Source organism: Mixophyes fleayi, chromosome 12 (assembly GCF_038048845.1).
Source record: "Mixophyes fleayi isolate aMixFle1 chromosome 12, aMixFle1.hap1, whole genome shotgun sequence".
Taxonomy (NCBI): Eukaryota; Metazoa; Chordata; class Amphibia; order Anura; family Limnodynastidae; genus Mixophyes; species Mixophyes fleayi.
Genome location: NC_134413.1, coordinates 12,309,529 through 12,423,697, shown reverse-complemented (window position 1 = coordinate 12,423,697; position 114,169 = coordinate 12,309,529). Strand labels below are relative to the sequence as shown.

Genomic DNA, 114,169 nt, shown 5'->3' with positions numbered 1-114,169 from the left:
AAAGTCATAAAATTGTGTGTTTATGTGTATCTATAATCTATTATGTGTTTAGAAATAAGTGCCTAACTTAAGAAATTTATTTTTTCACATAATGTTATTTAATGAACAATTGTTGGCTGGTTGAGTTTCTCAAGGCTGCGTTTTTTCTTACTTTGCGCTTCTAAGGTTTTTGTATCAATTTCAACATTTTATATTGTGCAATGCCTGGAAAAAAACAGCCCCCCCCCCCCTTCCCAATGTTCCCTCCGCCCAGTAGAGAGCATTGAATATCTCTGCACACTGTATGCAAATATCAAATGTCAGCTTCAGAGACAGATATATTCGCTCCTTTACTACATCGCGGTTCCTCTACCGCTCTGAAAGCTGACGTTTGGCATTTATATATAGCATGTAGATGTTTTTCATCTCTCTTTCGGGCAGGGGGTGCTTGTTTTTGGACATACATAATGTACAAGGTCACCAGTACCTGCACAGAACTGCCAATCACCAACAGTCGCTGTGATATTGGTGGCTGGCAATACGTCTGTCTTACAGAAGCCGCACGCACAATCCCCAACAGCTACAGTTGCTATTCCCCTATCTTATGTAGCAAGTATTCGCCACGGCTCTTAGAGTGTAAGCTCATTGGGCAGGGCCACCTTGTACTTTGTGTTTCACATCATTGTTTGTTATTTATCTGTATCACAATCCCCTCAAAGTACAGCGCTGTGTAATATGTTGGCGCTTGTTCAATAAAGGATAATGTTATGTAAAACGTTCTATAGATTAAACAGGACAGGTCCAATATAAAAGTATTTCTCAAACCCAGTCCGCAGGACCCCCTGACAGTGCAGGTTTTCCAGGTGACCAGTGATATAATTATACCACCTGTGGATCTGTTACAATGTATCAGTCAGTAATGATTACACCTGTGCTCCAGGTGGAAAACATGCACTGTTAGGGGTCCTGAGGACCAGGTTTGAGAAACCCTGGACTAGAGGTTACTGTCCCTCACAGTAATTTGTCGATATATAATAATTTTCTTTTTTTTTCTGTCCGTTGATGTTTTTTCTTAGGATGAATTTACTAAATTGCTGGCTAGCATGTCATATGGATTTCCCCAATATAGACTAATACGTCTAACGTAAAATAAAATTCTAGCTAATAGGTTTGCCAATGTAATATGCAAATCCATCGAAACAGGAAAATTATTTTTACAACACAGTTCATAATTGTGTTCCAATTACGAGCGAGATCTGTTTGACCTGAAGCTAGAAGAACCTGTCTGTGCTTGTTCTTACAACGACGATTAGACACAGTTACGGTGCAGCGGATTATCCTAATTTAGTGTTTGCCAGCGCAATGCCAAATAACTGTGAGGGTAAATCAGAGTTACATTAAACGCTCTTCCAACTGAAACAGTATTTTGTGGCCATTACAATTATGCAGAATTATGTGATGGACGGGAAAATCATTTCAACGCAGAGTCAAAAATCTTGCAGGTTTTAGTGAAATGAATGAACATAGGAGCGCTGCGAGGTCATTAAACAAAGATAAATGTGATGTGAGGGGGGCATGTCCAGTCCCTGATATTCTGCTGCATTTTCGGGAGTCTCTTAAGCCCTGGAAGCCTTACTGTTTGCATGCCGGGGCCACCGTCTGAGATCACGGCTCCTTTTGCATCTTAGACGCTAATCGTTTCTGTGCGCATATGTCATTGTCTGGCGACCAGTTCCCCTATAAAAATACGGGTTGAGCACCTGCCCGTTTGTTGAGCTGGTCTCTGTAAATAAAATTCTTGGATCATACTATTGCTCTGGCTGTTTTCCTGTGTTCTGACCCCTGAATTTGGATAAGTATTTCTATTTCTCTTGACTCTTGGCTTTGGACTACTACCTTTATGGCTCTGGATCTCTGACTATCACTGGGACTGCTATTCTCTTAGTCCCCAGAATTATTTTTTTAATTTAGATGGTAAGCTCTTATGGGCAGGGCCCTTCTTCCTCTTGTTTTCCCCCTCCCCCCATTTCCACACTTGCTTCTTACCCCACCCTTGTCACCATCAGTTAGCTTTGCCATCCTTGTAATTGCCCGGAAATTGTCCTTTATAATAATTCTTGATTTACCTTACCCTTCTGGTATTAATACTTGTATTTGCCACCCACGCTTTTCAGATCTAGTTGTGCTGTGTATATTGTTGTGAACTTTTGTTTATGTGAACTATATATATATATACCTTGTTTGAACTACCACCTTCTACGACGATGTGGAACTACATGGCACTCTAAAAATAAAACATAATAACAATAAAAGCAATAGTAATAATAATAATACAATAAAAGGTATAGTACCCCATTTTCACAAAGACTCTTCCTGTGTACTCCTGCCATTGGAATCCAGCAAGCCAATATTTTGCAACCCCAATATTCAAGACCTAACAGGAAAGAAGACCTTTTTTTTTTCTTAAAAATTACATTATATTCCAATACTACATTATAACGCCACTAAACTTTTTATATAAATAATTGACAGATCATTATTCTATTCAGCTCTCCAGAACTCTGCAAGAGCTTATTAAGAGGTTATGGGAACTGGTAAATAAAGGTAGTGGAATAACGATTTTGTAGCTGTTGGAGGGGATAGTGTGTGTGTCTACTGTAAGCCAGAAACATTATCATCCACCAATTTTACAGCACCGATTGGTGACTGGCATCTCTGTGCAGCTACCAGTGGGGTGGTATGGTTGGGACAATGAGCGACTGTGGAAGTTTTGGACACAAATTATTAGCTAGTCACTGTAGAAATGTGAAGACTGTCAGTCGCTGGCAGCCATGACCATGATCTTAACTGGCTCAGCTTACTCAAGCTCTGGACAAGACTATCGCTCTTGTGCTTCATGGGCATTCTAGTGGATATCTGCCAGCTGGAACTAGCTGTCTTTCCAGTATACTGACTAAGGTGACAGCTGCTTCAACCAAGGAAGCTGTGGTGATTACCAAAGTAGCAACAGAGTTGGGTCCACCAGCAGAACGGAGATGGTATTCCAGTAGATTTCCAAGCCAACTCTGTCCGTGGTATGGTGACACTTCTCTGTACCACCTTGTAACGTCCCACTGCCTTCAAAAATGTATAATTTGTGAGAAGATGTTCAACTCATTCTTAGCACTGAAGAGGCTAAACGCCCAGCATAGACCAGGGGGAAGTCAATTTTTGGAACATTCCCCTCTATTTTACTTCTCTCCCAATATAGAAAATAAGAAGGATTCCATCAACTGACATCCCCCACCTCATTGCCTGAAGAAGGGAACAGCTGGGTGCCATTTATGTGGTGAGCTTGCGGTGCTGAGAAAATGAATTTGCCCTGTCCTCTCCCATAGAGATAAGTGTTTATCTTCTGCAAACTCGCTGCATAAGTGATCTCTAAGAGAAAAGCATATATGAACTTCCTGCCCCCACCTTGTGAGCTCACTATTCACTTATTTCTCTGGCGGAATGTGTCCAGAAGTGTTTCATGCAATATTCCAACCTGTGAATTGTATTCCGTCTGGACTTAACGTACCCCAACAACACCACAGAGCAGAAAGAATTGACTCTCTCGCCATCCCAGCTTTATTTATATAATGTAGAATACACAAGACTATAGAAAGCCAAAAGCAGAACTTCAAGCTGGTAACATTGCAATTTAGTGAGATGGCCTCTTTTGCCACAATCACCAAAATGTCACCACAACTTCAGTTGTGATAAGGATCTGAAACTTGAAACGGCATCTTTGAGATGTCCTGCAGTTCAGTTTGTGAAAAAAAAAATACATTTTGGAAGACAATTTTTGCTCTACAGCCTGAATTTTTCAGCTTGCCCTTAGCAAAGTTATTAATCGGTTACAAAACGCTGAAGTTTGTAGAAGAATCTTGAACTTTGCTGGATAATTTTGCTTATATCTACTCACACCTGATATTTGTACTTTAAGATAGTGGGATGTTATAGGGTTCTAACACAGCACCTCTCACGTGTCTTGATTGACTGTTTTTAAGTTGTAAAATCATGAATCATGATAAATCTTTCTTCTTCTTTCATCTCCTCTAGTAACTATGCAAAGAATAAAAGTCTAAGCATGACAATCTTCTATTATTATACCTTCATCACGTCTTGGATTAAATATAGCGGTATGATTCACTTATGTTCCTTCAGCTCAGTACGATGTGGATTATAAACTCATATCTCTGCATATAGTTTTGCCATTTTTTACAGGTCTGTTTATCATGTTATCAGTGCATCCACAGTGGGCCTCGTTCAGAGAGACGTATGACCGTTTGTTTAACGTATCTTTGCGCTTTTTCATACTGCGCTTGATCAGAACATCAACAAACGCAACTAGGGCTATTCAGAGTAGCAACTTTTTGGAACTTACGACTCCTTATGCCAGGGGAGTCGTGACGGGGTAGGGAAGGAGTGTTCTAACGAAGGCAATGTACAGTAAGGGCGTGTTCGAGTAATTGTATACGGCTACAGACTGGGACGTAGTCGCAGATATAGCTGAAAAAGTGGTTTTATTTGTGGGTCACTTAAAAAGAGGAGACATGGAGACAATAACTACTCTCCCTCTGGAAAAATGGGCGACAGCTGTTATTTCTCAAAATCCAACATCTTTTGAGTTGTTATTGAGAAGTGTAATATATAAGTGAATTAATATATAGAGTCTTATTTTCTTCTTTCTTGGTATGTTGTATTCCAAATGGAAAAAAAGATTCACCCACTAACTATAAGCGATAGCTGCAAAATAATCAAAACCAAGATTTCCCAGGACTACCCTTCACCTCCAGCCAATCACAATCATTCTCACCACACTGGCTGCTTGTGATTGGCTGATGATGAAAGGGGGTCCTGATTATAGCCATTTAATGTCAGCCACACATACTGAGCAAGAGAATTTTAATGGGGATTTTTTTTTTTCATTTGGACTATAATGGATCAAGAAAAAAACATTTTATTTATTTTTTTACTTATTTAATAATGTGACAAAAAAAAGTGTTTTGGCAAGTTGTTAAGTCAATTAAAGTTTATTTGAAAATAGTTTTTGATATAATAGACACGGTCTTCGGGATCACTGGGGTGGCAGAGTTGCCAGTCAAGGGGTCCAAACTTGTTGACTACCCATGGTCTCTACAGCACAGAGAGTAGGTAAGATCCCTAGTTCTTGTCAGTATTGGGCTGGTAGTCTATGGGAGGGAGGGGTGCTGGTTTCTGCACTGCTCCTCCCCACAGAAGCACCAGGATGGGTTTCACTATAGCAGAGGGACTTTGTGCCTTGTGGGCTTCCTGTTATAGTGAAGACCAGCCCAGGCCGTCTAGTACTGGGAATGATCAAGGACTTGGTGACGATTTGAATTATTCATTTATTTTACGCATGGCGCTGTACATAGGCTGCTTTTAATTGGTGGTGAGTGCATTTGCAAATATGTTTATCCATCAAACAGGTCCTATTAAAAATATAAGTCTTCATGAGTAAGAAGAGCATTTCCAATCAACCTCTGAGCAACCTCCAGACTACCTCCGAGCAACCTCCGTACAACCTGCGAGCAACCTCCGAGCAACCTCCGTACAACCTGCGAGCAACCTCTGAGCAACCTCAAAGCAACCTCTAAACAACCTCCGTACAACCTCTGAGCAACCTCCGTACAATCTGCAAGCAACCTCTGAGCAACCTCTGAACAACCTCAAAGCAACCTCTAAACAACCTCCGTACAACCTCTGAGCAACCTCCGTACAATCTGCAAGCAACCTCTGAGCAACCTCTGAACAACCTCAAAGCAACCTCTAAAAAACCTCCGTACAACCTCTGAGCAACCTCCGTACAATCTGCAAGCAACCTCTGACCGACCTCCTAGCAACCTCCGTACAACCTGTGAGCAACCTCTGAGCAACCCCTGAACAACCTCCAAGCAACCTGCAAGCCACCTCTAAGCAACCTCTAAACAACCTACAAGCAATGTAACAAAAAGCTTCACTACATTGACACATGTAATAAAACCAGTACAAATGTCCTCTCACTCACGCCATAACTAACACTAAACTAATCTGTATTGTAGAACAAATAATGGAAACCTTTAATTGAGTGGTATTAAAGAAGTAGGAGGGTGGCTCTTGATATTTACAGTGCAATGGTTAATATAAAGAGTGTTTTACTTCTTCCCACAAGGACGGGCACTTCCAGTTTGCAGAGGCTGCTTCCAAGTGCGGCGATATGGGCGTGCAGTAGCAGAACATCAAGGCGCACTGGTGTAAAATCAAAGGTCCTTATTCATTAAGGCACACAAGACGAATGTAAATTGTGTTCAAAAACAATATAAAAAACAAAAACGCTCGTAACGCGGGCATACGCGCGTTCATGCCAAAGGAGGAGATCTGATTTTTTTTTTTCAAAACATTTATCAGGACCCTATTAATGTCTACTGTACATAAAATGCATTGTTACAGCTGCTCCTGATTGAAAACACACGTTCTAGCTGTATACACAGCCGTCATCACTATCACTCAGCGCTTACACCTGACCTGTATCTGGTACGAGTGATACAACAGAAAAACATGTACCTTTGAGATGGCCAGAGCTTCAATCGGACGTTACTGTGTGCACTCTGGCTTGGCACGCCCTTACTGTACGTTGCATACGCCCATTCTAATCCCCGTTCCGCCTCTGAAATCGCAGCCTGTCATATCCTTTGGTGTATTGTCCATTTCTGGTTAGGTGCAGAGCGATTTTACGTGAAATATGACTCATATCGACTTTTACGTTCCTTAATGAACTAAGCCCAAGGTGTTTTGCAGGGTGACTGCCTAAATCGATGAATGGCTCAATGGATCTGAATGCACAAAAAATGTTTGATTCTAAACAATGGTAACTAAGGTGGGTCCCTCAATAGGGAGACGTGGAGCTACTTTTTTTTTGTGTGTGGATCAGACACCGTGATTCAATTTATAATGTGCAAGATATAATCGTTGGGGGGACGGGGGGTGCAGGGAAGGCTGTTGCCAGGCAGAATAACTGTCTTGTAGCTGATATCCCCCCGGGGGAACATCCCCAAATACAGTGTGGAATGAGCAGCCAAAACTGTGTCATTGGAGCGAATACCCTCTGTGAAGTTTTCCATTCTGCCACAAAATTTGATTCACGTAAAATTTCACTGCAAATTTCCAAGCAGCCGTCTAATAACTTTCTGTTCTTTGTCTCCATCTGGTGGATATTTCCAGTTTCCCTAAAAACAGCAGCAGAACCTTAGCAGTCACTGTGATCTTTGACCCATGTGACACATTCTCTTTCCTTGTTCACATCTTAACCTCTGTCCAACTGTAATATGCTAAAAATGTAGTATGCAGGCAAATGAACAGAAGCCTTCTTGTGTTGTTCCTATAAATGACACTCAGAGGTATATTTACTAAACTGTGGGTTTGAAAAAGGGGAGCTGTTGCCTATAGCAACCATTCAGATTCTAGCTGTCATTATGTAGAATGTATTAAATAAATGACAGCTAGATTCTGAATTGGTTGCTATAGGCGACATCTCCCCTTTTTCAAACCCGTAGTTTAGTAAATATACCCCCTAATGTGTTGCTGATTTTGGGAAACAGTGGACCTTATATATAAACCACGTTACATGCGCACCGCAAAATGCCTTGGTTTCACTCCGCACACCTGAATGATTGGCGAAGCTCACTTCAATGTGCAGTCCCAGCGGACGCCTCTACAAACTAGAAGTGAATTCAGGTTTGCAAGGAAAATTCTGACAAGGTTCACTGTACAGAGGTATAAAGGTCACTTTAAAGAACCACTCCTTTCATTAAATGAAGGTTTCTGTTTTTCTCCTAAAATACATCTTGGTTTATTCTCATTAATGGCTTAACCAGTGGTGCAAGCAGACTTAAATTCTTAGTGGTACTGTACCTAACCATCTCCACTTTTTGCACCACTTCTTTTAAGCGGTCATTGGGACCGATTCAATTCTTTGCGAGGTGCTGATGGTCCTTTATACGCATCCATCAGCTGCATGTCCTGCTATGGAGATTCTCACCAGCTCCAGGGGCAAACGCAGGATTTGCAGAGGGGGGTTTCCACACCACGCCACCAGTGGGCGTGACCAGCATGCATGGGGGCATAGCTATAATATTAGGCAGTGCTTGGCTGCTCTCCAACTCTTCCTATCCCCATAATATACATGGGCAATGCTGCGTGCACTACTGTTAGGTGCACGCAGCTCTACCTTTTCAAGCAGAGCCGTGTGAAGTGGGCCAAGGTTCAGCCACCTCAATTATACAGTGCCCCAGGCTTGGAGGGGGTTTCCAGACACTAGAAAGCCCCCCTCGGTTTGCCTATGAGCTCAGAGGCAGGTATGATAGACTGAGCGAGCTCTCGTGGAACACAGCAAGCACGAGTACAGTAATAATAGCACTCGAGCGCAGTCATGCAGGTATTCCCGTAAACCCGCTAGGGAATTAAATCGGGGTCTTTGTCTTCTTATTTCATGTATTATTTATATTTATTCCTGGCGGTAACACTTTGAAGCAAGAAAAAGCTATATATTGATTTATTAAAGGGCTTTCCCTCGATGGTACATTGTTTCATTCAACCCTCAATTATATCTCTACTGCTCAGACCCTGGACCTTGGCTTGTTTGACTATTTCCTCTGTGTTTCTATCAGTCTAATGATGTTTATTAGCAATAAAACTTTCCTGGCTAAACTCCCAACCTGCCAATCCTGTCCATTAATCCTAATTCCTGCTGTGGATTCAGTTTCTCCTCCGGTTGATCAGCGATTCTCTGCTCATCATTATAAAAAGATTATCTAAAGACAACAAAATAATAATAATAATGACCAATCCTGACTCATCATTTACCATAAATTAATCCAGGCAAAAACATACGCAATGTCTATAGGGTTAAACAAGGAATAAGAAAGTGTGCTCAAAAAAATTAATTACAATTTGAATGGCAAAATAAGACTATTAAAAACCAAGTCCAATATCACTATCAATTGTTTGACTTTAATTATCTATCCTTATTAGAGAAAATAAGAGGGAATTACAAAGTTCTAACTACATACCGTGGATTGTCATTGTATAGGAACCATGACCAAGCCCAAATACACCACTAGGCTCCATTGAGGCCACACAATAAAATAAATAATATTTCTGGATGTCTCATTCCATTTCATACTGACGGTGGTCATTGAACTTTAAGTTACTTCAAAAGCCGCCGACTGCTGCAAAGCATGTTACTCATACATGCCAACTTTTAAGATATGTTCCGCCGGGAGATCCGGGGGGGAAATCATGTGACATGGGGTAAGAGGGGGACGTGGTGACATTGTGACATTGACTTATCTTAGAGGTCTACTATACCTGGTTATCTTGAACGTTCGCCGGTGGATGTGCCAGGTGTGAAGGATGATTCAGTTGTATGTGTGGGTGAGGGTAATGTTCTTATAGGACAATTGACACACCCAGTTCTGTGCCAACTTCTTTTCCAGTAACCCTTCTGGTTACTGGAAAAGGTTTCTGTCCTCCCCGAGCTCGTCTTAGGACACCAGCGTTACGGTTTGACAGGTGTACCGCCCCATGTTTGCCTATTCTACCGAAACGTTCATCAGACTCCTGGGATTGGGCAGGCAAAGAGCCGTAACGACGGCGGTGCGGGCAGTGCGGGCGGTGCGACCGCCCCTGGCACAAGCCCAAGCGGGCGCAGCCGCCCGATACCTGCTTCCGTGCCCAGAGGAATCGCCGCTCTAATTCAGCTCCCCTACAAGCAACAATCCATTCCCGGCAATGCAGGGGAACGCATGTGAAAGCAGGAAGTTCGGCATTTGGAACGCATTTGCGTTCCACTGCATTGTCGGGAATGGATCGTTGCTTGTAGGGGAGCTGAATTAGAGCGGCGATTCCTCTGGGCACGGAGGCAGGTATCGGGCTGTGGGTGATTAACTAATGCTCCCTTTAAAATATGTAATTGATCAAAAAGGAGTGATGTGTGATTTGTCCAGAGACGTTTATCAGTCCACCCACGATGGCCCCTGTGAGTCAACAATGGTTCTTGATTCGCGTTGACTGCAATTGAAACAAGTTAAAGATGACATTTTACGAGGTTCTGAAGGACTTTTTTCATTTGCACTAAGGGACTAGAAATTCTAGCGCAACTCAGAGTTGTAAGTAGATAAAGCAGAGTAGTCTCAATTGTGGTATATATTGGCACATATATTGTAATAGGTCCCCAATTACCCCTTACATAATGTAACACATGTATGATCCCTACTGTATCTAGTAAACCACGTTATTTATAGAAAAACATCTACCAATTATTACCATATATATATATATATATATTATAATATACAAATTATTTCAGTAAAGTGCTAGTCACACCCACATTAGGTTGGCCACACCCACTTGCCAAATGCCACTCCCACTTAGATGGGGGGCGCCGGTGCCCAGTCTCGCCCAGGGCACCAAAATGTCTAGTTACGGCACTGGGCAGGCATGACACGGAGGGCATTACCATACCTCCTTTGTAGGTGCCCTTTTGACCTCCCCTCTTGGATCTCCCAGAGAGGAAGTGCAAAAAGTCGTACAAGCGTGTACAAAAGTACTCGGCTGCTTATTTTTAAGGCTACCAGCTTCTCAGCAATAAAAGTCTATTAATAAATGGAGAATTCATATACAGTTGAACGAGAGAATGAGTGACAGCTGTCATTTCCCAGCACTATGCATATATGAGAAAATGTCAGCAATTTTACAAAACAGGCTTCTCCTATTTGAACAAAAGTGTAAATTTGGAGTAGATAAATTATTATCATGATTCGGGATTAATGGTGAAAAATATACGCCACTAATGTGACCTTCAAATCCTGTTTTTGTTTTCTGCACCCAGAGAAAGACATTTTATTTTTCAACTTTTCTAAACTTTTCATTATAGCAATTCAGTATTTGTACAAACAAAATGTTCTTTATTATTATTATTTATTTATGATGTATGTATTATTATTTTTGCATTATTCCTACCCAAACTTTGCTGTGGTTCCCAGCAATGCAGATTTCTGCCCCTGTATATGTCTATTCAGACTACTTGATGCCCATGAGATAGGATCGGTGCATATACTACAATGTTTGTGTGTCTTGTTATTATCATTTCCTTTTTTTTTTCTTCTAGAAATTGTTGTTAACAGCAATGTTCGTTTCGGTTTAGGGAACGGTTCATAAAATTGGGCTAATGATTCTTTTTATCTGTAAATCTGTAAATATTATTACTTGTTTAGAAATTTAAAAATACATTATAGTCAGCACACACTCTGGTGTTCAATTTGTACACAGATGTGAAGATAGAAATGATTGTACTAAGTGAGACCTGTATATATTTGCAGTTAATTGATGTTGCGCTGTGATGTGTTATTTTGAACACTCCTTTTTTTATCTCAGTGCATTTGAAACATGTTAATGCCGTTGAAATCCTACATTCATCTCAGTGGGAGCACATTATAAACTGTGTGAGATGTGGTTAAGAAGCCTTTATCTGGCGCATGTTTAAAATAGAGATGCTCAGGCTCGGTTACCCGAGAACCGAATACACCCGAACTTAGCAGATTCGGCTCGGTACTTTCGCACTCCCTTGGAATTGAAAACGAGGCAAAACGTCATTGTTACATTGTCGGATGTTGCGAGCTTTGGATTCTGTAAGCACCGCCCTCCACGGCGATCCAGCGCCATTTCACAGAGGGACACAGAAGGGGGAGCACAGTTATTGGCAGTCTCTAGTGGAGTTGGGCAGTGTCATAGGTAGAATAGAAAGAGGAGGGGTAGCAGTGTTCTTCAAAGTCTCCAGTGACATTCAGGGGAGCTCCATTGCTCCATTGCTAATTGTCATTGCTGAAATACAAATAATAGGTCTGGCAGGCTTGGTCTTCTAAATCTGCAGTCTTTGTTTGAAAGTGTATGAAAATAATATTGTGACCTGTGAGGTGGTCAAAATTGACTGCAAATGACTTGAAAGTAATGTTATTGATGTTAATAATAACGTAGGGAGAAAAAAAGCAGTGATTTTAGCACACAAAAAAAAACAAAAAACGGGATTTTAGAGAGAAAAAAAATCGGGATCTAAAACCAATACCAAAACACACAAGGGCAGTTTTGCCAAAACTGAAACCAAAACACGAAGTTAATCCAGATCCAAAACCAAAACCAAAACCAGAACACGGGGGTCAGTGAACATCTCTAGTTTAAAATACACAGAACTTATAAATTCATATTAATAATAGTATAATAATACGCTTATAAATTCATATTAAGCGCGTATCAAATGATACATAAACAAATTGGGGTGTACGCCAGTTTGTGTAGCCTATCTTGCGTGAAATCGATCTGCACATGCCCAGAAAGTGGGCGCACATATATGCCTCTAGGGCGGACTTGTGCGATTCTGGCTCTTACACCCACCTGCACCTGTAAATGCGGAACAGGAGTGGGAAGTGACGCTCTAACAACGACAGAGTACAATGCGCATTTACGTAAACGCGGCTCACGCACACCTGCAGCAACACGCATATGCCTGCAGGGGGCGTATCTTTTGTACCTACTAGACGGCAGGTTGAAATACACGCAGATGATGATGACTTATCGTAAACCAGGCGCGTATGCTGCCGATGCAAAGGCGGACGCATCTCATGATGTGCACCGCTCTGCATATTGGCGGAAATACGTTTGTTTTTTGTGCTCTTTTATTTTTTTTTAACTCCCATTTAGCAGCCAACTCTGAATCAGCCCAACATTGTTTATATAGGTTTTAACTGCATGCGTTAAACAAACGCATTTCAAACGTCAGTGTATACATAGCCGTAAGGGTCTAATGTAATGTAAACTGCAACTTTTTTTTTTTTTAATTACGCTTCTGCTCATAAACAATGTTTTAAAATATTATTTTGTTTAAGAATGACATTTTAATTACACTTTTATTTTGAATTACCAGTATTTTCAGCCCAACGTTCGTGCAGGGATCCACTGGCAGCGAACCACTGCAATTTGTGGAATCTCACAGCCCTACGAATGCGGTTTATTCATCTTTATTTAATATAGTGCAGGCAAGACAACTAACGTGCAATCGAAAATCCTTTGCATAATTGTATCTTAATCTAAAATATTTTTATGGTTTTTATATCGATTTGTGATTTTTATATAAAGTAACCCACACTTTCCCTGGGTAATCCTGTCATTGTGTATGGAGATAGAAGTTTGTAAAGCTCAGTGATACAACCCACCTCTAGGGACAATATATAAAGGGATTTAGTTAACTATTAATCTGGCTGTTGCCTTGAGGCCTCAGTCATTGTACAGCGATATGAGCTGAACACAGACATGGAATAAAGAGGATATATATATAGATCTGGATCTAGACACCGCTTATCGCAGCACAATGGTAGGATTGAGGGGTTACAGTGCTACAGTGCTGGTTATATTATTCATTCAACAGATTCGGAGTCAGAAAATTCTTTCGGACAAGAAAAAATGTGGAGACGACCACTGTGAAAGTAAGTCCTCAACTGGTCTCTGGGCAACAAATTGTTAATTTCAAGTAACTCATTTTCATATCTTCCCTCAACAACATGTAACGTTTTATTGTTCTGTTTTGTTTTATCCTGCAAGACTTTTGCTTTCCGCTTGCACCAAAAATTCATAGTAGTTTTTTTTCCCCCTTTGGCTGAAACTGCCCAAAAAATTGCATCACTTATTAGTGAGGAAATGGTTGTGGAATAAAGGAGTTCATTTATGTATGCAAAAATATCATAAACTGTGACTTAAATGTCAACATTTTAAGTAAATGCTGCGATTACATTGTTGTTTTTTTTTAAAACAGGCTTAAATCTTGTTTAGAAAAACCTTAGCTATGGTATTAGCACATGAAGGGACAAAGTTCATATGCCTTGTTTACAGCTAGTTTTAGATAATACAAAGTAGGATAAAGAGAAGATTGAATATTATATGCTCTTAGACTCCTAGCTGGAAAGGCAGTCAGTGAATAGTGGTTTAATAATACCTGGATTGATAAATATTGTTTTTTCTACACAAATTAAGCCAGTATTTCTCAAATCTAGTTCTCAGGGCCCCTAACAGTGCAGGTTTTCCAGATGACCAGTGATATAATTATACCACCTGTGGATCTGTTACAATGTATCATTCAGTAATGATTACACCTGTGCTCCAGCAGGTAAAGATGGAAAACCTGCACTGTTAGGGTTCCCAGAGTGCTGTATTACAAACTTTGTACTTCTTTCTTCTCTTTCTGCACACTGTTAAAAATATTTAGATCAAATTTTGATTTATAAGATGCAGAAAACAACAAAGTGAGTATGATTTTTTGGTTAGGACACAGTGTAAATATCTACTGGAAACATTTGCTTGTTAATAATAACCTCCTGTTTTAAAAACACTTGGACAATGTCCTGAATTATCTGCTGCTAACAGGTTATGGGTCCAACAGTGAAAGTCAGAAACTTCACAAAGGTTTGCAAATGGCAGCTCTATGAAGTTCACAGTGGCCTATCTGACAAACCAGAACTATCAGTCATGAAAGTGAATCTGTATGCACGAAAGAGCAAATATCAGCAATAAATTGTATTTAGTCAGAAAATAATATCAAGATAATTAAGGGCCAGCATATTTAGGAGTACATAAGGAATATCTTAAGGTAAGGTAAGGTCTCCTTCCTATTTGAAGCCCCTCTGAAGGCTGGAGGGACTCATTTTACCTCCAGCTACTTCACGTTGCCCCTCACGGGTGTACATGGTATTGGAAAAACAAAAGTGTCTTTCATATCGCAGCAGTCCAGTTCTGTGGTCTCCCAGGCGGCTATTAAACGCTTGTGACCACACTTGACCAGATGACGGGCTCATGTTATAATTAGAGATGCTCACTGACCCCCGTGAAGTGGTTTTGGTTTTGGATCTGGATTAGCTTTGTGCTTTGGTTTTAGCAAAACCTGTTTTTGTTTTGGTTTTGTATTTTTTACAAAAAATCCTAAAATATGCTAAAATCACATAATTTTGTTCCTACATTATTATTAACCTCAATAACACTAATTTCAAGCCATTTGCAGTCAATTTTGACCACCTCACAGATCACAATATTATTTTCATACACTTTCAAACAAATACTGCAGCGACCTGGCTGGATGGTAAGCGACAGAGCAATGACACAAACACACGGCAGTTCCTAGCACATCTAGGACACATTGGCACACAGCAGTGGCAGAAAAGAAAAATGGTGCAAGATGGAATTGTCCTTGGGCCCATTTAACTTTGAAATTGGTTGCTAATTCTCTTGTGGGATATTTCTACCATACTGTAATTAGTGTGTAATAACAATACTATGATGATTGTATAATAAAGTCACAGACATTATTATATTCAATTTACAGCTAAGTTTTACATGTGTCAATGCACAAGAGCTACTTGTGCCAGAATTGAGGACCATTGTTCTTACTGGCGCTAAAGACACAGCGCACGTCATCAGTCAGTACATTTGTAGTGTCCTAATAGTCTAGTACCATGTGAGCCACGTGTAGCGGAAGTCTACCAGTAACATTTTCTGTAATCCCTGACAACTGATATCTTACGGAAAAACCTGTGAACTGTCAGGACTACCACCAGAAGTGTGCCAACCCTTTACTAGAAAAACCATTGGGAGCTTCTCTCCAGCCTGTTCCTATCCAGTGGTGGCTAGTGGAATAAGTATCACCCTGAAAGTGGCAATTATACCCCAAGGTTGGCTATGAAATGTCCATAGGACCTCAGTTTAATACAGAAGGGTGCAAAAAATTTATTGAATAATTAATTAAATTAGAACTCCATTGTTTCTTATTTCTTTGATCTTTTCTCGTCTCGTCTTTGAATAACCGTCTTTTGTCACTTGGGGATAAATCTATCAAGCTGAGAGTTTTCCGGCGGGTTTGAGAAACCAATCACATTCTAGCTGTCATTTATTTAGCACATTCTACAAAATGATAGCTAGAATCTCCACTTTTCAAACCCGCCGGAAAACTCTCAGCTTGATACATTTACCCCTTGGTCCCTTACATAAACCCTATGACAAGTGGACTGACATTGGTTGGTTTTCGCTGTAAGCCCCAGGGCCTGGTTGAAAGAGTCAGAGATGGGAAGCTCAGCTCTTAGGGCCCCTCTGAAAGACCTCAGACCTCCCAACGGTCCCGGTTTGGGTGGGACAGTCCCAATTTGGAGCCACTGTCACACCATTTCACCAGTCAGCACTTTGTTGATGTGCCGATGCGGTGCCCACCAATGGCAGAGGTGTGCGGACAATTGAAGGGTCTTTTTAGGGAAAATGTACTTTGCAGAGGACAAATTACTATTCACTGATTGGTTATCTTCTAAATCATTTGTCTTTCAGGTGTGATGATCAGAGCTTCAGCAAACCAAGATTACGCTGGGCCAGACTGCAGATTTTTAAGCTTCAAAACGGGAGAGGAAATCAACGTTCATTATAAACTTACTGGAGAGAGGGAAGACCTTTGGCAAGGAAGTGTAAGTAAAACAGAGAGTAATGTCTTGAGACAAAAAAATGACACCTCTTTTGCTAACCTCTGATGGTTAGAGGAGCTGTGAGTGTAGTGACAATGCTCTTGTCATCCCAAATCTCAGCGGACAACCGAAACAATACATGAGAGATGTTCTGGGTCTGCAGAGCATTGCTGCTGCCTGATATTGTTTGTCAACCCCCGGGTTTTGCCATTAATAAAATTGCTGTTTTAAATCCCACGGTAAAAATCGCAGAAAATCTGCGATTTAAAAAAGACCAACAAAAAAAACGATCCCTGATAAATAATATTTTTAGGCATTTACAGGTGTTTTCATTTTAGCTTATTTTGTGTTCAGTTCACGTTTTTTTGTGCCTTATCCTTAGTTTAAGAAGCAGTACAGTGGAGAATACAGTGTAGAACAGGCAGTTGTGGATAAAATATTACCATTACTACTATTCTTTCGTTACATAGCACTAACCTATTCCACAGTGTTGTACAATCAGTGTTGTATAAGTTGAGCCCATAGTGATCATTTAGTGATATCTCTGACGTTACGCTGCTGTTAAATGGCCCACATACTAAAAACTGCCTTAATCTAAGGCAAAATAATGTTTCAGAGATAGGCCCCATAAATGGTGCAACTGAGGTTGCGACAAATATGGAATTTGTTCAGGTTAATTTAGAACATACTTACCTACTTTGGGAGATCCCAGAAGGTGGGGCGCGGCTGGGGGGCGGAAGAGGACAGGTTAGAGACAATTGTGTCACTTTGGCCCCGCCCCAGGAGGGATGGGACCAAAATGACACGATTCCCCACTAATCACTAGGAAGTGGGCGGGAGTCCGAGAGACCTACCAAGAATTTAGGAGTCTCCCGGACATTCCGAGAGAGTTGGAAAGTATGATTATAATTAGTTTTATATCAATCTCACACATCTCAAAATGACCCGGGTGTGCAGTCTCTATTGTTTTGTGCCATCCAATGTTTCTATCTGTAGATCTTGCTTTCCTCTATGCTGGTAGTTTTAAACTGCAGGGAACAAAACTTATTTATCTTTCTTTTCAGAAGGGAAAGGCATATGGCTTCTTTCCCAAAGATATGGTCAGCATTGAAGAAGTTTATGCGACAGAGGAAGTCGAGGTCCCTGCGCAGGTAATTTTATTCAAGGTCTATATTATTGATTATTCTATTTATAGGCCATCCGATAAGGGAACGTACAACATGAGGCCAATACAACATTGACATTTCAAATATTGGAAGAAATAGCGGTTTTTCTCTGCACTTGTAATGTAAATGAAGCGGCCGATTTCAGAAACCCCCAAAGATAGGGCAAAAAAATTGGAGCATGAGACCTGATTGGACAGGAGCTGCTCTCGTTACTCCTCTTTCTATTTTGATAAATAGATTTATCAAACAGTCTAAAAAGGTAAACTGGAGATGTTGCCCATAGCAACCAATCAGATTCTAGCTATCATTTTGTACAACGTACTAGATAAATGGTAGCTAGAATGTGCAACATCTCCAAGGTTGGGTAAATCTATCCCCTAACATTGGTTCACCTTCCAGTTTCAATTACACAGAAATGTATACAATTTTTGGTGCATTTCAACCAATGCAATAAAAACACACAATGTGATAAGGATTCAATGTCCCCTCACGCTCATGTTTTAAAACATAAATTAAGCTAAATACACCAACATTTTGGAAGAAAAATGTAACCGTTTAAATTATTGAGGGGGTGGTTCTTAAGTGGTAACGGGATAAAGATTCTGGGCCTAGGGGGAGCAAAGTATAAAGAAGAGTAACTTTGCACCTGGGCGAAACCATGTTGCATTGGAGGGGGGAGGTAAATTTAAAAATGTGGGGAGACATTTATAGTTGGGGTAGGGCAGGTCCTAGATCAAATTTAAATTTCAGTATAAAAATAAAGCCATCAAGTATTTGTGTGTTAGATGAAAGAACAGCCAGAACTTAATTTATGTGCAAAACAATAAACTAATTTGCACCCCTTGCATTGTAACATGGTTTGCCCCGGAGCAAACTTACTCCTTTTTTTGCCTTATTTTCCTTAATGACTCAGGACCTCTGTTTCTACCAAGCTCATATCAAGGAGGATCCATAAACCTGGCCTAAAGTAGACACGTCCCCATATTCCAGGGGGCGTTTGCACAGACCAGCAAGTGGGTGGTCTCCTTGAAACGTTGGGTATAGAAATATGGAAATAGACTCGGTTGCGCAAATTAAGAGGAAGTTCGGGTATCAATTTTGTACCGTTCACAAACTAGCATTTCCCTCAGTTTGCTCATTTTAAGTGAACTTCTCCAGCCTTCGAAAGACCTCAAAAATGAGGTGGCCTCCTATGGCGACATTAAGGTAATGACAGTGGATACCACCCACCATCTCTTTACATTCACCAATCTTGGAAACCTTTAACCTCTTGCCGCCTTTCTCGGCTACACCAAGTGATCTGTTGCTGCTGAGGTGCAGGGAAGGTCATAACACGTTCTTTTAGAAATGTTATAATAGATTATCTAATAAAACGTTCAAGGAAAGCAATATTCTGTAGAGGGGATTTCTATCGCATTGTTATAATTACATTGCTAACTCACATAAATTAACAGCAAAAAAAACGTCTCTACTTCTGTGTTTCTTTCTAGGAAATTGATTTTGTTTGTTTGAATGGAGGTGAATATTTTTTTGAAAACGAGGACAGTGTTTTGCATAAGAAACATGATGACTTCTTAGTAATGGGAGAGAATACAGCAACAGGAGGTAAGTCTAATATTACACATGTACAGAGAAATGGGTAATTGGAGATTAAAAAAAAAAGGGGACCACAAGCGGTCAGCAGAATGGAAAATTCATTCTATGTACGTCTTTCTTTTTGTACCTGTTTTATACTTCTAAAACCTCCCCTATGGGAGATCCAAGAGGAGAGGTACAAGGGGCGAGTGCGCGGGAAGTGTCAACAGGATTCACGTCCTAGCGGCCTGTTCCCTGCTGCGCAATGACTGATATCATCGGGCAGTGGGGGATGGGGCCACGATGACGCGTTTTGCAGTGAGTCGCTTCATCACGGCCCGCACCTAATTCTTCTCAATAGGATCTGGCAGGTTGTCTACTCTTCCATGAGTTCGGGAGAACATTTGTACATTTTAATGCTTTACTGACTTTAACATTATCTGCCCCAGTAAATGTGCTCACCCATATAGAATGCATCTAGATGGTGTATAAAGCACCCTATTAAATATAAAGCTGGGGCCCGATTACTACTGCCATAGGAATGGTGTAAAAAAATCAGACTGTATTGCAGGGCTGAGAAGGCTTTGAGGAAAGTGCCTCTCACAACATGCAGTCTTCCTCCACAGAAGGTGAACTAAATATCAGAATCATTACGGTAGATTGTCCACAGTCAGCATTAAACGCACGTCTGGTTAACTCCTCCCAAGAACAAGCTAAATTTTGGCTCTTAACAGCAGTCATTGCTGTAGTCCCTTCATACCATTGGCCTTTCTGACACCGTCCTTTTGTGGTTCACCTCCTACCTTGCCAACCGCTTCTTTTCTGTTTCTACCTCTGATTTTCTCTCCCACCCATCCTCCTTCCCATAGGAGTCCCATAGGGTTCTGTCCTTGGCCCTCTGCTCTTTTCTCTATACACCTCCTCCCCGGGTGAACACATCAGTTCCTTCGGCTTCCAGTACCACCTCTATGCCGACGTCACTCAGCTCTTTCATCACCTGATCTCTCCCCTTCCCTCCACTCTCAGGTGTCCAGTTGCCTCTCTGCCATCTCCTCCAGGATGTCCTTACACGTTCTCAAATTTAACATGGCCAAAACTGAATTCATTGTCTTCCCTCAATCTAGAGTCTTTCCCCCTCCTGACCTCTCCATCAGTGTCGACAACACCACTATCTCTTCTGTTCCCCAACTCTGCTGCTTGGGTGTCATTCTTGACTCCTCCCTCTCCTTTGCCCCCCATAGTCAATCTCTTGCCCAATCCTGTCCCTTCCAGCTCTGCCACATCGCTTGTATCAGACCCTTCCTCTCCCAGGTTTCCACCAAAACTCTTATCCACTCACTGATCATTTCTCACCTGATTACTACAACCTTCCAATCTTCTCCTTACTGGCCTCCCAGCTCCCATCTCGATCCTTTTCTATACTTAACTCTGCAGCTAGAATTAGCTCCACATCTGCCTCCCATCTCTGCCAAGCCTTACACTTACTCCCCTTCCACTATAGAATTCTCTTCAACCTCCTCACCCTCACTTACAATGCCCTCTCCAACTCTACTGTTCCCAACATCTCCAACCTAATCTCCATACATACTCCCTCCTGCCTGCTCCAGTCGGCCAATGACAGTCTCCTTTCCTCCACTCTGGTAACCACATCTCACTCCCAAATTCAAGATTTCTCCCATGATGTCCCCCACCACCGGAATGATCTCCCACGTTTGATCAGACTATCCCCTAGCCTGTATAGCTTTAAACGGTAATTGAAAACCCATTGCCTACCAGTCCTCCACTTCACCATGTCACCATGTAGTATATCTCACCCTCTTTCATCCTCCATCTCTCCCACTCTTATTTCTTGCCCTCAGATCCCCTCACATTGGCTCACCCCCTGTGTCAACCGTTTGTCTGCCCCTTTCCCTTTAGATTGTAAGCTCTGGTGAGCCGGGCCCTCTTCCCTCCTGTTCTCATTACCCATAAATTTTGCTCACCAGCTACACTGCGCACCTCCTCCTTGGGCTCTCTGCATATGCACCCCACTCCTCCACTGTCTTTGCACCTCTATCAGGGGCTCTAAATCTGTTTATTGCGCTCACCCTAATGGGCACAGGTTTCACCTTGCACTGGACTTACCCCTTGTACCCCATTACCCATCCAGGCTATCAGTAGCTATGTTGAGAGTTGTAGTGTTATTTGCTTACTATATTGTACTGTTATACCCTGTACTGTCTTGTTCTTTGTTCTCTGTACGGCGCTGCGGACCACTTGTAGCACTCTATAAATAAAGGTTAATATTAATAATCATAATGATAGTGACCCATGTGTGTACCTGGTGCCACAAACCTGAAAAAAATAATTCACAGTACCTTTCCTGTCTACCCTGCTGCCAATTTTCCGCTGTTCTGCGATCTTTCAGAGAGGTAATGGGTACAGCATGCCATCTTTGCCTTAAGTTCAAAGTTCAAAATACTTTGGGATTTATGAACTAACATACCTAGAGCCCCAGTGCTCCATCTTTGGAGCAGAGTGGCGCCATATGTAATATATTGTTACTGAATATATTGCAATTCTGCTCCAAATAGGATCAGAGCTGACCTTTACCCCCTTAGATGTTACAAATGATTTTGGCGCAAAGAAGAGGGGGCAGAGTGGTGTATCATGCTATATGGTAATGATTCATCTCATTACAATTTGTGCATGTCCTAGCTCTGCCACCGACTCCTGGTGGATGACCATTCAAAGTGGTCGAGAGGAGACAAATTTGAAAGAATCAGTGGGAATGTGTAACCCCTTTCTACATATTTGCCTGATTGCACAGACCCCTTTAAACTGTTAATGCTTCTACTGTTAGATATTGACATATAACATTTTCATTCTTCAGGTGAAGCTACTACTGAAGATTCACAAGTTGATGTCGCCCACCAGGAATTAGATCAGGAAGCCGCAGACAAACCAACTTGGACTCCCTCTGGCATCGCCGGGTGGTTTGGCATGGGTAGAACTCAAGATAAACAAGACATAGAAACTGATGCCAATCTTATAGAGGAGGAAGCTTTTCTGACTAGGAAAATGACAATGAACGAACAAGTTGAACCCGAAGGGGTTGAGGACGTTCAGACAGAAAAATCTGCCTGGTTGGGTGACCCACTCGAAAATCTTCTGCCTTTTGGAGAAAGAAAGACAGAGGAAGAGCCCCAAGAAGAGGATGGTGATACACTGATGGCACATAAAAATATGGATGTTGAAACAGATGGAGAAAATCTTCCTACACCCACACAAGAAAATGACCAGGAACAAATCAATAAAACCAATAATGGTGGAGAGTCACAGTCAAAATGGTTTAACTTTGCCAGTGTTTTAGGGTTTGGGGCCAAGAAGGAAGTCAAGAAGGAAGAATTTCATCAAAGTATAGATGAAACCAACAGTGAAACAACATCAAAGAATTTGAGTCCAAATCATGACGAATCTATGGCTATCAATGCTGAAGGTGATAAAGTAGATTTATCTGTAACGGATCGACCAGCAGATGATGAGACAAAGGCCACTGAAATAAATCCTGATATTACTGTAACCATTGGACCAGAGACAGGTGGGTCTGATGATTACAATAAGCATGTAACATTTAGTCAATTTGACCAACAAACAATGAGTAGAATATCTGAAAAACAAGATCTCAAAAGCAACGGGGATTTAGAAGGTCAGGATCCTGGTGCAATTGAGAGCACACATGTAACACCCCCTTGGTTTAAATCTGTTGTATCAAACATTCTACATTTACAAAAAGGTGATAGTTTTAAGATAAGGGAAAAGGATCAGGTAGAATTTGAAGGGATAGAACATCATATCCAGTTTTCAGACACATCTGTAAATGACCATGGTTCAGAGTTTGCTGAACATTCTATAGAAGATAATATTTTAGCTAACAGTGATGAACAGAACGCGGACCCTAATTTTGACATATCGTCACAGGGGAATAAAAGAAACGTACTTGTCCACAACATCAGATCTCTACTAGTAGGAGATGGTCAATCTGAGACTGAACTCTTCAGCCTTAAAGAGATAGATGGGCCATTGATTTATCTGGAAGATGCAACAGCAGCAAAGGATAGCACGATACAAGCAGAAGACAATAAACATGAGAAGACATCTAGAACTAAACAACATTTGCAAACAGAACTGGATGGAGACCACACAGACTCTATAGAAGACATTTTTTCCTTTAAAGACAAAATAAGTTTGGAAGAGGATGTCTCTTTGTCTTCTCACCAACAGACAGGTATGCCAGAATGACGTGTTGTAGGACAAATTAATCTAAATATAGGCCTAGCACAGGATGATGTGAAAGAAACAGATGAAGAACTTAGCATTCGAGCGGTGGAAGGGTCAGTAGTAAGAAAGGAGAACACCCTGTACAATGGCGGAATTACAAATTTGGGTCAAGATTGCATGATCTAAATTCAGATGGTGAAATAACGCTGGATGAATATTGCTTTCTTGGAGCTATCGATACAGTTCAAATTTACTAGAAGCAGACGACCAGATCACATGCCACAGATATATATTTTGCAACTGAATGCACAAAATCCAGGGGCAGTGAGAATAGTGAGAACTTATCTCCTACCACAGAGCCAAGATTTACAGTTACTCTTTGTTACCTAGATCTAGTCAAACAATCTGATATACCACCACCATAGCCCCCACATGCCTCTCTATCCACACTGCTCTGTCATCTCTCTGCAGTATAGGGGTGTTGACCTATGTGTATTTCACGATGTAGGGCACATATATTGGCACTTGCTCACTGTCAGTACTTGATTTTGATATTTAAGGCACTCAGGCCTATGCACAAAGCCTAAGCAAATGGTTTCATTGTGCCAGTCCTCTGTGTCTGCACTAGTTATTACCAATCAGGCTACCCATTATTTACTTCTGTCCATTTACAGACTAGACTTGCTGTACAGCCTATTATGACCTCTTTCTGTGTCCTGATTCCAGTGCTGCCTGTCCTGATCTGTCCATATCTACGCTCTGTGTCCTACTTCCAGTGTTGCCTGTCCTGATCTGTCCATGTCTATGCTCTGTGACCTGATTCCAGTGCTGCCTGTCCTGATCTGTCCATGTCTACGCTCTGTGTCCTGATTCCAGTGCTGCCTGTCCTGATCTGTCCATGTCTACGCTCTGTGTCCTGATTCCAGTGCTGCCTGTCCTGATCTGTCCATGTCTATGCTCTATGTCCTGATTCCAGTGCTGCCTGTCCTGATCTGTCCATGTCTATACTCTATGTCCTGATTCCAGTGCTGCCTGTCCTGATCTGTCCATGTCTACGCTCTGTATCCTGATTCCAGTGCTGCCTGTCCTGATCTGTCCATGTCTATGCTCTGTATCCTGATTCCAGTGCTGCCTGTCCTGATCTGTCCATGTCTACGCTCTATGTCCTGATTCCAGTGCTGCCTGTCCTGATCTGTCCATGTCTATGCTCTGTATCCTGATTCCAGTGCTGCCTGTCCTGATCTATTCATGTCTACGCTCCCTGTCCTGATTGCAGTGCTGTCTGTCCTGATTTGTCCATGTCTACGCTCCCTGTCCTGATTCCAGTGCTGCCTGTCCTGATCTGTCCATATCTCTGCTCTGTTTCCTGATTCCAGTGCTGCCTGTCCTGATCCGTCCATGTCTACGCTCCCTGTCCTTATTCCAGTGGTGCCTGTTGTTTTGCTCTATATGTTGGTCCCTACAGATGACAAAACTAATTTTGTTTTGCAGTGGAAGTATTCACTCAGTGTGAGTCTGAAGAAGCAGCAGCCAGTGAACATTGTACATTTAAAAGAACATTGGATCAGCCCTATGGAAAACCACACGGTCAAGACGAGAGCTGCGAGGCAGCGTGGCAAATACCATCTCCCGCTAGTATACTGCCATCCGCAGGTGAGGTCAATAGAGCATTTGTGATTAATCTATATTAAACCAGCAAAAATCATATCATGAGTGGAAATATATATATATATATATATATATATATATATATATTATACATGCACGCTCACACATGGACATTTCCAGGTTGGCAGCGTTTTTGGAAACTGTTGGCATTTTCTAAACTTTACGCAGAGCAGGGTCCGTTTAAGCACCTGACCCAAGACATATGGATTTGCCAATTAAATGCACTCATTGATAATATGCATTGTATTTCCCAAAACATGATGGGAAGTAGGTGTCTTTAGATTGTTTTCTAACAGCCAATAAACTTGTCCCATCCAGACACTTACCCCTCACAGATAGGTGTAATCGTTAGTTTACACCTATCTTAACTAGAGATCAGCAGAATTTTCAAAACTGTTTAGTGAAATACCTGCCTTGTTCCAATTTGCCAGCAAAATTGTGCGTGTTTTGTCGCCAGAATCTGTCCTTAAATGTTCCCAGGTAGAACCCTACACAGAAGAAGGAATGGATTGTTGTCATCCCACTTCTACTCATAGAAGTTCCACAGAGTTCCTCCCTACAGTTGGACATGGCCGTGAATGGAATCCCCCCTTTAGACTATAAATTCTGTGAAATGTGGATTCACAAATAAAGTGTGGAATGGCGAACCAGAAGCGGAACTGTATTGCCAAAACTTGCACCTCTGCAAAACGGCTTGTTCCATCGCAAAACTCAATTTGCTCCATATCAGTTTTGCAAAGGAACAGTCCGTGTCACAGAGTGACAATGATACAATATTCTGCTTCCTCTTGCTTTACCAGTCTACACTTTATTTTGCTGCAACTCCGCTCATCTACACCCCTGACAGATTAATGCTAGTGTATTTTCAAAGCAATGACAACATCAATAAATTAATTTATTTTTCTTTCCTTTATTTAGTATTGAATATTTAAAATTTTCAATGCAACTCTTCCACCTACACAGAACTGCACAAATAAACAGATCCGAATAGCTAACATATAACTAAACATATGTTATATTTACGGTTTGTTACAGCTGTGTAGTTTATTTTATATTCACTTCTTCTCATGTCTGCATGAAGTTAGCCATCGCCTGGGACTGGACAGTTATAGATCATATTTATAAATATTAATGAAAGAGTGAACAGCCCTTGTACAGACAGAATCATGTTCACACTGGTTCTGAGAAACACCCTGTGACATCATCAAGCTGTCAGCTTCCAGTCCATTGGCTCTTAATGATCACATGAGATATATGTCACAGGAATCCCACACACCATCAGTTATGACACAGGGAGCGAGGAGCACAACATAGTAGATGATCTTGACGTGGGCAATAATAATTTTACATTGTAATTAGGCTTTTACACAAGCTGTACTATTACTGTTAGAATTTTAAAACTACAGAACAGGGAAATTTTAGAGAAGTCTAAAATATAATCTTAGAGTCACTGTCTGTTCCCTTCTTCTAGAATCATGATAATAAAATTAGCGGATAGAAAGTATAAAGGAAGAAATATCAGGATGTATGTAATATATAATAAAACACTGATATATTATAAAGTGTTAATAGTGAGGAATGAACACAGATGGGTGTAAAGGTATAAACATTGTTCTCATTCCAATATTTGGAACTGCCACCTACCAAAAATTGTAACTGGTTTGTTAGGAGTGAGATTCAGTTTTCCTTAAAGGGAAGGAGAGTAGAGGATCAGAGAGAGGAAGTGACACAGTCAGTTAGTAAAACAACGTAGTGAACAGACTACTGCCTGTATTGTTTAAATGGTTCATAACTTAGATATATAGAGAACCCCTACAAAACTAATATCCACAATTAAATTTGTGTTTCAAGAAGACAATTATCATGAGAAAATACATGTTTAGTGTCCCAACAATTTTTTTCTTCATAGTCTCCCAGCTTGGATGTTGTATACAGCGATATTTCTAGGCAGAGGAAACAATTATGAGATTATCTAATATTATAAACAGTATATGTATTATCTCTTTATTATAATAGAATTATTGAAGTCTGCATTTTCAAAATACAGTGAAGTCTGCCTTAACTTTGTCAGTCCTGTCGGGTCCATGATTACAGAGGCCATCAACAAGGTACAGTACTTTTTCTTTTACGCTAAACTAATTAAACATATCTTTGTAATATGTATTATATAAATAGGTAGTGATACCCTTTTCCATTTTTCGTATTTAATCTGATGTAGGTTTTTTCTGAAATTCTTTTTCAAACTGAAAATATGAAAGTTGTAACAGAGCTTAAGGGCAGTGACTATTTTGGGTTAAAAATTAAATGCTAAGATAGAGCAAGTCTACTTCAAGCATTTCTGCAAAATCTGTCTCCAACTTCACTTTGCATTCACTGCCTGGGGCATTAGATGATGGGTAATGATGGTAGCATAGTAGAGGGAAGAGACAGGTAAATGTTATAAGGAAACACAATATTTATCATGATTAACTGGATCACTCGGGAGCAGCGGGGCATCCCAGGATGGTGGGCAGCCCGGGAGCAGCTTACTTCTACTGCTGCCGTGTGCCCCAATTATCCCCGATAAATATTGCAGTGCAACCGGAGATTTCCATCTCTGTGCAAAAAACTAGAGATATAGATAGATAGATAGAAAGAAAGATTAATAATAGATAAATAGATAGAGAGATAAATATGAGATAGATTTTTCCTTGCAAATCCTTTTTTTGTCTGCTGAACCACTCTGTCAGTCTCTACATTGGTTGCCTGTTTTTCAACATACAAGGCCATCAACAAAATTGCACAGACATTCATCTCCTCACATGTCTCAAAATATCTCCCAACTTGCACCTCCATTCGGCACAATATTTGCATCTCTCTTCCACACTCATCACATCCTCCCATTCTCTGTTACAGGACTTTCTTTGGGCTGCACCCACTTTGTGGAATTCCCTCCCTCGCACAATAAGACTTTCCTGTAGTCTTCAAACCTTAAAGCGTTCTCTGAAAACCCACCTCTTCAGACAAGCTTATAGTATTCCTCTACCACCCTTTTAATTTCCCTATGTTACCTTATTACAACCCTTTACACAGCTAACACAAGACAACAACCCTCTGACCAACATAGTTGTGTGACTGATCACACAGCCCACTAAATACTTTTTACCTTTGCATTCTAGCTGGACAAATATTCAATATAATGTAGCACTTATCCTTGTGTATCAAACCATTGTCCCATAGATTCTAAGCTTGTGAGCAGGGCCCTCTTACCTCTCTGTATGTATGATCTAGTACTGTTTATTTACTGTTTGTTCCCAATTGTAAAGCGCTACGGAATATGTTGGCGCTATATAAATTAATGATGACGATGTTGATAGGCACCAGGAAAACGTCTTATGGGAGCCTCCATATGCATTTCGCTTTACAATTTTATAAACCTCATGAAGTTGTACAGATATATAATGAAACATGTAAGGTGTCCTCCCATACGTGTCAGAATCATTCAAGATTACATAGGCACATATGTGTGATCCCACTTTGCGGGTATAAGCAGAGCGATTTTCCGCAAGATACGTTCAGCAAACTGATATACAACCCACTCTGCATCAGCCCCTTATTGTGTAAATTGGACAACATTTATTAATGCATCAGGGGTAGGCACTGGCAATCCCTCTTATAAATGCTCAGGTCATTTCCAGTTCTGGAGATGCATGAATGCAGTGTTGTCCTATTTGAACAAATAATCATTGTGCTGTAAGAATTGTGTGTATTACATGCATGTAATTTTCTTGACAATATCTAATTCAGGTGGTACAGTACATAGCACCAGACAACAAAGGTATATGCTATATTATAATGTTTTTTCTGTCCGGATGTAGAATAGCACACGGCTTCTCTAGGAGTGGTCCCAAAGATTCTTGAGCTGTAGAACATGAATGAAGTTCTGTTCTTACATTACTTGGAAGCTCAGGAAAACATTTTTTTGTAGTAAATCTTTGCAGAATCCAGGAGATAAATCTTTGCCTTCAGATATAATTTTTGAGAGGTCGACCTTTCCATAAATGCACCCTGTGGGTTTAGCATCACCTTAACAAGACAAGCAAGATCATTAAGCAGTTTTATTTTGTTCACTAATGAAGCATTTTCCCTGCCAGAAAACGTCTTTTCTACATAGAGACGCTCAGGCTCAGTTTTCTGAAAAAACGAGCCCACCCGAACTTAGGGTGCCGGCTCGGTACTTTTGCGGATCCTCGGATCTGAATCGAGGCAAAACGTCATTGTTGCGTTATCCGATCTCGCAGTTTTTGGATTCCATTAGTACCTCCCTCCCTAGGAGATCCGGCGCCATTGCTCACACAGAAACATGGGTAGCAGTGTTCTTGTCACTCTCCAGTCTCCAGTGACATTGCTCAGTGCCATTGCTCACACAGAAACAGGGGTAGCAGTGTTCTTGCCACTCTCCAGTCTCCAGTGACATTGCTCAGTGACATTGCTCATGCATAAAACAGGAGGGGTAGCAGTGTTCTTGTCACTTGACGAAATTGAGATTAATAATAATGCAGGGATAAAAAAAAAAGCCAAATTATGTGATTTTAGCAAACAAAAATAATAATTTAAATAAAAAAAAAAAAAAAAAAATCGTTTTTTTTTTAAAAAAAAAATAATAATATCGGGATCTAAAATCAAAACCAAAACATGAAGTTAATCCAGATCCAAAACCAAAACTAAAACTTGGGGCCCATGGTCATACTTTCCAATAGAGATAGAATGTCAATTGAGAACCTTGATTCTTGGCTTTTGCTGAAATGTAGAGGAATGAGAGAGATGTATTTGAGAGAAGACGGTGGCTCAGTGGTTAGCACATCTGCCTCATAGCATTAGGCTCATGAGTTCGATTCCCGACCATGGCCTTAAATGTGTGGAGTGTGTGTGTGTGTGTGTGTGTGTGTGTGTGTGTTAAGGAATTTAGACTGTAAGCTCCAATGGGGCAGGGACTGATGTGAGTGAGTTCTCTGTACAGCGCTGCGGAATTAGTGGCGCTATATAACTAGCTGATGATGTTTTCCAGCAGATTATTCCTGATGCCACCTTGTTTGTTTCTCCTGCATTTACAATTTTAAAAAAGATAAATAATCGTTAGTTGCGGACACTGTTTATCTACCTGTCAAAATATTTTAAAAGACTCAACAATGTTAGCCATTTTATAATATATAATAATCAATAAGAATGGGGCGCTTCATAGTTTATAAAAAATATTGTATAGCACAAATTGCTTCTTTAATCTTAATAAAAACCAGTACCGAATAAAAGCTAGAGAATTATTATCTTTCCCGATAGAGGATAATACACACTCATCAGACCCTTTGCCTACAGTATTTGTGTCAAGGCGTTTCGTCACAGTAGACTGACTTGACTCCATAGGCGACACTGATGAATTGGTGGAATGAGGGTGAGTCCCAACAGTCCCAGTAAAACAGGGACTGTTGGGAGTGTGAATTGTAAAGCGGTTTGTAGTGTGCTGGAATATATTTGCTGCAGAAAAGAAGGGCTTGTAGTTGCTAGTCGTGAATCCACCTGTGTCACCCCCAGCATTGCAGAAATGTCCAGGCAGGATCATTTTACAGTGTGTAAGACACAGCAGTGACCCAGCCAGCGGCACAAGTTAGTTTCTGTGTGAACAGCATGTCCCTGATCTCCCAGCTGCTCCAGTGATTCTCTGAACCTTTCATCCTATACAATTCAGATGGATCCATCGCCAGCACAGGAGGAGGAGGTAGGTGCTGACGAGACATTATTTCAACATACACGTATTGATAAACACTTGAAAACAAGGTCCAGGGACAGATTGTTGGTGGGACAGTGTGTCAACGTGAGCTGTGTGCATGAGAGCTGGACATGATACAATGTTAGAATTGTCTGTAATAAATGTTATTGTACATCTATATAATATAATAGACATTTTCCAAATTAGAAAAGAGACAAACTTCTTCTGTGCTGGCAGAAGAAACATGGCCTCCAACAAGGAGGACCCTATCAGCAGAGCTCAGCACAGGGGAGCGTTCTGTTGCACCCTACTACCCTATCATTTTGCAGCTTTCAATTTGGCGCTGTAAAGTGGTTTCAAAGTCACAGTGCTGGTAACTATCAGTGCTTAAATTGCATTATATTGCCAAAATGCAAACGCAGTGTGCATGTGGGGGTTGGGGGAGCTGCAGCCTTTGCTGCACCAAGTCTTGCACATCCCCCTTTTTGGATGTCTTCAGGGGTCCCCTCCCGAGCCTAAAAAGGAGATCCCAAATATATATATATTCAACATTGTCAAAAGTATGTGGAGACCCGAACATCACATCCATACAGTATGTGCTTGTTGAATATCTCATTCCAATACAATGGTCAATATATAGAGGCAATGTCCCCTTTGCTGCTAGAACAGCCTCCACTCTTCTAAGAGGGCTTTTCAATAGTTTCTTCTTTATTTTGGAACTTGGCTGCAAAGATTTACACCCATTAAACCACAAAAGCATTAGTGAAGTTGGGCACGAATGTTGGGCAACAAGGCCTGGCTTGCAGTCGGCGTTCCAATTCATCCCAAAGGTGTTTCATGGGGTTTATGTCAGGACCTGTCACACCAGACTTGGGAAACCATATTTTTTGATGGATATCGTTTTGTGCACGGGAGCATTGCATTGCTGAAACGGGAAAGTGCCTTCCCCAAACTGTTGGCACAAAGTTGAAAGCACAGAATTCTCTAGAATTTCATTGTATGCTGTAGCATTAAGATTTTCCTACTCTGGAACTAAGAGGTCCAGGGCAAACCAAGACAAACAGACCCAGACCATTATTCCTCCTCCACCAAACTTTACAGTTGGCAGTAGACATTTGGGTAGGAAGTGTTCTCCTAGCATCCGCCAAACCCAGATTCCTCGAACAGCCAGATAGGGAAACGTGATTCGTTACTCCAGACAAAGGGTTAGATTTACTAAGCTGCGGGTTTGAAAAAGTGGGGATGTTGCCTATAGCAACCAATCAGATTTTAGCTGTCATTTTGTAGAAGGTACTAAATAAATGAAAGCTAGAATCTGATTGTTTGCTATAGGCAACATCCCCACTTTTTCAAACCCGCATCTTAGTAAATCTAGCCCAAAGTGTTTCCACTGCTTCAGAGTCCGATGGCGCTGTGCTTTACACCACTGCAGTCGATATTTGCCATTGCTCATGGTAATCTGAGGCTTGTGTACCACTGCTCGGCCACGGAACTCAGTAGTGAGCGTTGCAACCCAGGACAGACGATTTTTAAGTGATACGTGCTTCAGCACTCAGTGGTTCCGTTCCGTGAGCTTATGTGGCTTACCTCATCGAGACTGAGCAGTTGTTTCTCCACTATACAATAACATCACTTACAGTTGACCTGGGCAGCTCTAGCTTGGCCTATATTTGCCAAACTGCCTTTTGGAAGGGTGGCATCCTATGAAAGTGCCACGTTGAAAGTGACTGAACTCTTCAGTATTACCGATACTGCTGCTGTTTGACTATGGAGACTACATGGCGGTATGCTTGAGTCTATGCACCTGTTAGCAATGGGTGTGGCTAGAGTGACCAAACGCACTAATTAGAAAGGATGCCCACATATGTTTGGCCATGTAGTGTAATCAGGGCTGCCATCAGAAACTGTGGGGTGAGTACTAATTAATCTGGCAGGGCTCCTCCTCCCCATACATGTGCCCCCCTTCCTCTTCGCCATACATGCGCCTCCTATCCCACACCACAGTACATGCCTCCCCCCACTCCATCATCACAGTAAATGTTCCCCTCTCCCCCCCAATCACAGTAAATGTACCGCTCTCCCCTCCCCCAAAGTAAATGTTGCCCTCTCCCCCCACAATTGCAGTAAATTTGCCCCTCTCACCACCCCTAATCACAGTTAATTGTCCTCCACTTCTATCTGCCCCTCCCCTATCAAATGAATACCCAATTAACTTACCTTCTCCTCCGCGATGCTGCAGCTCCCGGTCACTGACAGACTGGGAGCTCAGCGGGCAGTGATGACATCAACATGCTGCGCCCCTGCCTATCAGAGCCTGGGAGCTGCAGCATCACAGAGAAGAAGGGGCAGCACGGTCGGTCAGACTGAGGGGCCCAGACAGACCAGGGAGCCCGGACAGATGGAGAGGTCTGTCCGGGCCCCTCACAGCTGTACTGGCTGTACCCCCCCCCTGATGGCGGCACTAAATGTAATTGTATTTTCCAGTGACAATGGCTGCGGAGCTGGTGCATCCACTCAGTTTACGAGTGATACACTGCCTTAGCGCACCTTGGAGCACTACAATTCCTATCATGTTATGATTACTGAATTTGATCAGATTGTACTTTTTTTGCACTTGAAATACTTTCTTTCAATGAATATTGAGCTATAAAGCCCCGAGCGTAAGAGCAGATAAGAATTGCTTCTAACAAGAAAAAGAGAAATTCTATTACACCAGTGGGTCAGCACTGAAAATGTGCGACAGTCCTTGGAAATTAGGGACAGTTGGTTGCTGCGCATTATACAGCTACAGGCAATGTGATTTTAAGGACAGGTCCTAATCTGGAATACAGCATTTGTCTTTAGAGAAGAGTCAAGTTGGCCACCCATTTACTAATTCTGGTGCTTGTTACAGAGGTCACCAGACTGTACAAGTCTCATGCAAACAGATCACCTCTGTAAAACACACTAGGGGGTAAATGTATCAAGCAGTGAGTTTTCAGCAGGTTTGAAAAGTGAAGATGTTGCCCATAGCAACCAATCAGATTGTAGTTATTATTTATTTAGAACATTCTACGAAAAGCTAGAATCTGATTGGTTGCTATAGGCAACATCTCCACTTTTCAAACCCGCCGGAAACTCGCAGCTTGTTACATTTACCCCCAGGGCCCTTTAGTTCCAAGCGGAGATGATCACAGACAGTCATATAGCGTTACCTTTTGCCCGCAGGTACCAATAATAACTCTTTTGATATGATCATTAGCATCGTTGAGCCACACACGCCAGAGTATTTGGCCAACCAACCAACAATGTTACCCATTCTCTTTAATTTAAAAGGAGAAGAGCTTTTAACTACTTCAGAATTCTATCAATTTCTTGGTCAAAAAAAATCTGTGTTCTATAACGCTCAGGTGACATCCATAGGCAAACCGAGGGGGGTTTCCTAGTGCCTGGAAACCTCCCTCCAAGCCTGGGGCAGTGTATAATGGAGATGGCTGGACCCTGGTCCCGCTTCACACGGCTCTGCTTGAAAAGGGAGAGCTGCGTGCACCTAACAGTAGTGCACGCAGCATTGCCCATGTATATTATGGGGATAGGAAGAGTTGGAGAACAGCCAAGCACTGTCTACAATTATAGCCACGCCCCCATGCACGCTGGTCACGCCAACTGGTGGCGTGGTGTGGAAACCCCTCTACAGATCCTGCGTTTGCCCCTGACATCACCAAAGGCTGATCTAGAAACACAGCAATATAATAAAGAGGAGGAACATCAGACTAAAAAAATTCATCTTTAAAATGAAACCAGACCTTTCTAATGAAGTAAATGCCAATGTTCAATTAGATTAAATATTTAAATAAGACATTTGAACCACCAACAAATATTTATTAGTTTATCGGGCTGGTTTAATGATTAAATGCACACTTGATTAAAGGGGAGTGGAGCACTTTTGTCTGGCTGCAACAAAGCCTGTTATTGACGGATAGAAACGGTCAGACGGAATAGGATGAGGATGTAGGCAAGATAAGAAAAAAAAGAGGAACAACTAATGAATGGAGGACATTGAGTTATAGGAAGTAACTAGAGAATAAGAAATGGAGATTTGCTACATGACATAACTAGAGAGTGAAACATGAAACTGGAGAGTGAGAGTCACATTGTAAGATACTTACCTGCCCGCGTCATCTTTACAGCACCCACCTCCAATTATGTGCTTATTAGAGTTTTGTGCTATCGCAGGTCGAGTGCCTTAAAGTGACAGCACTTATGTAAGTCCAGGCTTGGCACCAACAAGACGCCCGTTTTAGGTTTTCGATCCCCAAACTGGGTACCATTGTCCTTGGATCTACTGTTACTGACCGTCGCTTTACTCCTGATCACTGTTTCTTGCCTGACCTTAGCGTCTGTTTTCAACCTACCGTACTTTTGTGCTTTTTTTTGTCCTTTCTGTTTTTGCTCTTGCGCTTCGTAATTAGCCATTCTCTGCACAAGTGGCTGGTTGCGGTAGGATTATAGATAGGAAGTCTGCTGTGATTAGCAAAACATCTCTCCCTCTACGATCGTATTTCAAATATCTTTAGTAGTGAGACGTTCCTGGCACTTTTACATATATATTTGTGAATAGTTTCAGTGGCCTTTTTTATGAGCAAATACTATTTCAACTGTGGGCAAAAAGATATGGAGCTATAATTAATAACTGGATAGGGGGGAAGACACAAAGTTTTAGGGGCTGATTTGGTAGTAAACTGAGAGTAAAGTACTCTAAAAAAAATGTAATAAATAATAAATGGAGTGCTAGAAAGATAGAGAACATGGACCTGTAACTGATGAGAGTAAAACATATGGAGCTTAAGCTAATGAGAGTGATAGCAGACCTGCGCAGGTATTGGGACCTCATCAATCAGTTCCATGGTAACCGGAGCCCATCACATGGTGAATTCCCATTACTTTTTCTTTGGGGAGACCGGCGCCCCACCTGAATAGTGGTGGTGAGTACTCTGGGCCATAGGGGGAAGGAACATGAAGCTACACCATATATTTTCACATGTCTTCATATATCGGGGCATTTAAAATTATGGATAGCACTTCTACCTTACAGCACTGGGGTCATGAGTTAGATTCCCGACCATGGCCTTATTTGTGTGGAGTTTGTATGTTCTCCTCGTGTTTGCTTGGGTTTCCTCCGGGTGCTCCGGTTTCCTTCCACACTCTAAAAACATACTGGTAGGTTAACTGGCTGCTATCAAATTGACCTTAGTCTCTTTTGGTCTGTGTATGTATGTTAGGGAATTTAGACTGTAAGCTCCAATGGGGCAGGGACTGATGTGAGTGAGTTCTCTGTACAGCGCTGCAAAACTAGTGGTGCTATATAGATGATGATAGTACTGGGCGCATGTGAGGCTGCATTTTGGCTATTTAGGGAGTGTTGGCTACTGGGTGACATGTGAAGTGAGGCTATATGGTAATGTAAGACTATATGCAGGTGTTTTTCCTATGAGCCATATTGGCTATCTGGTGGCATGTGAAATGAAACTATATACAGATATTGCAGCTGTATGAGGAATACTGGCTAGTCCTGAATTATTGTTCGCAATCGCACTGTATGAAAAACATCACTGTGACAGGTCTATGACCTGTGAAATGGGGGTATATGAAGTTATAACTAATTATTGCATAGTATAAGATATTAAGCATAGTAGAGTCGTAGGCAAGCATGGGGAATGGGGGGGGGGTATAGGTTTCTGTAATTTGAGCTCTAAAGCATAACTACTGCTTTAAATATGTAGCAAACCTGTTGTACTGATATTTCCAGCAGTGCAAACTCAACCACTGCAAATTATAACAGGAGACTGGCAGATGTGTGGTTAGTACTAGTCTATGTCTGAAGACAGGATTATAGGTCATGGAACTTTAATAATAATTGGAAATAATTTAGGGCATAACTAGACTACTATACATCTTTCTGCTGTGCAGTCATTATGTTGAATAGAGGCGATAAAGTCACAAGGAGGATAATTTGGGGAGTAACAAGGGTGTGGAACTATAGGTAATAATCAGTCTGCGGCTATGGAGTTAAACTGGAGTAGACTTCAACATTTTGGGTTGACTGGGTCTCGAGATCTGACACACAAAACTGTACACATATGAAATGCACATGCTGTATGAGTCCATTACATTGATTTTTACATGCCTGCTATTGATAGTAGACACACAAGTAGAGAGCATTTTAACAAAAACAATGTAACCATGCATCATGTGTGTTTATTGCTGCCTTTGACTACAATAGGTTGTGTTTTCTTTAGGTGATTCAGCATAGGAAATGTTGCTTTCAGCTGTTAGGAGATTTATAATATCCTCAGGCAATTAACAGCACAACGTAGCACAATGTGTTCTAAGCGATCACATGAGATTTTATTGCAGCTTATAAATCAAGCATGTAGGTTAGACCTTAATCTTTTCTTGCAAACTTTTGTTAGTTTTATTGTAAAAAAAGTTAAAACGACACATGATTTTGCCCTTTTTCCCCACCAATAAACACATTTTAGAAATGTATTTAAATAAAGTACTTTTAAGCATTAAATAGTGCCTGCAAACTGCTTCTGCATGGAGTTAGAAATATGCATTGTTGTCATGTCATTAAATGTACTGACAAGTCAGTGAAAAGGGTCATTTTTGCTTGACATTGAGAAAACAACAGATGTCAGCAAAAGATAAGACACTGTTCTCTACTAAATTACACAGCAGCACCTAAATTTAATCTCTAGATGTCACTATTTTCACTTCCTGTTGCATTTTACAATCATATGTCAGTAAAAGTGTTGGTGGACAAATAGTCTTAGAAAATACATTTTAAGGGTTGCCAGCTCTGCAGATAGCAGGTGTACATGAGTTGCAGTAATGGCTCATAGAAGGACTGTGGAACTACAAATCCCAGCATCCTCTGTCTGGCTCCACAATAGCTGGAGAGCTGCAAGTTATCTATAGAGAATTCCAGGTAAATATGGAGCAACAGACTGGACTATAGAGAGTCTGTGTGTATATATATATATATATATATATATATATATATATATATATGAACAGCTATGTTAAAGAGCTCAGGGCTTTGCCAGTAAACATGATGGCGCCAGGCAGCTTCACTCGCCCCGCCCCATCCAACAGCACGTACGTTACCTCTTCCCGTGACGTCTATTAGGTCATACCAAGTTAGGAGGGGGGCACACACTTTATGAAGTTCGGTTTGTAACGGCTAAACACGAGTGTTACGTGACAGTGATTAGAAAGTAAAATTATATTCACAGGGAGAGCCGGTCTGGAGGAGGGAGGTGGGGTTAGCAGGAAGTGCCAGTCTCTTGGAGAGGACGCGGCACCCCCCTGTATCATGGAGCGGTGGTATTGTCCAGCCGGTGGCTGAGGGCTCCGGGATGCAGTCTGTTTCACTTACGTGACCGGGGAGAGCGGGGATGGCCGGGATGGGGGAGACGGTGCGGCAGGTGAGTCAGTGATAGCCGTAGTGCTGCTTATCCCTTACAATATTCACACCAGCCTGAGCTCACCACAGCCCTGCAGCAGCTAACCCATCCACCTATCAGCTGATGTGGGCAACTTCCTGCTGTCACCCGGGGATGTGGACAGGCTCCTTAGTCTAGATCTACAGTGACCCAGTGATGTGGATAGGTCACACAGCCTAGATCTACAGTGACCCAGGGATGTGGATAGGTTACACAGTCCAGATCTACAGTGACCCAGGGATGTGGATAGGTTACACAGTCCAGATCTACAGTGACCCAGTGATGTGGATAGGTTACACAGCCTAGATCTACAGTGACCCAGTGATGTGGATAGGTCACACAGCCTAGATCTACAGTGACCCAGGGATGTGGATAGGTTACACAGTCCAGATCTACAGTGACCCAGGGATGTGGATAGGTCACACAGCCTAGATCTACAGTGACCCAGTGATGTGGATAGGTCACACAGCCTAGATCTACAGTGACCCAGTGATGTGGATAGGTTACACAGTCCAGATCTACAGTGACCCAGTGATGTGGATAGGTTACACAGCCTAGATCTACAGTGACCCAGTGATGTGGATAGGTTACACAGCCTAGATCTACAGTGACCCAGTGATGTGGATAGGTTACACAGCCTAGATCTACAGTGACCCAGTGATGTGGATAGGTTACACAGCCTAGATCTACAGTGACCCAGGGATGTGGATAGGTTACACAGCCTAGATCTACAGTGACCCAGGGATGTGGATAGGTTACACAGTCCAGATCTACAGTGACCCAGTGATGTGGATAGGTTACACAGCCTAGATCTACAGTGACCCAGTGATGTGGATAGGTCACACAGCCTAGATCTACAGTGACCCAGGGATGTGTATAGGTTACACAGCCTAGATCTACAGTGACCCAGGGATGTGGATAGGTTACACAGCCTAGATCTACAGTGACCCAGGGATGTGGATAGGTTACACAGCCTAGATCTACAGTGACCCAGGGATGTGGATAGGTCACACAGCCTAGATCTACAGTGACCCAGGGATGTGGATAGGTTACACAGCCTAGATCTACAGTGACCCAGTGATGTGGATAGGTTACACAGCCTAGATCTACAGTGACCCAGTGATGTGGATAGGTTACACAGTCCAGATCTACAGTGACCCAGTGATATGGATAGGTTACACAGCCTAGATCTACAGTGACCCAGTGATGTGGATAGGTTACACAGCCTAGATCTACAGTGACCCAGTGATGTGTATAGGTTACACAGCCTAGATCTACAGTGACCCAGGGATGTGGATAGGTCACACAGCCTAGATCTACAGTGACCCAGGGATGTGGATAGGTTACACAGCCTAGATCTACAGTGACCCAGTGATGTGGATAGGTTACACAGCCTAGATCTACAGTGACCCAGTGATGTGGATAGGTTACACAGCCTAGATCTACAGTGACCCAGTGATGTGGATAGGTTACACAGCCTAGATCTACAGTGACCCAGTGATGTGGATAGGTTACACAGCCTAGATCTACAGTGACCCAGTGATGTGGATAGGTTACACATTCTAGATCTACACTGACCCAGTGATGTGGATAGGTTACACACTGCAGATCTAGAATGACCCAGTGATGGGCAACACTGTGGCTCAGTGGTTAGCACTTCTGCCTCACAGCATCGGGGTCATGAGTTCAATTCCCGACCATGGCCTTAACTGTGAGGAGTTTGTATGTTCTCCCCTTGTTTGCGTGGGTTTCCTCTGGGTGCTCCGGTTTCCTCCCACACTCCAAAAACATACTGGTAGGTTAATTGGCTGCTAACAAATTGACCCTAGTCTCTCCCTCTGTCTCTCTGTCTGTGTATGTGTGTTAGGGAATTTAGACTGTAAGCCCTAATGGGGCAGGGACTGATGTGAATGAGTTCTCTGTACAGCGCTGCGGAATTAGTGGCGCTATATAAATAAATGATGATGATGTGGATAGGTTACACAATGTAGGTCTGCAGTGACCCAGTGATGTGGGTGGGTTACACAGCCTAGATCTGTGGATAGGTTACACAGTCTAGCACAGTGTTGGCTAACCTGTGACACTTCAGGTGTTGTGAAACTACAACCCCCAGCATGCTTTGCCAATATTTAGCAGCTTATTGCTGGAAGGGGATGCTGGGACTTGTAGTTTCACAAACACCTAGAGTGCCACAGGTTAACCAGGCTTGGTCTAGATCTACAGTGACCCAGTGATGTGCTGAGGATAACTGGTACATTAGAACAGTAACACATATTAAGTAACCTAGATCAATGTGAACGTAGTGATGTGGAGTCTAGATATGTAATATCTAGATGAACAGTGATCTAATTATGGTAACTCATTTGCTTTCCCAGTGACATTGTAATCTACAGATGGTAATTAACCCACAAAAACCTGTAAAAGTTCTAGAGGACGCTCAGTAAGTGCTCACTGGTATTCTCCTTTTATAGTGCAAACATACTCCTCGGCACTGTACAAACAGGGAGAACACATTATGTTACAGTAATGGTGAAACATCTTAGGAGAGTGTCAGAAGCAGCCGTTCATAGTGCAAGAGTTGAATAAGTGCTGTTAATTCCTTTGGCACGGTCCCCTCTTCCCTTCGGCAAGTGCTATGTACGCTGCCAAAATCTCTGCATCAAATAATTGCCACCTATGACTTTTTGTAAAGATCTTCCCCAATGAATCTGATCTGGTATCACCATGTAACTTTCCCTATAGGGAAGCCACTTCCTGTATGTTATATTCAGCTGTCACTAACAACTAGCTGCAAACTGTGTCATTGTACATTTTATTGAAATCCTCACAACCTCCATAGAAAACAATGATGCCTACTTATGTTCGCTACCTATATCAGCAATATAAGCCTGCTACAGACTAACATATCACTGTTAGTATGTTTGTGACCTGCTGGAATTTGCCTTTCATAGACATGGCCCTATACTGTCTGCGACGTATAGGGTTAGAAGATCAGACATGTACATTACACATGATGTACTGCAGGTGGGTACAAACTAATACAACACTCGTGCAGATATTGTAAGAGTGTGTACCTTCCCACGATCATGTTTGATTCCTTTAAAACACATCACGGCTGTTGATATTTTGGTTCTACAAACTTCTATAAAAATCAAAATCGGCAGTGGAACGATGTCGGGCAAATGTGGAAGCGTGCACGCACTGACGACCGTCTATTCAACACTTCTGTCGGTGGTTCCTCCAACGTGTTGCAGCAGTGTAGACAGATATTTGCAGTGTGCGCAGAGTCACGATCTGTTCAGCAGATGGTTATGAGAGATGAGGATCACAGATCTGATGGTAAATCGTGTAGGTGTGTACACATGAATCAGCATGCTTATCGGGATTTTCAATCATTGGTGAAATAATTAGACATTGCATTTGAAGTGATTGCATATATGTGTTCCCAGCTTTAGCTCATATACATACTGTGCAGACGTATAAGTAATATAGTTCTGGATTTTCATTTTTGATCTGATAACCCTACCCACACATGATTTTTTTATTTTGTGCTCTAGAGGCAGAGTCCCAGTTGTGCACTGTGCATATATTATATAAAACTATAGTAATATGAGCAGTTCTATAGAATATACCTCAAGAATTTATGCCCTGGCTGTAAAACACCATTGCTGCGGCTGCAGGGATTTTCCAGCGATAAAGTAGATAATGTAACATGTGTTCAGTTCTTAAGCAGGTTTGCTGGAGCTTATGGGGGAAAGGTAACACATGCATGCAGGGTTATTATTCACACCACCGCGCCAGTTTCTGCAGTGGTCACATGACCCCACTTGTGACATAAGCGATGATGTCATTGGCATACCAGCTGCTTTGCTAAAACGGATCATCCTGTTGCAGAGAGAGTTTAAGATTTTAAATGCATGACAGCCCATAACAAGATATATGGATAAATTACATATAATGGCATGTGTTCCTGTACTTGGTAATGTAAGGAATAGTACACTGAAACATGACGTACAGATTAACAATAAATGTATATTTTTGCTTATTAAATCTCATAAATATATATCATGTTTGCAAGGTAAGAAAGTATATTAGATGGAGAAAGCACATACATCTAAGCTATACCTCTGATTGTATTATGGCAGTGAAATTTCATACTACATGAGAGATCCAGGGGTAAATTTAGCGAGCTGCGGGTTTGAAAAAGTGGAGATGTTGCCTATAGCAACCAATCAGATTCTAGCTGTCATTTTGTAGAATGTACCAAATAAATGCTAAGTAGAATCTGATTGGTTGCTATAGGCAACATCTCCACTTTTTCAAACCCGCAGCTTGGTAAATTTATCCCTCAGTCTTGTTGCTTATTTTTGGGGGGTGGGGGGCAGATTAAATGAGCAAAATAGACCCAAGGAGTCTATTTGACAAATATAACCGGTCTTCTATGCTAGACTCATTCTCGGATAGACAGAAAACTGTATATACTCAGCCACCCTAAAGGTGGAGACTGTAGTTTAGGTAAATGCTAGATACGCTCTTATTAGAGTGTATCTATGTACAATTATTTATTGTACATAGGACAGGGTATGAGTTAACATTTATGCGCGAAAGTTGATGCCAAGGTTGAATTACCTGTTAACATCTTAATAAGGATATAGCATCCTTTAAACGTCAGAGAGACTCTGCTACTATCCATGTCTGATGTGATGTATGTATCCTCACTGTGTGCACAGGTGACTTCTGTACAATAACCAACTGTTTTCCTTGTCTAGGTTGTTTCTCTGTTACCAGAGGATCTCCAGCCCGGCCCAGACTTTTATGGCTGTTCCTGGGAAGTGGTGATTTTCACTGCATGCTTGGGGCTTCTCTCAGTCCTAGTATTCACCTGTAGAACTATCCGATGTGTAAGTATCTCCATTCTGATCACTTTAAAACTTCTCTATGGTAAAATGTTGTGTCATTTATAGAAGTTATTCAGCCCATGGTGCTGGGCTTTTCTCGGCGGCTCCATTCGGCCAGCCAAGGTGCAGCAAACGTTTTGAGAGTGATTAATGGAGGTTTTTGCATAGATCTCTGGTACAGCTTCAATATGTTTTAACCTTCACAGGATGGATGAATGTTGTTTCCAAACTGTGCTCAGGCCCCTTTGTAATTTTGACTCTCATACACTTAATGTGTATTTTACTCCAGTATTAATTTGAACTTTTTCTTTTATATTTCAGATTAAAAGCAGATGTTATGCTGGTAAGTGCAGCTATAAATGCGGTCACATCGATTATATAGATACATGTCTGTACAGAAGTGTTCTGTGATTGGTTAATTCTTTTATTTTGTCATTTTCAGGCCGAGAATGTAAACTTGGTGATCAGATCACCGAAATTTTGAAGACTAAAAGTGAAGTTCTAGAAAAACTTAGCATTGTGCAGAAACAGGTATAGTGACTGCCAATAAGTTCACTGTACAATACCTAATTGTGTTTCCTGGGCTCTGCAGTGTGGGGACATCTTATGTTGTACATTCCACCAAATTGGCACTTGTAATCAACCCAGATATTGTCAGGGTTTACTAAGCGTGAAAACCGAGCTTATATAATGAAAGTACATTCAGGAAAAGTTTTTATGGAAGGACCATCTGCCTCGGTTGTAGAATAGATTTTGCCAAATATTGGGCCAGCCCACTAAATAGCTACATCTAGCGTGTAGGTGATGGACGCCGTCTATTAAATACACAGGGAATCTGATGGCAATGCCTTGTGCCCATGTGTTCTATTGAGTAGGTACAGAATTATAAAGTAAAATAAATTCCTGAGAGTTTTATCTTTAAAACTTCTCTTGAAACCACAGAACATAAAGCAGAAATGTGAATAGTCAGTCACTACAGAATTAATCAGTGGCCTCAAAACATTGTCATTACTCGTATGCTTATGCTGCAGTCTTCAATCCTAAGCTTGCAGGGGACAACTTTCGGTTTCAGACAGCAACAAGTATGACAGCTTTACTGCATCTATGTAGAAACGTAGACACTGGGATTATAGAGAAAGATAGATATAGAGAGATATTATCTCAATCTTTTATATACTGAATGCAGTGGTCTAGGTTATCTTTAATGTTGGCGTAGAAACTTAGGGCCTGAGTCATTAAGTTGAGTAAATCATAAAAAAGTAGTAACTTTGCACCTGGGCAAAACCATGTTGCACTGGAGGGGGGAGGTACATTTAAAATGTGGGGACAGATTTATAGTTGGGGTAGGGCATGTCCTAGATCAAATTTAAATTTCAGTGTAAAAATAAAGCTACCGTATATACTCGAGTATAAGTCGACCCGAATATAAGCCGAGACACCTAATTTTACCTCAAAAACTGGGAAAACTTATTGACTCGAGTATAAGCCTAGGGTGGGAAATGCAGCAGCTACTGGTAAATTTCAAAAATAAAAATATTGGGGGGTGGCTTCTATGCATTAGATAAATACATATACAGCTAGTACCATATAGCCACACAGCTTAAACTCACTCTTCTTGGGTACATAAAGTACATAATATATACCCATATCTACTATAATCTATAATCCACATCTAGAGCAATCCGGATTGATAATAACCATATGTGCACATGATGATATAGAAGCATCTGCTAAATAGCAGCTTGACTTATACTCTATTAAAAATCACATCAGCACATAACGTGCACAGATACAAATCGGAGCATCCGCTGAAACTAATATATATGTATGAGATCTTGAGCATATAAGTATAGGTCAGCGCCACATGGGTATGCCAATGGAGTTAACTCCCGGTATAAGTAGTTAACATTTGCTCCTGAAAAATCCACAATGGAAATGCAGATGGAGTAACGGACACCGTTTCATTCAAATACCAGCTCGGATAAACACAGTCCTAGGACACAAAGGTACAACGATGAAATGACTCAATAAAATCACTTAGCTGGATGACAGATAGAAGTCCGCGGCTTTCTCCTCTAAGACAGGCTTTAAGGTCCGGGCGTCTGCTAGATTCTGGTGTGTAACGAGCAGCTCACGTGTCTCTGACCAGCGGGGATAGAGGAAATGACAGGCTCCTTTTCATCTAACTTTATTATTCCCTGTGCAATGAATACACATACACGGGGCTACAATAAAATGGTGGCTGACCAAGCGGGACAAAGCGGGAGAGACAGGAGACCGGAGACCAGGTAAGTAGGACTCGAGTATAAGCCGAGGGGAGCTTTTTCAGCACAAAAAATGTGCTGAAAAACTCGGCTTATACTCGAGTATATACGGTATCCAGTATTTGTGTGTTACATGAAAAAACAGCCAGTGTGTAACTTATATGCAAAATAATAATTTAAGTTGCACCCCTTGTACTGTAACATGGTTTGTCTCAGAGAGCATTTACTCCTTTTTTTTTTTGCCTTACTTTCCTTTAATGACTCAGGCTCTTAGGGCCTGAGTCATTAAGGCAAAAAAGGAGTAAATGTTCTCTGGGACAAACCATGTTACAATACAAGGGGTGCAAATTAGTTTATTATTTTACACATAAGTTAAATACTGGCTGTTTTTTCATCTAGCACACAAATACTTGCTAGCTTGTTATAACACCGAAATTAAAAGCTGATCCAGGACATGTCCTACCCCAACTATAAATCTGTCCCCCTCCAATGCAACATGGTTTTGCCCAGGTGCAAATGTTACTCCTTTTTTATGCTTTGCTCTCCTTAATGACTCAGGCCCTTAAAGCGTATTAAGTAACACGCGCCTATATTGTATCACCCGTTCTCAGTATGAAGAGGTCCAGCAGACGTTACAGGATTCTGGGCAGCGGAAGTTACTGGCGGAGATCTCTGAGCAGACGGTAAGTAGAAAGAGGAACCTCTCACTGTCTGTTTCTCTTGCGAAGTCTCAAGGTCAGAACACAGATAAACCCTCTGTGGTTTCTTGTTCTTCCTCATGGTATGAAAGGGAGAAATCATTCTTGTGATACACTAGCTATGAATAGTAACCAAATGTAGCTGTTTAAAGGACAATTAAAGTCAAACTGTTTTCAGATATGAAGGTAACATCGCTGTTCAGTCGTACTGTGAATTTCCGTTGCCGCTTTGTTACCAATACAGTATCGTGGAGTATTTCCTACCACTCTCTATTAGAAATAGAGAAAGACATTTTATAATTATAAAGCTGCACTCAGACTTGGTGTATTGTGATGAGTACACTGACGGTGCCAGACACGTCTGTGCTTAGATCTTAAAAGCCTTTTTGATGTGTGGTCCGTGTCCACTGAATTGGTTACATTTCCTCGCTCGCCCATGCTCGAGGGCAAAATACAACATGACGGGTTCTGACAAAAAGTTATTTAATCCGCCTATACTTAAACTGGTACTGCATCATTGAATCAATGTCTTTTATGTGCTTAAAGGCAGATCACAGACACAGTTGTGAAGGTGTTCTTAGCCGGTTATGAAAAGGTTGTTGATCTAGGTCAAAAAGCTCAAATGGCAATGCATAGCATGTCTCCTGTTCCCCTTCACACTCGCACATATATAAATTCACCCATCTGTACAGAGCATACCTCTGTTAAGTGTGAGGAAACGGCAAGCCAATCACAGACTTATAAAGAATTTGGACTTATGAGCACAACACACAGTCTCTTTTCCGATGCAAGAAAACCATATACAATATTAAACAAGTTGTTATCAAGGCCTTTGGGACAGATAGGACTGATAATACTTTGGACGTTTGTATATATTAAACTCCTATGGAGGCTTTACCTGCTCTTAAATGTATTTTTAGGCATTGCAGGAATCCCTGCAGGCTTCAAACGGGGAACTGGAGGAGAGCATAGCCAAGCTGGAGCGTGATCTAGAAGAAGAGAAACAGCGGGGACCAGAGCTGGACAATATGGTAGGTAGTTATAATTACAGACAGTCAATGTTTCCAGAGCTTCTTCAGTCGGTAGCCCGTATCTCTTCATGTGAATATCATTGTTTTGGATTTACAGAGTTTGCATTTTTTTTTTTTATCAATGGAAGCAGGAAATCATGTGACTTAAGAACTTACAATCAGGCTCTGTCAACGAAAACTACTTCTCATATGTAATCTGTTCTGTTTTCAGCTTGTTGAGCTTAATGAGAAAATCAAAGATCTGGAAGATAATTTCAAGAAGGAAAAATCTCAGAAAGATGAGGTAAGTTTTAATACAAATATAAAGTGCTCTGTCGACCTGAGCTGGGCAATCCTGATCTCTCAGTTCTTCTGTTATATCCTTACTAAGGCTGGGTACACACTACAGGGTTTTCAGACGATTATCCGGATAATTACACGATAAACGACCGCTCGGCATTAGTGTACGCTGCACGATTATTGTTCCAAAGCACATTTGTATTGTTTTATTTGAATTTTAAGCTGAACTAAAATTGTAGGTCAACGATGGAACGATGTTGTTCCAATCCTGCAGTGTGTAAGCGCTCGGGATCGGCTGTATCCCTAGATCTCTATGAAGTGTGCAGAGTCACCATCTTTTCATCCGATGGTTATGACAGATGAAGGTCAAAGATCTGAAGGTTGATCATATAAAATGTGTATAGTGTGTGCACAGGAATCGGCTGCTGATCGGGACTTTTATTTTCTTTTAAACGTTGGTAAATTCATTAAGGATGGCGCATTGGGAGAAATTTTCTGTAGTGTGTACCCAGCCTAACTGTGACCTAGCTGCCAATTCTTTCTAAATTTCAGAGACCGATCTGATTTAATGCTTTGAATGGTTTTATCAGTTGGCCAAACTCTGACCTGACACCCCTCCCTGTGCATTATTTAGTAACTTAGATGCATGCTTACACAGTGCAGTAACCTGGCACCCAATCGGATGGTTCATTAATCTGCCCTGTGCTAAACTAGTCAGAACGAGCTGCTGATTGGTTGCTTAATGTACAAGTTTACACCTATGTTAATAAATAACGTCTGTTGCTGACTAATGCAGCATGTATTGTAGTAATCGTTACTCTGTATGAAGCAACGTTCCGGGCTTTAGTCACATGACCTCCTTCCCTTCTGCAGATTCGTACGACTCAGAAAGTGTTTGAGATTAACCAAGAGCGGCTGGAGCTGTCAATACAAGACACGAGGGAAGAGCAGGCTCACCTACAGGAGAGCATAAAGCAGGTGTGGATTGTCAGTTGTGTGATCGTGAAATGCGTTGTCACAAGTGCTGCACTATTGGGTTATCCCAACACGCTGGGTGCTCGCAGTGCATTCCAGATGGGATGAGGCGGGTGTACACCGCTCTCTAACTCCTGCCAGCGATCGATCCATGGATCCCTATACCACGCCAGGTGGTCTGTACACGTGGACAATGAAATGCGTGGCACAGAACTCACTGTGTGAAAATGGTCTCTGCGCAATTTATTTATTTTTCTCCGTTGTTTCAGTGCCCATCGTTTATTTGTCACAGGCTGTCTGAAACTTTCTTTGACAGAAAAATGAATGCATATAAAGGCTGTTAATACAACAAACGTCTGTTACCTCTGCAGCTTTCTAAGGAAGCCGAGGGCTGGGAGGAACGGTTCAGCGAACTGTCGGAGAGCTCCAGGATCCTCAGCTTGTCTGAGGGGCTGATGCAGGAAGACCTGACCAACAAGCAGGGCCAGATTAAGGTCTGTTTTAAGCTCAGCTCTGTCTGAATGATATTCATGATATATGAGGGGGATGGGGGGCAAATGGTGGGAGAGGAGGGGGATGGATGGAGGGAAGGGGGGGGCAGTTGGTGGGAGAGGAGATGGAGGGAAGGGGGGGCAGTTGGTGGGAGAGGAGGGGGATGGATGGAGGGAAGGGGGGGGCAGTTGGTGGGAGAGGAGGGGGATGGAGGGAAGGGGGGGGCAGTTGGTGGGAGAGGATAGGGATGGAGGGAAGGGGGGGCAGTTGGTGGGAGGGAAGGGGGGGCAGTTGGTTGGAGGGTAGGGGGGGCAGTTGATGGGAGAGGAGGGGGATGGAGGGAAGGGAGGGCAGTTGGTGGGAGAGGAGGGGGATGGAGGGAAGGGAGGGCAGTTGGTGGGAGAGGAGGGGGATGGAGGGAAGGGGGGGCAGTTGGTTGTAGAGGAGGGGGATGGAGGGAAGGGGGGGCAGTTGGTTGTAGAGGAGGGGGAAGGGGGGGCAGTTGGTTGTAGAGGAGGGGGAAGGGGGGGCAGTTGGTTGTAGAGGAGGGGGATGGAGGGAAAGGGGGGCAGTTGGTGGGAGAGGAGGGGGATGGAGGGAAGGGGGGGGGGCAGTTGGTGGGAGAGGAGGGAGATGGAGGGAAGGGGGGGGCAGTTGGTGGGAGAGGAGGGGGATGGAGGGAAGGGGGGGCAGTTGGTGGGAGAGGAGGGGGATGGAGGGAAGGGGGGGCAGTTGGTGGGAGAGGAGGGGGATGGAGGGAAGGGGGGCAGTTGGTGGGAGAGGAGGGGGATGGATGGAGGGAAGGGGGGGCAGTTGGTGGGAGAGGAGGGGGATGGATGGAGGGAAGGGGGGGCAGTTGGTGGGAGAGGTGTGATTTGAGGCTCTTGTCACACTGATCCTATAGGGAAAGAACTTCATATATCCAGTTTGTGTTGCCTTTTGTGATTTAACAACTGTGAAAGTTCTTTATGTATAATGTTGTGTGTACTGGATATACATTGTTATGTAGGTAAATGTCCTGGCTGTTAAGTATCTGTCCTGCAGTGTAGCAGAATGATGACACTGAATGTAATGAACAATGTGATCTGCTTCTGATTCTCCTCTTCAGTCGCTGATTGACAGTTTGCTGACGATGAAAGACTGGATCTTGGAGGTGGATGAGCAGAATGATGATGACGACACCCTCTCCAGTATTAAGTGGGATTTTGAAAACGGTGAACCCCTGGGTACGTAAAACTGCATAATATCCCCATCTCCCCCCTTCCTCTCATCACACAAATAATTGCGTGAACATAAAATATACTGATGTCATTTTAACTCTTTCTGTGCTTAATGAGGCAGCGCTTCAATCCTGTTCTCTAATGGTTAGAACTACAGTGCTAATGACAACTGAATTATAGTTTATTTATATAGCGGCTATCATTCCGCAGTGCTCGGCCCCTGCCCCATCGGAGCTTACAGTCCAAATTCCCTCTCCCACACACACTTATATATTGGGGTCCACTTACCAGCATGTGATTTGACCTGTTTGTCCTTGTTGCTAACCTTTTATTTAATCTTTGTGTTAGGGGATCCTCAGAGACAAACCATAAAGAAATTGATCTTTGCAGCAATGGTAGGTGTCATTATTTCTAAAATCCACTATGAATATAGCAGAGTAATAATTTCACTTTCTATGTCCACTAGTCTTATTTAATTAATATTTCCATCCATCCAGAGTATGACAAGGTGTCAAACGTGACTTGAGAGAACTTGTCTATAGGTAGATCTGGTGGTTGGAAAAACCATTCCTATGTTAGTATCTTAGAAAGAGGTTGTAATCGCACAAGGAACTCTTGGCTCAAGGCCATTTTAAAGCCCAAGAGCCACCTGTAGCCATAAAGCCATCTGTACAGCTGGCCACACATTGACCAATCCTTGTGCTCAATATCTAGTTGAAAATGATAGCTAGAATCTGATTGGTTGCTCTGGGAAACCCCTCTACTTTTCCTTTTTAGAAAGTTTGATAACTCTAAACCTTGATTTGAGCTTTAGCAAAGTGCTGATTACAGTAAGTGTAAAAGGATGTGCAGCTTCCAGTGTGGATGGTGCACTGCCACCTGCTGTTTGTATCTGGTATTGCGGAGGATATTCACACTGCATTGTCCGTATTTATTTATAAATAAAGACTTATTATTTATGTTGCCTTTATCCTGATTGGACTCGGAGCACTTTATATTGTTGCAGAGGGTGAGGCAGCCATGCTACAAGATAGCGGATCCTCGTACTTTTTAAATGCTCTTCCCTCCAGATTTGTGTACACAACCCAGACCATGCTGGAATGTTATTGCTTGATTAATGCACAAGCCACACTTCTGTGGAAGCCTTTGCTGCTAATATACTTTGTATCCTTCATTTACCCAGATATTATTTTTTTTTATTTTTTTTTATTATATTGTCCACTAGTTGTATACCATGACATGTTAAGGGACACTTTTTAATATGTTGTGCAAACTTGAAAGATCCTGCAATTCATAACCAGTAAACTGACGTTTGGTTATATAATTTTATTATTATTTTTTAGGCTAGTAGAAAAACTACTGTTACTGTCTAGTTACTATGGTTACAATACCTGTTTGTGTTCACCAGTCTAATGGTTTCTATAGGTTTCCCCAAATTATGCGTCAATGGAGCAATAAATAAATATACATAGGTATATGAATACATTTGATTGTCTTAAGTCCCTTTTATTTTCTATGTGTGTGTGTGTGTATATACATTTTCAGAAGTACTGTAGATTATAGTTGGTATCGCATAGTATGTTGCCCTTTGATTTTAGATATTGTCATTGTATTTGTTTTTCAGCTGAATGCCTCTCTAAAGAGTGTAGAATCTGAGAAGAAACAGCTGTACGATAATCTGTCGGATGAAATGAAGGCAAAAGAACAACTGGCTGGTAATCGCTACTTGCTATAAAAAAGTAAAAGATGATATAGATACAGTCTTGTGAAAATAAAAGTACACTATTTGAAATCGTTTGTGTTTACCTGGACATATTTAACAGTCATCCGATACTCACAAAGTCCTAAATTTGATCGATCTAATGATAAATAAAACATAACACATTTCTTCATCATCAGTTATTTATATAGCGCCACTAATTCCGCAGCGCTGTACAGAGAACTCACTCACATCAGTCCCTGCCCCATTAGGGCTTACAGTCTAAATTCCCTAACACACATACACAGACAGAGAGACAGAGGGAGAGACTAGGGTCAATTTGATAGCAGCCAATTAACCTACTAGTATGTTTTTGGAGTGTAGGAGGAAACCGGAGCACCCGGAGGAAACCCACGCAAACACAGGGAGAACATACAAACTCCACACAGATAAGGCCATGGTTTGGAATCAAACTCATGTCCCCAGTGCGGTAAGACAGAAGTGCTAACCACTACCTCACTGCGCTTTACTTATTTATTCAACCAGAAATAAGCTGTGTCTATAAGGAGCTCAGGAACAATGGGAGAGACCTGACGTGACCAATATTTCTGGAACAGTCCAAGGAGAAGAACTTTGGCACGAATCTGATTTCATTTCTTCTTTTTCCCATTTGCAGAGTGTATCACGAATCTCCAGAACTCGAACCAGTCTCTGTCCCTAGAGAAGGATCAGCTGGATGGTGAATTGGAGAAATTGAAGCAGAAAATGAGCGTCATGATGGAGGTTTACCAGGAGAATGAAAGAAAACTTCACAGGTAATCGCTGCATCGGGAGCACCAGGGTAGCGGGAGTTCTACAACTTGTAGAATCTCTGGATTCCGGGAGCGGGAGCGGTAGATTGGTCTGAAATCAGTTAGGAGATGGGTGTGATTGATGGAACAATAGTTTAATTTACTGGAGTCCACAAAATCTATTCTAATTGACCACTGTCAGAGATCTGGTTTGATCGTAATCTTTTATTATGTCCTGTCCACTGAGATGAGCAGCAGATTATCCCACTATGTATATGTGCCCGGACCCTCCTCAATAGTGCAAATGGTATTTGTCCCAGGGGAAGGACCCCCTCTTATATAATGTATTAGGGAAGAGAGGGTGTTTTATGAAATTTGTATTGCGAAGTGGGCAGCACAGTGGCCTAGTGGTTAGCACTTCTGCCTTACAGCACTGGGGTCATGAGTTCAATTCCCACCCATGGCCTTATCTGTGAGGAATTTGTATGTGTGTTTGCGTGGGTTTCCTCCGGGTGCTCCGGTTTCCTTCCACACACCAAAAACATACTAGTAGGTTAATTGGCTGCTATCAAATTGACCCTAGTCTCTGCCTGTCTGTCTGTGTGTGTGTGTTAGGAATTTAGACTAAGCCCCAATGGGGCAGGGACTGATGTGAGTGAGTACAGCACTGCGGAATTAGTGGCGCTATATAAATAAATGGAATCACGTTTTAAGCTTTTATTATAATTATCTTGCTGGTTTCTCAAACCCGGTGCGCATGTTCTTTTTGTGAATTCAGATGTCTCTCTTTCAGAAAACTTACTGTACAAGAGAGGGAGCGGGTTCAAAAAGAGGCCAAACTGTGTAAAGCGGATGAGAAAATGAACCTGGCAACCAACGAACTTGTCACTGTCAAGTAAGGCTCGTTATATCCTCGCAGGGCTCAGTAAGGTGCCACCTGTAGGAATGTTTGTGTTCAGAGCCTGCCCACCTTCTGTGAGTGCCAGTATTATAGACTGAGCATTCACCGATACACTGTAACGTTTGAGTGTTTATTATCAGCCACTTATTGGTGCCCATGCGTACAAGGCCTTACACCTGCGCTTATTACACGACCTTCTGTGTTCTCCGTACTCACCAGTCTTGTCTTCTCTAGGACACGGGTAACGGAACTGGAAGAGGAGACTGAGAGGACTGTCTCCTCATACCAAGGCCAGGTTAGTTTCCGTAATATGACAATTGGAAAGGTTTCCTTTCCTTGACTGGATTGAATACATCGCACCACACACCAAAATGAAACTATGTATTAAACAGCAAAACCAGATTCCTTGTATAGTTAGACGTAAATCTTCCTGCTCTGGACTACAAAAACTCGGGTAATTTAAAAACCAGTGGGCATAATTTAGAGTTAAGAGCAAAGTAACAGAAGGAGCAAATTTTCACCTTGGCAAAACAAAGTTGCACTGCGTGGGGGTGTGTGTGTGGGGGGGGGTTGCAAATGTAAATGCGAGGACAGGTTTGGAGGAAGTATCCTAGCTTAACTCTAAATCGCAATGTAAAAATGAAGCTGCCATTATTTATCCTGCAGGCAAGTAAAGTAAAGGCTTCTGCACCCCTCACATTGCACCATGGTTTGTCCACGAGCAAATCTGCACCTATTTGTCGTGTCTAACTCTACATGAGGTCCACTGTTTGCCATGAAAATGAAATAGAATTTCCATAGTACACCCTTTTCTGCTCCGCAAATACTCAGTACCGAGCCACAGTTTAATATCTGTCATAAAATTCCTCTTTTAACGGTTTGGGATTTTTTTGTTTTTATTATTATTATTGTTATTGTGATTGGGCGCCTCTCACATGACCCTTAACTGCGCCACACTAGTCTTGTTAAACGAAGGATACGGTGCAGTTAATCGTAGGGAGATCCGCAGAGGGTGAGATATGGCGTCTACTCCGCAATCGAAATGCAACATTTGTCCCAAAGAAACCTGCTCCAATGTTTACAAGCAGACTAATAAGAAATGTATACCAAATAATCGTGTACAGTAGAAAACAAAAGTATAAATGTACAAAATGTGTCCTGTGTGTGGTGAGCCGGATATGCCGAGGTACCAGGTATGGCTTATGCCAATGTAAGCGTTTCACCCCGTGAGTATATTCAGATGTCTGATATTTCTAGACGAAAACAGAACTGATTGTAACTTCCACAATATAACGGTTCTTTCTCTCCCCAGGTCACGTCCTATGAAAAGAAATCTCATGATAACTGGGTAGGTGCAAATCCCCCCCATGTAGTCACTGACTAATACACCAAATTTACACCCCATATCTCTGTTCTGTTTACTTTTGTGCAAACTGCTCAATGTGGAGCAGATTCATGTTGTAATGTATAAGCATAGGGGGATCGCGTTTAACTTATTAGAGATCTACTGGTCGCTGCACACATTGGGACAGCGTTTTATGTGCTGAACTGCAATTCATGAGAATGTAGTCTATCCATTCACTAGGAGCCAGTGACATCACTGAGAATGCAGCCTATCTATTCACTAGGTACCAGTGACATCACTGACAGTGCAGCCTATCCAGTCACTAGGAACCAGTGACATCACTGAGAATGCAGCCTATCCATTCACTAGGAGCCAGTGACATCACTGAGAATGCAGCCTATCCCTTCACTAGGAGCCAGTGACATCACTGAGAGTGCAGCCTATCCATTCACTAGGAGCCAATGACATTACTGAGAGTGCAGCCTATCCATTCACTAGGAGCCAATGACATCACTGAGAGTGCAGCCTATCCATTCACTAGGAGCCAGTGACATCACTATAAAGGCAGCCTATCCATTCAGTTGGAACCCTGGTATAACTAGGACATTTACAGTCTCCTAGTGAATAGATGAGCGACATCCACATGAATATTTGAGTAGCAAACAAAATAGCTTCCACTGTTGTAGGACTCTGGGGCAATAAATGTATTAGTTATAGCAGACCTGTGTTTATCAAAAACCTGTTTAAATTCCTTTTACTGTAGTTTTTCCAACATCATCTACCTGTTCCAGGCATCTACTACTCTTTCAGTAGAATAATACTTTCTAAAATTAGTCATAGCAAACTCTGAAACTTTACTTACCCTAAAAAATGTTTAAGTGCCAAATTCTTCAAGCATTTAAAGGAGTCCTCCGGGTAATCAACATTCTGGTTGATTTTGATCCTGGGCGCTGGAATACAAGAATGGACACTACCCCCCCTATAACCTCCCCTGCATAGAATGTGGACACATAGCCCTTGTCCTTATTTTACGTCTTTAATATAACTGGAGATCCCCTGTCTTCTGGACACGCAATACATTGCATACAATTTGAATAAGTGTGTTTTTCATCCAGCTCACGGCCAGGGCGGCCGAGCGGTACTTGTCGGACGTCAAAAAAGAAACTGCGCATTTGAGACAAAAGTGAGTACAGGGCGAGTTTAATCATCTGTTATATATCACTGCCCTTATAGACCTCTTTCTGTGGCTCCATCCCCCTCAGTATATGATCATCTGTTGATTTTAACTTGTATCGTTCTGTATTTTATATATAAAATATAATTATATTTGTTTTAATTACTTTGGGTGTTTCTGGAGTACTTACTATGTGTTTTGGGGGGAGGTTATTGTATAAACAATCAAATAGTGGAAATGCCATGTATCCTGATTCCTATATAAAGTTGAAATATATTATAAGTATAAAGAAAAGGACCATCTTTTCTAAAAAGATTACTTCTAAAACAACCTTATTTATTCAATGTGTATATATGCATATATGTGTGTGTTTGTATATTATTTATTATTATTAGTATTAGTATTTTATTAGTATTATTATTATTATTATTAGTAGTAGTATTATTTTATTAGTATTAGTATTTTATTAGTATTTTAGTATTATTATTATTATTATTATTATTATTATTATTATTATTATTATTATTATTATTATTATTATTCTTTCAAGAAATAAAATATATAAAAAACAAACTGCAGTATAAGTTTCATACAACAGCCCAAAAGAAACAAACGGTATTACTATACCATAAGTCACTAAGGAGCTAAGTGTAATATCCACAATTACGCACTTTATATCATATAATTTATATTTAGGTGAGTTGTGCAAGATTGAGTATACACTTACTATGTAGCTGAGTGGATGTTACTTTGAGTCCTTTAATTGGTTTATAAACAGATGTTCTGCACTCGTTCCACCTTATCTCAAACTCGTTCAGTTCCTGAAATGTCCTAATGTTCCGTGTGTCCCTGTAATCTGCAGGTTAACAGAGGCGGAATATAAACTGGAGCTCCTGGAAAAAGATCCCTTTGCCCTGGATGTGATCCAAGCCATCAGTCGAGGTAACGTGACCATTTATAACCTGTTGTCGTCTTTTTCTATTGTCTGGTTGGTTTTACCAGTTTTTTTTCCCCTTTTATATTGATTTATGTTGCACAGGTGTCGAGTGCTGTAGCAACAGGTTTATATCAAAGCTTTGAAATGTATCAGTAACTTATGGTTTTATATGTAGAGCACATGAATATAATGTAGGGTGCTCTCGGTACTCTGGTTCAACATCTGCTTTTATTTTGTCTACGTAATATGTTCCTGTGTTATGGTTTTCTCACTACCCAGCACTGTGGCACCTTCCGAATAGGTCACAATTATATTATATGACTGATTTTTTTCTTGGGCGGAAAAATAGTTACTTTGTTGCACTAAGGATAATGCGTTAATGCCACTAAGGTGGCAATACTGTAAAAAAAAAACCCATCATTTTCTAGTCTCTCGCTGCCATGTCTGGCTTCTGGTGATCCAGGATCTAGGTCATATCTCTTAGCCAGACCCTGGATCTCAAGTGAATTCTAAGGACTCCAGTTTTGCCCCAACCTCTGTGCATTCACCCTTTTCCTCTGCTGCTCGTTCCCCTGTTTCCTCCATAGCTGATCAAAGAACAGAGCTCATGACTTGTGTACGTATGATGATTCTGTGATCTATATACCCACGGAGCTCATCATTTGATATGAGGAAGGCAGGGAGGGGATTTTCTTGGCAGCAGAAACCCTCCCTCCCCCTAAGTGCATTCCTGTAAAATGTTTTCTTTATTTTTCTCAGTGAAACATTTTTCATTATTAGTTAAGATTTTTTGCAGTATTTTACATGATAACAAAACTTTCTTTTAATTGCTGAAATAAAAAAAATAAAAACTATATGTGGTCAAACAGAAGTGCTGCAGTGTTTGATGGTAACTGTTGTAAATTGTGTTGTGTTTCTTCTCTCCTGGTAGCTTATGCAGATGTGTTTATTAACCACCAAGGTATATATATATATATATATATATATATGTATGTTTATCTCCTTGCATGCAGTGACTGTTGTATCTGGGTGCAGCTGGATCCCATGTTTCCTGTTAGTGGCGAACTCTACTGGAGAGCTTGAGTAATGATTTATTAGCAAGGGGATCCGTTGCATATGTAGAAGTGACTGCCAGCTCCTGATTGGATGGCTGCAGTACGGAGTAACAGGTGGGGATCTCCGTGGATGGATCCCTACTGATTTATTACCGCGGAAGAGAGCCGGGCACTGGGTGTAAACTAAGGATGTGTCAAATCTACTCTTAGGCCTCTGAATGGTCCTCACAAATGGATTTGATTTGGTCAAATTCTATGAAGAGCTTCCATAGTTTAAAGAATCGGAGACGGCTCTGTCTTTCTGTAGTGCTTAATGGATCTCTGTCGAAGCGCTATAGGCGGCTTGCAGAGTAGTATAGTGTCGTGTGACGTGAGAGGAGTTTATTTACGAAGCTTAGGGAGAATTTTGGGTTTATGTAGGTATGTGAACTGAATACATAGGTTTTTTTTTCCTTTGTAATGTTGGAGATATTGGTTGGGAGAGTGTGAAGAGCGCTTAGTGATTTTAGGGTTTCTATGTAACTAGGGTATTAAGTATCTTAGCTCGTCCAATTAAAACTCCCCCCAGTCACCTGTCAACCCATTAATTAAAGTAAGAAAAGATTTGTCCGAATCCATGGGGGAAATGGATGAATCTGACCAAAACACCGAAATAAATGGTTGATGCTTCCATATTGTAGACCCTCTCCCAAAAGGTGGAAATATTGCTGAATAAAAGTTGCAATATTCCTGTCTATTGTCACCATACTATAATTGTTCATGTGTATTTGGCCACTAGGGGGTGCTGTTTCACAGCCCCATGGCAGCTCTTAAACTGTCCATAAGCACAATGATTTTAACAGCCAGTTAAGTCCATTTTTAGGCTTAATTGGAAGCAAATTGTAGCGTGTAAGGACCCAAAAACATCACTAATCCCCATCAACATCTGATTGATCAGGAAAAACTGGTCACATGTAATCGTGTATGTGATCATCGCTGTCTGCTGGAATAGTGCAGTCGGTTCTTTGGCCAGGAACAGATCCGGGCGCTCAGCCGACTGGACCAGTGAACGGATCAGCCCCAATATGAGGTCCTTTTTTTTTTGATAGTAAATATTTATCAAGTTCCCTATGCCAATAGATTAAGCAGTAATCCCAGTTATTGTTCCATCATATCCTGCGGTGAAGCAGGATTGTTTGTCTTCCTTGTAATATTCCATATCCGACTGCAGCATTCACCGTACAGCAGTCGCTCTCGTCTACATCAATGATGTCATTTCACGTTGCCGTCATCTACGCTTGTTTGTTATGGGTCCAGTCTCACATTTGTGGTCACCATGACTTCGATACATAGAACGGGTGGGAAAAAAATATCCAAAATGTTATGTTTTAAAAACTTTATCATCACTCATTTGTCTTGAAAACCTGATTGGAAAACACATCGCTGAGAGTGGACCTTCTATCATTTCATATCCGTGAATGTATCGAGCATCATTGTGAGATTTAATTAGTCTCTGATCACCAGTCCTTATATCTGGATCAGAAATGATTAATTTTCTTATACAATGTGGTTGGTCTCATCATGTCATATACTCCCCAATGTTTCTAGAGGGCTCACCATACGGACTGTCTCCGATCGGACGGCTCCCTGAAAGTCGAGCTTTCCTCTCCCCTCCCACGCTCTTGGAAGGCCCCCTGAGAATCTCCCCGATGCTCCCCACGGGAGACAGAGGTTTGTAGAACGTCCTTTTTTAATGTTCAAAACGAATATGATATATTGCGAACTCCATACAAGTGTCTGTCTTTACTTTTTAGATTTTTTTTTTTTCTGCCTTGTGGTTGAAATACAACGCTTGTGAATGTTTATATATTTATCTGCTTTCCTGAAGCTGAAATTCCAGATCTTCAAGTGACTCCTTGAAGAAATAAGCCAGGGTTTTGAGAATTCCATTCTTCAATAGACCCTAGCAGGCAATCAAACCTCCTATCTCAATGCTGCCAACCTTGCAGCATTCAAGGATAACCTTGTTCCTTAACAATTAAATATAAGCGGATGCAGATCGTCTTGAAAAACCTTGTGCACGTAGTTGTGACCTAAGCATAGAACATGGTTACTTGCAGCTATGACCGATGACCAGAATTTGGTTGCCGGTACCGGACACAGAGAACACACTTCCTCTCGTTAATCTAACGTGCACTACACAGATGGACGTGAATAATAGATTCTATAGCTGTGCTATTTGCAAATAGTTAATAAAGAAACCTGCTGATGTCTAGTATATAGATGTATTTAAATCGTATTGCTTTGTCTTCAGCATGGCTAACAAATGGAATACTTGGTCGCATTACTTTGACAGGTGCGAGATTACCAGGGTTTTACCCAGCATACCTTGGGCCTAAGGAAAGAGGGGAAATAAACGCAGATAGAAAGTCGGATCACCAACGCACATTGTCGGACGCCGGCTCTTTGTCGCCACCGTGGGACAGGGAACAGAAAAATGTCCCACCACCAGGTAGGGGTCTGCCAGTATCCAGAAATGATTTGACCTTACAGCGCTGATGTGATAGGTCCGTTTCCTGCGGGTAAAAAGTCCCAGTGTGCGGCTACCATTTATGTCTCTGCGGCTACCATTTATGTCTCTGCGGCTACCATTTATGTCTCTGCGGCTACCATTTATGTCTCTGCGGCTACCATTTATGTCTGTAGGATCTGTACAATAAGATTGTGCACAATTTAACGCTAAGTGGGACTGCACTTCTCTCCAGTGCAGAATAATCTGCTCATATGTGTTACAGCATTTAGATTAAGCTGTACCTTTTTTTTTCTTTACCACTTTGATAATGATTTTATCTGTTTTATATTGGAATCAGGTTTGCCGTACCCAGATCACCATTTTCAACAAAGGCGGGCAGAGCGATTTTACCATTACCCGGCTCCATCCGGCAGATTCTCAGGCCCCGCAGAACTTACCAGGAATCAGGGCAAACCCTTCGTTGACTTGCCAGGTAAGCGGCTCTATTTGGCAGTTTCTATATTCTGGCCTCTAATAATAATAATTATGGATTTATTACTAATCTCATTTTCCTCTCTCCTGTTAAAAACGTGAAATATTGTTGTGTTGTGAAGTCGTTTTGCACAACAATACGGCGGTCTTTATGTCAGAGCAGAATTTGCACAGGCTGGGTGTAGGAGATTCTTGCAAATTATGGAATAGGCTGATAAGGCACAAAGTTATCTGGAGTAAATATTAAGGGCTAGATTTACTAAGATGCGGGTATGAAAAAGTGGGGATGTTGCCTATAGCAACCAATCAGATTCTAGCTGTCATTTTGTAGAAGGTACTAAATAAATGAAAGCTAGAATCTGATTGGTTGCTATAGGCAACATCCCCACTTTTTCAAACCCGCAGCTTAGTAAATCTAGCCCCAAGTCTTTATTGCATTTGCATCAGATGTGGACACTTCAACCAGAGAGAAGTGTGTCCTTGTGCAGACAAGTACAAGCTTTTATACCTTTTAATAACATCTGTTACACAATGTAATGATCTTTACTCTTATTTACAGTTTCCTAATATGGTAAAAAAGTTTATCGTTTAAATTGGCTACTATGCGATAAACCTACATCAACATTGCTTAAAACATATATGGTGGCATCGCAAATTTTGCTTGACCTTTCTCATTGTCCTTTCTTAAACCTAAATGTAAAGGAGTTTGTCCTTCTGTCACTAAGCCTAGGTACATAGTACAAAAAATTTCTTCCGATTCGATATCTTTAATGATTTTACCAATGACTGAAATTCCCGATCAGCAGCCGATTCCATTGTACACACTATACACGTTTCAGCAAGTCTATGCATATGCACATACTATGAGTTTTACATGATTTACCTCCAGATCTGTGCTCTTCATGTGTCATAACCATCGGCTGAAAAGATGGTGACTCTGCACGCTCCATAGAGATCTATGGACACTGCCGGTTCTGAGCGCTTACAAGACTTTGTTTTGCAGATTGAGATTATTAAACTGAGGGTGGAGAGGGGAGCACCCTTAGTGGCTGTTCTTGGCATGTCGAGGGGCACGATGCTATCATCACTCTGCAAAAGCACTTTAATTTCTTTCCTGTACCTCTACTTCCTTTCTCCTGTTTCGCTCCGGTGGAGGAGGGTACTTGTAGGGTGCATGCCTTGACAATGCACAAGTGACACGTTATTGACAGCCCCATTGTCCGTTCACTTTCGTTCGAGCAACCCCAATATTTATGCTGCCACTTATCGTGTCTATGTATGGCATATTACAGTCAGATGGGGGAAGGGGGGGGGAGGGGACGTAGGCCACACCATGCGGTGCAAGCAAATATGAGCCAAGACGATTACCTACAACATCACATGGTAACATTCTGGGTCGCTACGGAACTTGGCGGTTTATTGAATCGGCCCCTAAGAGTTAGGTAGTGGAAGGAGCTGGGTCAGAGGAGGGTGTGTGTTGGAACCTTCGGTTACCAAGAAGCTGGCAATTATATGGAAGGGCAGCAGGGTGATGATGTTGGGATCTGTAAAATGTTCTCATTCCTGCTTCATACTGTAGTAACACAGCTTCTATTCCCAATTAGTTAACAGATCATATAAAAAAATAATTGGCAACAAAATAGGTGTAAATTGTCTCTATAAGATACGTTTATACATCCAAGGACAATCGTTCAGCCCTGTCTTGGATTCTCTAATGGGAATATAGTTAAGTTTCTTTAATAACAAGTAAATGTACAATGAGCAGATATCTGCTTGTGTGTGAAATGAAGTTGTGACTACAGGGAGAGTAAATATTGTCATGTTTAATCCACAGATGGCCGATTTTCCCCGGAATATAAGTCCAGATTGAGCACCAGTAGGAATGGAGCAGTAGAAGTGAATGTACGTATCCAATAACTCCATAATAATAATCCGTTGCATAATGGTCTGTTCTAAGTAGATGCTGCTTATGTTCTACAGAGTGTACCCGGTGCCCCCAGCCAGGAAAGTGAAGTGACTGAAGGACCCCCCAGTGAGTACCCCATGCATCCGCCTCCACCCATGAGGGTCCCCCTGTTACCCATGGACCCCAGAGCACCTTATTTCAGAAGACCTTTCCCTATGCCCCCTCCTCCGATGGACATGTACGGACCTCCTGGCTACCCAGGCCTGCCGCCCCCTCACGTCACAAGTAAGTTATGTACTGTATAAGTCGTATATGTGAGAATATCATCTTCATGTATCATGGAAAGCACCATAAGCACATCTGTGTTTATCTAACATTGATGGGCAATCAGGTTCAATGTGAAGGAAAAGTCTACCGTTACAAACTGTTTTGGTGACGGTTAAGGGTTTGATTCATTAAGGAACGTAAGTGGCGTTGCATGCCGTATTTTCCGTAAAATCACTGTGCGCATGCGCAGAATGGACCATACGTCAGAATGCAAGAGACCCTTATTTTTAGTCTAATTAAGTGCCCATTACTAGTGATTACGGTAGCAGATGACTGATTGGATTTTTTTTTCTTCTGTGCATTGTTTTGTGACTTTATGTTCCATATATACATTGGACGTATCTGTATTTATCAACAGATGTATCTTTACATATGCTCCCTATTGAATACGTATGTCTGTGTGCCTGATTTACATGTGTGGGGTTTTTTGTTTTTTTAATGTAAGTCCATTATATATCATTACTTTTGAGATGTACAGTTTTTAGAGGTGATAAGGGACAAAGTAATAGTCCACTATCTATTGAGACATTGCCAGGGCTGTGTTATTAAAAGGCCAGAGAATATAGAATATTTCTAAAATATATATTTGTTACATCATTTTAATTTCCTGTTTTAAAAAACGTGTTTTATTTTTTCTGTGCGTTTCTCGTCCCCTTAGTGAGAAGTCCTCTGCCCCCCCACCCACAACACTTCTCCGCTTATCCAATGCACGGTGAGACCTTCTTCCCCCCACAGCAATTACGGCCTCCGCTAAGACATGACCACCCCTCGGAAACTCTCCCGCCTCCTGCCAGCGACTCTACCCACGACAAGCCCCAAGAACAAAATACTTGATATCGTCAGTTCAAAGAGAGACTTTCTTTACTAAAAAAAAATGTGACGTAGCAGCCGCTAGTTGAGAAATCTATATTTATAGTTTTTGGTTCCAAAAGAAGATATTTTAGAACATTTATTTCTAAAGAAAATCAAATAATTTAACATTTGTGAATAATGGGTTTATGTACATTGCGATGGAGAGCGCATGTTTTTAATTTTGCTTTTTATTTGACAATTTTGTTTAGAAATGTTTTTGGGGTTTTTTTTGTTTTTCTTAACACAAAAAATTGGACTTGCTGAGCTTTATCAGGGGCAATGAAAAATCGCTATTAATAAAGTCCGGTCTTTTGTACTTGATTTCTTCTTTGTCTTTTAATATTAAAATAACAAAATATCAGTTTCGGAAGAGGGATCCCTATGTGCTTGTTGAACATATGAAGAAGAAATGTTCTATGGATGGTACGTAGGGTCTGTGAGATTGTAGATATTTGCCTTTTATTTTTAATAAGAAGGATGTCATGATGCTGGATCATTGTGTGGCTTTTGGTTGGTCAGTTCAACTAAATTGGTCATTTTGATTGGTCAACAGATAGGTGGCCAAATTATATGAGATCCTGACATTGAGCGTACAGTCTAAGAAGCCTGATTACTTCCAGTGGAACAGGGGGCTTGGCAGTCGCAAAATAACCACATACACAAACTGCCTAATGCTCCCACTAAAATCATTCAGAGTATAAATGCAAATGTCATTCATGCTGCAATACTGGACCAGTTGGCTGATTTTGCACAATTTTTGTGGCTGGATTATAATCAAAAAGTAAAGTGATTTGTAAATTGGAGAAGGCTTACTGCATGCATGGGGCCAACAGTCAATAACGGTGCAAATACAACACTGAGGGATATGTAGCTTAGCAGAGGGTGAGATGATTATTCTCATTCTCGGCCACTTGTCAGGGAAAATGAAACTACCTTTGTCGTCATAATCGTTTTTAAGCAAACTCAATGGGGTGTAAGTTTGGAATGTACAATTTCAAGATTAATATTTGATTTATAAAACAGTTGCCTATTACAATTCGTAGGGGCAGGAGATGATGTGTGTGTGTGAATAGTTTTCTAATTTCCCTGCCACAAACACACATACCAAGGCCAATTTGGTCAGATCATTTAATCTCGGTGTATGTATTTGGGCAGTCTCAGGAAACCCACACAAACACGGAGAGAACATACAAACTCCAAACTGATGGTACAGTATTGAATCCTAGGCCCCAGCACTGTGACTCTGCAATATCAATGCTGTGTCTTGTGACTACCTTACTATTATATATCCACTAATAAACTGGCAACATTGTTCTTCTAAAATATTTAATATTCTATAGTGTATGAAAATCGATTTACCCTTCTCTAATTATTGGATGGCTTTTTGGTGATCCACTCAGTTTGTTGCTCATGTGTTTGTTTGTGAAGACCAGGGTGTATATTTAAGAATTATTTTACCAGGAAGAAATAAAAGTATGTACTGATAACATCAAATACAATTGTGACAAGGTTACAGACAAGTAGTAAGCATTACAATCACAAACATGGTTATAGAACAGGGTGACATAAGTTTTGAATGATCTTGGGTGACAATTTAAAGTTATTTGGGTAGGTTGTTCCATAAATGGAGAGCTTGGTGGGAAAAGGTTGAGTGGCCAGATTCCTTATTCAATTTAGGAACCAGTAATGTTTCCGTAAGTAGATCTTAGATGATAAGTGTTGTAAACTGCAGGGTAAGAAGTCTGTTCAGTTATTTGGGTATTTAGTCCAGAAAGCTTTTGAAGGATAAAACATACAAAGTGTACTCTGTCTGTACTCCAGGGATAACCCAAATGCAAGATGAGCAAATGTTAGAAGCTATAAGAAACAAATCTGGCAAGCTAGTATGACTTCTGGGTGACCGGATTTTCCACCAGCTTTGGAAAGTTGGGTGTAAAGCTGGAACAGTCACAATACAATATGGGAAGTGTTAGTCAGTCAACCTGTTACCCCCTGTTTTTTTAATGTGCTCTATGATCGAGAATGGGTGTTCCCATGGAGCCAAATAACAAGAACTTTGCAGCACACTGGTGTGTGCCAAGATCTGCTTAAAAATTCCTTACCTTGCTTTAATAGAATGATGTGTAATCCTGTAATTCTTTCTCGGGGAGGAAGGCCCATGTGGTGGAGATGACGCATCACTATGTTCTCAAATGTACTGCAAGACCATTGTGCGGAGGTGACCGCTTATCAATATCTGATGGGAAACTGGATGGGTCTGATATCCGCCCAGCATGAAGTCATTGGCCAACCCCACTAATTGTGCCTTTTGTGATGTTCTAGACACACCTACGAACATGTATGGACAAATCTAACATTTCCAGCAGTCTGGATGAGGAATTACTGCATGGACAGATTTAGAAAACTGCAACAACAACAGAACCCAAGTAAAAACGCATGGTTCAAACACCAGTGGTTATGTGACCTTAGACAGTGGTACGAGCTGGGTCTTCCAGCAGCACAGAGTAGTAATGCGAGACTTCTCTTAAACGAAACAGTCTTCCTGTATTTCATTCCCCTCTATATGAAATGGATGTATACACTTCAACTTTTTTTTTTTGGAACATTTCAAATTAATCATGTTACACAAATATGTTGTATCTGTTGTTCTCTCCTCTATCTAGAAAAGTACTGTGATTCGGATAAGGTATAGAGGGGGAGAAGCTTCCGTTTCGCCTGTAAATTTGAAAGCACCCAATGCTCTAGTCAGCTCTATATCGCAGTGTTCCCCATTGGGAAATTTTCTTTTATCTTTGGGGGGACACTGGAGATGTTCCAAAGTCGTCCCTAACACAGGGTACTCAGCACCTTATCTCCATCTCTGAACGTAAAAGTATTAAATCCGTATAACTTTGTGAAGGTGTGCAACAGAGACTAGGTGGCCGCCTGGCACAACGGCTTAGCAGAGCCCAGAATCCACACACCGCTCTAGTGGAATGAGACCTCACATTCTCAGGGACAAGCTCTCCTTCCCCAATGTAAGCCTTGCAAATTTACCGAAGTAATCGTCTGTCAATGGCAAATGGTTTGTCGCGGAAGTATCGTTACCTGCTGCAAGCCTCTTTTGTGTACCAACTGTCACGACTACCGGTTATAGTCATAAGTTTGTAGAACAGGTGGTAGAGGTCTTGGCCTATAGCAGCCGCCTTTCCCGTAGAGCTTGATGTGCTCACAGGTACTCGGATGCCCCCAGGTCTTATGCTCTGTGTAGTACAAGCTTATGGTTTAAACCGTAACGCAGCAAGGAAATGGCAGCAGGAGGCAAATGAAGTCAGGGACAGACCGAGGTTAAAGGTCAAGAGCAGACAGTGAAGTGAGGTCCAGGCAAAGGGTCAGATCCGGCAGAAAGGCAGGATATCCGAGTCACAGGTAGAAGTCAGGGTCACCAGCAGAGAATCATAATCCAATAAACAAGCCAAAGGTCATACACAGAAAGGTCAATCCAGGAGTAAAGGAACACAGAACAATAGCAGGTCAGCAACCAGGAAACTGAACGCTATAACCGGCAGGGAGGCTAAGCCCTCCCTGCCTTAAATACTGATGATGACCAATCAGGAGCAAGTTCCATAAACAGAGAATGAGCCCCAGCTGTGGTATGTCTAAGTTGCGCATGCGCCCGAGCAACAGCTTGCCAGGTCGCAGCGCTGACTACATTAATTACTTACACATGTGCCCGGCTGTGTTTGCCTGCCGGGACGCGTGAGGGGCTGGAGAAGCGTCCGACTGTTGCAATGGCTGGGTAGAGGCGGAAGTGACATCCCGGCCACGAGGAGCAGTGAGAAGAAGCGAGCTGCGGCAGCTTGTAGTAAAGCCGATGCTCGTAGCACCAACAGGTAATTCGTCTTGTATAAATCCTGGGTCCTATCTACATAGGCTCTCCCGGTTCTAACCACGTCCAGAGAGTGAAGATAGCCCTCTTCCTCTGTAGACATTTTCTGGTGTAAGGCCAGAATCAATTTCTTGATTCAGGTGGAACTTGGAAACCACCTTGGGCTGAAAGGAAGGCTTAGTCCTAAACATCGCCCTGTCCTCATGGAAGATAAGAAGCTGAGACCTACAGCCCACATCTCCTAAACTATTCTGGTAGGAAAATAGTCAGCACCAGATTTTGATGCCATGGAGCCAGTGGAAGGGTGTATGGAGGCTGCACATGTATCACTTTCTGCAAGGTCTGCTCTTCTGGTAAAATAGAAAATTTTCTTTGAATGAAAACTGAGACCAAGTCCTTCAACAAAATGACTTTTAGCCCCCCCCCCCCCCTCCTTCTAGACCATCCTGCAGGAATTGCAGCAACCGATCTAAAATGAAATAAGAGGTAGGAGACCCCTTCAATTCACCATGAGATATATATCTTTCAGAACCTGTAGTAATTCCTGACCAATACAGGCTTGCAAAACTTGATCAAGGTTTGAAAGACCCTTTCATAAAACCCCCTGCCCCTAAAAATCATGGTTTCAGCAGCCATGCCGTTAAAGCCAGCCTAGGTAAACTCTAGTGGAAGGGCCCTTACTTAACAGGCTTGGTCTTAGAGTCAGGTACCACACTGAGCCCTCTGCCATGCCTAGGATATCTGTGTACGAAGACCTTACGAGCCAGTCCGCTCGTGAAGTCTTGGTACACAGATATCCTAGACTCTTTATCTTTTCTTTGTGTGTGGCAGTCTCCCTCATTGCTAGGGCACTATTGGTGCCACCTTGGTGATTTATGTATGTCTTTATGGTGGTTCTTCACAAAAACTGCTGGCCTGCGCTAGAATATTGTACTCCTTCCGTTCCACCTGATCTCTGAACGACAGGTCCAGCCATTGAGCAGGCTTGAAAAACAGTTGGATTCTACTGGGACTCACAGGAGAACACACGCAACTATCAGTATCACTAGCTGGACGAGGGCAGTTAGTATTACGGTTGATTAGAATGGATCTTGGCCATCTCTCGTAGTTAATACACAAATGAAAATCAGACTAATTATTTGACTAAATCACTGCGTGGCCAGTATAACACTAAGTAGCTAACAATTCAGATTCATAACGAATAAAGAACACACCTAATGTGGCATGTATTGTTTGACAGAACGCCCATATCCAAGTGTTGTCTCTGCAACGTCTGGAAGCAATAGAATAATGACAACTGGCTATACGCCATGCTTGCTTGCTGTTCCATAAATGGCTGCCATCTTCGTTACCTAACTTACATTTAGATAATGCAATGGTCAGTGATACAATTTTCCTCTGAATTTCCTGTCTTCTCCATGGTAGACAGCACAAAAATAAACAAATTATGCTTACCTGTTAATTTTATTTTTTCTTTGAACGCCCTGGCAAACCTGATGGATGTGATTAATCCAAGCAACATAGGGTGGGCCAATAATTAGTGACACCATGTTGAATGCACAAAATAAATTATTTATTACTCTAGTCTGAAGGATCCTCCTTCCAAACCAGGCTTCATTTATTGGTGTCACCTCCTGCATATAATGTATTGTAAAGGTGTAGACTGTAGACCAGGGTTGTCCAACCCGTGGCCCGCATGCAGCCCAGCACGCCTGTAAATGTGGCCTAGAAGGAGTTTTGGTTGTGGCAAGGGGGCAGCGCTCTTAATTGGAAAAAAAATAAATCCTGCAAAAAAAAGTAACTACTTACCTTGTGGTCACGTCAGCTGGTACTCCAGCTCCCTCCCTTGTCTCCTCCTCCGTGCAGCGCTCGCAGTGAATGTCGGGCATGATGTCATCACGCCCAACATCCACTGCGGAGCGCAGCACAGAGGAGTCACCCACGCGAGAACAACAATCAGCAGCACAGAATTGGAGAAGAAGAGGACAGGAGAACAAGCCGATTAAAAGGTAAGTTAAGGGGGATTTATTTTTTATTATTTCAACGGACGCTGACAAGTGAATAAAAGTCACCTGGTCCTGGAGCATCATGGACCTTATCTCCCTGCTACATACTTCTACTTGTATTACTAATGGGGCATTATATATTATTCTCTTTGGCCCATTATAAGTTGTTATCTCTTAACTAACATAGTGGTGTAATTATCAAAACAGGTCACCATTTGGGGTCACACTGGTGTATATGTCAGGCACTGCAGGCCTGGTCAGGGCACCCTGATATACAATGCCTGGCTTAAATGATATTGCATCAAAACAATACAAAAAGTGATTATAGTATAATAACTAGAGAGGATTTTTTGAACAGGGCGATTGAAAGGTAAGCATAGGGGGATTTGAAAAAAAAAAAAAAAAAAGTGCTATATATTATATACACACACAAGTTAACCCGTGCATGATACTCATGCATTCTAGTCAAATCAAGCTACTTAAGGTGTTAAAAAGGTTCTTGTCATGCATTTGGGCCATAGCCCAGGCCTCAACCACTCCCCACTGTCACCCCCAGCAACCACCAACCACTCCCAACTGTCACTTCTCCTTCAAGAAATATATATATATATATATATATATATATATATATAAAAAAAAAAAAAAATCTTTATAAACACTTTTAACAATTAACAAATTAAATTAACAAATTAAAACCATCTTAGTATACCAAATTTCAGCCCTTTCTGAATTTTTTTTCCACACACTGAGAATTTAGTAGGTCAGTGTATAACTCCGCCCAGCAGGTGGCGCTGCAGCTTGGTTTTATTTTTTTCCACACACACACTAACACACGCCACTAGACATTTATATATTAGATATGTTAACTATGTTTTCTATGGGTTTTTGGATGATCAGCTATCATTAGTGTATCTTATGTGCGGCCCAAACCAACTCGTCGTCTGCCAATGTGGCCCAGGGAAGCTAAAAGGTTGGACACCCCTGCTGTAGACCATCCTGCCGATTCACAAGTTTCACTCCGATACTTGTTCCCTTTGAGTCCCGAGACGTTGCCACTGCTCTCATTAAATGTGCCCTTCGAATGTTAGGTACTTGAAGACCTTTCCCCTTATGCGTCTCTATGATGAGCTCACCGATTCATCTTGCAAGGGTTATCCATTGATAGAGCATGCCCCAGTCTTGTTCCAGTAGGCAAGAAAATGACCGGATCAGTTTATCCGTTTTATCATAATGCAATCTCTTGATTTAAATGAAAATCAGACAACCTTGCACCATAATGTATGTAGTTCTCCAGATTCATCTAGCACAGGCTTGGTTAACCTGTGGCACTCCAGGTGTTGTGAAACTACAAGTCCCAGCATACCCTTCCAGCAATAAGCTGCTATATATTGGTAAAGCATGCTGGGGCTTGTAGTTTCACAACACCTGGAGTGCCACAGGTTAACCAAGCCTGATCTAGCAGAAGTAATTGCTACCAGCAATAACACCTTAAGAGTGAGACATTTAAGGAGCGTTTTCTGTAAAGATTTTAAGGGACTTGACACAAAATTGTACTAAATTAAAATCCCATGGTGCTAAAAATGATCTAAAGCAACCGCGTGGAAAAAAACCACAGTGCTAAGCTTTCCAATGCCAATCTGGGCATCAAAAGGTTGTTCAGTGCCAAACCTTTGGTTAGGCCTTTCTGAAGAAAATCCAGTACTTATGGTATACTTGTCACCATTGGTCTGATCGATCTTTGTTTGCACCACCAGCTAACCCTTCTCCAAATTATAGAATAAATCACGGAAGAATTTTGTTTCCTAGTTTCTAGCCAAGTAATGGAAGTTTTGTTAGAAACTCCTGTGCAATGCCGGCTACAATTGTATCTCCCATCAAGGAGAGAGTGTACGCTTATGTGTGCAGAACTGATTCCCTGGTACAGGAGATCTAGAGGTACCCTGGCCTCTACCACTACACCCAGAAGCGATTCCCAGACTATGACAAACCATGGTCACAGTGGCCAGAAAGGGAGAATTGCTATAACCCTCTACTGCTTCCTTCCCGATCTTTCTCAAAGTTTGTGGGGCGAGACAGAATGGAGGGAATACATATGTCACATGAAAATTCCAGGGCCTTCTCCGCACTGGGATCTTTGTAGCGGGTAAAACAAAAAAGTATCTTGGCTTGGTATTCTGACTTCTCAACATTAAATCTATTTGGGGAAAGCTAAATACATTAAATCAGGGCTACAAAGGAGTCCAAACAGATTTAAAAAAAAAAAAAAAAAAAAAAAAAGCAAAAGCCAAAACAAAAAAAAACCCCAAAAGGATGTTCAATAACTAATGGGTTCAATGATGAGCCAAAAATCTCAATTAACAACACGGGTATAAACTCATTTCCACCAATCTAAGTCATATCTGGCTTCTCTGCATTTGCCATCCTGAAAACAGACAATCTCCAAACTACTACAAACTGCTCTTTAAATATGACAATCTGTCCCATTCCTTTGTCAAAAAAGTAGACAAGTATAAAACACACAAGTTCATTATTTACATGTGTTCCACAAACCTGTGTTATACAATGTATACTTGCCCTGCAATCACATACATGTATATTAAAGTCAATCAGCATTATCTGCATACTAATTAGGGACATTCTTTTAAAGGTTTTCAGACTGTCGAGCAATGGTGAAGGGATAGTTACCAGCCCACGGTGGCGAGTACTATGGGAACTACTTGAATCGCCCCTCTAATAAGAAAATATTGCGTGCAGGTAGCGGGGACAGTGAATTTGAGAGACAAGAACATGACACTGCAAAGTTTTTTAAATGCTTTATTAATTGATTAAAAGAATATACATTTAACATAAACCAAACAACAACATCAGTCATTTCTAACACTCGGCTGGTTTCCTCGTTTTCTGTCAGGAGTTCCCAAATTTATCCCCCTGTTTGAATCTGTTCATATTTATAAGATAAAATTATCACCACATCTGGCATGTTGCCCCCACACACTGTGCCAGTGGACCCTCTATACTGATGTACATATAAAATCTTCTGTATGGTATGTGCTTACTGGAAACAAAACAGTGCACACCTGTCGAGAAAGTATTTTTATTTTAAATATAAGATGGTAAAACCATTTGTAAAACACATATAAACTTTTTTTTCCATAAATAGAATCGTATCCGGACATCTGTTTACATAAATTGATTTTTTTTTCAAAGCTTACACAAAAAAGCAGCCAGGTCTCAGCACTGCTGGGCACCCTCATTGGCCAACTGTACACTTTGTGTTTTTTTTTCTCAATATATATTGTTATTGCAGACTGTCCATATTTTTAATCATTAAATGCACAACATTCGTACCACTTAAAACTGGGGTCAGATTGAAGTCTCACAGAGACCACGTCCGTACCGCGGTTGCCCTGAAACAGTTAAATCGGCTTTTAAAGCCTCTCGGATAGAACAAGATATTAAAACAAACTTCATGGAATGTTTTTCATGCATTATAGCAGCTTATACCAGCGATATCTTTCCTTTATCACTTTACGTTTTGCTAGTCACAGTGAAACAGGTGTGTGTTATTTGTTAAGAATTCTGAGGTGTTGTTCACTGAAGCACAGCACAGCTGCGTACCGCCGGTCGAAACCCGACCTTTTATATTACAATCTAGCAGTGTCTCGGCCGGCCCGGTGGCGGCCGACCCCCCCGCCAGCACGTGGGCACTTCTTTTTAAGTTTTAAACCTATTCTTTGGCAGCTGAAACAGGCGCTGACAGAGAAAATCCAGTGACTCGATGGTCAGGGATCTCACGAATAAAAGCTCGCTAGCATGTCTATGCAAAACACGTTCTACTTAATTAGCTCCCTTAAACGCATTAGTTATGAACAAAAAAACAAAACGAAAAATTGTAATAAAAAGTCTGGACTGCAACGACGTAGAACATAACGCTTTTTATACTAGCAAATAAAACGTGACGAACGAAAGAATTTAACTACTTGATTCAACCTATTTTTCCCACATTTTCTTCATAAATATGCTTAAGTTTTCTTTACCAAGTAAGCAGCAAGATTCTAGAATGCGAGACTGTGCGCTACATACACACAGCCACACTAATATCTGAAAAGGTAAATTAATTGGCTTCTACACACATCACACTCAATGCATACAGAAGGAGGGGGGGGGGGGGAGGGGAGGAGCACACAAAATGCATAAATACTTGGTAAAAAAAAAAATCCAACAAAACTGCACAAAAATACCAAAGTTATCTAGCGACCTGAGGAAGAGAACTTTGTACGCCCTGCTAACCATTAATGCGGTTCGTCTACGTGAAGCAAAGGCCAACTTCATCTACGGAGGGGAAAAACGAAATAAATTGGTCTGCAAGGCATTACGACCTATACAAAGGACACAGTACGTTCCTAAAGCCAGCAAGTACTCCTCGTTCGATGTCGCACCAGTTTCCGGTGCAGATAGTCGAAGCTTCTTCATTTGAGAAGGGACATCCTCTACTGACCGACCACGAACCGCCGTGCTTGAATGCCATAGAGAAGCTCTTTTAACCGTGAAAGCCCTGAACGATGATGTCACTTTCAGCTTCTAAACCAATACCCAACTTTCCTTTTTGATCAAGAAGTAGATACACACATACAATTTTATATAGCTAATACTGATTAAACACAGCACAAAAAGGGTTAACTCACTCTACTGAGAAAACATTATAGGACCCTATTTGCATATGTAACCACAGGAAACCTCTATAGATTAAAAGCTAAATGCCTTCGCTGAAGTTTTGCATCTCTCGGTAAAAATGGCGAGCTGGCTCGGTGAACACACTGAGGAGCTCGATGTCCATGACGGCGCGCCAAGGCCGGGCCAATCCAATGGATACCTGCTCGATGAGGTTGTGGACTGGGTCGACGTCTTGGTCAGCCAGCTCGCTTTGGTCAAAGTCTATGCTTTCTTCGGTGACCTCCAGCACTTTCAGGTCCGGCCCTCGAAGACGAGCGATTGCTATAAGATTGTGAGCCCAGACGGTGTAACCTGTAGACAGCAGACAGTAAGAGGCTGTGTTATTCTAGTGTTAGATGGAGAATCTTTAACAGTCTGTAAAACAAGGAATGCACGGAACCTAGTTTTTTAGGATAATACAACACTTTTTACAAAAGATTGGTCTTCAGAGCAAGCCTGTTTTCTATCCCGCACATTAAAACGAAGCAGCAGGGGCACCAAAGCACCGTGACTTTAATACAGGAAAATAAAGATTCAGAAGACAGATCCTGTCACTGGGATCCTGAACTAGGCATTTAAAGAAACCATCCACCAAAACTGTGAATTTAGTTTTTGCTGAAATACTTTACATTCAGAAAATATGCAACATTTTAAAAACCTGGGGTTTTATGGTCCTGCAAACTGGTCAGGTCCTTGATGCCAGCACAGACCTAGCACAACTACAAGTCCCAGCATGCATTGCCAGTAAATATCCAGCCAATAGCAGTCAGGGCATGCTGGGACTTGTAGTTTCACAACACCTGGAGGGCCGCAGAACAGGCCATGCCTGGTATAGTGCGTTATAGAAAATTCTGTATCAATAGGCTGCAGTGAAGCTGGAACGGCTGTAAGTGTAACATCATATAGCCATGACCTGGTATAGACCTGTCTACACTGCATAGCGCTTTTACAGTTAATATTGCTAGTGTCCTCCATTAAAATAAGCTAAGAGTGGATAGAGAAATAAATCAGAAATGCCAATGTTTTTGCTTTTAGTAGGTGTAAGGGCAGCAGAACAGAATAGAAAACCTATAATCACTCATAGGAGAAGAAGCATTGTACCATAAAGTGCAGTCAGAGCTGTTCTATACAGAGGCCCAGGTTACAAAGACCGTCAGACACAGCATTTATCATAGGATACAATTTAGAATGTGCTGTCAGACACAGGAACAGTAACAATGACACCAGCGACTGTAGCAATGCAGGTTTGTGAGGCTATATAGAGTTCTATGCAGGAAAATATACAGCTACATACAACGCATGTTACATAGAGAAGCTTCGCAGTCACACGTCAGCGGTGTACACAATATAGGCCCCATGAACCAGATGCAACAGACCAGTGAGTCTTCAGTCTGACTGCATTCTCTCAATGACCATCCCTCATCCTAACATGCATCTTACGAAATACAGTGCAGGGGGGTCATGGTGACCTTGTGACTTAAGCTGAGGGTTTTCTGGCTAATTTGCAGTGACAAGCAGAGAATAAAAAAAGAAACAAATCGTTAAAATGAAGACACTGTGGGCAATTCTCAGATACCATTGATTTCAGTAGAGCAGGATGTTCCATTAGTTTTATACTCTTGGCTAAACTACTGACAGCAGCAAATGCCAGTGACCAGATTATTCATGGATTTGAAGATCTGCGTGCGGGATAACTGAACCGAGGGCGTGTGTACAATGCAGCTGCAGGATACTGGGTCTCGTACGCATGGTGGCATGACAAATCTTCCCCTTATCTTTAAAGGAACACAATATAATGCCAGAATAACGTCACACACGCTACTCACTATACGTTCAGAATACTCTATGCACACGGACATGTCAACCTCTATGTTTCTTCTAAACTATCAAAGTCTACCAATTTCCTCTAGGAGAACGCTAAAACACTGCTGTTATGGATACCAGAGCAGCATTTCAGCATTTTCAGGAGATCACGATGCTATAAGGCCTGGTTTCTGTAGAGGGAAGAAAGGCCTGCTGAATGCAGTGTGCGCAACAAAAAAAGAAAACAGCTCAGTGTTAACCTTCTCTAATTCTGCACAACAAACTGAGACTCCTGCGTTACAAACTAACAGTGCTGCTTGTACCTCTGAGGGAGAGAGTGATGCAGCGTCGGTCACGGGCGAGTGCTCCAGAGCAGGTTGGGACACCACAATTTTGATTGTTAAGAGAAGGGGGCAGGTGAGTAAAAGGTCAGTTGTGATTGGGGATTAGGGACTGATTAAGGAAAGTAAAGCAAAAAAAAAAAAAATTATAAAAAAAAGGTAACTTTGCACCATGTTGCATTGGAGACAGAGGTAAATTTAAAATGTTGGGACAGATTTGAGATTTGTAATTGGGGTAGGACATGTCCTAGATCAACCTTAAACGTCCGTGTACCAATAAAGCTATCCAGTATTTGTGCGTTACATAAAAAAAAACAGCCATTATTTAACTTATGTGCAAAATAAAATTGTTTTGCCTTACTTTCCTTAATGAATCAACCCCTTTAGTTTATTTATACAGAGTCAATTATATTACACAGGGCAGTACAGAGAACATGTAACAATTCACATCAACCCCTGCCCCCCGGAGCTTACAATCTATATACCTTACCACATACACACCAATTGGCTGCTGCCAAAATAGACATTAACCTACCAGTAAGTTTTTGGACTGCCATTGCCCAACTACAGTTGCTTGTTCAATTTTAAGACAGCAGCAATATCAAATGGTTTCTCTTGATAGGTTTGTTTGGCCTTGGGATGATCAGAGAGGAAGCCACAAACTATTTACTTGTGGTCAGGATATTTCCTGGACAAACTAGTAGGTAGCAATAGCTTAAAGGGGGCTTCCACCTTAGATTACTAATTTATTGGCTTGTCTACGTTCTTTTTACAACTTTTACATTCATTTAGTGACTTAGGGATATATTTACTAAACTGCGGGTTTGAAAAAGGGGAGATGTTGCCTATAGCAACCAATCAGATTCTAGCTGACATTTTGTAGAATGTACTAAATAAAATGATAGAATCTGATTGGTTGCTATAGGCAACATTTCCACTTTTTCAAACCTGCAGTTTAATAAATATACCCCATAGTGTTTTTCAGACATGACAAAACATGTAAGCCATAAAGAACAAAATACATTTAGTAAGTTACAAGAGGACATAATCAACAATTAAGATATATGAAGGTAAATTACATTGAAGTTTGCAAATAACCTCCGGTACATAGGACAAAAGTAGCATTTCCTTACCATGAATAGCTAGCAGCGATAGCCTCATGCACCTCCAGGCCAGCAGGACCAAAGGATCTTCATTCCTATTGTCACTGAGATCTGGAAATCTGGACATGTCATTGACATCATTCATTAGGATGAAATGGGTTAGGAATGTGTCGTATTGCCGGGATATGAGGTCAACCACCGCCCCAGACACGCAGGTGATGTAGCTGTCAAAGTGGATCCGCTCGAGCGGTATGCTGGGCTTGAGAATTCGCAACATGTCATCGCTCTTGACGTCAAACGCCATCATGTAGACCCGGAGGTTGGCACTGTTCCGGGTCAGGGCCTTCCAGTCTTTATCCTCCGGCATCTTGTCCAGGGTTTTGCTCTTGAGGGAAGTGTTGTGGACCAGGAGAGAGAGTCTATGCAAAGGCACGTGGTTGTTGTTGGCCAACACTCTTGTCATTTCTGCTGTGAAGTCACAAAAGTCCAGAGCCAGCGAACGCAGATTAACAAACCGCTCCAACTCGATGGCGGTTATCAAGGTGTTGTTGGCAGGAGTGTGGTTATCCAGCAAACTTAAATGTTCTATGGTGTTGGCAACTGGATTAGACAAAGACGACAAAGAGGTCGGAGTTACGATCTCAAGCATAAATCCACAGGAGAGCCATTTCATCTGCCTGCTGTTTCCTAGGATCTCCTCAAAAAGCTGCTGGATCCTGCAAAAATAAAACAGATTTAATACATTTTCATAACAGATGACAAAAAAACATCTTAATGTAAAATGTAATGTAGTCATGTATGCACACTGATGTATCCCAGAGGTCGCAAGACTGTTGCTTTACCCACGTGAGATAAACTCGTGCAGGCCTAGCCAACATTTGGCTATCCAGGTGTTGTGAAACTACAAATCCCAGCATGCCCTGTCAGCTATTGACTGGCTCTCTACTGGCAGAGCATGCTGGGGCTTGTAGTTTCAGAACACAGTATCACAGGCTGGCAGAGCCTGGACTAGTGCATGGAAATCAGTGCTAGACTTACTCATGTATACCCAACTATGCAGCAGTTCAAACTGCTTCTACACAATAGAACATCATTCCTATCACAGCATGTTGTAAAGTAGAATAACTTGTTCCACCCTCACCTGTGATTCAGTGACAGAGCTATGCATTTACATGCCCCCTTTATAATAATGTATATAATGCTACTATATTATGCAATACAGAGATTTAATCACTCATAGCCCTGTCCCGTTGGCGCTTACAGTCTACGTTCCCTCCCACACAAGAACACCCACAAACAGGGCCCGACATCTAGGGCAGCAGTGTTAGGATTATTGTTCTTCATGTAGTAGCTGAGAAACATTCGGAAAGATAAAGACATGGAATTCAAGTTTAAACTGAATGCAGCCTTCAGATAGTCCTGCACGTGTGAAAACTACTGGGACAATGCAAAGGTATCAGCTTCTCACTAAGGGGTAGATTTAACAAACCTTCTACAAAAAGAAAAGTGGAGGTGTTGCCCACAGCAACCAGAATGTAGTTATGTTCTAGAATGTAGGTAAATGTTAGATAGAACCTGATTGGTTGCTATGAGCCATACCTCTACTTTATCTTTTTAGAAGGTTTGATAAATCTACACTTGGATCAGTAAGGAACAAGTTCTGTAGCTTCCCTATACCACAGCTAATGTGCATTTTTATGGTGGTATCTTTCCCTTTAAGTCACTACCGGTAGGTCTGACCAAACTGAGGACTAGTCCCTCCAGCAACTAGACAGTGAGAAGAGCTGCTCTCTGGACATCCTATAAAGTCCTATCCACAATGCTCAACTTACTGTCGGAGCTTTTTCCCACCAGGATCCACCTTATTTAGGTAGGCGCTGGTTATGGTGCCATTCTGTTGCAATATACTGATGTCGCCAAAAAGGCTGAGCTTCTGAAGGTTCCTAGAAAAATAAACACAGATTAACACAATCAAATAAAGCTGCATGTATACAGTTAAAGCCATGAGCAGAATTCTGGCTCTCGACTTATAAACGGTTCTAGACAAATGCACAGTTAAAGGGATATGGCAGGATTCAGTACAAAGACTATAAAATGTTAGGAGCAACTATTAATATTTAGTGAAGATAATGAGCATTCCACTTCAGTCACATTATCCAGTCCTATATACAGGCAGGTCTTGTTTCTTTAGCTGTTATTTTTAGATTTCATGAACGCCAAGTGTCAAATTAGTCTAACTTGGATTTCCAGCTTAACCACTAAACTTATTCCAACCAAACTCCAGTGAGCAATTCTGACCGCTGTGTCCGAGGCATGGGGTTATGTTAGCCCAGATAGTGGGTTACATGTAGGAGGGGAGCATCTGTAAAAAGACAAACCAGACTGGAGTTGTCCTTGTAAGAGATTACACCAGGCCTGGTCGACCTGTGGCTCTCCAGATGTTGATACTACAAGTCCCAGTATACCCAGCCAGTTACCAGCTGGCAAAGCATGCTGGGGCTTGTAGCTTCACAACAACTGTAGAGCCAAAGGTTGGCGAGGCCTGGATTATAGTTAATAGATTGATGCTACTTTAAAGGGACTGCATAGAGCGACTCAAGTACATTTTGTTTCCCGAGGAGCAGATTTGAAACATTTAGAGGTCAAGTAGCAGCCAGCTTGTAGGCTGTGGCTGTATACAGCAAAAACTCTAAAGATGGACTTGCAGTGATGAACAATGAAGCTTGAAATAGATATTATTGATCTCTTAAAAACCTAGATTCTATGCACACCATGTATTTTGTAACAAAGGCAGTGTGTACAGTAGGACACATTGCTATAGTGATCAACGTTGCCCATCTCAGACGACTGTTAAAGGATCCTGCACCAGGAGGTCAGGCGGTGAACATGGTCATCATTATTTAATAGGCTCCCACCTACGAACAAGTATGGACAACCTAGGCAGAGAACACACAGATTGTTCTTAGGACGCTGTCAGAGAAGGGAAAGCTTTATTCTACTGTATGCAGCTGGATGGTAAGGACAGTTTATAACGTTCTGTATCTCACGGAATCTACAGGTGAGCAATACTGACATTCTGCACCTTTTTCCAATGAATGTAAACAGCACAAACTGCTTTTCCCAAGTGAGCCTTTAGCTGCTTTCATGTGGCTGTGTGCGATCGCATGGTACACTGGTGAATATCCAGGTCCTTAGGTACTGCTGGTTGCTATGGGAATATGTATATAACGTGCATACACAAACATGGCACACAGACTAGTGTACATTTGTAATAACGCACGACGACTACTAGAGCCGATAGTCTGCAGCCACTCTGCACCTCTTATTATTAATTGACAAACTAAGGAAAGCTGTGCCAGGGATGAAAATAACCAGCACCTGCTTTTGTATCCTTGAAGGTTCATGTCCACTGACATTGGGAGTCTTCCTGGGCATCTATTTAATTGACGGAGTATGGCCTATTCTACGAATCACTACATGACATGACCACAGACCAGCATACCTATATGTCAGACTACCGGTTCTTATATGAACAAGGGTAGAATGCCTAAATTAACACATCTTGCAGGGTACCACTCCACCATATGGCAACAAATTCAGTGGTCGCAAGGTTCCTCCTCCCAGTCTCAACTACACCCCATAGAGAAGGGTACACTGTGTGCATGAAGCCAGCTTCAGTACTCCCCAAAATATATATGTGATGCCTCACCATAGTCTGTTACATAATATTAATTTCCAAAATCTGATGTACCCTCCGATTTTATTTGCTTCAACAAACCATATTTTTAACCAGGCGCAAACATAGGTCTACTGTACGCCATATACAGATGGGATTTTACCCCAAACCCCCCCCCCCCCCCGAACTTCTGAGCAACAGACACGAACATGCCCTCCGCTTCCGTAGGAAAACAAAGTGTGTCCCCTTCTGTCTCACTGCATGTAAATACACCAAACTTTAGCTAAATACAGATACCCCTCCTGGAGGTGAAGACAGATACCCGTCTCCCCCCCTCCTCCTGTAGGGGAAGACGGATACCCGTCTCCCCCCCTCCTCCTGTAGGGGAAGACGGATACCCGTCTCCCCCCCTCCTCCTGTAGGGGAAGACGGATACCCGTCTCCCCCCCTCCTCCTGTAGGGGAAGACGGATACCCGTCTCCCCCCCTCCTCCTGTAGGGGAAGACGGATACCCGTCTCCCCCCCTCCTCCTGTAGGGGAAGACGGATACCCGTCTCCCCCCCTCCTCCTGTAGGGGAAGACGGATACCCGTCTCCCCCCCTCCTCCTGTAGGGGAAGACGGATACCCGTCTCCCCCCCTCCTCCTGTAGGGGAAGACGGATACCCGTCTCCCCCCCTCCTCCTGTAGGGGAAGACGGATACCCGTCTCCCCCCTCCTCCTGTAGGTGAAGACGGATACCCGTCTCCCCCCTCCTCCTGTAGGTGAAGACGGATACCCGTCTCCCCCCTCCTCCTGTAGGTGAAGACGGATACCCGTCTCCCCCCTCCTCCTGTAGGTGAAGACTGATACCCGTCTCCCCCCTCCTCCTGTAGGTGAAGACGGATACCCGTCTCCCCCCTCCTCCTGTAGGTGAAGACGGATACCCGTCTCCCCCCTCCTCCTGTAGGTGAAGACGGATACCCGTCTCCCCCCTCCTCCTGTAGGTGAAGACAGATACCCGTCTCCCCCCTCCTCCTGTAGGTGAAGACAGATACCCGTCTCCCCCCTCCTCCTGTAGGTGAAGACAGATACCCGTCTCCCCCCTCCTCCTGTAGGTGAAGACGGATACCCGTCTCCCCCCCCCCTTCTGTAGGTAATGACAGATACCCGTCTCACACCCCCTTCTGTAGGTATTGACGGATACCCGTCTCCCCCCTCCTCCTGTAGGTGAAGACGGATACCCGTCTCCCCCCTCCTCCTGTAGGTGAAGACGGATACCCGTCTCCCCCCTCCTCCTGTAGGTGAAGACGGATACCCGTCTCCCCCCTCCTCCTGTAGGTGAAGACGGATACCCGTCTCCCCCCTCCTCCTGTAGGTGAAGACGGATACCCGTCTCCCCCCTCCTCCTGTAGGTGAAGACGGATACCCGTCTCCCCCCTCCTCCTGTAGGTGAAGACGGATACCCGTCTCCCCCCTCCTCCTGTAGGTGAAGACGGATACCCGTCTCCCCCCTCCTCCTGTAGGTGAAGACAGATACCCGTCTCCCCCCTCCTCCTGTAGGTGAAGACAGATACCTGTCTCACCCCCCCCTTCTGTAGGTAATGACAGATACCTGTCTCACCCCCCCCTTCTGTAGGTAATGACAGATACCTGTCTCACCCCCCCTTCTGTAGGTAATGACAGATACCTGTCTCCCCCGCCTGTAGGTAATGACAGATACCTGTCCCCCCCCCCCCTTCTGTAGGTATTGACAGATACCTGTCCCCCCCCCCTTCTGTAGGTATTGACAGATACCTGTCTCCCTCCTCCTGTAGGTGAAGACAGATACCTGTTCCCCCCCCTTCTGTAGGTAATGACAGATACCTACCCCCCCCCCTCCTGTAGGTGAAGACAGATACCTGTTCCCCCCACCCCCTTCTGTAGGTAATGGCAGATACCTACCCCCCCCCCCCCCTTCTGTAGGTATTGACAGATACCTGCCCCCCCACAGTGCAGTACAAGGGCTGTGGGCGGGGCTGCTGCAGAACCTCTTGCCTGTCACTCACCTGTTGCTCCGGATACTGCTCAGCACACACAGCACCAGCTCCAGGTAGGTCTTCAGCACCTCCAGCCACCGGGCCGAGGACTGCGCGTCCCCATCACCGGCCTCCTGCGGGCCCGCGGCGGAGCAGGACGGGGAGGCCCCGCCGCCCTCGGCCGAGCCGCTCGTGTAATTCTCGGCCGCGAACTCCACCCGCAGCTCCCGCACGAAGCAGCCGCACTTGCGCATCAGGAACTCCAGGCGCGGCCGCTCGGCCAGCGACACCCGCAGGCTCAGCCGCAGCTCCGGCCACAGCGCCGGGTAGAAGAGACACTCCCGCCAGTGCGAGCAGGCGGCCGAGGCCCGCAGCCGGTCCGGGGCCGGCAGGAAGGAGAAGATGTGCACGATCAGCTCGCTGGGAAGGGACGAGGCTCCGACATCCCCGCACAGGGCCATGGAGGCGTCCGGAGAGCGAGCGCCACCTGCGGCCGACTGACCGGACCCCGTGGAACAACAGGCTGAGGGGGGCGGGGCCTGATAACACTGCGCCGCGGCACCTACCACTGGCGGCCAGAGCGGGGGGGGGGCCTCAGGGCTCGCTTCCCACTCCTCTCTCCTCTGTCATTCAAAACCACCACCACCGCTCCGCAGAGAGATGGTACATTCCAGCCAGGCAATGGTTACTAGAACTGCGTTGCTGGCTCCTACCACTCTACACACTGAGGCGGGGGGGTCTGGTCAGTGTTTATAACGACGTCAGACATGTCTTATGATGGGAGCATTGGGTTGCTGCATGTGGGCAGTGGGTGGAGGGTGTGACATTATTACGCCCCCCCCTTGTGAACATGGTATGGTCCAAGTTCAGGGGGGAGAGAGTGATGCGGTTATTTTATCCTATACAGTGATGGCTAACCTGTGACACGCCAGGTGTTGTGAAACTACAAGCCCCAGCATGCTTTGCCAGCTATCAGCTATTTATCTACTGGCAGAGGATGCTGGGACTTGTAGTTTCACAACACCTGGAGTGTCACAGGTTAGCTATCAGTCCTAGAACATAGGGCTTAATAATAATAATATAGTTACCAACAGTTCCTATTTTTTGTTGTCAATTAAATGGTTTGGTCATTACAGTGTTTATATCTCTGGAAAAGTCCCTGTTTTTCAATACTGACTATACAGCATTATATTATGCTGTATAGTCAGCATTCAGTAGTCCCCATTCTGCTGGGCATGTAGTTTATGTAAATAGGATGCAATATTATTTTTTATTGTTATATTCTGCAATTTATACATTTGCCTAAACCTGGTCCCTATACTTTTGCTGCAAATCGCAGTGATGCGTAATGGAACTGTAATTCACCGTGACAGGACCACTCTGGGAGCCTATCAGCAGAAACTCTTTGTACTATTTACCGGCAGCGGGAGAATGGAGGAAATAATACAGGGCCATCTTTTCCATTGGGCACGATGGGCAGGTGCCCGGGGGCCCCACGGCGAAGGGGCCTCATAGGCAGGGCTCTTAATTAGAATAAATAACCCTGCAAAAAAAACCTTCAAAGGTCACTGAGCAAGTACATCTATCTATCTCTATATATCTATATATATCTATATCTGTATCTCTATACATCTATATATATATATATATGTAGGGGCCCCGGTGCACTGCTTTGCCCGGGGGCCCATAATGTTGTTAAGATGGCCCTGAAATAATATGCACATTGCACATAGCATTTCCACGGGGAAGGGAGCCAGCGTTGATGCAGATGCTACACCTGGATAACAACGCAATTGACCGGAAGTGTCATCCTGAGATGGCGTTACCTTGCTGCGAAAAGCAGAGCTTTTCAAAGCTTCATGTATTGCAGAACTTCGCAGTACCCATATTAATCTATGGGGCACTGCCTTAAGAAACATTAAGTGGGTTATGACAGGAGAAATGTTTGATTTCTCCTGCCATAAACCCTGCATGCATTGTGTAATTGTCATTTTGCAGTGAAAGCTGCTGTTTTCTCCGTTTTAATGGCTGATCGCACTTTTATACATAGACTTCCTTAGGGTGCAAGTAAATGCAGTATCCATCCTCACTGTCCGACTTATTCCATACTTGCCAACTTATGACAGTCAACGCGATTCTCGGAATCGCGGCATTTTGGATCTAGTTCTGCCCACTTTGTGGGCAGATGCGGGAGGCTGCTATACTCTCCCAGGAGTCCTGGAGACCCACTCGGAATCCAGGAGTCTCCCGGGCATTCCGGCAGAGTTGGCAAGTATGGCCTTGCCCCCTTGAGGACTCTGTCACAACCTGTGTGCAGTCTCAAGTCTGCTTCTCTCTCTGCCCAACAGCATATCTTCTGGGCTGTGATCAGGCTGTACTCAAACCTAGGCCGTCAGACCAGCTCACATGGTCAGCTTGGGTTCTACACAGAAGCTTGAGAGCAGCAGACAATGGGAATACACAAGTCACAGATTGTAAGCAGTTGGGTACCGCAACTGTTCTGCCAATGCCGCTCAGGGTGTCACATGACATTCGTGCCTCAGGTGAACGTTAACGTTAGTAAATTGTTGCAATGCAATTGATGGCGCTGAAGAATTCGTAATATGTATGTCTTCAGGGTGTGGAAAATGAAATAGTCACTGATTTTAACTACTAGCTCACCGTGCCATATATATGGATAGACACAGGAAACACTGAGAACGCTGAGTTATACAATAAAACAATATTTATTAAAAACAATAATAATATAAATCAATTAGGATATGTGTACGTAACACACAATCTGTATAAATAAACAAAACACAATATTAAAGTAATATGCTATAGCCAAGTTAGGGAACATCAATGTCCAAATTCATAATGTATCTTATAAGTAACTTACTTGAATGTGCCTATTTGTTGTCTAGGTACGCCTAAATTTTGCAGAGCAATTTCCTATCGCTGGGCAAGATAATTTAAATTAGATAAAGGGGCGTAGAGGTCTAATTTTCAGGGTAGTTCTTTGCTTTGCGGAGGGGCAGGAAGTCATTTCACTTCGCCAAAGGACTTGATTTTTGCATTGGGTTCGTACTTGTGGAGATTGGGACTAATTCTATATTTTCATTAGCTCATATTTTGCACCATCCAGTTGCATTGACGGAGAAGCGAATTTCTAAGGTCACTTTGTCTAAAGTTAAAATAAATTGCTTTAAACACACAAAAGTGCCACATGTAATAAAGACCTCACTTATATGTGTTTTTAGCATGTGGCACCCTTACCAGGTCATAAGTAGTATTGCGCAGCTGTTGTAAATCTGCAGAAACAATCTTTTATATACATTCTAGTTTCAGTATTCTATGATTTTATCCTTTTTTCCAGACAGACATGATTTGAGCAGGTGCTGCTCAGCCATGATGAGGAACATTTATCAAAGTGCAGGATTTTTTCTTGTCCTTTATTCTATTTTTTGCCTGTTTGCCGTGAGGCTCATAGTGGTAACGAGTCTTTGATCTTCACCTATATATGGTTCATTGGAGGGGTTGGGGGTTGGATTTAATGCTGTACAATCATCTTGTCATGTTTTTTTTATTTTATTGGGCTTATTTATGTTGTTGACAGAGTTTGTATAGTATTCAGGGATCTTGTTGACACCATGGGGTAAATGTATCAAGCTGCGAGTTTCCAGCAGGTTTGAAAAGGTGAGATGTTGCCTATAGCAACCAATCAGATTCTAGTTATCATTTATTTAGTACATTCTACAAAATGACAGCTAGAATCTGATTGGTTGCTATAGGCAGCATCTCCACATTTAAAACTCACAGCTTGATAGCTGTTGTGGAACTACAAGTCCCAGCATTACTCCAGATGTGGAGAACCTGAGGCTCTCCAGAAGTATTTGCCCAGCAATGAATGAATGGTTTGAGCTTTTATTTTCATTTGTTGAATGGTTAATTTCTATCAAACGAATGCTTTAAGGTCTTTTGGTAGGAACAGCAGATACCTTAATGAACAGTGAGAAGTATACTCAGTACACACTTGTTTTAATTCATTTTATTTTCATTTATTATTCCTGCATTTTTTGCCCAACATCTGTGGCACTTTTATGTTTAAACAATCCATTTACGTTTAGCAATCATGGCAAACAGCTCTGTGCCACGTCCTGTGTAAGTCTTGTTAGCACACAGGGGTCACAGTTTGAAATCGCACCTCTTCTCTCGCATGGCGTGGCTCCTTGGCACAGACGTAGGGTGCTTCATGCCACCTGACACCACCAATGCCCAGGATGAAGTCTGCCATAGCGATGTTGACGGTGCAGTGCCACCTGTTGTCCGAAGCTGGTATGGCAACTGAGCCTCACAACAGTGACAGAATATTTTTATTCTATTATTAGATATCTAATAATAATAATAATAATCATAGGCATGCACAATATATGTATATATATATATAAAATTGGTGGCATTATTTTGTGACATAATATTCACTGGGAGCACTTCCTTCTATTTGGTATAATATGCACTGGGGGCACTACTGTGTGGTATATGATCTGAAGGCACTTCTAGATGGCAGGGGCAAACACAGGATTTGTAGAGGGGGTTTCCACACCACGCAGCCAGCGGGTGTGACCAGCATGCATGGGGGCGTGGCTATAATATTAGACAGTGCTTGGCTGCTCTCCAACTCTTTCTATCCCCATAATATACATGGGCAATGATGCTTGCACTACTGTTAAGTGCACGCAGCTCTCTCTTTTCAAGCAGAGCCGTGTGAAGCTGGGGCAGGGTCCAGCCACCTCAATTATACAGTGCCCCAGGCTTGGAGGGGGGATTCCAGGCACTAGGAAAACCCCCTCCCAGTTTGCCTATGGATGGGTTGGGTATGAAATGTTGACAGTGAACATGCTGACATTCAGAATGTCATTAGTTTGACCGGGTTAAAATGTTGACATTGTGAAGGTCAACAGGTCTCTGATGAAATCACCCCCAAGTGATGAAACGCGTCACAGCGGACTGCAATATGCTGGTATATCTTGGAAGCGCCTGGTACAATTCTGAGGGGATTCCTGGTTCATTAGTAAATTGCTTTGGTGATCGAGTTATATGGTATCTATAGGTTAATGAACTGTTGAACCCACACGGAGATAGTGTGAAAGGAAATACTAGGAACTTCATGGTTCTGAGATTCTGACTAATACAGATCCTAATCTCTATATATTTTTTAGGTGCACAATATATATCCAGCAAAATTGCTTTATTGGACATATCCATCAAAAATGTTTTATTTGATATGTCTAGTAAAGTATTGTTGTATGACTTTTTGTATATTTTAACTAGAGATGTGTTATAAATTAATTTAAACTATCCGCGGTCCACTTGTGTATTTGTGTGGTTATAGACACACTATTGCATATCTGTTGGTTTGAGTTTGTCTATCTTTTGGGGGGATTGCAGAACCCTTTGCAATTAGTGTTTTGTAACCGTGGTCATTTATAGAGCCAGAAGATCATTTTATTTATACTTGTATGTTAAGTTGGCTGTCACAATGTCGACATAAAGCCTTAAATTTAAACCGGCAATGCCACCTCCGGCAATACAGTAAAAACAGAAAACGGAATTAAATAATAATAAAAAAAGAATGTGTGTTCCCCTTCCCCAAACAGCTTAACCAACCCTAGTGCTGGTACTTGCAAAAACAGGGTATGAAAAGTGTGGGGTCCCCCCAATTTTTTGAGGACCCCGTCTCCCTAGGACTGGTTTGTCATTAAGGTAGGGGGATCTCTCGCTGTTGGTTCCCCTGCTATAGTGCCACCAGCCCTGGCTGGCACAGCCTAGGGCTGGATGTAGTAAAAGGATTCAGTATTTCTTTTTTTTACTATTATTGCCGGCGGCGGCATTGCCGGTTTAAATGTAATGCTTTATGTTGACATTGTGACTGTCGACTTAACAACCTGTTGACTTTCACAGTGTTGACATTTTAACCCTGTCGACTGAAATAACATGTCAACATTCTGAATGTCAACATTTTCATTGTCATCTTTACGACTGCACCCCCTACTGTATATCCTCCCCCCTCGGCAGTGCCAGACACGCCCGCTGGGGGGTATCCTGCGGTGCAGAGTATCCCTCTTTAGGTTTCCCTGGGTGCACACCCTAATGTAATGTGCTGTGTATGGCTAATAGTCTGTCTGTTTGCACTAGTCAAGAAAATCACTGTGTAACTCATACTTGCCAACTCTCCCTGAATGTCAGGGAGACTCCCTGAAATAGGGGTGATCTCCCTCACTCCCTGAAAAGTCTGGCATTCTCCCTGATGCTGAGCCAGTACAAGACGTGGTTGGCTTCGCCATCTGTGGCATGATGACACAGTTCAGAAATTGTCTCCTTTCTCCATGTATTGATGCCTATGGAGGTGGCTATTTTCATGGAGACCAAGATTTAATCAAAGACTGACAGGTAAGACAACATGACTTCAGTAATGGAGACAGAAATGTAAAAGACACTTCAGTCTGTAGAGATTCATTAGCTGGTTTTCTTTAACACATAGTTGCCGAATCTCCCGGAATGCCTGGGAGACTCCCGCATTTCTGGGAGACCTCCCGGGAGAGCAGGGCAACTTCCCGGTTCTTGCCCCTGCAATAGATATGTTGGGGGTGGGGCTAAATGATGCAAATATTTTGTCATCTTAGCCCCACCCCTGCTGTAATTGGCCATAATTGTGACAATCGTTTAGGGGCCAAAATTATGTGATTAGTCAAGCCCCGCCCCTGCCCGCCCACCTCCCCGGGATCTCCCTGAAGCCAACGAGGAGAAGTTGCCAAGTATGATGTAAAGGTCACATCACAGTTATGACCTCCTACCACTGCCCCTTTCATTAAAATACTTTTCAGTCTTTCTTCTGGAGTACTGCTCAGTTTAACCTCATTTAAATATAGTAAAATATAGTAATTCGGAAACTGACATTTCTGGCATGTCCTCAGCTACCTCTCTGTGTTTTATTATTAAATGCAATTAATCAGATAGAGAGTATCAACCAATGAGGCTTAATTGGATGTAAAGTAAATGGCAAGCCCTAAATGGAACAAATACTTTTTCTTTCAAGGGTATAAAAGAAAGATGTATAGAATAGTATGTACAGTGTATATATAAACAGGACAATGATACAGCAGACTGGCCTTGGTTCTCAAGAGAACAGATATGTTTTTTTATGCTTGTTCTATAATGTTCTGCCAAGTGTCAGAGGAAAAAGTAGACAATAATCAAATCCGTTGTCTTCTATATCTGTGGTTTAATGATGCTTTGTATTAGCTATGCAGACTAATTTCTTTATTTACTATGCATGTCTTACAGTGTAGGCTAAAGTTTAAGAATGCACTGCACCTGTCAATATTTTTTTGGAAAGGTATAAACCCCCTAGTTTATAGGCACAAGACGAGCTATTTTAAAGGAGCTTGTTGTCTTTATGCCAGAATGCTCCATGATAGATTCAGCTGTACTTTGCTTTTAATAGAGGAACCATTATAAAAGTCTGTTGTGGAAATGATACACTTGAGACAAAGGGGTATGTTTACTAAACTGCAGGTTTGAAAAAAGTGGAGGTGTTGCCTATAGCAACCAGTCAGATTCTAGCTGTCATTTTGTAGAATGTACTAAATAAAGTATAATTAGAATCTGATTGGTTGCTATAGGCAGCATCTCCCGTTTCTACAAACCCACAGTTTAGTAAATATACCCCTAAGTTTCACTTTTCCATTGGTATTTTTAGGAAATCCAAATGTCTATATTTAGTAATGAAATCCGTAAAAATAACGAGCCTTCATAATAGCTTAACGGACAGAATGTGTAACCTCTTGTGTTTTACTGATGTCTAGTAAATGATTGTTATTATTTTATTTCTTTCCAGTTAGATTCGCTGATCTCCCTAAAGAAGTACATGTATACTAATTAACTATCATGTTATTTGCATGTTTAAGTATTTTTCTGCTCAGATCCATTTGCAGTGCCTAACTAAAGGACCATGGGTCCTGTTACAAATTTTGGTCTAGAGTCTCCTCACTCATGCACAATTTGCCAAATCCTACGCTATATATAGCTGAACCTAAGCTAGTGTCTAGAATACAGTGGAGAGAACAGTCTGGGGGCCAGTATGAAGGACTGAGCACAACATGATGACCAGTGTACAAAGGTGAGCTCGATCTGGTGACTAGTATACAAACTTAAACTCAATCTGGTGACTAGTATACAAACTTAAACTCAATCTGGTGACTATTGATCTCATATCTATCTATCTATCTATCTATCTATCTATCTATCTATCTATCTATCTATCTATCGATCTCATATCTATCTATCGATCTCATATCTATCTATCTAACTATCTATATATCGATCTCATATCTATCTATCTATCTATCTAGCTATCTATCTATCAATCTCATGTCTATCTTCTATCTATCTATCTATCTATCTATCTATCTATCTATCTATCTATCTCATATCTATCTATCTTTCTATCTATCTAGCTATCTATCTATCAATCTATCTATCTATCTATTTATCTATCTATCTATCGATCTCATATCTATCTATCTATCTATCTATCTATCTATCTATCTATCTATCTATCTCATATCTATCTCATATCTATCTATCTATCTATCTATCTATCTATCTATCTATCTATCTATCTATCTATCTATCTATCTATCTATCTCATATCTATCTATCTATCTATCTATGTATCTCATATCTATCTTTCTATTTATCCATCTATATTTATCTATTATCTATCTATCTATCTATCTATCTATCTAATATTATCTTTTTACAAAATTCCAACATATCTTCAATAACACAATCTTACACACTGTAAATATAACAGTTCAACATAGATGAAACAATACCTGTGTAGGTGCATTAACTTCCATTACTGATCTCTCACTGTGTCTTCCGCATGATTCCTGTTGCCATGTGTGTGTCCCAGATTCTATTACAATTCCCAGGTTTAGAGCTCAGACAATAACAATGAAGCGCAGAAATCTACTCATTATCAATCTCCCCATAAATCATTCCCAATGTTCTCCTTTATCATAATCCTGTGAGATAGAATATACAATATAATAATCACTATCTTCTTTCTTTTTTTTTAGATATTGTGATCATGATAATCTTTATCTTATACAATACAATGCAACTCACTCTCTGTGCACAGTGCAACTTCTCTCTATCTCTGTGCACAGTGCAACGTCTCTCTCTGTGTGCACAGTACAACTTATCTCTCTATGTGCACAGTGCAACTTCTCTCTCTCTATACACAGTACAACTTCTTTCTATATCTCTGTGCACAGTACAACTTCTCTCTATCTCTGTGCATAGTGCAACTTCTCTCTCAATGTGCACAGTACAGCTTATCTCTCTATGTGCACAGTGCAACTTCTCTCTCTCTATACACAGTGCAACTTCTTTCTATATCTCTGTGCACAGTACAACTTCTCTATGTATATGTGCACAGTGCAACTTTTCTCTTTCTGTGCACAGTGCAACTTCTCTCTCTCTCTCTGCACAATGCACAGTACATCTCAATTACAGCAACTCCATTTCACACAGTACAACTCAATTTTGGCAGCTCCATTATGCACAGTACAACACTCTGCTACGGACACCAAAACTTCTGTATTACACACAGTAAAACCTGCACTGTTCCTGTACAAACTATACACAGTACAAACCTACTGTTCCTGTATAATTTCACTGTATATCACATTCTCCATATAGCCTCATGTATACCATAGTGCCCATATACATGACATTATATCCCACCCTGCACTTTTTATAGTTTCTCAAATTTCCCAGTAATAATTCAGCTACAATACTAACTGTAATGGTGCTGAGGAAAGAACCACTTGGCTGGGGTGGCTATCGGTGACATACAATTCTGTAGAGAATCATCTGAATTACGTGCAGACCGCGGTGACACCGAGATGGAGCGAGATATATTGCAGATCAGAGAAAATTAGGGGTCATCCTCATGGCAGCATCTGGAATAGATAAAGAAGACATTTCAGATTATTTAAAGTGAAGTTATCGCCAGGGTCGCCAAGAGTAATTTCGGGGCCGGGCACTGACACTTCTTGGGGCCCCTTCTATAGCTGCCAAAGAGTTGTGGGCACATCAGGCTGGTGGCTTCTCCCACTAGACAGACAGGCCAGGGATCTAATGCAGGCCCGGGCCCCCGGAATTTTATACATACTTGCCAACTCTCCTGTAATGGCCGGGAGACTCCTGAATTCTGGGTAAGTCTCCGGGACTTACGGGAGAGCTGACAATTCTCCCGGCAGATTTGAAGCCTCCGTGATGCGATTCCCCTGGAATCGCATAATTTTGGCTCGCCCCAGTGTTAAAATGACGCGTTTGCGTCATTACATCACATGGGGGGCGGGGCCAAAATGACACGATTCGCTGACCCCCGTCCCCTCACACCCACCTCTCCACCGAGACTTCCGGAGGCCAATCGTTAAAGTTTGGCAACTATGTGTTTATACCTGCCCCCCTCAGCAACACTGGTCATCGCCTACAAACAGCAAAGGCCTTTATTTTATGGGCAGAACAAATTTTTTGCTTCCTTCTAACACTGTCAAGTTGCATCACTACGTTATCTGTGCGCCATCACTGCGCCTACGTATACACACTTGTACGCCTGATGTATGTTTGATAAACAGCAAGTGTGGAATTTGCCTCTTTCTGGAGTTAGCATAACACTCCAGATAACCCATTTCACTCAGCATAAGATAGAAAATATACTATATGAAAACGCCGCCAGTTCAAAAACAATGCAGACTAAAATCCATCACAATGAAATCAGGCATTCCTGAAAATGTTCAGCCAATGTTTTAAATTCATTTTGCCCATCGTCTTTTGTGATTAATAAAATTGCCATTTGAAGAAAATGGCAATTTTGAAGGTGTTGCCCCCATCAACCAATCAGATTCTAGCTATCATTTATCTAGTACATTCTAGAGAAGTATAGTTAGAATCTGATTGGTTGCTATGGGCAACACCTTCACTCTAACTTTTTAAAAGGTTCGATTCATTTATTCCAAATTACACTTAACAGCTTTGTTACATTAAATTAGATCTTCTGTGTCTATTGCTGTTTCGTCCACCAGATAGCACTGTGGCACTATAATGAAGAATTGTTTAAAACCATCTCCTTGCTTTTCCACAATTTTCATTAAAATCCTCTGCTAGGCTTCTGTTTTAACTTTCCCAACTCTTTTTTTATTTGTGTCAGTGCATCTGACAAAAATGTACAGTGCCATTGATTTGTACGTCCTTTAACCAGCAAAAAAAAAAAAAAAAAGAACATATTAGGACACTGTGTACATCAATTTAAAAGGCTAATGGCTGCAGTGACAATAACATTGTTGCTGAAATTTTGTAAACAATAAAATATTTATACGGCTGGTTTGTAACGAAGAGAACCAAGGGAGAAGGGTTAATAGCCAATTATAGATGACATTTCTTCTTCTGAGAGATCATTATTGGATAAAAGAGCTCATCTTGTTTTGCTTTTACTAGTTATTCCAATGTTTACAGCTGAATTATGTATCCAGCTGAAGAAATTATGAGCCTAGAATAAAAATACAATGCAGGAAATTCACAAAATATTTTCTCCATTTTGATTAGATTAGGTCATAGTTGCCTACTCTCCCGGAATGTCCGGGAGACTCCCGAATTTTCTCCCGGACTCCCGAGAGAGCAGGAAAAAATCCCGGATCCCGAAGTCGCCGCAGTTGAAGATGGCGGGGGGCGGGGCTAAACCTGGCATTGTGCCCCCCTCCCTGCTGCGATTGGCTAAAATGAGTTAAGATTGACAGGGGGCGGAGCCTAGCAGCGCACCATGTGAGGCCACGCCCCCTCGACGGACCCCCTCCCGGACAGCTGCCTCTTAAAGTTGGCAAGTATGGATTAGGTCAGAGTTGCTCAAAGAGCTACCAACAGTCCATGTTTTCAGGATTTCCTTAAGCATGCACAGGTGAGTTAATCTAATTTTCTGGGTCAGTAATTATCCCACCTGTTTCTACAGACAGATATCCTGAAAACATGATCTGTAGGTAGCTCTTCAGGATCCGCGTTGAGCACTCCTGGATTAAGGAGTTGAAAATTAAAAGACAATATGAACACTAGGGACTAGATTGACTAAGCTGCGGGTTTGAAAAAGTGGGGATGTTGCCTATAGCAACCAATCAGATTCTAGCTTTCATTTATTTAGTACATTCATGCATATAAAATGACAGCTATAATCTGATTGGTTGCTATAGGCAACATCCCCACTTTTTCAAACCCGCAGCTTAGTAAATCTAGCCCTAGAACTGGCACGACGAATGCAGCCTTTCCTTTTAAAAAGGAACCTCTGGATGTAGTAGTACTGTTGGTCGGACTTCTTCTATAAACATATTTCTGCACACAAATTCATTTTTTAGTTACCAGTCTCATTCTCCTTTAACCGGCAGAACTGTGCAAGTGTCAGGCTTCAGACCTGGTAGTATTCACCATGGCTCAGACTGCGCTATGTCTTCCCTACATATTGGGGAGAGTTGGAAAGCAAACAGGGGTGTGTTATGGAGGAGAAGAAGGGTGAGTGCTCCCAAACAGTTCTGCAAGTTGGGGGTTCTAGCGCTAGTGCCTAACAGAGTCTCCTCTCATCTGACCCAGGTTTTCCTATTGGAATAATTTTATTTTTTTACTTTTTTTAGATTTGTTATCTGATCAAATCCTGTGTCTTTGTGATTTCTACCAAATTGTACTTTATCTGATACGTGCCTTGATTTGCATTCCTTCTTAAATCATTTGCTTATATAGGTTAGGGCAGCACGGTGGCTCAGTGGTTAGCACTTTTGCCTTACAGCACTGGGGTCATGAGTTCAATTCCCATCCATGGTCTTATCTGCGTGGAGTTTGTATGTTCTCCCTGTGTTTACGTGGGTTTCCTCCGGGTACTCCGGTTTCCTCCCACACTCCAAAAACATACTGGTAGGTTAATTGGCTGCTAACAAATTGATTTTGTCTTTATTTGTCTGAGAGGCATGTTGGTGTCAGTAGCTGAGGGGGGTACTGACATTGGATTGCTATTTGGAGGTTTCTGGGGTACCTCTTTGGTAAGTTAGCTCTCAATTTAAAAACACATATGTATGGCCCAAATATATGGGACTCTCATTGTTTAGAGTTAGGACCACCCTATTAGCAAAAGCACCGTGGAGTGGCGGGTGGCTTCAACATACATTTGCAAATGTGTGCAACTGAGACTTTTTCATTTTTATCTACAGTAGAAATAGCAGATCTGTTGCTGGCTATAGCAGTGTGCTGGGGGAATTTGTCTGTGTTTTTACCTTATAGGATAACCCCACCCTTTCATGCACCTGTTATAGCCTATAAATTGATTTGAGCAACTTCTAGTTCTTTATTTGCTAACAAATTGACCCTAGTCTGTGTGTGTGTATCTGTCTGTGTGTGTGTTAGGAAATTTAGACTGTAAGCCCCAATGGGGCAGGGACTGATGAGAGTGAGTTTTCTGTACAGCGCTGCGGAATTAGTGGCACTATATAAATAAATGGTGATGATGATGACAGGCGATATAGAAGTCTTTATATGTCTGGGAGGAAACTTATTATTATTATTGTTCAGGGGATACGGCATTACACGCTTATTATATTAGAAGATAAGGATATCACTTCAACCTTCCAGCAAATAGAGGACATTATATTTCCAGAAGGGTTTTTAAAAGTTGGGCAAACCTTGAGTAGAATCAGGTACAACCACATCCCTAGTAAAGGTGTAAGAGGTCTGGACTTTTATACCACCGTATAGAACGTTTAGTTATATTACAGTTTATATGAACTTAAGTTTTTTCTTGCACCGCGGAGGTTATTGAAGATTTTGTAAACATGCAAATGATTTTGCACAATAATGTCTTGGGCTATTATCCAACTATTGTCCACCGCTTATCTACAGCTTCAATTTGTTTATATTGTATATGTGTCATTTCAGCTTCGCCTTTTGTCTTTAGGCTTTATCTCCTCCAGAGTCAGTTCTCTGCTTCCAATTATGATCACCTCTATCTTTATAGAGCTCATTAAGGCTAAGTACACACTGGAGGTTTTACAGCTGATTATTGGGCCAATCACCCGGTCAGCGACCGCTCGGCCACATACAACGTTAGTGTATAATCACACGATGAACGACAGTCGTTCCGAAGTGCCGATTGCTGTTTCATTTGGTTGGTCATACTGCTTAATAATTTCGTTCCAATCACCTAACGATCATGTGGTGTGTATGCACTCATAATCATGATCTCCGTAGAGTTTACACAGTTATGGTCTTTTCAGCCGATGCCGGCAATGAACATGTCTTGGTGACTAAATGTAGATAGTGCTGTAGATGGGATAGTTTGTTCGTTCTGAGCCTGAATATTTTGTTTCAGAGTCACAGAAGCTAACGAAATTCATTGTGACCTGTGGATAGCTATAACAAGGTGGTTAATCCGTGTGACATGAATGAATGTGCTGTCATTCTCTATAGAATCAGATGAAGAGCACAGATCTGAAGGTAAATCGTATCAGTGTGTATGGATGAATTGTCAGACCGATCGGACCTTCAGTTGTAGGTACAATCGTTGTAGATAACAGATTGGTCGGAATATTCTCCCGTGTGTACCTAACCTCACTCCTTCATATCGTTCATCATGTGTTTGGAGTAGAGATGCTCACTGACCCCCGTGAACTGGTTTTGGTTTTGGATCTGGATTAGCTTTGTGTTTTGGTTTTGGTTTTGGCAAAATCACCCTCGTGTTTTTTTGGTTTTGGTTCTTTAGGAAAAATTCTAAAATATGCTAAAATCACATAATTTTGCTAATTTTTTTGTTCCTACATTATTATTAACCTCGATAACACTAATGTCAAGTAATTTGCAGTCAATTTTGACCACCTCACAGATCACAATATTATTTTCATACACTTTCGGACAAGTACTGCAGCGACCTGGCTGGATGGTAAGTGACAGAGCAATGGCACAAACACATGGCAGTTCCTAGCACATCTAGGACACATTGGCACACAGCAGTGGCAGAAAAGAAAAATGGGGTCCGCTCTCCCTGCCACCCTCCGTGATGTTGGGTCTTAAAAAGGAATCCAAAACTTGCGAGATCCGATGACGTAGTGATGACATTTTACCTCGTTTTCAATTCCGAGGGCGCGGGAAAGGCTCGGTACTTGGATCCCCTAAGTTCAGGTGTGTTCGGTTCTCGAGGAACCGAGCCTGAGCATCTCTAGTTTGGAGGCTGCATCTATGTATCTTTTGGTGGGGAACCTTAATTATTCTTCCTCACCAGACTTCCTCTCGTCTTCCGATCTGTCCAAGATCCACTATCGGGTGTTGAGTAGCACATTTGCCGTCTTGTATTGCTTCAGGTACGGTCATAAGTTCTGCACAATTACCCTGCAGCCTCCGGACCTCCATAGATAACGTTGCAGCACCGATGAGACTAGTGTCATTTGCTGCCCTTGCACACTAGTGTCTTTGTTGCCTTCTTCTTGTCTTTCCCATGGAGTTGAAATCGGTAGCGTCTGTTTGCTTGCACCAATCCATGGCCCTATACACACTTATTTCATACCTAATGTCACCAATATGGTTTGAAGTGGAGGTTACCGGTCACTTCACAATATACTTATTTTTACGATAACAGGATCATTGTTTGGATTCTACTTACATTTTCCCCAAAGGACGATAAGTTTATTTAAGCTGTTTTTCCTTTTTCGTTCTCTGAAAACATTTCAATGTCAACACTTGTTTGTTTAAATGAGACTTCTTTACTTAGAGCCTTTTTCATGCATGTTATATTTTTGTCTCACTAAATAATGTGTTACAACAATTGGAAGATATAGTTGGCTCTTAATCCTACTGTGCACTGTTCAACAGCATCACTCATGATGTTCAGACAGGAAATTTGTAATACTCCAGAAGCTGAAGTAACGTAGACTGAGCATCCCTTACACACAGCCAGAGCTGGAACAATATGTTTTGTCTTTCTAAGCAACGAAGCCAAACTGCTTACTGGTGTCACAAGTTGATAACCAGATAGCACAAATCTTAGATATAAGCAGATTAGATCAGGTCAGACCCTGGTATTAGGGATTAGTACAATTCCTCTTACTCTACGCAGATCTTTATTGTTATCATCTGGACTCTACACATTAATATTCACTTATCAGGAGTATTTTTTATATTAAAAAAAAAATAACGTGCCCTATATCAATGTACTAAACATGTCATGATGTGATTCGAGGGGTAGTGTCGCGTGATGTGTTTCCATTGTCCTTGAAAATTATTTTAAAATGTTGGCAGCGGTGCTAGCTATGGCGCAGACGTGGCAAACAGCGGAACACCAGACGGATTGAGACAAGTGAAGCAAATGATTTAATGAAAAGAAATAGAAATAAGAGAAATTGCAGAGGCACAAAAACAAAGAAAAGATATAAATAAAAATGACAAACCCAAAACTTGATCATGACAATAAGAGAAAGCAGGAAACAGAAAGCAGGAAAAAGAGGTCAGTAGAGATGGGCAAAGTTGCAATGAAATTTCACGTGTTTCGAGTTTCGTGGAAGAACAGAGGTGAGAAGTTCCGTTGCTAGAATCTTCGAGTTCCACTTCTTTTAAATTTGCAGGACTGGAACTTGACTCAATGGCCAGGGTTGTTCACATCTGTGATAATGCACCAGTAGGACATGTCTGGGGAACTGGGACATATATAAGAAGTTGACTAGATACTCTGGACTTTTTAATCTTCGGATGTCAGTCCATTTGCATGCTGAACGTGTGAATTTGTTCTGTGAGATGGGGGGAAGGGGCGGACGAACGTAAGTCATGTACAGTAAAGGCATGGTGAGGACAGAGGGATAAGAGGAATTCAGTGTGAAATACTTAATTTAAAATTATATCATAGATCCGTGCAAAGTTCCACAATCAGATGAGGAATAAGCTGAATTTTCTACGGAATACTTTTGAAAATGTAACTTATTTCTACTTACAGAAAAAATTCAGACCCCCAAGTGTGTGCTATCTTTAAAAATACAGACGTTCCTAAATATATGGTATTTTTACAGTCTAGATCCCACCCCCCTTAACTGTCAGGAGGAGGCACAATGCAGACCCAAATAGATTACAATCTAGACACCCCCATTGGTCCCAAGGAAGCTTGGTTGTGCCAGGAAGCCGTTATACCCAATAGATGGCTCCCAGCACTTCTGATTGGTGGATAGTGCTGGCCATACAACAATCAGCATGTTGGTACCTCCCAACATTCTGATTGGTGCTAACCTATACCAGTAGCCATCTCAGTCCAATACACAGTACAGATTCATACAAATGTATATCTTTTGTTATTTCTAGATACATCAATAGATCTGCCTTGTAAATAAAATTGTATCCAATGCACAGACCTTATTTACTGCTGTATTCCAAGAGAGCAAAAATAAATGAATTTGCTTGGAAGATAAAGTTATCTAAAGGTGGAATTCCCTTTCATACGATGACTCAATTAAATGTATGCAAAAAACCAAACAAACAATGGTTATGTCAATGCACGACAGGGGAAAGACTGTGTTCAAGAACAATTTTTTAATCTACAATGTAAAATCGAATGAGTCTAGTCTTCTTAATGCAACCCAGGTCATTATGTGTTGTAATTGTAACAATTTTCGAAGACAGGGCCATTTGCTTCTAAGTATTACCCATATCATGTTCTTTATTGGTAACAAGATAACCTTCTGAAATATGCAGCAGACAAACACTCCTGAGCATGTAGTGTAGTGTGAACGTGGCACTCAACATTTTATACAAATATATGCAATTATATTATACAAATTTATTGAGAGCCGTTGTCACAGGGATGAGATGTAAACGTGCATTAAAGTAAAGGTGAAACAAATATCTACAAAGTTTAACATCAGTAGTTAGAAATAATCAAGATTAGCCCCCACCCCCTTCTGCATGGATCAACCAGTCCGCACAATGCATTTCCGCAGAGCAAGTCTGCCAAGCTGTCAGTCACACTGGACCTGTGTCAGCATGAGACGTACGTCTGCTTGCATAGTGCATATTTGAGTTTTTTTGCACTGCGCATGTTCAGAAACTAAAAGGACGGAACTACGGCTACTCAGACCTGCGACTTTTTGACACTTGCGGTTCCTTAGGCCTGAAGAGGCGTGACGGAAGGGAAGGGGTGTTCTAATTTAGGAAACGTACAGTAAAGGCGTGTTCAAGCAACTGAGTAAGGATTCGGTCTGGGACATAGTCACAGATACCACTGAAAAAGCAGTTTTATTTGCGGGTGACCAGGTGTAAGTAGCGGAGGATGATGATGGTCATGATGAACACCCAAACTTGTAATTAGAGATTTGTGAATGATTCGCGGACACTTTTCGATACCTTAGTAGTTGTTCAGCTATAGATTAGGATTTGCAGAGTGTGTTATAGCAAAGATTTACAAAGCAAAATATTTTAATTTTTGCGTGTATGTCCTTCTGTATTAGCTATAGTTTAAATGATGCTTAATAGCAATTGCATTAAAAGATTTTTGTAGATGTTGGCAAGTTGGACGTAAGTGTGTGAGGGGTGCGTCTGTTGTCAGACGGACGCACCCGCGGCTCAGATCAGACCTGGACGTATCTTTCACTCTGAATACCTCGTACATACGCGTACACTTGGTGCAAATTTATCAATCCCGAGTTCCCCTTACGCTGGTCTTGAATCAAGCCCATCGTGTCTGCTCTGTTACAAACACACCTCTCGCCTAACCTACTGCAGAGGGTTTAAAGAGCATTATGGACATATCTCATGAAGTGTAAACACTCCATTTATTTTGAGCTGAATTATAATTCAGCTCAGAAATAGACAACATTTGATATATATTAATGTCCGCTAGTGGCTTTGCTGGCTCTTTTAACCCAATTTACCTGCCGGTTGTTCACAATGTGCTTCCCATGTTCTGGCAGACGTGAGGCACCTCTAAGAATAGAGGAATTGATATTCTGGATGTGCAGGTATTATTCCTCTATGTACTCGTATGATGGATGGTTCTACTGAACAGTTGGAATTATTCCCAGATGACAGGAGCGTATTTTTATTCTGTCAACATTGTTGCTGGCATTCCTGAGCACTTTGCTTTGGAGAGATAAACCTGGTGGAGTTTTGCAGTGATGAGCTCTTTGCAGGTGGAGAACCGGTGGCAGATAATATGGTTCAATTCAAAGGAGCCAATTATTTCCTTGACTACATTGGAAAAGCTGACAAAACAAATTACATTCTGTGGGCAGCTCCTGTCTCTGAAAACAAAGCACGAAAACCAACATATTGGCTTTTTCAGGGCACTTACGTAGCAGGAAAACGTTCAGATATGGGGGGGAGATTATCAGCGCAACACAAATAAATGCGATAAAGGATCACAGCATGAAAGACGTTATCAGAGATCATCAGAACTTCATGTCGACGGTGAGGAATGTAGATTTGTGTAGGAACAGATCTGTTGAAAATGCTTTATATCTATATCTGCAGTATGTGAGAGAGAGAGAGAGAGAGAGAGAGAGAGAGAAGAGAGGGAGGAAGAAAGAGGAGAGAGGGAGAAATAGGGAGAGGTAGAGGAGAGAGAGAGGAGAGAGGGAGGGAGAAAGAGAGGAGAGAGGGAGAAATAGGGAGAGGTAGAGGAGAGAGAGAGAGGGAGAGGAGAGAGAGAGGGAGAAAGACAGAGAGAGAAAGGAGAGAGGGAGCGGAGAGAGTAAGAAAAAGAGAGAGAGAGGAGAGAGGAAGAAAGTGGGAGAAGGACAGGAGAGAGTGAGAGGAGAGGGAGAGAGGAAAGAGAGAGGGAGAGTGAGAGGGAGAAAGAGAGAGGAGAGTGAAGAGAGGGAGAGGAGAGAGATAGAGGGAGAGGGACAGAGAGAGGGAGAGGAGAGAGAAAGAGAGAGAGGGAGAGAGGAAGAGGAAGAGGGACAGAGAGAGAGGGAGAGAGAGGGAGTGCAAGAGAGGGAGGGAGGAAAGAGAGAGAGAGAGGAAGAGGGGAGTGGGTGAGGGAGAGTGAGAGGGAGAGAGAGAGAGAGGAGAGTGAAGAGAGGGAGAGAGGGAGAGGAGAGAGATAGAGGGAGAGGGAGAGGAGAGAGGAAGAGAGAGAGGGAGAGAGGAAGAGGGACAGAGAGAGAGGGAGAGAGAGGGAGTGGAAGAGAGGGAGAGGGAGGGAGAGACATAGCAAGAAAGAGAGCATGAGAGAGAGAGGAAGAGAGGGAAAGTAGAGAGGAAGAGAGAGAGGGAGAGAGGAAGAGGGACAGAAAGAGAGTGGGAGAGAGGGAGAGGGAGATACGGATGGATACCTTTGTAAATTGTATTATTGTAAGAAAAGAAATAAACATTAATTCATTATATAGAACAAATATTTCACCCCAAATAGCCTGACAGCTTTGTATAATTATAACTCCAGTGCACTTTAGGTCAAACAAAGGTCTTTGTAAAACAGTGAACTAAATACATTTAATGGCTAAGACTTGGTTCACACTGCAGGGTTTTCAGCCAATTATCGGGCCAATCACACGATAAACAGGCATTTGGCCTGATATCACATCAGTGTATACGCTGTAATGATGAACGATTATCGTTCCAAAGCACATCATATTGTTTTATTTGATTTTTAAACCGAACTAAAAATCTCGTCCAATGGTGGAATAATGTTGTTCTAAGGAACTGTAACTTTGTTCTGTCCTTGTCTCAGCAATGACCTGAAAACTGCAACTATTCTCTTCATAAACTAACAAAGCATATAAACATGAACAAGCAGAAACACAACATCGTTTCCAGGTTGATGTTTCTAAGAATTATGCGGCTTTCACGTTGCATTAAGTCATCAGAGTTCTTGTCGGGCTAATGCTTCATGTGTGTCTGATAAGTCTGTGGATGTAATAAAAATGAGCTGAAGAAAGAAACATCAGAAGACAATAGAATGGCATAGAAGATAATAAAAAAATGATCTAGTAGTCACGCTATGCTTTAGTTTCGGGCATTGATGTAGTGTGTGATGTACAGAAGGTCCCTCTGTAGAGGACCAGTGGACATCAGAAGAGTCACCAAAACTTTAGGTGACCTTTGCGGATGCAGCCTGGCTATCCACAAGGACATGAGACGAGTAGCATATACCATTACAGTTTCTGTATCAGGGGCAAACACAGGATTTGTAGAGGGGAGGTTTCCGCACCACGCCGCCAGTGGGCGTGACCAGCATGCATGGGGGCGTGGCTATAATTTTAGACAAGGCTTGGCTGCTCTCCAACTCTTCCTATCCCCATAATATACATGCATACACTACTGTTAGGTGCACACAGCTTTCCCTTTTCAAGCAGAGCTGTGTGACGTGGGAGCAGGGTCCAGCCACCTCAATTATACAGTGCTTCAGTCTTGGAGGGGGGTTTCCAGCCACTAGGACCCCCCCCCTTGCTTTGCCTATGTGTATATACATCTTCCTTTGTCTTTGCATGATTCCAGGTACATCCTTGTCTGTTATTCCCACCACACTCTCCTACAATCATTTGTGCTGTCTGAGGTTCTTCTCCAGTGTGTAGAAAAGGTTGTGAAGCCCATTTTGAGACATGTCGCTATCTGGTGTTGGGTGATAGAGTCAATCCTAATCTAGATACCAAGTTCTAAAAAGGCTTCACAGTGAGCTTTAATTAAATAAAGTAAAAATATATAATTAATTTCTGTTCCAATGCCAACTCGTGTCATGATGGGAGAACATAACAACTTAGGGCATATAGAACATAGAACTTGGCATAGAAACAGTGCACGTTAGGATGGGTAGGAGTATTCATCATCTCCTAGATGTGTAACCTGTTTTTTGGGTCCTGCCTGTTTTTGATTGGACAGGGACAGAACAACCTGTGGCCAATCAGATCATCAGAATATAGGCAACAGGACAGGGGAAATGAGTATGTTGAGAATGTGGTTGTGAGGACAGGGCTGTATGTACAGGGGCAGTGACATGGTGTGAGGAGGGGAATGGAGGCAGCAGGAAACCACAGACTGAGAGTTGTATAGTGGAAGGAGCAGGGTCCCCTAGCAGCACAGAGTATATCAGTAGATGAGTGATGTGTCGGTGAGGACAGGGCTGCATGTGAGAGGGGCAGTGACATGATGTGAGGAGGGGAATGGAGGTAGCAGGAAACCACAGACTGAGAGCTATATAGTGGAAGGAGCAGGGTCCTCCAGCAGCACAGCGTTTATCAGGAGATGAGTGATGTGTCAGTGAGGACAGGGCTGAATGTGACAGCGGCAGTGACATGATGTGAGGAGGGAGATGGAGGCAGCAGGAAACCACAGACTGAGAGTTATATCATACTTGCCAACTCCCCCTGAATGTCCGGGAGACTCCCGCATTTTGCAAGAGTCTCCCGGACTCCTGGGCGAGTGTGGCAATCTCCCGAATTCTGCCCACTTCACTAGGAAGTGGCCACTTCATAGTGAAGTGGGCAGAATTAGATCCCAAACGCCACGATTCCTGATGAATCGCGGCAATTTGCGGCATGATGTCACAGGGGGCAGGGCCGAAATGACACGATTTTGGCCGCCCCGCCCCCTCACGCCCCCCTCCACTGGCTGGCTCCCGGAAGGGAGCTGAAGAAAGTAGGTAAGTATGAGTTATATAGTGGAAGGAGCAGGGTCCCCCATCAGCACAGAGTAGATCAGGAGATGAGTGATGTGTCAGTGAGAACAGGGCTGCATGTGACAGCGGCAGTGACATGATGTGAGGAGGGGAATGGAGGCAGCAGGAAACCACAGACTGAGAGTTATATAGTGGAAGGAGCAGGGTCCTCCAGCAGCACAGAGTAGATCAGGAGATGAGTGATGTGTCAGTGAGGACAGGGTTACATGTGACAGGGGCAGTGTCATCATATGGATTAAAGGCAGCAAGAAGACACAGACTGAGGTTTAGATAGTGGAATGAACTGGGTCCCCAACATCACAAAATAATGAGTTGAGGCTCTTGTGAAACTGATGTGGTAATATTGTGGTGTCAAACACACCAATACCAACTTCACTGCTCGTTGTTTTCAGTCTCTGAATAACAAAGAACAAACTGTATCTGGTTCCTTCTGTATCTTCTGTCCACAAGTGATTCAGTAACTAATGGTGGTGATTATAAAGGTATCAGGGGCAAACGCAGGATTTTTAAGGGGGGGTTTCCAAATAGTTGAATTCGGAACAAAGCAAAATAAAGCATACAAAAATTATTCCTACCACACACTAAAATACTGTACATTAAAACAATCTAAACCCTTCATTAAAATGAGTATTGAAACTCCATATTAAAACTAGCAATGGTACCGCACATCAAAATAGCATTGATAACACACATTAAAACTAGCAATGATATTCCACATTAAAACTAACAATGATACCGCACATCAAAATAGCATTGATAACACACATTAAAACTAGCAATGATACTCCACATTAAAACTAACATTGATACCGCACATCAAAATAGCATTGATAACACACATTAAAACTAACATTGCTAATGTATATGAAAAAAAACGAACAACAAAAACAAACAAAAACATTTATAACATGACACAAGTTTGGACTCCATTTCTGGGCAGCCTGCAGGGTATGCAGAGCTGTGTGAGTAGAGGAATCCTCTACTTTTTTAATCCTATAATACAATATTTATATACAATAACACAGCTCTGCATACCCTGCAGACTGCCCAGAAATGGAGTCTTTGGTCTTTTAATAAAACAGTACATCAGATTAATTGTGGCTAGTATCTGACGATATTTTATTATTTAATAATTGAAATAGCGCTTGAAACATCAAGCCCTACCGTGCCCCAGCAGGGAAGCCAGCCAGTGATGCCGGGTATTCAAGGGAGGAGCTGTTGCTCTCGCGCATGCGCAGCAGCTCCTTCTCGCCGAACAGGGTTATACAGCAGCCGCGGCGCTGTGACAGAAGCGTCGCGGCGGTACTGTAATAGAAAAAATCTTTGGCATGTTTTAAAACATGCTTTTGCCCGACCGATCCGCGGAGGGGGGGGAGGGGGGGTTTCTGGAGACTCAGAAACCCCCCCTGCGTGCGCCCCTGGGTATCTATTCTACTTATCTTTATGCTAAGCTGTGTAAAATCTCATGTGCCCAGCCGTGATTATCTTATCTGTGGTGGATCTCATTTAGATAGCACCCAGCACATATCACGTCTGTCTGCTCTCCCCTCTCCAGAGAGAGAAGTTTAAAAAAAATAGAGACCTACATTAAAAGAAAAACAAATAAAATGATATATGAGTGAAGAATAAAGACAGAGGTAAATATTAATATTGTGAAGTTAGTAGCTATTAATATTTAATAGAAATATGTCATTTTTTTAGTAATCTTAACTAAACTAAAATAAAAAAAATTATATGTATATTATTATATTATATTATATATATAGATTCCGAGCCCGTTGTATCCATCTGGATGTTAAATTAATTACTATCTCTGTGCTTCACCTGTTATTAGCACATTCTACCTGTCGTACCAATTAGTAGTTCTGAAAAGGAACATTCATGACAGAGATGTCTGTAGTGTAGTATTTATTAGTACATGAGAGCTCGCCTAAAAGCTATTGTTAGCATCGCACAAAAACAAATGTGTTGTGAGCTTATCTGCAGTGGGTTTACTTGCATTTAACAACGAAACATGATGGAGATTGTATTGCTCCAGTGTCCAACGAGACAATATTATTAATTATTATTAGTTGTTATTATGTTTTCTTTGTACAGCAGTTGCATACTACTCAGCTCTGTACATCGAGAGGACTGTGACGCAAATAAATGACAGGCAATGGCATGAAACAGAGGACTTGGAAACATTTGAACCTGTCTCATGGATTGCAAGCTTAAATGTTTTGATCAACTTACACCCTAATTACAGCCTACTGCCCGTCCAAAAATACAATTATTTCCTCTACCTCCCATTAGCACCATTACCTGTTAAGGTCCCAAATACACAGGTAATTCATTGCGATTTCAGCTGATTCAGATGTGTTGGGCAGCACGGTGGCTTATGCAAAGCACTAATAATATAGAACGTTGGTCGTTAGCACTTCTGCCTCACAGCACTGGGGTCATGAGTTCAATTCCCAACCATGGCCTTATCTGTGAGGAGTTTGTATGTTCTCCCCGTGTTTGCGTGGGTTTCCTCTGGGTTCTCCGGTCTCCTCCCACACTCCAAAAACATACTGGTAGGTTAATTGGCTGCTATCAAAATTGACCCTAGTCTCTGTGTGTGTGTGTGCATGTTAGGGAATTTAGACTGTAAGCTCCAATGGGGCAGGGACTGATGTGAATGAGTTCTCTGTACAGCGCTGCGGAATCAGTGGCGCTATATAAATAAATGATGATGATGATGTGTCAAAAGCATCTCCTGTGAACATTTCATTTCATACAAAGTCCATGTGGGAGAGGCATCGACACCCACTTGCCCTGTTGCAAACAGCCTGAGTGACAACAGAAGGCAGGCGTGCGATGTGAGGCTGTCATTGGAGATCTCAGCTGTTATTGAAACGATGTATCCAAGCTACATTTTTAGTTGTTGGTTGAATTCTTTAAACAATAGAGTGTCCCTAGATGTAACTGATATATAAAGGACAATCTGTGACCATGTAAATTACAGAGAGGATTCAGCACACTACAATACTCCTCAATAATTCCCCCAATAACATCATTTAGCTTCATGGGGCTGAATTTAATATTTTGTCAAAATATTGTTTCATTAAATGCATCCTCTGTCTTGAAAAAGGGCTTTGAACTTGACTGTGATGTAAAATCTCTTTGAATTAGTCTTCCGTACTGAAATTTGACAAAGAACGAGGTATGTTTCGTCTAGATAAGCAGAACTTTCCTTTCTTATAGGCTGAAGCTTTACAAGTTTGTTTCTTGTTTGCGAAGTACGCTTTGAAATGCTGAAATGTTTTTTTTTTGTTTTTTTTTGCTTTCATTGCATTTATAATCTAAACTGCTGAGCTGGCGAATCGGCTTGTTGTGAGATGTACGTCTTCCAGACTTGCTAACACAAACACATACATGCTAATCAGAGAGACTTCCAATAAGTAGGACAATAGTGCAAAACAAAAATGATGTTTGAACTAGTTTTTTTTTTAACATGAAAAAATAATTAGAACCCAGGACAAATATTATTATTTCATGCACATCTACTAATTTACATTTTAAGTCCTATTGTCACGGGCACTAGGAGTCTTTACCCAGGGATCACCGGGTGGTAGGCTTACCAGAGCAATGTAGATGGTAATAGGGTACTCTGGTAGCTGGGTGATCACGGACCAGGAAGCAGCAGATGATGAGATGCACAGGAAAGTCTATGACTAGCAGCACTGGTAATATGGAGGTAATAGTACACGAGGAACTGTAGGACAAGGACACGTGAAGGTAGTCAGTGGTCTGCGGTAGCAAGTTGTACCACTGCTATAGTGAGGAGGAATGTCCAACAGAAACGAGTAGGTGATGAGAGTCAGCGGTCTGCGGATAGCAAGTGGTACCGCTGTCTGAGTGAAGGAGTGGAATCCAAGTGGAGGTATCCGGGGAGTCAGTGGTCTGCGATAGCAAGTTGTACCACTGCTATGTGAGAGGATACTGGAACAGGTGATACTGGAAACAGGGATCAGTGGTCTGCTACCAGCAAGTTGTACCACTGAATATATATGTGAGGAGGTGCACGGGGAGAGACTGCAACACAGGATATACACAGGCACCTTATATACGATCCACAGTAACATGCACAATATATATAAATGACTGAACAGGTCTGCAAATATAGAAAGTCTCTTGAAGTAGTCCAGCACAAGTTAACACAGTCAATGATGGCAATAGACTCAGCGGATAGCAGACTCCAGAGGAGAACCAACACAGTCCAGCAAGATATGCAATACACCAGCACAGTCAATGAGAAGTATGCATACCGTGGTTCAGAAGCAGGCAGTCAGATAGGAGTGCAGGGATACCTGAGCGGCAGGAGGCCGGCTGGATGAGAAGTCCCAGGATAGCTGAGGCAGCGGTCAGTAGGTGCAGCGCACAGATAAGTAGACCAACAGGGACACGAATCCACAGGAATCAGTAACACGTGGAACTGGACTCAAGGAGGACCCAGGAGAGTGGAGATGATCCAGCAGAGGAGTAGTTGATGAGATATAACTCCAATGCTGACAGGAGGGTAGACCTGCGGAACACGTGAAGGCGTGGAGAGCGGATCAGCAGTAGATGGGTGATAGCGCGGTCAGCAGCAGCAGGACTCTGCGGTACACGGAGGTAACCAGTAGCAACCAATAGTTGTCAGTAGCGCTGGAACACGGGAGAGCAGAGTAGACCAGGAGCTGTTGATCACGGAGGGTAGCAAATGGCAAGGAGAGCAGCAGTCTCGAGGAAACAGGAGAGCTGAGAAGAGACTGTAGTGCACAGGAGCAGCGGATAGGAATCAGCTAACTTGTCACGATGATGAACACAGGCGAGTTGTAGGCTGGAGGCTGTAGTGCACGGAAGCAGCGGGTAGACATCAGCTAACAATCCCGATGATGAACACAGGCGAGTTGTAGGCTGGAGGCTGTAGTGCACGGAAGCAGCGGATAGACAACAGCTAACAGTCACGATAATGAACACAGGCGAGTTGCAGGCTGAAGGCTTGTAGTGCACGGAGGCAGCGGATAGGAATCAGCTCACGGACTTGATGAGGAACAGGTGAGTGGATGTAAAGTAACGGTTGGAGTGCACAGAGGCAGCGGGTAGGAACCAGCAAACAGTCACAGTGAAATATAATAGCGATGATGTGGATTAGAGGACTGAAGTGCACGGAGGCAGCGGATAGGAATCAGCAAACAGTCACAATGATAAGTAATAGCGTTGAAGTGGTTTGGAAGACTGTAGTGCACGGAGGCAGCGGATAGGAATCAGCAAACAGTCACGATGATACAGTTGATGGTAGAAGCGGTATGGGAACCACAGTAGTAGAAGTGGTTTGGAAACCACAGTGGTAGAAGTGGTTTGGAAACCACAGGAATCAGCAGCGCTGAAAACACGAGGAATACAGGAACACCTTCAGAGACTCATAGGGAATGAGACTCCATGAGACTCCAAGATCAGGCAACGTGGTGTTGACCACAGGTGCTTAATATAGGGAGTGTTGCCTGATCTGCCAATTGAGTTAAAGGGACATACACTGAAGTATAGGAAAGGGCTGCGCATGCGCAGACCCTCAGGATGGAGGACGGCCACGGTTCCTAAATGTCCGGGAAGAGGCACTCACGGTCCGGTGAGTGACACCTATGTATAATTGTCATCCTTTAATGATCCAAACACTTTAAATCTAATAGAGTACTGTCATTTTTAGATGTCTTTGTGATGTAACTTTTACATGATCTCTATAGTTGTGTGATCTCCGGCTCAGGGGGTTGAAGAGCCACATTTTATTTGGCCGTAAGCTCGCTATATGAAAGACGTACTAAACTTGTTGAGGTTTTTTCTCTTTAATCTGGTTTTAAATGTGTTTTGGTAACAATCCAAAACAGGAGAAGAAACACGTGTCTTTGGTCCTCATAGCAATACTTGAGTAGGGATCATTAGATTTTTTTTCCCCGAGTCTGATACCACAAGGAGAAAGTAATTTCATGGCCCGTCTGGGGCTAGGGATGTCACCCCATAAAGGGAATCACTTTTTTAAATTCTTTTTAAAAATAAACTTAATGTTATTTCTTAACCCGTTTTCGAGTATGCCACACACCCAGCTTTTAATGATTCTCCTCTGACACTTCTCTTTCCCCCAGATCTTCCAGATCTAGGAGAGATTTGATAAATTCACTCTTCCCCTTGTCGCCCATATTCTGATGTCCCAGGGAAGTTACTCACCTGCAGAAATTCTCCGGATTATGGTGCAGACTCAGATCCTGAACAGCAGGGTAATCTGTGATTGGTTGATGACATCTGCTCAACCTTGACCACACTATCATGGACCAACAAGTGTTAAGACATCATAATGCTGGAGATATTGTCCACAATTGAAGATGATACAGTGGAAACCAGGGTGTTATCAGTTTGTTGTGTCCCTGGGAATAGGATACCAAGAGGTACCAAGGGCCACATAAAAGGCTCCTGGAAAGTGTCCAGTTTCCCACGATGGCTCAATTGCTTTCTTTATCAATGTATGAGCATTTCACTTATGCTCTTCGTTCAACATCATCTCTCTCTTCTCCCAAATTCTTCTCTTGTTACCTCCACTACATAGGCATATTTTCTCTTTCGCTGTTCCCTGAGAGCAGATAGATCTAGGGCTGAGTCTGGACTCTTCATGGACTGAAGAGAGGCGAGGTCATAGAGAAGACTGGTTGGGTACCATTAAACAACGCTGATTATGCCGACATCTAGTCTACCTACACAAAAATTACGATTTTCAGAATGACTATAAAAAGAAAAAGCAGATTTGCCATGAAAATGACACTCTAGAAGCTCGACATGCTTAGTTTATATGCCGAATGCTGGGAATGATGGCAGTTTGTATTTACGTAACTTCTCATAGCAACAGTGATATTTTTGTATTTAAAGCGGTAATGAAAGGCAGCGAGTGTAATATAAAAGTGTTTATCGTGTTTGGAATTGTAACATATACTCTAACTCTAACCCTAACCGTAATACTAACCCTAACCGTAACATTAACTCTCACCGTAACTCTAATGCTAACCTTAACTGTAACCCTAACCCTAATCTTAACCCTAATACTAACCTTAACCCTGACCCTAAACCTAATCCTAACCGTGGACCTGATTCATTAAGGATCTTAACTTGAGAAACTTTTTATTTCAGTCTTCTGGACAAAACCATGTTACAATGCAAGGGGTGCAAATTAGCAGTCTGTTTTGCACATAAGTTAAATACTGCCTGTTTTTTCTTGTAGCACACAAATATCAACTTTAAATGTCAGTGTACAAATAAGATATCAAGTATTTGTGTGCTACATGAAAAAACAGTCAGTATTTAACTTATGTGCAAAACAGAATGCTAATTTACACCCCTTGCATTGTAATCATCGCTTTAAATACAGAAAATTCACTGTCGCTATGAGAAGTGGCGTAAATAGATAATGTTGTCATTTCCAGCAATTGGTATATAGCCTATGTCGGGCATCTAGACTGTCATTTTCATGGTAGGTATACTTTTTCTTTTTATAGTCATTGTGGAAAATCAGATTTTTTGTAGGGTTACTCGTTGACGGCATAATCATTGCCGTCAACACGACTACCACCGGAGAAGAAGGGTTGCCAAATTTATGTTGTAAATGTTCTGATGCTC

General features: G+C 42.1%; 2 protein-coding genes across 4 annotated transcripts; one reads left to right on the top strand and one right to left on the bottom strand.

Moving 5' to 3' along the window:
- The first annotated feature begins 13,357 nt into the window (after positions 1 to 13,357).
- MIA2 (MIA SH3 domain ER export factor 2) lies at positions 13,358 to 64,591 on the top strand. 3 transcript variants are annotated; one of them, XM_075192558.1, is made up of 31 exons: positions 13,358 to 13,538; positions 16,414 to 16,547; positions 17,609 to 17,695; positions 19,201 to 19,315; positions 22,158 to 22,865; positions 25,037 to 25,198; positions 27,230 to 27,321; positions 43,213 to 43,344; positions 43,663 to 43,684; positions 43,784 to 43,872; positions 46,217 to 46,288; positions 47,224 to 47,334; positions 47,546 to 47,617; positions 48,487 to 48,591; positions 48,960 to 49,082; positions 50,189 to 50,306; positions 50,649 to 50,695; positions 51,925 to 52,015; positions 52,676 to 52,814; positions 53,584 to 53,685; positions 53,926 to 53,986; positions 55,004 to 55,039; positions 56,152 to 56,219; positions 57,073 to 57,152; positions 58,079 to 58,108; positions 59,790 to 59,912; positions 60,538 to 60,693; positions 61,052 to 61,186; positions 63,020 to 63,087; positions 63,166 to 63,376; positions 64,077 to 64,591. In XM_075192558.1, exons 1-31 carry the CDS (start codon positions 13,424 to 13,426, stop codon positions 64,250 to 64,252), a joined length of 3,780 nt encoding a protein of 1,259 aa, XP_075048659.1. In that variant the 5' UTR covers positions 13,358 to 13,423; the 3' UTR covers positions 64,253 to 64,591. The 3 variants fall into 3 exon arrangements, with proteins under 3 accessions (XP_075048659.1, XP_075048660.1, XP_075048661.1); XM_075192559.1 differs by lacking the exon at positions 58,079 to 58,108 and having other exon boundaries at positions 13,361 to 13,538; XM_075192560.1 differs by lacking the exons at positions 13,358 to 13,538; positions 16,414 to 16,547; positions 17,609 to 17,695; positions 19,201 to 19,315; positions 22,158 to 22,865 and adding an exon at positions 22,907 to 23,552.
- Positions 64,592 to 73,224: 8,633 nt separating this feature from the next.
- Positions 73,225 to 84,491, bottom strand: FBXO33 (F-box protein 33). The gene is made up of 4 exons (XM_075193114.1): positions 83,806 to 84,491; positions 79,937 to 80,047; positions 78,135 to 78,820; positions 73,225 to 75,169 (listed from the first exon to the last, which is right to left on the bottom strand). The coding sequence occupies exons 1-4, from the start codon at positions 84,234 to 84,236 to the stop codon at positions 74,898 to 74,900; spliced, it is 1,500 nt and encodes a 499-aa protein (XP_075049215.1). The 5' UTR covers positions 84,237 to 84,491; the 3' UTR covers positions 73,225 to 74,897.
- Positions 84,492 to 114,169: the final 29,678 nt, after the last annotated feature.

Bases quoted from the DNA above. Each gene is read 5' to 3' on its own strand.
- FBXO33 (XM_075193114.1), bottom strand. From the start codon at position 84,236: ATGGCCCTGTGCGGGGATGTCGGAGCCTCGTCCCTTCCCAGCGAGCTG. The intron at 80,048-83,805 runs GTGAGTGACAGG...TTATTTTTCTAG, and splicing joins AGCAGTATCCGGAGCAACAG to GAACCTTCAGAAGCTCAGCC. The intron at 75,170-78,134 runs GTAAGGAAATGC...TGCTGTCTACAG, and splicing joins ATCGCTGCTAGCTATTCATG to GTTACACCGTCTGGGCTCAC.
- MIA2 (XM_075192558.1), top strand. From the start codon at position 13,424: ATGGTAGGATTGAGGGGTTACAGTGCTACAGTGCTGGTTATATTATTC. The intron at 53,987-55,003 runs GTTAGTTTCCGT...TTCTCTCCCCAG, and splicing joins TCTCCTCATACCAAGGCCAG to GTCACGTCCTATGAAAAGAA. The intron at 57,153-58,078 runs GTAACGTGACCA...CTCTCCTGGTAG, and splicing joins GATCCAAGCCATCAGTCGAG to CTTATGCAGATGTGTTTATT.